Here is a 133,865-nt window from a genome sequence, read left to right on the forward strand (position 1 = left end):
AGGGCTTGGGGCTTCGAGCTCTTAGTGGCGGCAGCTAAGTGAGGTTTCTCACTGGCTCCAGCTGGGCGGCCGCCTTCTGTGGGGACGGTTCCCTCAGCATCCCTAGTCATACAGTCAACTGGCCGCTGCGCATTTTGTCATTGACTGTGGTTGGTTTGTTAATTTTTAAAGTCTAAATGCCTCCAAGTTCGGTTTCCATTTGTTTAGGGAAGACCTCAGGCTAATGGCCCCCTCCTTTTTTGCTTTAATATGTCAAAACCCTAATTCATTTTCATTTTACTTTCCTGGCATTCATTAGTAGAAGTAAATTCACATTTTTGTTGTCATTCAGAAAGTTACTTTAATTGGCAACCTATTTGTGCTGGTGCATAAAATAGTGTTTTTTAGTCATTGGCATCTTAGATTAGATGAAATATGTTAACCTGTTAAGCCTTGTTATTAAACCATAGCAGGTGCTAAGTTTCTTCTTTTTTTTCTCCTAGGCTTCAACCATTTAAAATACACTCAAGCATCTCCTAATGAGGTGGGTATTTTCTGAGAAATTTGTCCTTACTGAGTTCATCTTTCTGTGAACACCATAGAATGTCCTTATAAAACCTGGATGGTGTAGCCCGCTCCACATGTAAGTTATATGGTGTAGCCTATTGCTCCCAGCCTACAAACCTGTATAGTACGTCTCTACTGAATGCTGTAGTTAACTGTCACACCGTGGTGATTGTGGATTGTGATCCCAAAATATCTGAGACAGGTCTCAGTCAATTTGGAAGGCTTATTTTGCCAAAGTTAATGATGGTGCCCATGACACAGCCTCAGGAGGTCCTGACCACCTGTGCCCAAGGTAATCAGGGTAGAGCTTTTATACGTTTTAGGGGCACATGAGACACCAAACAATATTGTAAGATGTACAGATGTTTGGTCCAGTAAGGCGGAACAACTAGAAGCAGGAAGTGTGGATGCTTCCAGGTCAGAAGTAGATAAGAGACAAAAGGTTGCATTCTTTTGAATCCTTCATCAGCCTTCCACTGAATACACAATTTAGTCTGGCTTAGTGAATTTGCATTTTTACATATACAATAGGGCAGAGGAATGGTGCTATCTGGACCCACCACAAACTCCGCCTCCCAGGTTCAACTGATTCTCTTGCCTCAGCCTCCCCAGTAGCTACAATTACAGGCATGCACCACCATGCCTGGCTAATTTTTGTATTTTTAGTAGAGACAGGGTTTCTCCATGTTTGTCAGGCTGGTCTTGAACTCCTGACCTCAGGTGATCCACCTGCCTTGGCCTCCCAAAGTGCTGGGATTACAGGCATAAGCCACCATGCCTGGCCAGGAAGCGTATTTTGATTCTGATATAGTCAACTGTATTTCAGGCATAACTTCTTTTCCTTGGAGTAGTAAATACTGCTTTGGTATTGTATTACACAAATAAAGCACAGATCCCTTTTTATCATTATATTCATTACTAGCTATATTGACATCTAAGTTTAGAAACATTCCAGAGTCTGGGCTTCCAGAAATTCTTTGTGATCCTCTAAAAGGTAAATTATTTTTTCCGACAAGACACAGTGACACCTAAAGTTACATTAAGTGTCCTGCCTCTTTTGTTTCTCTAGTTTCATCAGTTTCTGCAAAGCATCTGTGGGAGAATAACTTTGACTATCCCTTTAAACTCTTCTGTATTAGAAATCATCATGATGAAACATTGAAGGATTATGGTCACAAATTCTGTTTACATTCTTCCTGTCTTTGTTTTCCAGTGGCAAATATTTGCTTCTGTTTTATTGTAGCTAAAAGGGATGCTGGGAAACAAAATAAAGACAAGCATTCATTAGAATAAGTGATCCAGTCACAATCAATTTGCTATTTGAACTTTTTTTTAACATAGTCATACTTTTGAAAACATCCAGCCGTAAATTGAAATAGTCTCCAAAATGTTAATTTTTTCCCCTGGTTCTAAGGTTACCAGCTTTCCTAGAGAGTGAACCATACCACAAGAAAAAAGATGATAATTATGTTTATATGTATGTGTTATTTTAACATAAAATGTGTAAAAGAGGCATTTCCTTGAAATTATATATTAGTTTGCATAATTTACTTTGCAGCATCATGAATGCTCTTATTTTAAAAAGTGGGAATAGTGTCAATTACTACTTACTGGTACAAGTAATTAAGCAGACATTTTAAAAAATTACAATTTTTAAATAAAGGTTTTATTTTAAATTAGTTTTAGATTCGCACAGAAATTGGGAAGAAAATGCAGATTTTCCATGTAGACCCAAACGAGTTTCCCCTCTTATTAACATACAACATGTATCATATATGTTATTAACATCTTCTTTTTTTTTTTAGATGGAGTCTCATTCACCCAGGCTGGAGTGCAGTGGTATTAGCTCACTGTAACCCCTGCCTCCTGAGTTCAAGCAACTCTCCTGCCTCAGCCTCCTGAGTAGCTGGGATTACAGGCAGCTGCCCTCCCACTCAGCTAATTTTTGTATTTTTAGTAGAGTTGGGGTTTCACCATGTTGGCCAGGTTGGTCTGGAACCCCTGACCTCAGGTGATCCTCCTGTCTCGGCCTCCCAAAATGCTGGGATTACAGGCATGACCCACCATGCCTGGCCAACATCTTTTATCATTTGTCACAGTTAATGACCAGATATTACTATATAGGCTCACATATTATTTGGTTTCCCTTAGTTCTGCCTTTTTCTGTCCCAGGATCCTATCTGGGATCCCACATGACATTTAGTCCTCATGTCAGGCTCTTCTTGTCTGTGACAGTCTCAGACTTTCCTTCTGAGGACCTGGAACAGTGTTAGAAGGATTGGTCAGGTATTGTGTAGAATGTCCTCCATTGTGGCTTACTTGGTGTTTTCCTCATAATTAGACTGGCGTTATAGGTTGGGGGGAAGCAGATCAGATACGTAGTATGTCCACAAGAAAGAGTCATAGTCTGTAAAATATTTCAAGAGAAGTATTCTGAGCCAAATGAGTGACCATGGCCAGTGACACAGCCCTCAGGAGACCCTGAGAGCATGTGTTCAAGGTGGTTGGGGTGCAGCTTGGTTCTATACATTTTAGGGAGATAGGAAACATCAATCAAATGTATTTAAGGTATATATTGCTTCGGTCCAGAAAGGTGGGACAACCCAGTGGGTTAGGGTGGGGTGAGGCTTCCAGGTTATAGGTAGATTTAAACATTTTCTTATTGGCAGTTGGTTGAAAGAATTACTATCAATAGAAAGGAGTGTCTGGATTATGATAAGCGGTTATGGACACCAAAGTTTTATGCAGATGAAGCCTCTAGGAAGCAGGCTTCAGAGAGAATAGATTTTAAATATTTCTTAGCAGATTTAAAGTTAGATTGTAAATGTTTCTTATCAGATTTAAGGTCTGATAAGAAACTAAATTCTGATTGGCTTTTCTTGAATTCCAAAAGGGAGGAGGGTATAAGGAGGCATGCCTGAGCACCCTTTTCCCATCAAGGCCTGAACCAGTCTTCCAGGTTAACTTTGGTGTCCCCTGGTGGAGAGGAGGGAGTCTATACAGAGGGTTGGGGGAAGGGCCTTTGAATTTTATTTTTGGTTTGCGGGTACTATCCTAGTCACTTCATGTTCTCAAGATGTGTTATCACCATTAATGTTAACTTTGATCTCCTGGCTGAGTTAGTGTTTTCAGGTTTCTCGCTGTGAAGTTACTTTTTTCCCATGTCTACATTTTATGTATGCTTTTGGAGGAAGTCACCTTGCAGAGCCCACACTTCAGGAGTGGGGAGTTAGCCCCACCTCCTTGATAGCTGAGTGTCTATATCAGGTATTTGGAATTCTTCTGTATAAGATATTTCTATTCAGGCCATGTATGTATCAATTTAATCATAAATAGATACCAGTATGGATGCTCAGTTACTTTAATGTTTTGGTTTTTATCCAATTCTCCAGTATTTTGTTGCTTTTTGTTTATACCCTGGGGCCATTGGGAGCTCTTTCCACTGGTGCCTTTGACATAATTTCATGTATTTATTTATTTATTTACAATTTCTTTCTGTTACTTCAAAAGTACCCTGGCTCAAGTTCCATCCATGTTGCTGGGAAAGATGTTATTTAATTCTTTTTAATCGTTGAGTAGTATTCCATAGCCCACATTTTCTGTATCCAATCATTCATTGATTGACACTTAGGTTGATTTCATGACTTTGGTATTGTGAAAAGTGATATGATAAAAATATGAGTGCAGGTGTCTTTCATATAATGATTTGTTTTCCTTTGGGGAGATACCTAGTGCTGGATGCTCTATCTAATGGTAGTTCTGTTTTTAGCTCTTTGAGAAATCTACATAACATTTTCCATAGAGGTGTACTAATTTATATTTTCATCAGCAGTCTATGAGCATTCCCTTTTTTCTATGTCTTCACTAACATCCTTTATTTTATTTTTATTTTTTTTTTACTTTTTAATAGTAGTCATTCTGACTGGTGCAAGATGGTATCTCCTTGTAGTTTTCATTTGCATTTCTCTGATGATTAGTGATGTTGAGCATTTTTTCATGTTTGTTGGCAGTTCATATGTCTCCTTTTGAAAAACTTCTGTTGGTGTTGTTTGCCGATTTTTAATTTTTTTATTTTTTTAGACAGAGTTTCACTCTTTTTACCCAGGCTGGAGTGCAATGGCGCGATCTTGGCTCACCGCAACCTCTGCCTTCTGGGTTCAAGCAATTCTCCTGCCTCAGCCTCCCGAGTAGTTGGGATTACAGGCACGCGCCGCCATGCTCAGCTAATTTTTTTTGTATGTTTAGTAGAGACGGGGTTTCACCATGTTGACCAGAATGGTCTCGATCTCTTGACCTCGTGATCCACCCGCTTCGGCCTCCAAAGTGCTGGGATTATAGGCGTGAGCCACTGCGCCCGGCCTGCCGACTTTTAAATGGGGTTATTTTTTTCTGGCTGAGTTCCTTGTAGATTCTGAATATTAGTCTTTTGTCAGGTGCATAGTTTGCAAGTATTTTCTCCCACTCTGGTTTGTCTGTTTGCTCTGTTGATTATTTCTTTTGCTGTGCAGAAGATTTTCAGTTTAATTAAGTCCCATTTGTCTATTTTTGTTGTATCTGCTTTCAAGGTCTTAGTCATAAAATCTTTACCTAGGTCAACATCCAGAGGAGTTTTTTCTAGGTTTCCTTTTAGAATTTTTATGGCTTTAGGTGTTACATTTAAGTCTTTAATTCATCTTGAATTAGCCTTGTATATGGCTGGAGGTAGGAGTCCAGTTTCATTCTGCAGTTTCCAATTTTCCCCAGCACCATGTATTGAATAAAATAAATGGGTGTGTTTTGCCTAGTGTCTGTTCTTGTCAATTTTGTTGAAGACCAGCTGGTTGTAGGTGTGTGGCTTTATTTCTGGATTTCTTATTCTTTTCCACTGATCTATTATGTGTCTATTTTTGTATTAGTACCATGCTGTTTTCTTTACTTTTATTGGTGGCCTAATAGTATAGTTTGATGTCAGGTAATTTGATACCTTCCACTTTTTTTTTTTTTTTTTTTTAAACTTAGGATTGCTTTGGCTATTCAGACTCTTTTTTGGTTTCATATGCATTTTAGGATTGTTTTTCTAGTTCTGTGAAAAATGAAATTGGTAATTTGATAGATATTGTGATGAATCTGTAGATTACTTTGGGCAATATGGTTATTTTAACAATATTAATTCTTCCAATCCATGAATATTGGCCAATTTTTCATTTTTTTCTCTCAATTTCTTCCATTAGTTTTTATAGTAGAGATCTTTCACCAGGAGGAAGTGGTGGTGGAAGGTGAAGGGGTGCCATGTGTGCAGAATCACATGAGACAGCAGAAACAAGTGCCAGGAGGGGAGTGTCAGAACCTTTTAAACATTCAATTCTCATAGGAATTCAGACTAAAAATTCACTCTGTAGAGAGGATAGCATCACCCATTCATAAGGGGTTTGTCCTCATGACACAGATACTTCCTATTAGGCACCATCTCCACATTGGGTACAAATTTTGACATGATATTTGGAGGGAACAAACATCCAAACTTTATCATGTCATCTCAGGCCCCCCAAACCATGTGTACTTCTCACCTTGCAAAATAAAATCACCCTTTCCTAATAGTCCCCCCAAAGTCTTGTTCCCATCATCAGTTCATGAGGTTGAAGTCCAAAGTCTCATTTAAGACTCAAGGCAAAGTTTTTACACCTGTCAGCCTTTACAACTAAAAACAAGTTATTTGCTTTTAAGATAAAATGATAAGACAGATGCTGGACAACAGTTCTTATTTCAAAAGGGGGAAATTGGCCAAAAGAAAGGGTTATTGCAAACCTGAAATTGGCCATGCAAGACTGAAACCTATTGGCAAAGATATTAAACCTTTAAGCTCCAAATTAATATTTGGGTCCATGGACTGTATCCTGGGCATAATGGTGCAGGCTCAGGGTGCACGCTGCTGGTGGTGCTACCGTTCTTGGGTCAGGAAGGTGGCAGCCCTGTTCCCACAGCTCCTTTAAGGCATTGCCCTAACAGGCTTTGTTTTTTTTTGGGGGGGGTGCACAACCCCACTATTCCACTCAGAATTGCCTAAGCAGAGTTTCTCTTTGGGGGCTCTTCCCCCATAGCAGCTTCCACTTGGGCACCCTGGATTTCTGGTACATCCTCCAACACCTCGATGGAGGCTTCTAAGCCTCCACCACCCCTGAACTTTGGGGACTTAACTCGTGGAAACTGCCAGGGCTTGCCACTTTCACCGTTTGGAGCAGCAGCCCAAGCTGTACTTGAGGCCATTTGAGCTGTGGCTAGAGCCAGAGTGGCTTGGATATGGGAACGGCATTCCAAGGAGGCACAAGGCTGTGGCACCTGGGGCCTGGCACCCAAAAACATATGTCCCTCTTAGACCTGGGGCCTGTGATGAAAGGATTGTCCTTGAAGATTTCTAAAATGCCTCTAGGGCTTTCCTTCATTGTCTTGACTGTTAGCACCTGGCTCCCTTTTGTGTCTGCCTGTCTCTAGCAAGAGATTGCCCCACCGCCCCCTTGAATTCCTTGTCTAAAATGCTCTTTACTTCTCTACCACATAGCAAGGCTGGATATTTTTCCAAATTTTAATGGTTTATTTCCCTTTTATTTATAAGTTCTACCTTTAAGTTATTCTTTTACTGCCGAATCTGGTCATAGGCCGTTAAAAAGCAGCCAAGCTGGCTGGGCACAGTGGCTCATGCCTGTAATCCCAGGACCTTGGTGAGCAGATCACTTGAGGCCAGAAGTTCAAGGCCAGCCTGGCCAACATAGTGAAAACTTGTCACTACTAAAAATACAAAAATTAGCCAGGCATGGTGGTGTACACTTGCAGTCTCAGCTACTCAGGAGGCTGCGGTGGGAGAATCACTTGAACCCAGGAGGTGGAGGTTGCAGTGAGCTGAAATGGTGCCACTGCACTCCATCCTGGGTGACAGAGCAAGACTCTGTCTTGAAAAAAGAAACAAACAGAAAACCCCCCAAAACGCAGCCATGCCACTTCTTGAACACTTTGCTGCTTAACAGTTTCTTCTGACAGATACCCTAGCTCATCACTCTTGTTTGTCCTTCCATGAACCCTTGGGACATGGACACAATTCAGCCATGTTCTTTGCTGTGATGTCACAAGTGTGACCTTTGCTCCATTTCCCAATAACCTTCTCATTTCCGTCTGAGACCACATCAGACTGGACTTCACTGTCCATATCATTATCAGCATGTTGGTCACAACCATTCAGTCAGTCTTTAGAAAGTTCCAGGCCGGGCGCGGTGGCTCAAGCCTGTAATCCCAGCACTTTGGGAGGCTGAGGCGGGTGGATCACGAGGTCAAGAGATCAAGACCATCCCGGTCAACATAGTGAAACCCCGTCTCTACTAAAAATAAAAAACGTTAGCTGGGCATGGTGGCGCGTGCCTGTAATCCCAGCTACTCGGGAGGCTGAGGCAGGAGAATTGCCTGAACCCAGGAGGCGGAGGTTGCGGTGAGCCGAGATCGCGCCATTCCACTCCAGCCTTGGCAACAAGAGCGAAACTCCGTCTCAAAAAAAAAAAAAAAAAAAAAAAAAAAGAAAGTTCCAAACTTCCCGTCATCTTCCTCTCTTCTTCTGTGCCCTCTGCGCTTTTCCAACCTCTGCCCATTACCCAGTTCCAGAGCTGCTTCTGCATTTTCAGTTATCTTTATAGCAATGCTCCACTTCTAAGTATCAGTTTTCTGTATTAGTCCATTCATTGCTATAAATAAATACCTGAGACTGGGTAATTTATGAATAAATAGGTTTTGTTGGCTCACAGTTCCACAGGCTGTACAGGAAGCGTGATGCTGGCATCTGCTTGGCCTCTGGGAAGACCCCAGGAAGCTCCCATTCATGGTAGAATCCAAAGGGAGAGTGTGCACTTCACATGGCCAGTCTGAGGCAGTCTGTCCCTTATCAGTGCTCAAGTGTTGTGCTGGGAGCTCCGTTCCTTCCTTCAGAGCTGCTGGGCAGGGACGTTTTAAGTCTGCTGCAGCGGAACTCACAACTGCTCCTTTTCCCTGGTGCTCTGTCCAAGGAAGGTGTGGTTTTATTTGTAAGTCCCAACAGGCTGCTGCCTTTTTTCAGAGGTGCCCTGCCCAGCAAGGAGGGAGTCTAGTCACAGTCTGCCTGTGGAGGTGTTATTGAGCTGCTGCAGGCACTTCCCAGCTGCTGTGTAAAGTCCTTTGTGATTTTGTTTGCACAGGTAAGGTTAGAGGTCCCTCCCTTCACTGAGCTCAACCGTCCAGGGTCCAGCTCAATCTGCTGGCTTTGAGGTGAGTGTTTGCCCGGTTTGTTCAAGGAGCAGAGGGGAGGGTATGAGGGGGAGAGGGCCTGGGGAGTTCGTGCTCATCTGAGGGCGATGGGAAAGGGGTGTCCCTTGGGCCTCCCACGTGCTGTGAGAAAAGCTCTTCCTTGCTGTCGGTGGGAGGCCTTGAGGCAAGGCAGGTGTGGGGACCCCACAGCCCAGCTGGTTGGAGAACATCACAGCTCCCAGGCCCTTCTCCCCCTCCAGCCTCCCTACCCTTCGCTGTTCTGTCACTGGTGAATGCCCCGTATAAGTGAGGATTTTACTGCGAGGATGACTCCATCCGGTACCCCTACCGGCCAGACACCATCACCCATGGGCTCATGGCCGGGGTCACCATCATGACCACCGTCATCCTTGTAAGGCAGGAGGGATTCAGAGGGACAGAGAGGGGGCGGGATGGGGTACAGCATTACCCTGGATTCCTGATGGGGGTGGCCTGGAGGTCTGTCGGGGGCTGGGGGACACATCCTTGCCCCGAGTGGTACTTGTGGGTAATAGGAACCCCCTTTTGTTTTTTGAGATGAAGTTTCGCTCTTGTTGCCCAGGATGGAGTTCAATGGCAGGGTCTCTGCTCACTGTAACCTCCGCCTCCTGGGTTCAAGTGATTCTCTTGCTTCAGTCTCCCCAGTAGCTGGGACTACAGGCGTGCACCAATCACACCCGGCTAGTTTTGTATTCTTAGTAGAGACAGGTTTCACCATGTTGGTCAGGCTGGTCTTGAATGCCCGACCTCAGGTGATTCGCCCACCTCAGCCTCCCACAGTGCTGGGATTACAGGCATGAGCCACCGAGTCCATCTAGGGCCCTTTTAGAGTCCCCAGCTCTGCAGCAGCCTTGGGGAGGCCTGTGGGGAGGACTGAGGCCCAGTGAGGGCCCACGGGCTGACTGGGACCCCCGCTGGTCACTGCGGCTGCCCCATGCCCAGGTCTCGGCGGGAGAAGCCTACCTGGTGCACACGGACCGGCTCTATTCCCGTTCGGACTTCAGCAATTACGTGGTTGCCGTGTACAAGGTGCTGGGGACCTTCCTGTTTGGGGTGGCCGTGAGCCAGTCTGTGACGGACCTGGCCTAGTACACGATCGGCCGCCTGTGCCCCAACTTCCTGGCCATCTGTGACTCTTGAGTAGAGCTGGGTCAACTGCTCCGTCTACGTGCAGCTGGAGAGTGTGTGCAGGAAAAACGCTGCTGAGGTCACCGAGGCCAGGTGAGTGTGGACGAGCAGCCTTCACTCTGGGGGGCAGTGGGAGCTGAAGAAGCTGCAGAAGCCAGATGGTGAGGAGCCAGCAGGCAGGTGGTCAGGCAGGAGCGGGGCCTCAGGGCTCCCGGTGCCCCGCAGACAGCAGGAGGCCGGGGGGAGCGTGCTCTGTCTTCCCCGAGTCTCAGCCCTGCCCTCTTCTGCGCTGTCTTCTTACCATCTCTACTGATAGGTCCTTAAACGTTTCAACTCATCGTTATCCTTTTAAAAAATGAAAATATTGACTGACAAGCCTAGGGTAATGTCAGACCAAAAAAAAAAAAACAAAAAACAATAAAATTTGTATAAGATAAAAGTCACCATTTCTTCCATTGTAATGTGTACAGTTCATTTTTAGTACATTCACAATGCTGTACAGCCATCTCCTCTACCTAATTCCAGAATATTTTCATCTCATCAGAAGGAAACCCTGCGGCATGGGTAACATGGCAAAACTCCGTCTCTACGACAAATCGAAAAATTAGGCCGGGCTATGTGGCTCACGCCTAATTTTGAGATGGAGTGAAACTCCATCTCAAAGAAAAAAAGCCAGGCCTGGTGGTGTCCACCTGCAGTCCCAGCTACTGGGGAGGTTGAGGCGGGAGCATCACTTGAACTCAGGAGGTAGAGGTTTCAGTGAGCCAAGATTGTGCCCACCCCAGGCTGGGTGACAGAGTGAGACCCTGTCTCAAAAAAAGGAAAGGAAATGAAGAACCCTTGTACCCATTGGCTGTCACTCCTCCCCCAGCCCCTGGCAGCCGCCACTGTCCTATTTTCTGTCTGTAGATTTGCCTGTTCTCAATGTTTCATATAAATGGAATCATACACTATGTGGTCTTTGGTGTCTGCCTTCTCTTTTTCTTTTTCGAATTTTTTTTTTTTTTTTTTTTTTTTTTTTTTTTTTGAGATGGAGTTTCGCTCTTGTTGCCCAGACTGGAGTGCAATGGTGTTAACTTGACTCACCGCAACCTCTGCCTCCTGTGTTCAAGCGATTCTCCTGCCTCTGCCTCCTGAGTAGCTGGGACTACAGGCACCCACCAACACGCCTGGCTGATTTTGTATTTTTTACTAGAGACGGGGTTTCTCCATGTTGGCCAGGCTGTTCTCAAACTACTAACCTCAGGTGATCCACCCACCTTGGCCTCCCAAAGTGCAGGGATTACAGGCATGAGCCACTGTGCCCGGATTCTTTATCTAATTAAAAAAATTTTGGGGGGCTGTGCAAGATGGCTCACACCTATAATCCCAGCACTTTGGGAGGCTGAGGTGGGCAGATCACCTGAGGTCACGAGTTCGAGACCACCCCAGCCAAAATGGTGAAAACCCATCTCTACTTAAAATACAAAATTAGCCGGGTATAGTGGTGCATGCCTATAATACCAGATGCTCAGGAGGCCAAGGTAGAGAATCGGTTGAACCTGGGAGGCAGAGACCGCAGTGAGCCAAGATGGTGCCATTGCACTCCAGTCTGAGTGAGAGAGTGAGACTCTGACTTAAAAAAAAAAAAAATTTGGCCAGATGTGGTGGTTCACACTTGTAATCCTATGCCTTTGGGAGGCCAAGGTGGGCAGATCACTTGAGACCAGGAGTTAGAGACCAACCTGATCAACATGGAGAAATCCCATCTCTACTAAAAATACAAAAATTAGCCTGGCCTTGTGATGAATGCCTGTAATCCCAGCTACTCAGGAGGCTGAGGCAGGAGAATCACTGGAACCCAGGAGGCGGAGGTTGCAGTGAGCTGACTGTGCTCCAGCCTGGGAGACACGAGACTCTGTCTCAAAAAAAAAAAAGAAAAAATTGTTTTTGTTTTGCTCAAAACTATATGAAAAAAATAAACTAAAAAGAAAAAAAGAAAAAAGAGGATAAGTGAATAGAATAAAAACAAAATTGTTTTTGTGCATTTTTACTGATTGAACAGTTAGTACATTCTTGTGTTTTGGAGGTTCATGTAACGTTCTGTCTGTTTTTGCTTTATATATTTTGGAGTTCTGTGGTTTACTACATTTACCTTTATAATTGCTGTATCTTTTTGATAGACTGACCCTTTCATCATCATGGAATGATACATACGAGTTTCGTCTCAACAATTTTTGTCTTGATGTCCATTTTGTCTGTTATTAATATAGCCCTTCTGGCTCTCTTTTCGTTACTGTTTGCATGGAATATTTTTTTTTTCTCCAATCTTGTACTTTCAACCTATTTATGTCGCTGACTCTAAAGTAAATCTCTTATGCCTAGCATAAAATTGGGCCGTGTTTTTTATGTATTGTACAGTCTCTGATTTTTTCAAGACAAATGGCTCACTTTGCCACCCAGGCTGGAGGACGGTGATCTCAGCTCACTGCAGCCTTGGACTCCCAGGCCAAGCCATCTTCCAGCCTCAGCCTCCCGAGTGGCTAGGACTGGCCGCCACATTCAGCTACTGTTTATTTATGTGTTTTGTAGAAACAGGGTTTTGCCATGTTGCCCAGGTTGGTCTTACTCCTCAGCTCAAGGGATCCACCCTCTGTGGCCTCCCAAACTGCTGGGATTACAGGTGTGTGCCACCATGCCCAGCCAGATCTCTGGCTTTTTATTTTTTGTGTTTTTTCCCCCAGCATATGTTAATCATTTTATTGAATTAAGGCATTTAACGAATCTCTGACTTTCAGCTGGAGTGTTTAATCTATTTATAGTCAGTGTAATTACTGATAAGGAAGGCCCTCCGTCATTTTGTTTAGGGTTGCCTAGGTTACGTCTTCCTTTTTCAGTTCCTTGTCACTGTCTTTTTTTTTTTTTTTGCCTTTGATTTTTTTTTTCTTTTAGTGATGAGGGCCTTGCTATCTTGCCCAGGGCTTGAACTCCTGGGCTCAAACCATCTCTGCCTTCCAAGTAACTGGGACTACAGATATACATTACCACATCTGACTGGTTTTTACATTTTTTTTTTTTTTTTTTTAGAAATAGGGTCTCACCATGTTGCCTAGGCTGGTCTAGAATGCCTGGGCTCAAGCAATCCTTCCGCCTCGGCTTCCCAAAGTGTTGGGATTACAGGTGTGAGCCCCCAAGCCCATTCAGGCTAAATAATCTTTTTATCTCTTCTTTTCTGAGACAGAGTCTGGCTCTGTTGCCCAGGCTGGAGTGCAGTGGTTCAATCTCTGCTCACTGCAACCTTCACTTCCTGAGTTCAAGCAATTCTGCTGTCTCAGCCTCCCCAGTAGCTGGAATTACAGGTGTGTACCACCACATTTGGCTAATTTTTGTATTTTCATTTTTATTATTTTTATTTATTTTATTTTTTGAGACAGATCTCACTCTGTCACTCAGGCTGAAGTGCAGTGTACAGTGGCATGATCTTGGCTCAGTGCAACCTCTGTCTCCTGGGTTCAAGTGATTCTCCTGCCTCAGCCTCCCAAGTAGCTGGGACTATGGGCATGTACCACCACATCCTGCTAATTTTTTGTATTTTCAGTAGAGATGGGGTTTCATCATGTTGGCTAGGCTGGTCTCGAACTCCTGATCTCAGATGACCCACCCACCTTGGCCTCCCAAAGTGCTGGGATTACAGAGGTAAGCCACTGTGCCTGGCCCAGCTGAATATTCTTAACTGACTTATTTTCTTTGTTTTTTTTTTTGAGACGGAGTCTCACTCTCACCTGGGCTGGAGTGCAGTGGTGCGATCTTTGCTGTCTGTGACCTCCACCTCCTGGGTTTAAACACTTCTCCTGCTTTCGTCTTCTGAGTGCTGGGATCACAGGCATGCACCACCACACCTGGACAAGTTTTGTACTTTTAGTAGAGACAGGGTTTCACCACATCGACCAGGCTGGTCTCGAACTCCTGACCTCAGGCGAGCTGCCTGCCTCAGCCTCCCAAAGCACTGGGATCACAGGTGCCGGACCTGTTTTACTTTGTTTTAAACTGTGTGTTTAGAATATTATTATGTGGCCACTCTGGAAATAGGCGTCTCCCTCCTCCCCGGGGTGTGTTCTTGCTGTTTGTTGCAGTGGGTATTTGTTTAATGACTTTTCTGACTGTGATGAGTGGCTGTCTCCTCCTGTTCTTTTAGCCTGGTGGTCAGCTAGTGATAGGACAGAGATGTCTTTAAACATCTGGAACTAAAAAAAAAAAAAAAAAAACGCACACACACATACAACACCCTCTCGAGTCTGTAGAAGGGGTCTGCGTGCCTGTGGGGTCAGCCCACAGGTTGAATGATGCATGAATCATGCCTGAAGCACCAGAACGGAAAACAGGGCTTGGGGCTTCGAGTTCTTAGCGGTGGCAGCTGAGTGAGGTTTCTCATGGGCTCCAGCTGGGTGACCACCGGTTGTGGAGATGGTTCCCTCAGTGTCAATAGTCATACAGCCAGCTGGCAGCCTGGCTTTTTGTCATTAACTAATTGGTTTATTCATGTTTTTAAGTCAGTTTGCATGCCTCGAAGTTCGGTTTCCGTTTGCTTAGACAAGACCTCAGGCTAACGGCTTCCTCCTTTTTTGCTTTAACATATCAAAACCATAATTCATTTTCATTTTATTTTCCTGGCATTAATAAAAGTAAGTTCACATTTTTGTTGGCATTCAGAAAGTCAGTTTAATTGGCAGCCTATTTGCGATGTTGCATAAAATAATGTCTGTTAATTATTAGCATCTTAGATTAGATGAAATATGTTAACTCTATTAAGCTTTGTTATGAAACCATAACAGGAGTTCAGTTGCTTTTTTTTTCTCCTAGACTTTAACCAATTAAAATACACTCAAGCATCTCCTAACAATGTGGATACTGTCTGAGAAATGTGTCCTTAGTGATTTCATTTTTGTGCAAACACCATCGAGTGTCCTTATAAAACCTGGATGGTGTAGCCACCTTCACACGTAAGTGATATGGTATAGCTTCTTGCTTTCAGGCTACATACCATACCTGTATAGCTCATCTCTCTACTGAATGCTGTAGTCAAATGTCACACCATGGTGATTGTGGATTGTGATCCCAAAATATCTGAGTCAGGTCTCAGTCAAGTAGGAAGCTTATTTCGCGAAGGTTAAGGACATGCCCATGACACAGCCTCAGGAGGTCCTGACAACATAGGCCTAAGGTGGTCAGGGTAGAGCTTGCTTTTGTATATTTTAGAAAGGATACACCAATCAATATATGTAAGATGTAAAGTCATTTGGTTCAGTGAGGTGAGTCATATGGCAAATCTATTTGCAAGTGTTTGAGGAAACACCAAATGATTTTACACATAGGCTGGACCGTTTAATACTGTCAGAAGCAGTGTTTATGGGTTCAAGTTTCTGCACATCTTTGTCTTTTTTTTTTTTTTTTTTTTAGTATAACTATTCTAGTGTAAAATTATTTGAATTTTTTTTTTTTTTTTTTTTGAGACGGAGTCTTTCTTTGTCACCCAGGCTGGAGTGCAGTAGCACCACCTCGGCTCACTGCAAACTTCACCTCCCAGGTTGAAGTGATCTTCCTACCTCATCCAGCTGAGGAGCTGGGATTACAGGCACATGCCACTATGCCCAGCTAATTTTTGTATTTTCCATAGAGACAGGTGTTCTTCATGTTGGTCAGGCTGGTCTTGAACTGCTAAGGTCAGGTGCTCCACTCGCCTCAGCCTCCCAAATTGCTGGGATTACAGGAGTGAGCCACTGCACCCTGCCACTCCCAGACATTTTGGTTTTTTTTTTTCTTTTCCAGATGGAATCTTGCCGTTTCAGCCAGGCTGGTGTGCAGTGGCTCGATATCAGCTTACTGCAGCCTCCACCTTTTGGGTTCAAGCAGTTCTCCTGCCTCAGCCTCCCAAGTAGCTAGGATTCCAAGTGCATGCTAGCAGGCCTGGGTAATTTTTGTATTTTTAGTAGAGACGAGATTTTGTCATATTGGCCAAGCTGGTCTAGAACTCCTAACCTCAGGTGATCTGTCTGCCTTGGCTTCCGAAGCGAGTGGATCACGAGGTCGAGAGATCGAGACCATCCTGGTCAACATGGTGAAACCCGTCTCTACTAAAAATACAAAAAACTAGCTGGGCATGGTGGCGTGTGCCTGTAATCCCAGCTACTCAGGAGGTTGAGGCAGGAGAATTGCCTGAACCCGGGAGGCGGAGGTTGCGGTTAGCCGAGATCGCACCATTGCACGCCAGCCTGGGTAACAAGAGCGAAAACTCTTGTCTCAAAAAAAAAAAAAATTCAAAAATAACTTAATCCTTTATTACTAAAAGAATGCTCAACTCATGGGGACACAGATCACTCATTTTGACTTCATGAGCTATGGCACTTAGAGATAACTCTTTGAAAATACACAGCTTAAACTGTCCGTGCTTTAGGTGCTAGACAAGTTTTTAAGAATACACAGCTAAAATGGTCCCCGCTTTAATTGCTTTAGGAAAATGGATTTCAGGCAAGGCCAGGCACGTCGATTTCAGACAAGGCACGTAGATTCCAGAGAAATTGTTTTCAGGCAAGGCCAAACAAGTCGATTCCCCCCCAAAAATCGATTTTAGGCAAGGCAAGTAGATTCCAGAAAAGTCGATTTCAAAAAAGGCAAGGCAAGTCTAACCCAGGAAAATAGATTTCAGGCAAGGCCAAACAAGTTGATTCCAGAAAAGTCGATTTCAGACCAGACAAGTAGATTCCAGAAAAATAGATTTCCGGCAAGGCCAGGCAAGTCGATCCCAGAAAAGTCGATTTCAGACCAGGCAAGTGGATTACAAAAAAAATTGATTTCAGACAAGACCAAACAAGTTGATTCCAGAAAAGTCGATTTGAGAAAAGGTAAGGCAAATCGATGCCAGAAAAGTCGATTCCATAAAAGGCAAGGCAAGTCGATTCCAGAAAAATAGATTTCAGGCAGGGCCAAACAAGTTGATTCCAGAAAAATCGATTTCAGGCTAGTCGATTTCAGAAAAATCTATTTGAAACAAGGCCAAATAAGTTGATTCCAGAAAAGTCGATTTGAGAAAAGGCCAGGCAAGTCGATTCCAGAAAAGTCGATTGGAGAAAAGACAAGGCAAGTCGATTCCAGAAAAGTCGATTTCAGCCAAGGCCAAACAAGTTGTTTCCAGAAAAGTCAATTTGAGAACAGGCCAGACAAGTTGATTCCAGAAAAGTCAATTTCAAAAAAAAGGATTAGGGTTAGGGTTAAGGTTTGGGTTCGGGATTAGGGTTAGGTTTAGGGCTAGGGTTAGGGCTAGGGCTAGGGTTATAGCACTTAAAGCAAGGACAGCTTTAGCTGTGTATTTTGAAAAAGTTGTGTGCTCTACAAAGAAAAAGCAACTTTTGTTGTTCCTTTTGGTCCCCAGGAGAAATGGGAGTCTTTTTCAGAGAGCACAGGAGACACATGAGTCCTTTGCAGTCCTCTTGTCTGCCTCTAAGGGTGAAATGAGAGTGTGAAGCACTTTGGGAGGTGGCCAGGCACACAGCTTGGATGGTTGCAGAGCAGAGCTTCTCCCTGGAGGCATGGTCCCAGTCATCATGAACCATGTCTGAAAGAATTAATCACATTTTATATGCAAGCATGCTCTCCATTTGACTGTGCTTTTATTTTAAATGAGAGCATCATTGACAATGCTTTAACCTGATAGCCCTGCCTAATTTTGTTCTACGTAGTAATGCGTGGGCTTGAGGAGAAGGCAGCATTGGGGGAGAAGGAGGGAGAATGGACGTGTAAATTAGGGAAAGGTGTCTCTTCCTTTGGAGCATGGATGACTTCAAAGCCCTCCTCATACTGCTAAGTATCTGGCTGGACACTATCAGTTGTGTGTTTAGACTGTGTGTGTGTGTGTGTGTGTGTGTGTCTGTCTTAAGGCATGAACAGCATCTCCTTCCTGTGGTAGCATGTTACTCAGAATCTTGGATAACCCCCAGCCCTCTGAAAAACACAATACATTTATGTTTTAAGAAATTTTATCTTGATGATTAGTGAGAGGGTGGTGATTGAAACCAGCTCATTTCCTATTGACCACTGAGGTCAGCTCACCTTTGCTGAAAATGGTTCGTGACTCTTACTTTGTAGCAGGAACTCCTAAGTTAATCAATGCTTTTCAAGATTTTCAGGCTGAAAGTCCAGATCTCTCAGGTTAGACCCAGTGTTAAAATATTACCTGGGCAAATTCTCGTTAGAGACAAGGGGCCAAAGACTGTTCCAATGTCTTTTAATGTTGACTTCAATCCAGTAAAGCCCTTGTTAAGCTATTTACCTGTGAAACTGGGCCTTGGGGAGGCAGTGCATCCTTTGAAATTAGAGGTCAGGAGATTTGGATTTGATTTCCAGCCCTCTGCCAGTCAGTCAGCCACTCACTTTCAAGTGACAAGCCTTAGGCGAGTCCCTTTCTGTCTCAGTTTCTCGATTTCTGTGCAGGGATTTATGTGGGCCTTAAGGCCCACTGGGAAAAGATCCCTCTTCGAGCCCAGTGCCTGGTTTGTTGAGTATACTTGTCAATCTGGACTTTAATACACCTGTGGTTTTGGATTAACTCTATTACCTCTGCTAGAAATTAACACAGAAAATTCACAGTTGATTGACAAGAATGAGAGTCAGTTCTAAAGAATTCAAATAGAACTTAATCCTTTATTACTAAAAGAAAGCTCAACTCAAGTAGACACAGATCACTCATTCTAATTTCATCAGCTATAGCACTTAGAGACAACTTTTTCAAAATACACAGCTAAAACTGTAGCAGCCCCCCAGGCCACCCTGGCTGCTAGGGACTCCTTGGCTAGGAGGCTGTGCCCACACACAGCCCCTGGCCCACCCTGGCTACTAGGGACCCCTGGCTAGGAGGCTGTGCCCACACCCCTCGCCAGAGGGCCCATAGCAGCCCCCAGCCCATCCTGGCTATTAGGGACCTCCTGGCTAGGGGGCTGTGCCCACAGCCCCATCCAGAGTGCCTATAGCAGCCCCCCAGCTCACCCTGGCTGCTAGGGACCCCCTGGCTATGGGGCTGTGCCGACAGACCCCAGTAGAGGGCCTGTAGCAGCCCCCCGGCCCACCCTGGCTCCTAGGGACCATCTGTTTTGAAAACGTTGTGTAATGTGATACTCAGAACCATATCATAGGGAGATCATAATGTTATTCTGGGTTTTGTTTTTTATATTAAGCACAATAACACTATTTCTAGTTACATCTCTTTGATATTGACCAAAATGTCATCCTTACCTTTCTTGACATTAGGATTGAAAGCACAGGGGATTTTCACCCCTTGCAATGTTTAATTCAATGTAATTTTTTTTGTGTGTGTATGTACATTAGTGACCATATGAGAGCTTGATGTACACCTCTTGCCATACTGAGAGTATTTCCCTATGGGCGGTAACATCATCCTCTCCTTCCCTGGATATTAGGAACAACAGCACAGGACGAGTGTACAGCCCCAGTCACATTGTGAGTATTATTATCTGTAATCCCTTAGTTATTAGGAGCAATATCACTGGGGGTTTGTGCACTTCCTGAGATACTTGGAGTAATATCCTCTCCGTTTTTGGATGTGTTAGAAACAATATTACAGTGGTAGTGTACGTTTCCTGCGATATTCAGGGTACTCTCCCCAGGATATTAGTAACTACATCACAGAATCGTACACCGCCTGTGATACTGGAACAGTCACAGAGTGTACACTTGCTTTCACAATGAGAGTAATACCTACTTAGGATATGATGGATAATATCACAAGATATACACACATGGGTGTATACCCACCCTGATATTAGGAATAATTTTTATCTAATATACTAAAAATAATATCCCAGAATATACTCATAATGTGTACATTTATTGGGATATTAACAATAAATGTATATAATATGTACCATATGTACCTTTACTGTGATGTACATATGTTACACAATACATATGTACAATAAATGTACATAATCTGTACAATATGTACTTTTATATGCACATGTGTATGATATATACATTATTGTAATATCACAATGATATATGTAATTACAATAATATATACAATATGTAATATGGTAAATATACAGATTGTACACATTATGTACTTTTAATTTATTTTGTATATAATGTACGTATGTACTATATGTACATGTGTACATATGTGTGCACATTATGTACATTACATACAGCTGTACAATATATACACGTTTACATAATGTGCACATTATATATGGATGTACAATATGTACACACATACATAATGTACACATGTTCACATATACATAATGTACACGTTACGTACATATGTACTATATATACACGTGTACATAAGGTGCACATTAGGTAGAGATGTACAGTATGTGCACATTTACATGTCTACATTATGTACAGATGTACAGTATGTATGCATGTACATATAGGCGAACATTGTGTACATATGCACAGCCCCCTAGCTCAGTGAGCCTGAGGATGCTGCATTGCCCTAGTTGCCAGCAGGGAGCATGTTGCCACGGCAGTGTGAGCAAGAGGGCCCTGCATTGGTCCGCCACCAGGAGAGGGCGCCCAAGCCCGCCTTTTCAGAGTCCCGAGGCTCCGCCCCCCGAGGTGCATCATCGCCGCCCACGTGGTCTGCAGAGTTGTGTTTTCCTCAGTGTTGACCTGGGGGCACTTGGAGGTGGAGCTGCGACCTCCTCAGCACAGACCCCGGGGCTCGGGTCTCACTGTGGGAGGGCCCTGCCGTGGCCCTCGTCGCCGGAAGAGGGCGCGGGCACATCACCGGGAGCGAGAGGGCCCCGCACTGCCCGGCGGCCGCCAGCAGGGGGCGCCCGAGCCGCCTTTTCGGACGGCGTCACGGTCCCGGCGTGCCTTGCGTCATGGCGGCCTGCGGAGTTCCGTCGTCCTCATTGCAGACCTGCGGGCCCCGTGAGGGCGGAGCTGCGATCTCCACAGCACAGACCTAGCGGGCACAGCCTCACCTGGGGACGACTCTGGGCCGCGTCCACAGTGAGTAAAGTCCTTCCTGTTTGCAGCCTGACTGCTTAGGGTCGGAGACTAGTAGGAAGATCTCGGTGTGGAAACCTGGACACCAAAAGCCCCTTGGAGTCCTGCGCGCTGAGGTTCTCCCGAGCCAAGGCCACGTGGCGGCAGTGCGAGGTGCACACCGCAGCCTCGGAACGCAATGCGAGGTGCACACCGCAGCCTCGGAACGCAATGCGAGGTGCACACCGCAGCCTCGGAACGCAATGGTGCGTTCCTAAGGCAGCTGTGACATCCGGAATGTGAATACCACACCCGCAGTGCTCGTGTAGAAAACAGCTGTGTTGCTGATGCAAGGCCTCCGTCTGTGGCGTTACTGTAAAGTCCGCGCTGCTCCTGCGGCCGCCATACAGCAGTTTGAATCATCAACAGTGACGTATCAGTGCAAACGCAGAAACCAATGTATGCTCAGGGCTTTGGGTGAGGTTTAGGGCTACGGGTTAGGGTTAGAGTTTGGGGTTACCGGTTAGTTGTTAGGATTTAGGGCTTAGAAGAATTTTAGGCAAAATAAATTTAGTTTATTTAAGCAAAGGAATGATTTGTGAATCACACGTGAAGCACCAGAACAGAAAACAGGGCTTGGGACTTCGAGCTGTTAGTGGTGGCAGCTAAGTGAGGTTTCTCCTTGGCTCCAGGTAGGCGACTGCCTGTTGTGGGGATGGTTCCCTCAGCATCAACAGTCATAAAGCCAACTAGCAGCTGGGTTTATTGTCATTGACGGGTTGGTTTGCTCATGTTTTAAAGTCAGTTTTAATGCCTCCAATTTGGTTTCCATTTGCTTTGCAAGACCTCAGGCTAACGGCTTCCTCCTGTTTTGCTTTAACATGTCAAAACCGTAATTCATTTTCATTTTACTTTACTGGCTTGAATAGCAGTAAATTCACATTTTTGTTGTTATTCAGAAAGTCATTTAATTGGCAATCTATTTGTGATGGTGCATAAAATAGTTTGCTAATTATTAGCATCTTAGATGAGATGAAATATGTTAACTCTATTAAGCTTTGTTATTAAACCAAAACAGGAGTTGTGTTTCTTTTTTTTTTTCTTCTAGGCTTTAACCATTTAAAATACTCTCAAGCATCTTCTATTGATGTGAATTCTTTCTGAGAAATTTGTCCTTGGTGATTTCATCCTTGTCTGAACACCATAGAGTGTCTTTTTAAATCCTAGATGGTATAGCCCACTCCACACATAAGTTATATGGTATAGCCTATTGCTCCCATGCTACAAACCTGTATAGCACATCTCTGTACTGAATGCTGTAGTCAAGTGTCACACCATGGTGACTGTGGATTGTGATCCCAAAATATCTGAGTCAGGTCTCAGTCAAGTAGAAAGCTTATTTCACCAAGGTTAAGGACACATCCATGACACAGCCTCAGGAGGTCCTGACAACATGGGCCCAAGGTGGTCAGGGTAGAGCTTGCTCTTATACATTTTAGAGAGACAGGAGACACCAATCAATATGCGTAAGATGTAAAGTCATTTGGTTCAGGGAGGAGGAACAACTGGAAGTAGGAAGTGGGGGTGCTTCTAGGTCAGAAGTAGATAAAACAAAGGGTTGCATTCTTTTGAATCCTTGATCAGCCTTCCAGTGAATGCAATTTAGTCTGGTTCAGTGAATCTGCATTTTTACATATACAGTAGGGCAGAGGAATGGTGTGATCTTGGCCGACCACAACCTCCACCTCCCAGGTTCAAGCGATTGTCTTGCCTCAGCCTCCCAAGCAGCTAGGATTACAGGCATGCACCACCATGCCTGGGTAATTTTTGTATTTTTAGTGGAGATGGGCATCCACCATGCCCAGCCTACTATCGGTATATTTGCTGTGGTTGAGTATCTGTTCAGATATTTAACCAGTTTAAAAATCACCTATGTATTGTGTAAATATCTTCTCACATCTGTCTTGTCTTTTTATTCTCTGAATACAATTTTCCACAGTAGAATATTTAGCTTTATAAAGTCTGTTATCAATATTTTCATGAATTGGCATTTGATGTTGTGTGTTAACACTCAACACCAAACCCAATGTCATCTAGATTTTCTTTTAGATTTTTCATAGTTTTGCATTTCATATTACCACCTCTGGACTATTTTGAGTAGGTTTTTGTTTTTTTTATTTTGTGTATATATTCATTTCATTCTACATGGCTTCCAAAGTCTTCCATCACTATTTTTGGGAAGGATATGGCTACAGTGGGCTTCATTTTGGCTTGAGTTTCCAAAATTATTACATTGAATAAACTGAATATTGAATTTTATAGGTGTTTCAGGACAGCCAGGCGGGGGTGAACATCTGCTGAGAAACTGAGTAAGAGTGCCTGTGCTGAGCTCTGGCGCCACCAGAAGGTGCGTGAACCCACCCCTGACCAACTTCCCTCTGAGGTGCCAGGGCAGCACGAGGGTTGCGTCAACTTAGTCTTGTTCATTGATTAGTAAAATGCTTCCTTTCCGTGGCCCTGAGTGCAGAGAAGAGAGTCTTTAGAGTACTCAGCAAAGGAAGAAATTCATCTAGAAAAATGAAATCCCCAAATCTCATCATTATGACTACACCCTGATATCATTGTCAATATCCAGATGCAGTGGCTGCTAAGATATGTTCTCACAGTGACCTCTAATATAATAATTACAGCATGCCCTAACATTACTATGATATCCATACCGTGCCCTAACACCAATATATTCACACCATACTCTAACGCTAATCTGATATCTACACCATTGCTTCTAATACTAATGTAATACTATCCACATGGTTCCCTGATGTTAATGTAATATCTGCACTGTTCTCCAACACCAATATAATATGTACACCATGTCCTAACACTAATATCCACACTGTGCCATAACACTAATGTGTCCACACAGTAGCCTCTAATACTAATAAGTATAATAATATCTACTAAGTGGAGTCTGTTGACGTTGAGGCTTTTATAAGGGTTCACAGCTTTGGATGAAGCGTAGCCTCTATAGTGGATTTTGGTGATGTCTCTGCTTTTCTGGCATAGTATTTATATGGTTGTTTTAAAAAGTAATTTACTTCTTTTTTTTTTTTTTTTTTTTTTTTAGATGGAGTTTCACTCTTGTTACCCAGGCTGGAGTGCAATGGCACGATCTCGGCTCACCGCAACCTCCGCCTCCTGGGTTCAGGCAATTCTCCTGCCTCAGCCTCCTGAGTAGCTGGGATTACAGGCACACTCCACCATGCCCAGCTAATTTTTTGTATTTTTAGTAGAGATGGGGTTTCACCATGTTGACCAGGATGGTCTCGACCTCTTGACCTCATGATCCACCTGCCTCGGTCTCCCAAAGTGCTGGGATTACAGGCTTGAGCCACCACGCCCAGCAGTAATTTACTTTTTAATAATGTCATACTTCTAGGAAACTTCCAGTAGCAGTGCAAAATATAACCTGTTTCTTTTCTTAGAGTCCCCAGCAGTTATCGCTGTACCAGATTTGCAGCATCCCACAAAATACTCTGGTATACTTTATCCAGAGCATGGAAACTCTCCTAGGTTACCACCACATAACCCCTAGATCAGGAAATCAGCATGGTTCCTACGTGATAATTCAGTTCACAAACTCATTTCACTTTTACCTCCTGCCCCGCTTGGGAGTATAATGTGTTTTTTCATTTTGATCCAGTTTTCCTGTCAGTGTTCCCAAGACTTTCCTGCATATTTATGATGTTGACACATTTAAAGAGCATACGAGTCTTTGTTTGAACACCTGTTTTCAGGTCTTTGGGGTATATAGCTAGGAATGGAATCACTGAGTCATATGGCAAATCTACTTGCAACTGTTTGAAGAAACTCCAAATTATTTGACACATATGCTGCACCATTTCATATTGTCACAAGCAGTGTTAAATAGTTCACGTTTCCACACATCTTTGTCAACACTTTTTTTTTTTTTTTTTTTTTAGTATGACTATTTTAGTGTGAGTTAAGGGGTATCTCTTTCTGGTTTGAATTAGGACTAATGATTTAAGCATCTCTCAAGTGCTTGCTGGTGAAGTGTGTATTAAAGTGCTTCATTAGTTTTTAGATTGGATTGTCTTTGTTGTTGAATTGTAAAAGTTATTTATACATTCTGGATAACAGACGCTTATGAAGAATCTACTGTGCAGATTTTTTCTTCCATTCTGTGGGTTACTGGAACATAATAAGAGTTTGTGTGTGGTCTCTGCCCAGTGTCCCGAGTGTAATGTATGAAATGATGTGTCTTTTGTATGCTAATGAGATGACTGATGGCTGGGGGCACCTGGACAGTCTCAGTGGGGCTGGTTGCCAAAGAAACCAACCTTGCCATTAGAAGATTTGAAATTTCAGCCTCCCTCCCATCTCTGTGAAAGTTAGAGGTGCTGGTGGTTGAGTAGAATACCTAAGGCACTGTTGGGAACATGCTAACACAGTGGTCTGCAAGCTTTTTTGCACCAGGACTGGTTTTCTGGAAGACAATTTATTATGGCCCAGGGTGGGGTGCATGGATTTGGGATGATTCAAACACATTATGTTTATTGTACATTTATTACACTGTAACATGTAATGAAATAATGATTTCAGATTGTCTTCTTGCAATTGGACGTTCCCATCTGGGGGTGATGGAAGACAGTGACAGATCATCAGACATGAGATTCTCATAAGGAGCATGCAGCCCAGATATCCCACATGTGCAGTTGACAATAGGGTTCATGCTTCTATGAGAATCTAATGCCACTGCTGATCTGTCAGGAGGCGGAGATCAAGTGGGGACGCATGTGAGGTGGAATGGATATGAACACAGGTGACACAATGCTCGCCTTTCCTCCTCTCACCTCCTGCTGTATGGTCCAGTTCCTGAGGCTGCAGACTGGTACCAGTCTGTGAGCTGGGGGTTGGGGGGACTCCTCCTTGAACAGACCAGGTCTTGTCCTCATGCAGAAAGTCCAAGATGATAAGCATGGCAACATTTTGGTCAAGCTAGAAAAAAGTATCACTGCAAGTCAGCACGGTGACTCATGCTTGTCATCCCAGCACTTTGGGAGGCCGAGGTGGGTGGATCATGAGGTCAGGAGTTTGAGACCAGCCTGGCCAAACTAAAATACAAGTATTAGCCAGGTGTGATAGTGTGCACTATAATCCCAGCTACTCAGGAGGCTGAGGCAGAATAATCACTTGAAGCTGGGAGGCGCAGGTTGCAGTAATCCAAGACCATGCCACTGCACTCCAGCCTGTGCTACAGAGTGAGATTCCATCTCAGAAAAAAAAAAAGAAAGAAAGAAAGGAGAAAAGAAAATAGCATCATTGCAAGCATTATTGCATGATGAGACTCTCCAAACTCAAGTTACTTGGGCTTGCCCCTCCAGCCCATCCTTTTGTCACCCCACAGACCAAGCCACCCTCCCCCTTGTTGTATTGAAGAACCTGGGCAAACTGTGTACCTGGAAAACACTCACCTAGTGGTAAAAACCTAGCCGATGGCATTGGACTGCCCAGGTCCAAATCCCAGCCCCAGCACTGACTAGCTGGTTGATCCTGACAAGGAGATCATCTCTCTCAGCCTCTGTGTTTCCATCTGCAAAATGGGCATATTGATCATCACAGCAGCTGGTTGTGAGAATGGATTTAATGGATCTGGGCTGAGCCATGAGAGCTTTGATTTTTAGAAAATCTTTCAGGAGATTCTATTTGTTAAGGATCAAGAACCACTAATCTAATTACACTTGTCACAGTGAAATATTTATTACCGATTATAATGGTTATGATAATTATTGTAGTTATATAATTAAAAATAACTATACAATATATATTCTAATAAGTATTTGCTATTATTTGAGATGGAGTCTTGCTCTGTCTTCCAGGCTGGAGTGCGGGGGATGGTGCAATCTTGGCTCACTGCAACCTCCCGGGTTCAAGCAATTCTCCTGCCTTAGCTTCTTGAGTAGCTGTGATTACAGGCACCCACCACCACACCTGGCTACTTTTCATACTTTTTGGTAGAGATGGGGTTTTGCCAAGTTGGCCAGGCTGGTCTGAAACTCCTGGCCTCAAGTGATCCACCCACCTCAGCTTCCCAAAGTGCTGAGATTACAGGCATGAGACACGCGCCCTACCCCTGCAGGGTCACACAGGAGCCAGTGAGCAGCAGGACGGTTTGTTCAGTAGGAGAGATTCCCTGTTGCCGCTTCTGCCTCTGGCCTCCCCGATGCAGAGGCTGGCCAGGTCAGGGGGCTCCTGTAACTGACCTCTTGTGCCCTGCAGCTGCCAGGAAGGATTGCATCATGATACACGGTGCCACCTCTGCCTGGTTCCAGGAAAGCCCTCCCTGCCTCCACAGGTACAGAATGACACCCATGGAAACCAGCCTCATGTTTTCAGGGAGAAGCTGTGTAGGGCTCCAGCTGACTTCCACCTGAAGGGTGGTGCAGGTTTCCAGCCTGGGATGGGAGGGTAGGTTAGGTTGGGCTGGGCCTCTGCCAGGAAGGTTCCCAGGATGCTCCTGTTCCTCCTGCAGGTGGGGACCTGGACAGCATAGACCTGCACTTCCTGCAGATGGGGACAATGGCATTTGCTTAATCGGCTTTGCTCAATTCTGTGCCACATATATCAGTCCCAGATCATTATCATCTACAGCCCCCAATTCCATGGCTTGGTCTTTGTGGCCAAAAAATCTCAGCCAGGCCTGAAACTCCATAAGAAGGGAGAGAATATGTCCTGGGCAGTGTTTGCATTGGCTGTCACTCGCTCACTTCTTTGATGGAGCACTAGCTCTGGGCCATGCTCTGTTCTAGGTACTGGGGATTGGGTGAAAGAAACAGACAAGGGCCCTGCTCTCTTGGGGTGTTGTGCTGGTAGAGGTGAGGCCCAAACAGGAATAGCACGATGGCATGCCGAGTGAGGGAAGGCTTGGCATTCAAGCTGAGATCATAAGGAAAGACAGTGAGCCGTGCAGGTGTCTGGGAGAACAGTTTTGGGTTTTTTTGGAAACAGTCTTGCTCTGTCACCCAGGCTGGGGTGCAGTGGCATGATCTTGGCTCACTGCAACTTCCACCTTTGGGGTTTAAGCAATTCTCTTGCTTCAGCCTCCCGAGTAGCTGGGATTACAGGTGTGCCCCACCACAGCCAGCTCATTTTTGTATTTTTAGTAGAGATGGGGTTTCACTCTGTTGGCTGTGCTGGTCTCCAACTCCCAACTTCAAGTGATCCACCTGCTTCATCTCCCATAGTGCTGGGATTACAGGCATAAGCCGCCATGGCTGGCATGGGAGAAGAGCCTTCTAGGCTGTGGGAATGGCATATGCAAAGGCCCTGGATTAGGACTATGCCTGGACTTGGGTTTTCCAACCTCAGCATGGTTGATATTTTGGGCTGAAACTTCATTGTTGGGTTCTGTCCTGTGCATTACGGGATGTTTAGCAGACTCCCAGTCTCTACCCACTAGATGCCAGCAGCACCCCCTACCAGTTGTGACATCCAAAAATATCTAGATCTTGCCAAATGACTCTTGGGGGATGCAGTCATCCGCAGTGAGAACCACTGACCTATTGTGTTCAAGAAACAGCAAGGAGGTCAGCATGGCCAAGAAAGAGCAGCTGAGGCACAGAGTGGACGGAGACGGGATGTCGTTCATGATCATCAGGACTTTAGCTTTGACCCTGAGTGAAATGGGAGTGCTGACGGGTTTAGCTGGGAAGTGTTAAGAGCTGACTTGGGTTTTTTGTTTGTTTGTTTGTTTTTTGAGATGGAGCCTCTGTTGCCAGGCTGGAATAAAGTGGTGTGATCTAAGCTCACTGCAACCTCCACCTCCTGGTTCAAGCAATTCTCCTGCCTCAGCCTCCCAAGTAGCTGGGACTACAGGCATCCACCACCACACCCAGCTAATTTTTGTATTTTTTAGTAGAGATGAAATTCCTCCATATTGGTCAGGTTGATCTCAGACTCCCAACCTCAGGTGATCCACTCACCACAGCCTCCCAAAGTCCTGGGATTACAGGCATGAGCCACTGCCGACTTGGGTTTTAACAGATCCCTCTGGTCACGGGGTGGAGGATGGGCTGTGGGACATGGACAGGAGTGGGGCAGGACCAAGAGCAGGGGCAGGGAGGGGAGGAAAGAGCCTATTTATTGCAGGAGCCAAGGCAGGAGGCCAGGCTGGTGAAACCCTCAGGCTACTGCCAACTGTGTGCACGTGGGTGGAGATGCATGCATGTGTGTGCATGGTGTGAGTGTGTGCACACATGTATGCGTGTGAGCATGGATTGCTTGGGTATGCGCATGTGCTTGTGTGTGTAGATGTGTGCCTACATTGTGTGTGTTGCTGTGCATGCTAACACGCTTGTATGAGTGTGCAAATGAGTGTACATGCATGTGTACACACTTTGTATGTGTGTATGCGTGTGCACATGCACAGATGTGCACAGGATGGTTGCTCAAATAGCCAGACAAGGACTGGGAAAGGAACAGCCCCACAGGTGCTCTTTGAGTCCTGGAGCAGGAAAGCTCGTCTCCATCTGAGGCTCACCCTTCCTCAAAGATGAGGGCTGGCCCTAACCAATGTCATGTCTCCTTTCTTGCACTCAAAGAATAAACCTCACCATGCCCCAGGGCTGTTTCCTTGCTTTAGTCAGTCTAGTGGGGACAGGGAAGTCCTCCCTGCTGTCCATCCTCTTTGGGGCACTGTCAAAGGTGGAGGGGTTTGTGAGCATCAAAGTAAGGCCACCCTCTGCCTGTGTGCTAGGATGTCCCCATCATCCTGAAAGTCCCCCTTCCTCACTGCCTTTCCACCCCTCCCCATCTCAGCCAAGCTCACTTTCATTCTCTCAACCACCCACCCACCGAGAGCCCAGCTCCCACTGCTCCTCAAAACCTGTCGTACGTCTTTCCCCATCATCCTTCTGTGACCAAAGTAAGTTGTGTTTTAGTGTTCAGTGGCCTACATGCTCCAGGAGACCTGGGTGCAGAACACCTCTGTGGTGGAGAAAGTGTGCCTCAGGCAGCAGCTGGACCCAGCCTGGCTGGGAGAGTCCTAGAGGCCTGTGCCCTGTGGGCCAGATGTGGATAGCTTTCCTGGAGGAGTCCACACTTCAATTAGGGAGAAGGTGAGAGTCTTAGGGTCTTTTGGGTCAGGGAGGAATTGCAGTTAGGGGTCATTTGGGTCTCTGACTCATAATGGGCACTATGATGGAGAAATGCAGGGAGTGGTCAGGGAAGTGGGGAAGAAGAAGGGCTGAGCTCATGGTCAAGCACATACTAGGTGCTCAATGAATAATCACTAATCAATAAATAGAAATGGACACAAAGAGAGACTCAAGGAGTTGTGGTAGGGATTGGCTGTGAGGGTCTGTTCGACAACTGAGAGTGAGATGACTAGAGTCCTGTCTTACTCTGCCCTGCCTTGCTGGGTGATGTTGATCTAATTGCTTCCCCTCTCTGGGCCTCACCAAAGGGTCTGGACAGAGATGTCCAAGACACAGAATATATGCATCTGGAGCTATGGCTTGGGCAGGAGCTGGCAAACCGTGACCTCCAGGCCAAATCCAGTCCTCCACTTTTGTGTGTGAGTGTGTGTGTGTGTGTGTGTGTGTGTGTGTGTGTTTGAGATGGAGTCTCACTCTGTTGCACAGGCTGGGGTGGTGCAATCTTGGCTCACTGCAACCTCCCCCTCCCACATTCAAGAAATTCTCCTGCCTCAGCTTCCTGAGTAGCTGGGATTATAGGCGCATGCCACCACGCTTGGCTAACTTTTACATTTTTAGTAGAGACAGTGTTTCACCATGTTGGCCAGACTCATCTCAAACTCCTGACCTCAGGTCATCTTCCCATTTTCCTCAGAGTCAAAGCCCAAGTCGTGATGATCCCTGGCAAGGTCACTGTCACCTTGCTCTGGTATCTGTCATCCCCATCTTCCTTCATCATCTCCTGGCTTCACTCCAGCCTCCAGAGTCTGTGATGTTCCCTGATCCCCTGCAGCACACTCTGTCCCCAGGGCCTTTACAACTGCTGTTCCCACTGTGGGAAATCTCTCCCCAGGAGTCCCCAGGACTCACCCCTCACTTCTGTCACATTCGCAGAGAAGGCAGATTACCTTATCCACCTCCACCACTGCAACCCTGCTCATGTTAGTGCGCCTTACACCCACACCTGCTTTGCCTTTCCTTTCCTTTCCTTTCCTTCCTTTCCTTTCCTTTTTCCTTTCCTTTCCTTTCCTTTCCTTCCTTTCCTTTCCTTTCCTTTCCTTTCCTTCCTTTCCTTTCCTTTTTCCTTTCCTTTCCTTTCCTTTCCTTTTTCCTTTCCTTTCTTCTTGAGACAGTCTTGCTGTGTTCCCCAGGCTGGAGTGCAGTTGTGCAATCTCGGCTCACTGCAACCTCCGCCTCTCAAGTTCAAGCAATACTCCCGCCTGAGTAGCTAGGATTAAAGGCAGGTGCCACCATTTTTGTACTTTTAGTAAAAATGGGGTTTCACCATGTTGGTCAGGCTGATCTCGAACTCCTAATCTCAAGCAATCCACTCACCTTGGCCTCCCAAGGTGCTGAGATTACAGGCATGAGCCACCGCACCTGGCTGCACCTACTTTAGTATTTATTCTTCATAGCGCTTTCCACCTAATGTGCTGTCTGTGTTACTGGTTTGTTTGTGCATTGCCTGTCTTTCTCCCTCTCATTAGAGTGATGGATCCATTCAGATAGCAGAAACTTTGTTTCATTCACTGCTGTTTCCCCAAAGACTAGAACCCTGACAGGGATATGATAACCAGGCAGTAGTTCTTAATGAAATAAATTAATGTAAGAATGAATGAATGTGTCATCTGAGTCTAGATTACAGAGAGAAAACAATGAATGAATGGCCGAGTGCAGTGGCTCATGCCTGTAGTCCCAGCACTTGGGGAGACTGAGGCGGGCAGATTGCTTGAAGTCAGGAGTTCAAGACCAGCCTGACCATCTCTACTAAAAATACAAAAATTGGCCAGGCATGGTGGCACACCTGTAATCCCAGCTACACAGGAGGCTGAGGCAGGAGAATCGATTGAACCCAGGAAGTGAAGGTTGGAGTGAGTTGAGATCATGCCACTGCACTCCAGCATGGATGGAAGAGCGAGACTGTCTCAAAAATAAATAAAAATAATTTTAAAAAGTAATGCATGAAAGACAAGAAGTCCTAGATAGAAGGAATAAGTGATAGTAATCAATACTACACAAGGGAAATCATAGTGAATGAGAATTTATTTGTAAATTTCAAGATAGCTAGAAGACAAGGATTGTGGTGTACTCAATACAAAATATAAATATTTGAGGTGATGACTACCTCAGTTACCCTGATATAATCATTACATACTCTCTACATCAGGGGTCCCCACACCCTCTGGCCACGAATCAGTACCAGTCTGAGGCCGGTTAGGAACTGGACAGGCAGCACAGCAGATGAGTAGGGGGCAGGTGTGTGAGGCCTCATCTGTGTTTACAGCCACTCCTTATTGTTTGCATCACCACTTAAGCTCCACCTCTAGATCAGTGGCAGTGTTAGATTCTCATAAGAGCACAAACCCTAGTGTAAAGAGCACATGTGAGGAATCTCGGCTGCGTGCTTCTTCTTCTTTTTTTTTTTTGAGATGCAGTCTCACTCTTTGACAGGCTAGAGTACAGTGGCACATGCTTGGCTCACTGCAACCTCTGCTTTTTGGGTTCAAGCCATTCTCCTGCATCAGTCTCCTGAGTAGCTGGGATTATAGATACATACCACCACACATGGCTAATTTTTGTATTTTTTTTAGTAGAGACAGGGTTTCACCATGTTGGCCAGGCTGGTATCAAACTACTGACCTTGTGATCCACTCACTTTGGCCTCCCAAAGTGCTGGGATTACAGGCATGAGCCACCCTGCCCTGCAGCTGCATGCTTCTTATAAAAATCTAATGCCTGATAATCTATCACAGTCTCCCAGTCTCCCATTGCCCCCAGAGGGACCATCTAGTTTCTGCAAAACTAGCTGAGGCTCTCAATGATTTTACATTATGGTGAGTTGTGTAAGTATTTTGTCATATTTTACAATGTAATAATAATAGGAGCAGGCCAGGCACAATGGCTTATGCCTATCATCCCAGCAATTTGGCGGGGTGAGGCAGGAGATAATCTGAGGTCAGGGATTCGAGACCAGCCTGGCCAACATGGCGAAATGCCATCTCTACTAAAAATACAAAAAATCAGCCAGATGTGGTGGCAGGCACCTGTAATCCCAGCTACTTTGGAGGCTGAGGCAGGAGAATTGCTTGAACTCAGCAGGCAGAGGTTGCAGTGAGCCCAGATCATGCCATTCCACTCTAGCCTGGGTGACGAGAGCAAAAATCCATCTCAATTAATAATAAGAATAGAAGTAAAGTGCATAATAAATGTAATGTGCTTGAATCATCCTGAGAGCACCCCCCTGCCCCCAGGCCCATGGAAAAGTTGTCTTCTACAAAACTGATCCCTGGTGCCAAAAAGTTTGGGGACCACTGCTCTACAGGTCTCAAAATATCACCTGTGCCCCTCAAATAGGTACAACTATTACATATCAATAAAAACTAAAAGAAATCAAATAAAATTTAAAATAAAAATAAGTAGGACTGAAAAGTTACCACTGGATCATCGAATAGGGAAATGAATGGTGTCCTCATTAAAGGTAGTCTCAGTGGAGAAAGGGAACAGAAGTTGGACTCAAATGGATACAGAGAGTGAGTAGGAGACAGAGTAGCTTGGGAAGCACAGGTAACCCCTCCAGGAAGTGTGCTGGGAAGGGGAGAAGCGAGGCCGGTAAGGATGCAGGGAATGCTGGCTTGGGAGTGAGTGCCTTTTAAGCTGAGCATGTCCCCAGGGGACAGACATGGGGAGCTACACCTCACCCTGATGGGCAGTTGCACCCCAACCTGCTTCTGCGTGGGCTCCCCGGTTTCACCCTGTAGATGTCCCTTTTGTGGCCACAGGGCATGAATCTCTCAGGGGCCTGAAGCAGCAGCTGAGCCTCGCCCAGGCTGTGTACAGAAAGGCAACTGTGTACCTGCTGGATGACCCCCTGGTGGGTTTGGATGCCCACCACACTTAGCACATCTTTAACCAGGTCATCAGGCCTGGCGGGCTACTCCAGGGAACAGTAAGTTTGGGAACATGTATCAGAGGGCACAGGGCAAAGGCAGAGGATGGCCTCAGCATTCTGTCCTAACCCAAGTTTCTCTCACCGCCACCTTCCACTTGAGTCCAATTTTCCTCTTTATTGGTCAGCTTTTACTGTGATGATGCTACATAACAAACAACCCCTCAGATTCCATCAGCTTACAACAACAGCTGTTTCTTGCTTGTGCATCTGTGGTTTAACTACTACAGCTCTGCCTTGGATGATTGTCCTGGGTCAGATGGACTCCTTGTTTTCTTGAGGTAGGCTGAAGGAGTCCCCTCTGTTTCTCTATTTGGAAATGCTATTTTCAAGAAAGATAGCAGGAGCACAAGAAGGGGAGCTCTCCCCACTCGGAGTCCAGGGACAATACTCCCACCCCTACCCCCTGCTCCAGAGGTTGGCCAAGCACATGTTTATGACTTTCTTTTCTTACTTTCTTTCCCCTTCCCTTCATTCCTCTTTCCCTTCCTCTCTCTCCCTCTTTCTCTCTCTTCCTCTCTCCTCTCTCCCTCCCTTCCTTCCTTTCTTTTTGATGGAGTCTTGCTCCATCACCTAGGGTGGAATGCGGTGGTGCAATTTCAGCTCACTGCAACCTCCACCTCCTAGTTTCAAGTGATTCTCATGCCTCTGTTTCCCAAGTAGCTGTGACTACAGGTGTGTGCTACCATACCAAGCTCATTTTAGTATTTTTAGTAGATACAGGGCTTAGCCACGGTGACCTGGCTAGTCTTGAACTCCTGGCCTCAAGTGATCCATCTGCCTTGGCCTCTCAAAGTGCTGGGATTACAGGCATGAGCCATGGAACGTGGCCACATGTGTGTTAACTCCTAACCCTTCCCTGCCCAGACACAGACTCTTGTGACCCATGCACTCCACATCCTGCCCCAGGCTGATTGGATTGTGGTGCTGGTGGGTGGGGCCATTGTAGAGATGGGTTCCAACTAGGAGTTTCTTCACAAGAAGGGGGCCCTCATAAGTCTTCTGGATCAAGCCAGACAGCTAGGACATAGAGGAGAAGGAGGTACTAGGTGTGCTCTGCTGATTCTCTGTGACTGGCTTTTGCCAACCTTCAGGAAAAAGACTCAAAGGGTCCTACTGGCAAGAGTGGATTGCTCTGGTCACACCCTCCCTGCAAACTGATGCCCAGAAGCAGATGGCTCTCCAATAGGTCACCTCTCTCCAAGAAGAGCCAATAACACCGTCTATGAGCCAGGGGCTGTGCTAAGTACTTCTGTAAAAAATACACTATTTGCATTTGATTCTCACCATACCCTCAGAGGCGTGTGAAATTACTGCTATCATTTTATGAGCAAAGAGAGTTAAATCAGTTGCTCAAGGTCACCAGATTAGAACTTGAGTGTGTCCGACTCCAGAGTCTATGCTTGCAGTTGCTATGGAGACAGCACAAGAAGGTTTTGGTGCCTAGAAAGCTACAACATGCCAGCTAGAGTTTCTAATAATCCAAAGAACACAAAGTGCACTGGATACATGACAAGGTTCTAGAAGTAAAGTTGCCAAGCCAAGCTCACCCACAATGACTGAAAAGTAGCGACTCATAGCACATCACATATGTTAGCTTACTGAATCAACTTAATGCCCTCGTGAGGCTGGTACTTGAATCATTTTCATTTCACAGATGAGGAAACTGAGACCCAAAAGTTAAGAAACTACTACCAGGTTACATAGCTTATAAGCGGCAGCACTGGGATTTGCACCCAAGCAACTTGATTCCAGAGAATGTGTTTTTTAATCAATAGGCTTTTTACTACCCCTGCATGACAAAGCAAAGACTCACACCCAGGTCTCTCTCAATCTCAGATGTTGTCTCTTCTGAGAACATCTGCTTAGCATTGGCCCACCCTGTCTAAAAACACTAAGTGTTGATTCACAGTGTCCCAGTCCTGAAACTTGAAGCTAGAATTTGCCTGTTTGTATTGGTCAGCTTTTGCTGCAATGATGCTGTGTAACAAATAGCCCCCCAACTCTCAACAGCTTACACTAGCAGTTATTTCTTGCTTACAGGCCTGTAGTTAAACTTCTATAGCTCTGCCTTCAGTTATTGGCCATATCTGGGGGATAGTGTTGGGCAGGTGCCCTTCCTGGCAGAAATGGTACCTGAGGGTTGGTGGGAGTTAGCCAGAAAAGAGCATTCCAGACACAAGGAACTGCTTGAGCAATGCTGTCAAGAGAAACAGAGATAACGTTATACAGTGTTCGCTACTGTTTTTCCAACCTCAAGTTCACAGCAGGTGCTCCATTATATTCACTGATTGAAAAAATGAATGAGTGAGTGAATAGCCTGAATGATGTTCCTGGAAGAACTCAGAGTGGGGTGTTGAGGTTGCTGGAGAGGTGGCAGGAGACAGGACAGGGAAAATGGATGGTCAGAGCAGTTAAGGCCACATGGTCAGTGGGTGTCAAAGTGAGTATCTGGACCATGTTGTGTGACAGGACTCTCTTGACCTTTTATCAGATTGTGAAAACAATCTGATAAAAAGAGATGACAAGATAAAATTTAAAGTGATATGCAGAAAGAAATCAGCATGAGACAATTTAGTTGGGAAGGCCTAAGGCTTAGCTTTTTGGATATGGACTGATTCAAAAGAAATATGCAACTACCCTTTGACCCCAAATTCCTCAAACATATTGTTGAGAGTAATTGATTTTCACTCACTTCTCTTTAATATGGCTCCTAGTCCTTGTACTTTACTGTAAATGTCTTTCCTGAGCTTATCAGTGACTTCTTTCTTGCCAAATTTAAGAGACCTTTTTTTTTCAGTCTTCCTATTGCCCAATTATTTAATTATATTTTGGAAGGGTTATCTTACATTTCTCTCATTTTACTTTTGGTGTTATAAATATTCCAAAGGTAATATGTGTTATTTGCTGTGAAATAGAACATACAGATTTGTTGATTTGTGATAATCCAGGCTAAGGTGTTAGTAGAATTTTTCCTGGCTTTTAAGTACATTTTAATATGTTGTATATGTATTCTAAATAAAGTCAATTGAGAACAGAGACAGGAATCATTATTACATTAATACTCAGATGTCAGTGGCTTTTGCTCCACGTGCTTGCAGATGACATTAGCTACTTCTACAATGTTTCTCAAGTTTTTCTGGGGATCCCTGGAGGTGTATCTTGTTTACTTATAAATAAGTCTTATCTCAAAGGTACTGTTACTGCTCTGTCAAATATCTACCTCCACCAGACATCATAGACACTGCTCAGCACCAGCACTAGCTCTCTAGAGCCCCTTAATTGTAAAGGCAAGGTTGATCTCTCAAAGCAAAAAGGTGGGGAAAAGATATACCAACAAAATTAAAAGAATGTCATGTTAGTTATATTTATGTCAGGTAACACTGACAACCAAAAAGCATTACTAAAGATAAAGAGATTATTACATAATAATTAAAAAGTTCATTTCACCAGCATTTAAACCTTGTTGCCTTCTATCACATTTTCGTTCTTAGATGTACAATTTTTCACATTTTAATATATCTGAAGTCAGAAAGCATCTTATAGTCAGGTAAGCAGCAAAAGTAATATGATCATCATTGCTTGAACATTTACATCAAAACTTGTAGAATGGGTGTTAGAGGCATGGAAGAAAATTCTGGAGAAAATAATGATGCACTTTTAATAAAGGCTGAACAACAGTTGATGATACAGGAAACTACTGTATGAAGAAGGGTGGACATGAATGACTCAGTCAAAAAATGACTCAAGTAGTCAAAATGAATTCAAGGAAGGTTGAGGAATAATTTAGCCAATTCACTTTTCCCTAGTTTGATTGAGGAATAATTTCCATGCAATAAAATTTACCTATTTTAAGTGTAACATTTAGTAAGCTTTGGAGTTTACACACAGTCATGTATCCATGACCATAATCAAGATATAGATCATTGTCAGAAGTTCCTTATGGCCCTTTGCAGTGAGTGCCTTCCTCCAATTCCCAGTTCTAGGCAACCATCTATCTAGTTTCAGTCACTATGGTTTTACCTTTTCCAGAATTTAGTATTAGTGAAATAATACAGTATATGGTCTTTTGTGTTTGTCACAATCTTCCATTTGTTTGGGTAATTACCTGGATTGCTGTGTTGTACTGTAAGTATATGTCTACGCGAAAGTATCAAATTACTTTCTATATGGTGTGATATATGGATCAAGATTAGCTTTTTAAAAATATGGATTTACAATTATCCCAGCAGTATTTGTAAAAAAACTATTCTTTCTCCATTTCATTATATTAAAATTTTGGGGTCTACATCTGGCCTGTCTCTGATTTATCTGTCTGCATTTTTTTTATCAGCAGTACACTGTCTTAAATACAGTACTATTGAAATTGGATATTGTGATTTCTTCAACATTGCTATTATATTCTTTCTCGAAATTATTTTGGCTAGTTTTAATCTATTGTCTTTCCACCTAATTTTGGAATCAGCTGATAAATTTCTACAAAAATTTTGCTCAGATATTGATTGGAGAGAACCGACATCTTAAGAATATTGAGTTCACCAATCTATGAACACAGTATATCTTTCTGTTTATTTAGTTATCTGTGATATTTTCTGATAACGTTTTGCAGTTTTCAGCATACCCATTTTGTACATGTTTTGATTGATTTATACTTAAGCATTTCATATTTTGGTGTTATTGTAAATAGTGCTTCATGTTAAAATTTGATTTCCAATTGCTCATACTAATTATGAATGTACTAATTATGAACAATTGGAAATCAGATTTTATAGTATATAAAGCTACAATTAATTTTATAGAACAGAATTTTATAGTATAGTATATAGAAGTATAATTAATTTTTGTATATTGACCTTGCATCCTAAAACTTTGCTAAACTCACCAAATAGTTTCATTCATTTTTTGCAGAGTCTTTGGTATTTTCCAAGTACAAATCATGTCATCTATGAAGAGAATGTTTTATTTCTTCATTTCCAAGATTATTTATTCAATGATTGACCTCATTATACAAGGTGGAAACTTCAGTTCTTCAGTATAATTATAAATTCTGGTGACAGTGGAAATGCCTGTCTTGTTTCTGACATTAAGAGAAAAGCATTTGATTTTTTTATCATTAAATATGATGTTTGATATAGGGTTTTTTGAGATGCCCTTTATTAGGTTGAAGTGTGGGGAACATTCCCTTGTGAGACCCCTAAAAGGCGTGAGTCTCACTAGACGGTGAGTTTGATCCCAAACACAGTTTCCTACTGGAGGCAGTCGAGCTATCTGGAAATATAGGAACTGAAAGATGAATGATCAGTTTCTAATATCAACCACAATATCGTTTTGGGACTAAAACTATGCTTTGCTGCTAGACCCAGTGACCCCCTGCCGGCAATCAGTTCCTGCTTTTAACCTTTTTATGACTTTTTAAGAATAAGCCTTAAACCTTACCTAACTGCCTTGTACCCTAGATAATGGTTTAACTGTCGATATTTGCAAAGCAAAATGCCACCATAAGGGATGGCTTTGATTCCTAACTCAGAGATTCCTGAATGGGGAAGTTGAGTTAAGTTGAGTCAGGAGTAGACAAAGGAGAATCTGATTAAAAGATATTCTGATGAGCAAAACCAAAAAACCTTTTCACGGTTCAGTTCTAAAGCAAGGTCAAACCAGAGATACCTGCAGCCAGGAGGAATAATGTTTGGATATAAACAAGCCTTGTGAATAATGTTTGGATATAAACAAGCCTTCTGAACAGTGTTTGGATATAAACAAGCTTTGTGAATAATGTTTGGAAACAAACTTTGTGATTGTAGAAAATTTTGTTACTTTTTACCACCACTGATTGTGTATCTGACTTCTCTATTGTATAGGCCATGTGAGGCATACATTTGCATTTCCTCTTACTATGAGGTAAACCAGAGCCAAGAAAGTGTATTTATTCCTGGCCTTTGAAAAATAAAATTTGCTGTTTAGGCACAGCCTATCAGCCCTCCAGACGCCTCGCTTTTTCTCTCTGTCTTTATTATTTTTCCAGGCGCCCTCCCTCTTCCAGGTATTGGGACCCTCTTGCAGGTCGAGAGACCCCCGGGCAGACATGCCTACCCGTCCCGGATGGTCCACGACATTGAAGAAGTTCTATTCTGTTCTAAGGTGGATGAGAATCCAATGTTTTAGTCTTCCTTTTTGATAAACTCCACAAACGAGACATTATTTTTAGTAGGACTTTTAGAGAAATTTTTTTTTCTTTTTTTTTTTATTGCATTTTAGTTTTTGGGGTACATGAGAAGAACATGCAAGATTGTTGCATAGGTACACACATGGCAGTGTGATTTACTGCCTTCCTCCCCATCACCTATATCTGACATTTCTCCCCATGCTATCCCTCCCAACTCCCCAATCCCTACTGTCCCTCCTCTATTTGCCCTGACAGACCCCAGTATGTGATGCTTCCCTCCCTGTGTCCATGTGCTCTCATTGTTCAACACCTGCCTATGAATGAGAACAGGTGGTGTTTGATTTTTTGTTCTTGTGTCAGCTTGCTGAGAATTATGTTTTCCAGGTTCATCCATGTCCCTGCAAAAAACACGAACTCATCATTTTTAATGGCAGCATAGTATTCCATGGTGTATATGTGCCACATTTTCTTTGTTCAGTCTATCATCGATGGGTGTTTGGGTTGGTTCCAGGTCTTTGCTATTGTAAGCAGTGCTGAAATGAACATCGGTGTGCATGTGTTCTTATAGTAGAACGATTTATAATCCTTTGGATGTATACGTGGTAACGGGATTGCTGAATCAAATGAAATTTCTATTTCTAGGTCCTTGAGGAATCACCACACTGTCTTCCACAATGGTTGAAATAATTGACACTCCCACCAACAGTGTAAAAGTGTTCCTATTTCTCCACATCCTCTCCAGCATCTGTAGTCTCCAGATTTTTTAAAAATTTTATTGCATTTTAGCTTTTGGGGTACATGTGAAGAACATGCAATATTGTTGCATAGGTACACACGTGGGAGTGTGATTTGCTGCCTTCCTCCCTATCACCTATATCTGGCATTTCTCCCCATGCTATCTCTCCCCAATTCCCCACCCTACGCTGTCCCTCCCCTTTTCCCCCCGACAGGCCCCAGTGTGTAATGCTGCCCTCCCTGTGTCCATGTGTTCTCATTGTTCAACACCTGCCTATGAGTGAGAACTTGCGGTGTTTGACTTTCTGCTCTTGTGTCAGTTTGCTGAGAATGATGGTTTCCAGGTTCATCCATGTCCCTACAAAGGACACGAACTCATCTTTTTTGATGGCTGCATAATATTCCATGGTGTATATGTGCCACATTTTCCCTGTCCAGTTTATCATCGATGGGCATTTGGGTTGGTTCCAGGTCTTTGCTATTGTAAACAGTGCTGCAATGAACATTCGTGTGCATGTGTACTTATAGTAGAATGATTTATGATCCTTTGCCTATATACCCAGTAATGGGATTGCTGGGTCAAATGGAATTTCTATGTCTAGGTCCTTGAGGAATCGCCACACTGTCTTCCACAGTGGTTGAACTAGTTTACACTCCCACCAACAGTGTCAAAGTGTTCCTATTTCTCAACATCCTCTCCAGCATCTGTTGTCTCCAGATTTTCTAATGATCGCCATTCTAACTGGCATGAGATGGTATCTCAATGTAGTTTTGATTTACATTTCTCTAATGACCAGTGATGATGAGCATTTTTTCATTTGTTGGCCTCCTGTACATCTTCTTTTGAAAAGAGTCTGTTCATATCATTTACCCACTTTTGAATGGGCTTGTTTTTTTCTTGTGAATCTGTTTTAGTTCTTTGTAGATTCTGGATATTAGCCCTTTGTCAGATGGGTAGATTGCAAAAATTTTTTCCCATTCTGTTGGTTGCCAATTCACTCTAATGACTGTTTCTTTTGCCGTGCAGAAGCTGTGGAGTTTGATTAGGTCCCATTTATCTGTTTTAGTTTCTGTTGCCAATGCTTTTGGTGTTTTGGTCATGAAGTCCTTGCCTACGCCTATGTCCTGGATGGTTTTGCCTGGATTTTCTTCTACAGTTTTTATGGTATGAGGTCTTCTGTTTAAGTCTTTAATCCATCTCGAGTTATTATTAGTGTAAGGTGTCAGGAAGGGGTCCAGTTTCTGCTTTCTGCACATGGCTAGCCAGTTTTCCCAATACCATTTATTAAACAGGGAATCTTTTCCCCATTGCTTGTTTTTGTCAGGTTTGTCAAAGATCGGATGGTTGTAGATATGTTGTGTTGCCTCCGAGGCCTCTGTTCTGTTCCATTGTTCTATATCTCTGTTTTGGTACCAGTACCATGCTGTTTTGATTACTATAGCCTTGTAGTACAGTTTGAAGTCCGGTACTGTGATACCTCCTGCTTTGTTCTTTGTGCTTAGAATTGACTTGGCTATGCCAGCTCTCTTTTGGTTCCATGTGAAGTTTAAGGTGGTTTTTTCCAGTTCTGTGAAGAAGGTCACTGGTAGCTTGATGGGGATAGCATTGAATCTGTAAATTACTTTGGGCAGTATGGCCATTTTCACGATGTTGATTCTTCCTAACCATGAACATGAAATGGTTCTCTATCTGTTTGTGTCTTCTCTTATTTCATTGAGCAGTGGCTTGTAGTTCTCCTTGAAGAGGTCCTTTATGTTCCTCGTTAGTTGTATTCCTAGGTATTTTATTCTCTTTGTAGCAATTGTGCATGGCAGTTCATTCTTGATTTGGCTCTCTTTCAGTCTGTTATTGGTGTATAGGAATGTTCGTGATTTATGCACATTGATTTTGTTTCCTGAGATTTTGCTGAAGTTGCTTATCAGTTTCAGGAGATTTTGGGCTGAGATGATGGGGTCCTCTAGATACACAATCATGTCATCTGCAAATAGAGACAATTTGACTTCTTCCTTTCCTAGTTGAATACACTTTATTTCTTTTTCTTGCCTGATTGCTCTGGCTAGAACTTCCAATACTATATTGAATAGGAGTGGTGAGAGAGGGCATCCTTGTCTAGTGCCAAATTTCAAAGGGAATGCTTCCAGTTTTTGCTCATTCAGTATGATATTGGCTGTTGGTTTGTCATCAATAGCTTTTACTATTTTGAGATACATTCCATCAATACCCAATTTATTCAGGGTTTTTAGCATAAAGGCCTGTTGAATTTTGTTAAAGGCCTTTTCTGCATCAATTGAGATAATCATGTGGTTTTTGTCTTGGTTCTGTTTATGTGGTAAATTATGTTTATAGACTTGCATATATTGAATCAGCCTTGCATCCCCAGGATGAATACTACTTGATCGTGGTGGATAAGCTTTTTTTTTTTTTTTTTTTTTTTTGAGACGGAGTTTTCGCCCTTGTTACCCAGGCTGGAATGCAATGGCACGATCTCGGCTCACCACAACCTCCGCCTCCTGGGTTCAGGCAATTCTCCTGCCTCAGTCTCCTGAGTAGCTGGGATTACAGGCACGCGCCACCATGCCCAGCTAATTTTTTGTATTTTTAATAGAGACGGGGTTTCACCATGATGACCAGGATGGTCTCGATCTCTTGACTTCGTGATCCATCCGCCTTGGCCTCCCAAAGTGCTGGGATTACAGGCTTGAGCCACCGCGCCCGGCCAGATAAGCTTTTTGATGTGCTGTTGCAATTGGTTTGCTAGTATTTTATTGAAGATTTTTGCATCTATGTTCATCATGGATATTGGCCTGAAGTTTTCTTTCTTTTCTTTTTTTTTTTTTTTTGAGACAGAGTTTCGCTCTTGTTACCCAGGCTGGAGTGCAATGGTGCGATCTCGGCTCACTGCAACCTCTGCCTCCCGGGTTCAGGCAATTCTCCTGCCTCAGCCTCCTGAGTAGCTGGGATTACAGGCATGTGCCACCATGCCCAGCTTATTTTTTGTATTTTTAGTAGAGACGGGGTTTCACTATGTTGATCAGGATGGTCTCAATCTCTTGACCTCGTGATCCACCCGCCTCGGCCTCCCAAAGTGCTGGAATTACATGAAGTTTTCTTTTCTTGCTGAGTCTCTGCTGGGTTTTTGTATCAGGATGTTGTTGATCTCATAAAATGATTTGGGAAGGATTCCCTCTTTTTGCATAGCTTAGAATAGTTTCAGAAGGAATTAGATACCAGCTCCTCTTTGTATGTCTGATAGAATTCAGCTGTGAATCCATCTGGACCTGGACTTTTTTGGGGTTGTAGGCTCTTAATTGCTGCTTCAACTTCAGATCTTGTTATTGGTCTCTTCAGGGTTTTGACTTCTTCCTGCTTTAGGCTTGGGATGATGCAAGTGTCCAGGAATTTATCCATTTCTTTCAGGTTTACTAGTTTTTGTGCATAGAGTTCTTTGTAATAATCTCTGATGATGGTTTGTATTTCTTTGGAATCTGTGATAATATCCCCTTTATCGTTTGTTATTGAATTTATTTGATTATTCTCTCTTCTTTTTTATTAATCCGGCTAGTGGTCTATTTTGCTGATGTTTTTGAGAAACCAACTCCTAAATTTGTTGATTTTATGAAAGGTTTTTTGTGTCTCTATCTCCTTCGGTTCTGCTCTGATCTTAGTTATTTCTTGTCTTCTGCTAGGTTTTGAGTTTTTTTTTTTGAGCTTGCTCCTCCAGCTTTTTCAATTTTGACTATAGGGTGTCAATTTTAGATCTCTCCTTGCTTCTCATATGGGCACTTATTGCTATATATTTTCCTCTAGAGACTGCTTTAAATGTGTTCCAGAGATTCTGGTATGTTGTGTCTTTGTTCTCATTGGTTTCAAAGAACATTTTTATTTCTGCCTTCATTTCATTGTTTATCCAGTCAACATTCAAGAGCCAGTTGTTCAGTTTCCATGAAGCTGTGTAGTTCTGTTAGTTTCTGCATTCTGGGTTCTAACCTGATTGCACTGTGATCTGAAAGACTGTTTGTTATGATTTCTGTTCTTTTGCATTTGCTGAGGGTGATTTACTTCCGATTATTTGGTCAATTTTAGAGTAGGTGCAATGTGTTGCTGAGAAGAATGTATATTTTTTGGATTTGGGGTGGAGCATTCTGTAAACGTCTATTAGGTTTGCTTGGTCCAGGTCTGAGTTCAAGTCCTGGATATCCTTATTAATTTTCTGTCTCATTGATCTGTCTAATATTGACAATGGGGTCTTAAAGTCTCCCACTATTATAGTGTGGAAGTCTAAGTCTCCTTGTAAGTCATTAACAACTTGCCTTATGTATCTGGGTGCTCCTGTATTGGGTGCATATATATTTAGGATCATTAGCTCTTCTTGTTGCATTGATCCTTTTACCATTATATAATGTCCTTCTTTGTCTCTTTTGATCTTTGTTGGTTTAAAGCCTATTTTATCTTTTTTTTTTTTTTTTTTTTTTTTTTTTTTTTTTTTTTTTTTTGCTCTCCATTTGCTTGGTAAATATTCTGCTGTCCCTTTATTTTGAGACTTTGTGTATCCTTACATATGAGATTGGTTTCCTGGATACAGCACACCAATTGGTTTTGGTTTTTTATCCAGTTTACCAGTCTGTGTCTTTTGATTGGAGCATTTAGCCCATTTACATTTAGGGTTAATATTGTTATGTGTGAATTTGATCCTGCCATTTTGATGCTAGCTGGCTGTTTTGCCTGTTAGTTGATGCAGATTCTTCATTGTGTTGATGCTCTTTACCCTTTGGTATGTTTTTGGAGTGGCTGGTACTGGTTGTTCTTTTCTATGTTCAGTGCCTCCTTCAGGACCTCTTGTAAAGCAGGCCTGGTGGTGATGAAATCTCTGAGTACTTGCTTGTTCACAAAGGATTTTATTTTTTCTTCGCTCATGAAGCTTAGTTTGGCTGGATATCAAATTCTGGGTTGAAAGTTCTTTTCTTTAAGGATGTTGAATATTGGCCCCAACTCTCTTCTGGCTTGTATGGTTTCTGCTGAGAGATCTGCTGTGAGTCTGATGGGCTTCCCTTTGTGGGTAACCCGACCTTTCTCTCTGGCTGCCCTTAGCATTTTCCCCTTCATTTCAGCCCTTGTGAATCTGATGATTATGTGCCTTGGGGTTGCTCTTCTTGAGGAATATCTTTGTGGTGTTCTATATTTCCTGGATTTGGATATTGGCCTGCCTTGCTAGGTTGGGGAAGTTTTCCTGGATAATATCCTGAAGAGTATTTTCCAGCTTGGATTCATTCTCTCCATCACATTCAGGTACACCTATCAAATGTAGATTAGGTCTTTTCACATAGTCCCATATTTTTTGGAGACTTTGTTCATTCCTTTCTACCCTTTTTTCTCTAATCTTGTCTTCTCATTTTATTTCTTTGAGTTGATCTTCAACCTCTGATATCCTTTCTTCTGCTTGGTCAATTCGACTGTTGAAACCTGTGTATGCTTCGTGAAATTCTCTTGTTGTGTTTTTCAGCTCCATCTATTCACTTATATTCCTTTCTAAGTTGTTTATTCTTGTTAGCATTTCATCAAATCTTTTTTCAAAGTTCTTAGTTTCTTTGCATTGAGTTAGAACATGTTCTTTTAGCTCACAGAACTTTCTAATTGCCCACCTTCTGAAGCCTGATTCTGTCAATTCATCATATGTATTCTCCTCATCCAGCCTTGATCCCTTGCTGGTGAGGAGTTGTGATCCTTTGTAGGAGGAGAGGCATTCTGGTTTTGGGTGTTTTCATCCTTTTTGCACTGGCTTCTTCCCATCTTTGTGGATATATCCACCTGCTGTCTTTGTAGCTGTTGACTTTCAGATTGGGTCTCTGAGTGGATGTCCCATTTGTTGATAATGAAGTTATTTCTTTCTGTTTCTTAGTTTTCCTTCTAACAGTCTGGCTTCTCTGCTGTAGGACTGCTGAGGTCCACTCCAAGTCCTGCTTGCCTGGGAGTCACCTGCAGCAGCTGCAGAACAGTAAGGGTTACAGCCAGTTTCTTTTTCTGCTATCTTTGTCCCAGAAGGATACTTGCCAGATGTCAGTCTTATCTCTCCTTTATGAGGTGACTCTTGTGATATACTAGGGTCAGGGAGCTGCTTGAGGAGACAGTCTATCCTTTATAGGAACTCAAGTGCTGAGCTGTGAGCTCCACTGTTCATTCAGAGCTGCTAGGCAGGTACATTTAAGTCTGCTGCAGCAGAACTCGTAAACCCTACCCTTTTTTTTTCTTCCCAGGTTCTTTGTCCCAAGGAGTTAGGTCTTTATTTATGAGTTTCTGTTGTGCTGCTGGCTTTTTTTCAGGGCTGTCCTACCCAGGGAGGAGGCAGCCTTGTCACTGTCTGCCTGCCAAGGCTTCGCTGAGCTGCTGTGGGCTCTGCCCAGCTGCCGTGTGAACTTCTCTGCAGTCCTGTTTCTATGGGTGTAGTTAGAACTTCCTTGGCATTGGTGGCCCACCTCTATAATGGCTGACTCTCTCTGTAATGGTGGACTGCCTCAGGAATGGCAAACTACCTCCGTAGTGGTGGACTGCCTCAGTAATGGCAGATACCCCTCCCCCACAGAGCTGGACCTTCCCAGGTTCAGCTGTGCTTGCTGTGAAACTCTCAATCCAGAGCGTTTTGGGTTGTATTTTTTTGGGGGGGCGGGGGGAGGTGGGACTAGCTGAGCCTGATCACCTGTCTCCCTGCCTCAGAGCCCCTTAAAATAATTTTTTTTTTTTTTTAGTTAAGGGTCGACTGTCTCCCAGGTGTTCCAGTCACCTGTTGAAAAGGCGCCAGGATCTGTGTGATTTCCCGTGTGGTGACCCACTGCATCAGCTGAGAAAGTGGCACTGAGATTCGTGGTGCTTTTTTGCCTGAGACTCTCCTGGCCTGGCTCCCTGTTTCAGTACCCTTTTTAATCAGATGAATGGGCGACTTTGCCTTCCCAGAGCTCCAATCACCAGCTAAAATGGCATCCAGACCTGTGTATTTTGTATGGAGAACCGCCATGCCGGGGCACCAGCAAAACCGTTGCACTGGCAAAAACAGCCATGCAGGCCAAAACAACTGCGGGGGCCAAACCAGTCATGCTGGCCACCCATGGGGCTCCTCCGCTTGGGAATCTCCTGGTCTGTGGGCAATAAAAATACATCTGGAAATGCAGCATCCACTCACCCTCCATGCTTTTCCTGAGAGCTGCAATCCTGAGCTGCTCCTAATTGGCCATCTTGGATGCCCTCTCTAGATAACAGTCGAGAAGAGATTTGATTGTTTACCCTTGGGTAGATGAAGCATTACTGAAACATACTGTCATTCACTCCAAGTTTCAAAACCTCTTTGTAGTGCTTCAGTTTCTTCTCATGAAGGAGGTTCAGTAAGTTTTTATTAAGAATTAGGTTTGAGGCTGGGCGCGGTGGCTCAAGCCTGTAATCCCAGTACTTTGGGAGGCCAAGGTGGGTGGATCATGAGGTCAAGAGATCAAGACCATCCCGGTCAGCATGGTGAAACCCCGTCTCTACTAAAAATACAAAAAAATTAACTGGTCATGGCGACATATGCCTGTGGTCCCAGCTACTCAGGAGGCTGAGGCAGGAGAATTGCCTGAACCCAGGAGGCAGAGGTTGCAGTGAGCTGAGATCATGCCCTTGCACTCCAGCCTAACAAGAGTGAAACTCCGTCTCAAAAAAAAAAAAAAAAAAAAATTAGGTTTGATATGAATAATGCACTAATACAAAGGTGAGATTTAGCTTTTCCCTGTGAACAAGATTTTCATGTATTATTTTAAAAATGAAAGATTTTTGTCTGACCTTTTGAATAAACTGGAGCAACAGGAAAGGGAAAAAATATATTATTTGGAAAGTGAAGTCATCCCTCTATTAATGAGTAAAGGTTTTTGCCTTTTTACAATTTTTGAGTGATCACTTTGGTTAATGAGTGACTTAAGATAACCTGGGATTTGATATGTGACAAACTTGTAAAAATCAAATTATAAATTACTTATTTTTCTTACACACATATCTTTTAGATATTATATCACCTAAAGTACATAAATGACATTTGGCTTATTTGGTATAAATACCATAGAGGAAGAATTGTCAGAAAGCATTGTCAGGTCAGATACAGTGGCTCCCATCTGTAATCCCAGCACTTTGGGAGGCGAGGGAGGGTGGATCATCTGATGTCAGGAGTTAGAGATCAGCTTGGCCAATATGGTGAAACCCCATTTCTACTAAAAATACTAAAAGTTAGCCAGGTATTGTGGCAAGCACCTATAATCCCAGCTACTCAGGAAGCTGAGGCCGGAGAATCACTTGAACCCAGGAGGTGAAGGTTTCAGTGAGCAGAGATTGCAGCGTTGCACTCCAGTCTGGGCAACAAGAACAAAACTCTATCTCAGGAAAAAAAAGAAAGCATTGCCAAATGTGAAATGGTGTTTCATTTTCCTTGGACTGTATTTGCATAAATATGTTATCCTAAGACTTCTTTGTCATCCACAGACATTTGTTGTCTTGTTTTAATCCTCTTTGAAAGGTGATTTATAATCTGCTATAGGACATTGACAGGTGCTCTTAAATGTAGATTTCTGATAACTTTGGAAATTTTGTCATTAGCATAAAGAAAAAACTTTCAGGACTCTCATGGAGACCTGAAATGTTCAAGAATATAAAGCAGAACAGGAGATAACTGCATGGAGTGAACTAATATAGACTGAAGTAGTCTTTTTGGCTTTGCTTAAAATATTACTGATCCTTTGTTTTGTCTTTCAGAGTTCAGGAAGCTTATTTTGAGCTATTTACAGCTTTTAGCAATTGAGTAAAATATACTCCAATTGAGTAAACAAAATTAGGAGCATATTTGTTTCTCTTTATCTGTTTTCTCCAGAATTTAGAATCTATTTGTGAGTATTCTTAACTTATGGAAATATAATTTGCATAAGTGCAAAAGAATGTTTTCTTCTGCAACAGGTCACAATTGGAGAAATTAGTTATCTTGGCAAGGCTTTGACTGGAATGGCATGCTTTCCCTAAGGAATCAAACTTGATGTATAGAGTCAATAAAAACCCTTTGGGAAAACTGGCTTCATACCTTGTCTACACATTCCCTGTAAGTAACTTGTGGTAAGTAAATAATGTCACTTCCTGACAGGCTTATGAGACCCAAGTTATCCTGTGACCTCAAAAGAGAAATTTATGCAACTCATGTAGTTATTTGAGGGGACAGACCCATAGCTGGGCTCAGCTTTAAAAAGTCTTATCTGAGATTCACTTTATGAAACCAAGTTTTATGAAATCCGATTTTGAAAACCTATGTAAAAATAATTATTCTTGCTATACTTTATACAAATATTCAGTCCAGGTATAATAGAGACATTTGGTCATATCATGATTTTTCTTTAGTAAAAATGGGAGACTGGAGAGAGAAAAAAAATATACTTTAAGAACTAATGGCCGGTAGCGGTGGCTCACGCCTGTAATCCCAGCACTTTGGGAGGCTGAGGCGGGCGGATCACAAGGTCAGGAGATTCAGACCCTTCTGGCCAATATGGGGAAACCCCATCTCTCCTAAAAATACAAAAAAATTAGCTGGATATGGTGGCATACACCTGTAGTCCCAGCTACACTGGCGACTGATGCAGGAAAATCACTTAAACCCAGGAGGTGGAGATTTCAGTGAGCCAAGATTGCACCATTGACAGTGTGGGACTCCGTCTAAAAAAAAAGAGGTCCAGGTTCAACCTCCAAGGGTTGGCCTCTGTCTGCAGGAAACCTGGAACTCCCATCTAACAGAGGAGGCCCCAGGCTGGAGTCAGGAAGCCTTCAGAGTCACCAGGTGAGTGGATCAGAGCTGGAAACATAGAGCAGGTGGAAGCCCTGGACTTTTCTAGTGAGGGCTGAGAAGCTGGGGTAGGAACACATTCCATGGGCAAATGCACACAAGGGGTCCCTGGGCCCCTTCCCCTGCCCAGTGACTACCCAGTTCCTAAGGAACTTCTGAGGCTTGAGACCCAGGGACATACTACCTGATCATCACCCCCACACCTTTCTGCCAAGATGAGACAATGCCCAGTGCAGGCAGGTGGTCTGGGATTGGGGTCTGGGGTGGGGTGCATGTTCCTAACTAGCAGGTGCCCTTACATAAAGCTGCCTGAGCTGGTTGCACCATCACTTGTTAGTCTGCCTATGTGTGGCCTAGATTCAAAGGTCCAGTTGTCCATTCTGGCTATACCATTCCCTGGACCCTCTGCCAGACCCAATTGTGTATAAGGAGTTTGAATAACTTTGCTTTTAGATCCTGAATAAGAAGCTTTATTGTTATTAGATTTTATCTGTAAAAACATTTTCTGCATTTTCAATGAGATTTGACTTACTAATTTTGGATAAAATCCAATTGGTTTATTTTAAAAATTGAAAAAATTTTGTTTTTTAGATAATGATTTTCTAAAGTGCCCACAAAACTTGGCAAATAGGTTTGCCATGTTACACTATTAGTATAGGCTTGCTGAATTTGAATTTTTGTAAGAGGCACTATTATTCTTATGGTATTAAATCCATGCACTTTTACAACTTGAGACCTCCCCATTCCAGTCAAAGTTGCAATTCAGTCCAAATACAGAGTAAGAGTGTGAGTGCTATTATGAAGTAAAAACAGCCACTCCACTAAGTCCTGATTTTGAATAATAACTCCTAAAAGATTATTACTAAGAGAGTGTAAGACAGTGTTAAATAGGGAAAATTAATAATGTTAAAGGCTTGTTATGATTAATTTTACTTACTTGAGCCTTATGAATTTTTTTCTTCAATTACTTGCAATTCCATTTTAGCTTTTTAAGTTAATTCTTGAGGACTATGCAGAATGGAATCTTCTCAAGGAATAGAAAACAAATTACTCATAGCATAAGTTGAAATGGCTAAAGTAGGTCTTATCTAATTGATATTTCAAAGTAACTTTTGGAAATTATTTAGAGTTTTTAAATTATCTCTTCTGATGAACACCTTTTGAAGTGACATAGTGTTTTTTTTGTTGTTGTTGTTTGTTTGTTTGTTTTTACCAACATGCACAAATACAAATAAGGAGTTGTAGTTTGAATTTTATCTGGAGCTAGTATTAACCTAGTACATTGAATGGATTTCTTTTTTTAAATGGTTATAGCGTTGTATAAGTAACTCTTTATTTGGTGCAGTACAAAGAATATTATACAATGAATAATATAACACTGAGGAAATTTTTTTCTAGTGGGCTTAATAGCTGTGTCCACATAAGTTTGACAAACTGTGGAACTGTTTAACATCCCTTGGGGAAGCACTTTTCAATAATATTTTTAGGCAGGTTTTTGATTAGTATAAAAGGAAAAGTGAAGGCAAATTGCTTACAGTTCTTTTCTGCCAAAGGAATTGTAAAAAAAAAAAAAAAAAAAAAGTCCTTCAAATCAATAATAGTTAGTAGTAGACAATTTTTTTGAATCATAGTGGGTAAAAGTAGTATAGCTGCATTAATTGCTCTAAGATCCGTTAACATTTTTTATTTTTTAGATTAAATAGGACAGTTTTAAGCTGAAAATGTGGGAAATATATGTTCTTTTTCTAATTGTTTAGCAACTACATTTAAAAAAATCTCCAGTTTTTGTACGTGGCCATTGTTCTATCAAAATTGGTTTATTATCTAACCATTTTCAAGCTATTGGTTTTGGAGGTTTAACAATGGCTGTCATTAAAAATGATATTCTAACCATGTTGAGAACTTTGTCCCTTAACTGCTAATGATTCTTTTAGACCCTGTAAATTTTTTTCTATTCCCATTCCAGGCACATAGCCCATGGCCTCCATTATTTGTTGATTTTGGGAGCTATATGATTGTTCAGGTATTAAGACTTTGGTTCCCCACTGCTGTAATAAGTTTCTTCCCCACAAGTTAATAGGAATCTGAATTACAATAGACTGAATGGGTCCAGGCTGTCCCTCCAGCCCTTTACATGGTAAGATAAGACTGCTTTGATAAACTTCTGAGGCCTGCCCCACTCTGACTATATTAGAGTGAGCATTTTATACAGGCCAAGAAAAGGGTGAGTGCTGAGCAGAAATAACTGAGAAATTTGTGCTAGTATTAACTAAACCTTTAAAATTTTTTTCTATGAATAGTGACTTTACATGCTGGGTGTTTATTTGTAATTTGATATATCCAGTATGCAGCTTTGCCCTGCAAAATTTGTACTTTCAAATCCTCCAATTCTTTCATCTTTGCTTTGACCTAATTTGATGTAAGGTAAAAGTAAGATTTGTGCTATGCGTTTTTCAGGTTTAGCACTGCAAGTATTGGAAAATGACATACAATTTGCATTTCCCCTGTAAAATTACTATTAATAGCTTCTGTATGAAATTTTATCCCTTTAGTATTAAGGCTAGGTTTTCCTAAAAGCAAAACCACTGTTTCTGTAGGTAAGGGCTTACAAACATCTGCTGGTATTTTTTCATGGAGGCTCCCCAGGTAAAATATTTACTTTCTGAGCGCTACACAGATTTGCTGCTGTGCTTTTATTGGTGGCAGGGGACAAACATTGTACAGAGATAAGAGAGTAACTTAAGCAGGATAGGCCCCAGTTGGAATTGGGTTCCCTTCCTTATTAAATTTTGAATGACATTGATTAGCCCAATTGTTTTTCTTTCTTTATTTTTTTACACTTAGGGCAAATGCCTGGTTTAGTATTTTTTGTTGTTACCCTCAGCTGAGGTCCTGTTCTTAGATTTTGTCTGCAGTCCTTTTGGTGTGTTCCTTTTTTCCAGAATGGAAACAAGCTCCAGGAAATGCAGCAGTCCCATTGTTTACCCTCAATCCTGCCATAGTTGGCACTAATAATGTAGCCTTATGTAAATTTCCTCCATTGCCATCATGAGCCTTAATATAGTCCATTAAATGAGCTATCCCTTTAAAAAGCTGCTTAGCAACATGACATTTTGTATTAGCATTATTGATTGCTTGTTTAAGTTTCTTTAGAAATTTAAATGGCATTTAAATGGAAAAGGCTTCAATGTTACCTAAAACTGTCCCTGCTCATTTTGAGGGTGCATTATAATTGGAAACTGCTATCCCTCTAAATTTTCGTCTTTACCAGCCTGCTGAATCCCAGCCTGAATAGACAATTACTGCTGTGGAAGGCCGGTATAGAGCCACTGGAGCAGCAAGCTTTGCTTTTTGAACAATGTTTTAGTTTTCCAACAGGGAAATATCAGGTAGGTTTCGCCATTTTACTTTTTGAGAATGGGCTTAACAGTTTTACTTTTTAACTTAACTGATATTACTTCCATTTGGTTTAAAGGTTTTCTTTAAAGGGTATAATTTTATATGCTTAGCTTCTACTTGCTTTTTAACTAATTCATGGGCTAGATGTAATTTCTTCCGATTTAGAGGCTACTGCTTTACTTAAATCAGATTTTAAAAGAGTTTGGGCCGGGCGCGGTGGCTCAAGCCTGTAATCCCAGCACTTTGGGAGGCCGAGGTGGGTGGATCACGAGGTCGAGATATCGAGACCATCCTGGTCAACATGGTGAAACCCCGTCTCTACTAAAAATACAAAACATTAGCTGGGCATGGTAGCTCGTGCCTGTAATCCCAGCTACTCAGGAGGCTGAGGCAGGAGAATTGCCTGAACCCAAGAGGCAGAGGTTGCGGTGAGCCAGGATCGCCCCATTGCACTCCAGCCTGGGTATTGAGCAAAACTCCGTCTCAAAAAAAAAAAAAAAAAAAAAAAAAAAAAAAGAGTTATCTCAGAGATAACAAAGAAATTATTATTAGAATTTAAATGTTACTTAAACCTTAGCAGAGAATTACAATTTTGGATGTTACTTGTTTACAAAGAACTCACAAAATTTTGCTGCGGAACACCTGCGGAGAGCAGCACACAGCTATTTGGACCTGGCCCCACATGGCTGCTGCTTGCTGCATTCTGCTTGTGTTCTGCTTGTGGTACTCACTATGGAGCCTGGGCCACAGTTGTGGCCTTGGGCTGAGTCTGTTTGCTTGAACGCTGCTTTGACCTTTCTTTGCTGCTGAGCTGTTTCCATTTTTTTCTTTTTCTTCCCCGCCCCCCCCACCCCTGTAATGCTATTAAGGTTAGAAATACCTGTAATGCTATTAATTTTAGAAATATAGCCTATGAAAGGTTAGAAATATAGGTTAGCATATTAAGGTTAGAAATATAGTATATGAAAATCTGTTGATTCTTAAAAATGTATTTTAAATTTCTGGGCTTAAATGTGTAACAACATAAACATTTGACTAATTCTGCTGCCATAATTAATATGGAAGCTTCAGTTTAATACGGTTACACAGATCTGAAAAAACAATTGCTCCAAAGTTAACAACGACAATGAGAAAATTATCAGAATAATTACCGTCGCATTAATATCTGCACACAAAATGTTTAGAATAGTAAGCTAGGATTCGAACCTAGGCAATTTGGTCTTGGAGAGAAAAAGTGTTCTGTTCCCAGTGAGTTCATAGTCAAATAGGTGCTGGGAGAGGAGGAAAACAAAAATGAAGTCACACAGATGAATGCATGCTGTAATTCTGGACAATTTTAGGAAGGAGTGGTATATGCTACTAAAAAAGCCTGAGGTTGCAAGATTTGACTTATCTAGAGGAAGATGAAGGCTTGGCTGTTGCCTGACTTGTGAAGAATGCATAGGCCTTTTTAACTAGGTAAAGCTGTAGGGTGGGGGTCTGAAAGAGCTTTCCAAGCAGAAGACTGAGCTTCTGCAAATGGCCTGTGGCAGTCTGTTGGCTTAGCCTGTATGAACACAGGGAAAGAAGGCTGTCCTGGCCAGATGATAGGAAGCAAAGGGAGCTGAGTCCTGAATGAGGTGGGAAAAGGTGGAAGCCAGACCAAGGTGTGAACGTTTTGTACTGTATTTCCATAAGAGCTCTGGGCAATATGTTAAGCTCTGGGTGACTTGGTAAGATTGATGTTCCAAATGATAAGTCTGTCTCTAATGGAGAAAACAAGTTGGAGTCAGGCAAGAGTAGAAGCTGGTGACCTGGTGTGAGAATGAGATACTGGAGTAGACTGAGGTTTGTTGTTAGGCTCTTAGGTGACAGGTGTGATGAGGGGTAATGGAGGTAAGTCGAGATATTTCACATGTATTTAGCAGGTAAAAGTTTTAAAAACGATGCTGCATTGAATGTTGGTATGAGAAGGCAGGAGATTGAAAGACCCCAATGTGTCTATATATTCTTTATCTTTTCCAACCTCTGGGATTGATTATAATGTCTTTGGAGTCTTGTGAAATAGTGCTTCTTAAACTGAAGCTCTTGATTCTCCTTACTTCTGTGGAGATCCTGACTCAGGAGGTTTTGATTGAGGATCTAAAATTTGGAAATTCAGAGCCATTTGTCTTGTTTTGGATTTTTGAGTTATCTTGTTTGACCATTCTTACGTTCAAGCACATTTGGAAAATGCTGATACTGATATAGATAGTGCGTAAGATAGTCAGTGATTCTCAATATTGGCTACACATTAGAGTTGCCAGGGATGCTTTTAAAAATATTTATGCTTTCGGCCGGAACCGCCATATTCCAGTAATTCGCCAAAATGACGAACACAAAGGGAAAGAGGAGAGGCACTCGATACATGTTCTCTAGGCCTTTTCGAAAACATGGAGTTGTTCCTTTGGCCACGTATATGCGAATCTATAAGAAAGGTGATATTGTAGACATCAAGGGAATGGGCACTGTTCAAAAAGGAATGCCCCACAAATGTTATCATGGCAAAACTGGAAGGGTCTACAATGTTACCCAGCATGCTGTTGGCATTGTTGTAAACAAACAAGTTAAGGGCAAGATTCTTGCCAAGAGAATTAATGTGCGTATTGAGCACATCAAGTGCTCTAAGAGCCGAGATAGCTTCCTAAAACGTGTGAAGGTAAATGATCAGAAAAAGAAAGAAGCCAAAGAGAAAGGTACCTGGGTCCAACTGAAGCGCCAGCCTGCTCCACCCAGAGAAGCACACTTTGTGAGAACCAATGGGAAGGAGCCTGAGCTGCTGGAACCTATTCCCTATGAATTCATGGCATAATAGGTGTTAAAAATAAATAAATAAATAAAAGACCTCTGGACTGTTAAAAAAAAAATATTTATGCCAGGGCCCTACCTGAAACAATTAAATCAGAATCTGTGAGTTGAGCCTGGATGTTGGTATTTTAACAGGTTATTGGGATATGCAGCCAGTATGAACCTCTCAGTTAAATTATAATTCTAGAAAGCATGTGGAAAAAAAAAATTGGGATAATATAAGATAGAAGCATGCCAGGCATATATTAAAAATGATTTGTAAAGCACAACATGGACAAATTACTCAAAATAAAATCAATAAAATAGTAAAGGTACTGAATTATGCTGTATCCACTGGGATATTTTCAACTTTTTCCAAATGACTATATAAAATTGTTCTTCAATCTTCCAGCAGGAATTATTAAAGAGTGTATATAGTACTAGATATACTTCTCTAAATTGGACATAAAACAAATGTCTTAAATTGAGAGAAACTCTTCATGAAAAGAACCAAAGTATTTAAATGAAGATAAAGTAACTTTGGCCATTTAGCATGATCTGAGGTAATTTATAAAATAAACCAGGCAGAACTATCATTTCTGTATTCGTAAGCTTTGTATTTTTACTTCTCAGTAAATTTTATGGTAAAAGACATTAATACTTGCGGTTTGTTATTGGATACTTATGTCCATTGTTGAGAATGCTTTGCATTTAAAGCAAAGCACAAATAAAAATATAACCACAAAAATGATTTCTATAATAAATAAGTTAAAAAATTAGAATGCCTGAGACCTAAAAGTTATTCTCATTCACAGGTGATATAAAGAGAACAACTTAGTTAGGTGACCCAAGCTTTAGAAATGCAAAGGTCTCTAGATGGATTCCTGGCTTTACATTTCTATCAGTCAATCAATCTGACTATCATTCATCTATCAAACAATCAAGTTATACTCAATCCTCAAAAACTGCATATTTAAAAGTTAAATATATATATGTTTAAATCATAGAATGTAATGTTTTGACATATTTATAAACTTGTGAACCCCTTGCAACAAAAATAATGAACATATCCTTCAGCTCCCAGAGTTTACTCATGTATCTCTGCAATCCTTTGCTCCCACATTTCCTCATTCCCCATTCTTCATACATACAGAATATACTCCTTTTTTGTCCTGTTTTTTGTTTCATCCAGAAAAAATATTTTGAGATTCATCCATATTGTTGCTTATACTAATAATTCATTTCTTGTTATTGCTAAGTAGTAGTCCATTACATATAATCACCTCAGATTTTCTATATTTCTTGATGGATATTCAAAGCATTCCTAGTTTTTGGCTATTACAAATAAAACTGCTATGAACATCCATATACAACGTTACAAGGTTAAAGGAGAGCAGTTTCAGAAAGAATATTTTCTTTCAGAACTTTGGAGTAGAATGGCTGAATCAAATGGTAAGTGTATGTTTGACTATTTAAGAAAATGCCAAAATATTTCATGAAGCAGCTGTATCATTGCACATTCCCACCAATGTTTTCTCCATAGACAAACCCTCCAAAGGCCTGGATGGATAAACCTGTCTGTAAATATTTTAGAATTCATGTGAGGGAGGGAGACTGGATCTGGTACTCTCAGTAAACCCAGTTTCTAGCATGGCACCTCACTTCAGCTTTTACTGTGCCTTCACAACCTGGATTCTGACACTCTTTGACCCAGTTTCTACAGAGAATAAATTAATTATCTCCTGAGACATAAAAAAGAGGAAATTACTTGCTTGCATGAAGTCAGAGAAAGAGACACAGAATCCGGTTGTCCTTTTACAGACACCTAGGCAATGCTTCATTTTCAGTGTCATGATCCCTAACCCCCTATAACTTCAGAAATACCTGGCATCTCCGATGTCTAAAATTTACCAGGATTCTAAAAGATAAGTTACCTTATTTCTCATTGGAATCTTGCTTAGCTTCACTTAGGCAACACCTTTCTCCTTTCTGTAAAGTCAGCTATCACCTAGCAATTTTTCCTCTTCCAAAAGTTGGTTAACATCTCTTGCTCTGTCACTTAATATGGTATTATATTTCTCTTATTGCTTAGCTGACACTTCAGCCATGTTTGGAGAGGGAGCAGACATAAACAACTGTATTGTTACATCTATGCAAAGTAAAACAGCGAAAACCTTTCATGCATGTTGGTTATTAGACTTGGCTACTCCAAGTCTCCTGCCCCTTCTAAGATCTCTGAATGTCTCCCATTATTTAGCAATGAATGAGTTAATGTCTTATGTAATGGGGGGCTTCTAGGCCCCTGATCTAGCACTTAGCTGTATATTTTGATTGGGTGGCGTGTGTTCTGATCTGTAAGTTTCTTGAGTAGTTGGCATCTGGTTCTGATTGATCCTGTCCATAATATACTTTGCTAAATAATTTTTATATCACTCTTGAATAAAGGAACTCTAACCCATATCATCTGAGGAGGAATTCAATGAAATGAAGTATGAGGTTAAGAGGGTAGAGTTAGGAAGGATGTTTTAATTATTTTAGAATACAGTAGGACTTAGTGACATGTTCAAAATAAACCATAGATTTAGATCTAGGGAAGAATTAATTTCAATATGAACATGAAACATCTAAAGGTTAAACCTTATCAAAGTTCAAATGAGCAGTTCTATTTTTTCCCTAACTTTGGGAAGAATAATGTAGCTACAATTATATTTATCTCTAATATGTTATATACAACATAATACATGATTTTAAAATATAACATATATTCTACGTTTTGACTATAAGAGCAATGCAGCCTTTTACAGCAGCACGTGCTGAAAAACTTAGCATAGGAAAGTCTGAATAAGAGGCTAGGCATGGTGACTTATGCCTGTAATCCCAGCACTTTGGGAAGCTGAGGTGGGTAGATTACTTTAGTCCATGATTTCGAGTGGGCAACATGGTAAATCCCTGTCTCTACTAAAATACAAAATAATAATAATAATAATTAATAACAAGTAGCTGGGTGTGGCAGCCTGCACCTATAATCAGAGCTACTCAGGAGGCTGAGGTACAAGAATTGCTTGAGCCTGGGAGGTGGAGGTTGCAGGGTGCTGAGATCATGCCACTGCACTCCAGCCTGGGCGACAGAGTGAGACTGTCTCTCAAACAACAGCAACAACCAAAAAAAAGAAAGAAAGAAAGAAAAAAAAGTAGGAATAAGAAAACAGAAAACTGTCATTTTATAACTGAGAAATGATGATATATTATTTCAATGTAATTAATTTTTTTTAGTAAAATAAATAAATTTGTCCTTTGAGGTTTTCCTACCTTATGTATTTGACATTTGAGACCTTATTTAAAATATCTACATTATAATGATTTTTGATCACAGGAGGCAGTCCATTCTTTTATCCAAGAAAATTCTGGAAATCCCTAAAATGTATGTATACAATGTACATAACATGTACTGCAAATTGACCCATTGGCTGTGTTTGGGAGTTGTTTTGTTGGATTGTATTCTGATTTTGTTTTAAATCTGTGGAATTCTTAGAGTACTTCACTAAATCCAGTGGTTTCTCTGGGTCATCCTCTTCCTCCATCAGTTTACTTACAGGATGATTATAAACCCCTCATTTAATTTCCCCGAATTATATTTCAGGCGAGGCTATGCTGCGTCATAGAACTTGAGTAAATGCAGATACATAGAGCACAATAGAGGAAGTATATTGCACTGCTATTAGAAATAGTTTCTCTTAGTGTATAGATACTAAACAAACCAGTGAGTTCATGCCTTCCTCCTGGTAGGTTGCTGCTTAGTCAGGGACATCTCAGCTCCAACAGAAAGTAACTTCTGCCATCTGGTACCACGTATACCAGGAGACAATCTTCCTGGATTCCAGAAAGAATACCAGGTCTCCTCCCCTGTTATCCAAGGAAGTCGTGCTTATTTAATGATCTTGTATGTTTGACAGTGATAGTAGCCATTCCTTCATAAAAACCGCATACCCCACCTATGATGATGTGGTTAGGCTTTCCTGACCCAAGAAACACATTCATGATAGTTGCTATACATTTCTAAAAGATAAAACTATTTAGTCTTAACTTCATATGTAATACCAACATATGACTAAACATAGTTCATACTATGTTTAGTTTGGACTGAATATATTTATGTGGGGATGGGAGGAAGAGGATCTAACTTTCCAAAGGCAAGTGATCCTAAAAGTAAAAATACTCAATTTACATTCACATACAGGATATATAATATTTCCACCTGCAGCTTCTGCACTGAAAATTGTTGAGATTCCATAGTTTTTCAAAGTCAATATACTTGCTTTATATTTGTGTAACTAAAGAATCTAGTCCTGTGAGTTTTTTTTTTTTCTAAAACACTCTATTACAGAAGTAAATTAAAGTTTTTTCCAAGGAAAAGAAAGCTGCTAGAAATGTGTTATTTTTTATTTTTTAAAAAAATATGTTTATTGAGTTATAATTCATATATCATGCAATTAATTCATTTAAATCATACAGTAATAGCTTCTAGCATATTAATAGATGTGTACAACTATCACTACAGTCAACTGTAGTTTTCATAATCTGAAAAAAGTTTCCATGCCCTTTATTTATACACTCCCATTGCCCAATGCCTCCATCCCTAAGCAATCCCTGATATATTCTCTGTCTCTGTAGAATTGCCTTTGCCACACATTTCAGTAAAAATATTGTATAGTGATGTATATTAGTTCATTCTCACATCTCTATAAAGAACTGCCCAAGACTGGGTCATTTATAAAGGAAAGATTTAATTGACTCACAGTTCTGCATGGCTTGGGGAGGCCTCAGGAAACTTAGAATCATGGTTGAAGGGGAAGCAAACACGTGCTTCTTCACACGATAGCAGGAAAAAGACTTGTCAAGCAAAAGGTGAAAAAGCTTCTTATAAAACCTTCAGATCTCATGGGAATTCACTCACTATCACTAGGACAGCATGAGAGTAACCACCCTTATGATTAAATTACCTCCCACCAGATCCCTCCCACCACAGAGAGGGATTATGAGAACTACAGTTTAAAATGAGATTTGGGTGGGGACACAGCCAAACCGTATCACAATGTAAGGTCTACTTGAGTGACTTCTTTCACCTGGCATTATGTTTTCAAGGTTAAATAATTGTGTGGTGTGTATTACTACTTTTTTATGGCTGATAACCTTTGTATGGCTACCACATTTTAAAATTCATCAAGGTGACATGTGGATGGTTTCTACCTTTTGACTACTGTTAGTAATGTTTCTATATAAATGTAGGTACAAATATTTGTGTGATCACAGATTTTTATTCTTTTGGGTACATACATAGGATTGAAATTTCTGGGTCATATGTAAGTGGTAGCATAAATTTCATTTTTCTTAAAAGTAAAATTATGATATGTACTTTGGTGCAAATTTTATACATATGGATATATACACACATGTATCTCACATGAGATATATGCTATTTATAGTTAAAGAGAAAAGAGAGAAAAGGATAGAGATAAAAAGCACTGATAAGCCTACCATTTTGTAAAATATACTTTTGGCTCTTTGGTGTACATATCAATAATACATCCAAGTTTCTGTCATAATGTAGATAGTTTTAGATGCTTCCTTTGATGCTTAACATGATCATGGAAATTGGATTCATTATTACATCATGCAAATGTATCATAGTTCATTTAACCGATTTCCTACTACTGGACATTGTGTTCATTTCAAAACCTGGTATTATTAATACTTATTTTAATATATAGAGTTGGTGCATACATTTTGGTCCTTGGAATAAATTCTCAAGAGTGGGATTGGTGGATCAAAGATTAACATATTGCTACATATTGCCCATTTGAATCACATAATTTTAAGGTCTTGTAAAACAAGTTTTTATAAAACTTGAATGAGAAAACATATGAAAGGGCACTATCTAAACCAGGGTAGTCCTCATGTAATTATTTGAGCAATTCGAGTTGTGGGGAGAGAGTGGTATTGTGATAGAAATTTAAAAAAAGAAAAGAAAAGAAATGACGTGAAGTACCAAAGAGAAATGCTGAATAATGGAAGCAATGCTGATAGTTTGACTCAGAATGGTAGAAACTAAATGGCAAGAGAGATGATGTGGAGTTGGCTGTAGTCATCTTTTTCTAATCTTGGTTTTCTGTGCTATTTTTAATATAAGCCACATTTAATTGAGTACATGTAAACACAAAAACATATAGCAACTGTTCTTTAGCAAATGATGGTGGCTCTGTTGGGTTGTCCACAGAGAAAATACGTCTACCCTTTCAGTTTATGGAGAAAATACAGCTAAAGCGTACCCTCATGAACCAAGGTAATTGGAGAGGAAGTCAAACAAAAAGTAACAAAGCCTTCATTTATTTATTTATTTATTTATTTATTTATTTATTTATTTTTGGTGAAAATGTGTGTGAAATGAGAAAATTCTCATACAAAAGACAATAATTTAAAAACCAGTAAGCATTGCTTCAAGTCCTAAGAAGCAAAACCTAAAATATGGAGGAGAACGTAGATCTTATGTCTATGTTCTAGATCTTAGACCTGTGTTATTATAGATCTATGTTCTCCTTAGATCTCAATACTATTGCAATATTTCCTAAAGATCTGAAGAAGTTGGTTCAACAGAAGGAATGTAGCAAAAACATTAAAGTTCATCAATGTTTTGTTTTGAAAGTGGGTAGCCTTCACAACTTTTATTTGCATTATCTATGTTTGTCTCACTTGTGAATGTATATATTCAATGACATTTTTATTGCTTACTTTTTTTAACCTCTATGTTATGAGAACTGAAATTTTTCAGACATGCTTTTCCACACCTTTTTTTTTAGAAATACAATTTCTGTGTTTGAAGAAGTCTGTGTTGGAGAAGACTTCCCAGAGGCAGGATGGACATAAGTTAGTTTTAAGGATGCATTTGCTTCCCTAGCCTAAAAATCAAACAATACATGAAGTAAACCAAAGTTCTGTTCTCAGATTTGGAACACAACACTTCTGGGACTGTTTTCTTGGCAGCCTCTATAAATACATATAAGCTCACATTATAGTGTGGCATAACAGGAAATTCTAGAAGTCAGTGGTCAGAGTTAAGAGAAAGAGCCAGATGCAGTGTTATGAACCTGTAGTCCCAGCTACTCAGGAGGCTTGAGGTGGGAGAATGGCTTTAGCCCTGGAAGTTGCAGGCAAGCCTGAGAATTTGAGACAATCCTGGACAATACTGTGAGACCCTATCTCTTAAAAAAAAGAATGAAATGAAACAAGAAGAGGATCTAATGTAGCTGAATATTGAGAAAGTGCAGAATACAAAGAGCCCAAAAGGGGAGATATTTTACATAGGCAAGTGACTCGAGGCATTTTCTGATTGGTCTTCTCCATGCTCCTTGCCCAGCAATCTCCATGACATTCACCTGAAAGCCACCATGTCAGTGAGTAGTTATGGGTGTAGGGCATTCTGGGGGTCTTGGGGAACATGGCTAAAATGGGCCTATGACATTCTCCCAATTCATGTCACTTACTTCTCCTAAATCCATTTTCTGTTGTTGGTACCACTTATATTACTTCTTCACTAAGTGTCTGCATTCATAAAGTTCCTACCATAAAAATAGGAATCTGTTTTCTTTAGAAGATCACAGATTCTCAAGGAACAAAACAATATAACAGTGATTAAAAGTTCATATTCAAAAGGCAGTTACTGGATATTTCTTTTCTCAGCTAAATGTAATGTTCACTTATCTTGACTTTTAAGTAGCAAAGAGTAGGGATCCTTAACATAAATCTCAATGTCTAATCTCTAAATTAAACGTATTTAACCAGATTGTCAATAAAATTAATTTTAGCTGCAAATTCGGATGATCTTGTGTGATTTCCTAAAACAAACACAGGATTATTCAAGTATTGAACTCTGATTAAAAAAAAATGTGCACTGGCTTCCAATTGCCCTGGTTTTAGACTGGCATTTAAATCTATTTGACTGATTTGCCCCCAGTCTTCAATTCTAGCTTGCTTCCTACCATTTCTCAATATAAATCCTCCACTGACTCAGTCAGTCTTCTAGTTATTCTACAAACATAACTTTTCTTCTCTTTTCATCCTGTGTGCTTTCTCCTTCCTGTAACACTCATTTTCTTATCCAAATACTACCGAGTATTTTTTTTCTAGAGCCATATTAATCTCTTCTTTGCTCTTTGGGAAGACTGGGACCTTGGAATGAGAGGATCTTTAGTAACTTAACCACTTTGGACCAGTTATTTACAACTTCTGTAGGCTTTAATTTTTTCATTTGAAAAAAGGGGCTCATAAAAGTACCTGGCTCATAAAGGTTTTGTGAGGTTTCCTTGAAAACACTTAACTTGTTGGCACACAGTAAACATTCAGTGGATGATGATGTTGAGAAAGATGATGAATCTTGGCTTATATAATTGTGTATTTGGTCTTTGTCAGGATAGACATGCCTTATGTTTTAATTCATATCAGTGTGAAAGATCAGGGGGTCTCACTGTATTGTTAAATTTTTCTTTCTAAACACCAGTGTGTGATTTTTAAAAAAATTTCCAAATATCCCCTTCCACCTTTGTGAAAAAAATAAGCTAATCTCTATGAGAAAGAAAGTCTCTCAGTGTTTGACAGAAAGCAGCCAATTTCAGAACTACAACTTCTCTGGCTGTCTCCTTAGCTGTGCTTTATTTCTCAGAGTTCTGAGCCCATTCCACTTTCTCTTCAGTTCTCCCTGGCTCACAGTAGTAAACTGAAGCATGATTTATTAAAGTGAAATGAAATAGTTATATCATGCTTCTTGCCTGCAAGCACATGAGTTTTGATGCCTTTCAAGAGGATGTATTAGATGGGCAGGTGGTTGGTAATCATCCTACTCTGCCTCATTGGGTGACATTTAAATAATCACATTCAAATCTGCAGTAACTACAGAGGAGCTTTTCAAGTGAATTATTATTTACTTCATACTACAGTTTAATGATTAGGCATATAGATAAATAAGGGAACATTTTCATGACATCCATGCTATTGAATGCAGTGAACATCGAGAAAGCAACTTGATTTCTAAAAATTCCTACAGTTACCAGTGAACAGAAAGACTACAACTGAATGGGGAAATTTTCAATTCTTTTCCAGGTTCAGGTTGTCTGGCAGCTTATTTTTAGAGATGCCTAGGACACTGAAATAACTGATGATTCATAGGCAGATTCTTTTTTGACTTGCAATTATGTCCACAAAAAATACAGAGTTAAAAAAAAATTACCTGGACTACTAGAATATTTTCCCTGAAGATCTCCCAGTAGAATGGGGAAGACATTTTTATTTTTAGTAATTATTTATGTGGGTTCTATTACTATTCACCATGTTAAAAATTAATACTGAGAAATGCTTAAAATATGTACACAGTTAACTTAATATAATTTATATTTTAAGTTTCTGTGAAAAATAATTTTATTTTTCAGTAATAATGAGTAATATTTTATTGTATAAATGTAAGGTGTACAACATGTTTCCATATGCATCTGCATGGTGAAGTGCTTATAACAGTCAAATATTTTAATAAATTACCACATTATCTTCCATAGTCACCTTTCCTTTTGACCTGTGTGTATGTGCGTGTGTGGTAAGAGTATCTAAAATTTATTGTTTTAACAAATTTCCAGTGTATACAATGTAATATTATCAACTACAATGCTTATGCTGTATGCTAGTTCTCTACCCATATTCATCCTGTGTAAATAAAAAATTCATACCCTTTGGCCCACATCTCTCATTTCTCCTGTACCTTTTCCAACTACCATTTAACTCTGCTGCTTTGTGTTTATGATTATGTTTTTAAGATTCTACATGTAAGTGAGTTCGTGTAGTATTTGTCTTCCTATATCTAGCTTATTTTACTGAACATAATTCATCCATGTTGCTGAAAATGGCAGGATCTCCTTTTTAAGGCCAGATAGTAATGTGTTGTATATGTATACCATGGTTTCTTTATCCATTCCTCTATCAGTAGATGCTTAGCTCATTTCCCTACTTTGGCTTTGAGAATAATTCTACAATAAGCATGGACACACAGATATTCTTATAAGGTGCTGATTTCGTTTCCTTTGGGGATATATCCAGAAGAGGGATTACTATGGTAATTCTACATGAATTGCTATATGGTAGTTCTACGTTGAATTTCTTTTAGGAAGCTCTGTAAAGTTTTCCGAAGTGGCTACCTAACTCTCCATTCCTACCAACAGTTTATAAGTGTTTCCTTTTCTCTACACCCTCAGCACCACTTACCTCTTGTCTTTTTCATAATAAGCATCCCAACAGATGTTAGGGGATAAATCATTGTGGTTTTGATTTGTATTTCCCGAATGGCTAGTGATGTTGAGCACATTTTCATAACTTGTTGGCCATTTTTATGTCTTCTCTGGAGATAAGTCTGTTCAAGTCCTTTACCTATTTTTTAATCAGGTTATTATTTTGTTTTGCTATTGGGTTGTTTGAATTCCTTACATATTTTAGGTGTTAACCTTTTAAGAGAGACTATGGTTGGTAAATCTATTCTCCCAGTGTTTAAGTTGTCTCTTTAGCTTCTTTACCATTGTTTCATGATAAAAACAGTGTTGAGTCAGAAATAAATCCAACTTGGTCATTGTGTGTAATTTCTTTGATGTGTTCTTGAGTTCATTTTGTGTGTGTTCTCTTGATGGTTTTTCCATCTATGTTCTTCTTAGTGGCCTGTAGTTTCCTTATTGTGTCTGGCTTTGACATAGGAATGATGCTGGCCCCAAAAATGGGTTTGACAGTATTCACTCTAGTTCTAAGCTTTAGAAAAATGTAAGAAGAATTTGAGATATGTTCCATGAATATCTAGTTCATTGCACGTTTTTAACATGATGGGATGTTAAATTTTATCAAAGGCTTTTTCTGCATGTATTGAGATAATCATTTGGTTTTAGTCCTTGCTTCTGTTTATATGGTATGTTTATTGATTTGCATATGTTGAACCAGCCTTGGATCCCAAGGATGAAGCCAACTTGATCGTGGTGGATAAGCTTTTTAATGTGCTGCTGGATTCAGTTTGCCAATATTTTATTGAGGATTTTCACATTGATGTTCATCAGCGATATTGTCCTGAAGTTTTGTATTTTTTGTTGTGTGTCTGCCACATTTTGGTATCAGGATGATGTTGGCCTCATATAATGAGTTTGAAAGAAGTCTCTCCTTTTCTGTTGTTAGGAATAGTTTCAGAAGGAATGGTACAGGCTCCTCTTTGTACCTCTGGTAGAATTGGTCAGTGAATTTGCCTGGTCCTGGGTTTTTTTTTTTTTTTGGTTGGTAGGCTATTAATTACTGCCTCAATTTCACAACTTGTTATTAGTCTATTCAGCGATTTGACTTTTTCCTGGTTTACATAGAGGTAATATAGTATTCTCTAAGTTTGTACTTCTGTGGCGTCAGTGGTGATATCTCCTTTAATAACATTTTACTGTGTCTGTCTGATTCTTCTCTCTTTTCTTCTTTATTAGTGTAGCTAGGGTTTATCTATTTTGTTAATTTTTTGAAAAAATGAACACCTGGATTCATTGATTTTTTTTGGTGTTTTTATATCTCTGTCTCCTTCAATTATTGTCTGATCTTAGTTATTTCTTGTCTCCTGCTAGCTTTTGGATTAGTTTGCTCTTGCCTCTCTAGTTCTTTAAGTTGTGATGTTAGGTTGTCGATTTGAGATCTTTCTAACTTTCTCATGTGGGCATTTGGTGCTATAAATTTCCCTCCTAACAGTACTTTAGCTGTATCCCAGAGATTTTGGTATGTTGTCTCTTTGTTCTTGTTGGTTTCAAAGAACTTCTTTATTTCTGCCTTACTTTCATCCTTTACCCAGGAGTCATTCTGGAACAAGTTGTTCAATATCCATGAAATTGTGTGGTTTTGAGTGAGTTTCTTAATCCTAGTTCTAATTTGATGGCACTGTGGTCTGAGAGACTGTTTGTTATGATTTCAGTACTTTTGAATTTGCTGAGGAGTGGTTTAATTCAATTATGTGGTTGATCTTAGAATAAGTGTCATGTGGCACTGAGAAGAACATATATTCTGTTGATTTGGGGTAGAGAGTTCTGTAGACATCTACTAGGTCCACGCGATCCAGAGCTGAGTTTAGTCCTGAATATCCTTGTTAATTTTCTGTCTCATTGATCTGTCTAATCTTGACAGTGGGGTGTTGAAGTTTCCCACTGTTATTGTATGGGAGCCTAAGTGTGTGTGTAGGTCTTAGGCTCAAGAACTTGTTTTATGAAACTAGGTGCTTCTGTTGTGGGTGTATATATATTCAGAATAGTTAGCTATTCTCGTTGAATTGTTTCCTTTAGCATATGTAATGCCTTTCTTTGTCTTTTTGATCTGTGTTTAAAGTCTGTTTTCTCAGAGACTAGGAATTGCAACCCCTAATTAATTTTTTTTTTTGGCTTTCTATTTGCTTTGTAAATTTTCCTCCATCCCTTGGTTTAGAGCCTTTGTGTGTCTTTGCATGGAACATATCTCAAAATATTAAGAGCTATTTATGAGAAACCTACAGCCAAAATCATATTCAATGGGCAAAAGCTGAAAGCATTTCTTTTGAAAACTGGTACAAGACAAGGATGCCCTCTCTTACCACTCCTATTCAACATAGTATTGGAATTTCTGTCCAGGGCAATCAGGGAAGAGAAAGAAATAAAGGATATTTAAATAGGAAGAGAGGAAGTCAAGTTGTCTCTCTTTGCAGATGACATGATTTTATATTTAGAAAACTTCATTGTCTCAGCCCCAAAACTTCTTGATCTGATAAACAACTTCAGCAAAGTCTCAGGATACAAAATCAATGCACAAAAATCACAAGGCTTCCTTTACACCAATGATAGGCAAGCAAAGAGGCAAATCTTGAATGAACACCCATTCATAATAGCTACAAAGAGAATACCTAGGAATACAGCTCACTAGGGATGTGAAGGACCTCTTCAAGGACAATGACAAATGGCTGCTCAAGGAAATAAGAGAGGACACCAACAAAGAAACATTCTATCCTTATGAATAGGAGAAATCAATATCATAAAAATGCCATACTGCTTAAAGTAATTTTTGGATTCAATGCTATTCCCATCAAACTACCGTATATATTTTTCACAGAATTAGAAAAAAAAAACTATATCAAATTTCATATGGAATCAAAGAAGATCCTGTATACTCAAGATAATCTTAAGCACAAAGAACAAAGCTGGAGGCATCATGCTACCTGACTTGACACTGTACTGCAAGGCTACAGTAACCAAAACAGCATGGTACTCTTGCCAGAATAGACCCACTGACTAATGGAGAAGAGAGGCCTCAGAAATAACACCGCACATCTACAACCATCTGATCTTTGACAATCCTGAAAAAAACAAGCAATGAGGAAAGGATCTCCTAATCAGTAAATGGTTGCTACTTCAACTTTGTTTGTTAATGGTTTGTTGAACATTTTTGTTTCTTCTTGATTCGATCTTACCAGGTTTTGTGTTGCTAGAAACTTATGCATTTTCTCTAGGTTATTTAATGTTGGCATATGACTGTTTATAATAGCCCCTTATGATTCTTTTCATTTCTGAGGCATCTGTTGTAAGGTCTCCTCTCTAATCTGTGATTTCTTTTCTTTTCTTTTTTTTTTTTTTTTCTGAGACAGAGTCTTGCTTTGTTGCCCAAGTTGGAGTGCAGTGGTGCCATCTCGGCTCACTGCAACCTCCACCTCCCAGATTCAGGCAATTCTCCTGCCTTACCATCCTGAGTAGCTTGAACTACAGGGGTGTGCCACTACACCTGGCTAACTTTTTTTTATTTTTAGTAGAGGTGGGGTTTCGCCATGTTAGCCAAGTTGGTCTTGATCTCCTGACCTCATTATCGCCCACCTCTGCCTTCCAAAGTGCTGGGATTACAGGCGTGAGACACAGCGCCTGGCCTGTGATTTCATTTATTTGAATCTTCTGTCTGCCTTAGTTGGTGTAGCTAAGGATTTTTCACTTTTGTTTATTTTTGCAAAAAAAAAAAAATTTTTTTTTAAACCCACTTCTTTGTTTTATTGATATTTTCCCTATACTTTTTCTATTCTCATTTGATATATTTCTGTGCCAATCCTTATTGTTTCCTTCCTTCTGCTACGTTTGGGCTTAGTTTGTTCTTCTTTTTCTAGTACCTTTTGGTGTAATGTTGAGGTGTTTATTTGTGATCTTTGTTCTTTTAGATGTACATGTTTATTGCTATAAACATTGCTTTTACAGCTGCTTCTGCTGTGTCCTGTAAGTTTTGGTATGTTTTGTTTCCATTTTTATCTCTGTATATTTATAAATTTTCCTTGTAATTCCTTTTTTTTTTTTTTGGCACATTGGCTGTTCAGATGCATGGTTTTTGATTTCTTATATTTGAGAATATTCCAGGTCTTTTTTCCTGTTATTAATTTCTACTTTTATACCATTATAATCAGAAAAGATTTTGATATATTTTTAATCTTAAATTCGTTAATCTTGTTTTGTGATCTAACATATGATCTTTCCAGGAGAATGTTTCATTTGGGCTTGAGGAGAATATGTATCCTGTGAATGTTCTACATATATCTGTTAGGTCCATTTGATTGAAAGTATAGGTGAACAAAAAAAGTATAGGTGAAGTCCAACATTTTCTTATTAATTTTCTCCTTAATCATCTTCCTGTTGCTGAAAGTGTAATATTGAAATCTCCTTCAATTATTGTATTGCTGTCTATCTCTCCCTTCATATCTGTTAATATTTGCTTTATACATTTAGGTGCTCTGATGTTGGGTGGTGCATATGTATTTATAATTGTTATATTTTCTTTTCTTACAGTTTTGAATATAAAGCCTATTTTATCTGGTAAACAGCTACTCCTCTATTTTGATTTCCATTTGTATGGGATACCTATTTTCATCATTTCATTTTCAGTCTACGTGTTTCTTTACAAGTGAAATAAGTCTCTTTTAGGCAGCATGTAGTTGGGTCTGTTTTAAATTTATGTAGCTGCACTGTATATTTTATTAATTTTAGACCATTTACATTTAAAGTAATTATTGATTGGTAAAGATTTACTATAGATATTTTATTTATTGTTGTCTGGATATTTTATAGATTATTTCTTTCTTCTTGCAGTCTTTCTTTGTAATTATGTAATTTTCTGTAGTAGTATGCTTTGATTATTTTTTTTCTCTATTTTGTATCTACTATAGATGTTTGCCTTGGGGTTACCATGAGGCTTATGTGAAACATCTCATCGTTATATCCAACTTAACTGCACTCACATAGAAGAGGTAGAAATTTCTTTTTTTTTTTTTTTTTTTTTTTTTGAGACGGAGTTTCGCTCTTGTTACCCAGGCTGGAGTGCAATGGCGCGATCTCGGCTCACCGCATCCTCCGCCTCCTGGGTTCAGGCAATTCTCCTGCCTCAGCTTTTGTATTTTTAGTAGAGACGGGGTTTCACCATGATGACCAGGATGGTCTCGATCTCTCGACCTCGTGATCCACCCGCCTCGGCCTCCCAAAGTGCTGGGATTACAGGCTTGAGCCACCGCGCCCGGCGAAGAGGTAGAAATTTCTAAATGAAGCTTACAACTGGGAGTTCAGGTGTTTATGTTTTAGGAACCTTCAAAATTTATGAGATCTCTAGAGCTGTAGCTGCCACTGTAATGAGCTGCAAGGATTCATTTCCTGCCAGAGGGTAGCTAAATCACCTCTCCTATGGAACCCAACAGTGACTCAGACATTCAATCATTTCTCTGGTCATTCATTTACAAAAGATTGATTAAACTACTCGGGGTCAGACGCTGCTCCATGGCTTAGTGATAGCAGTGTAAACAAAGCGCATTTGCTCCATTGTAGCAGTTGTATGGTGGTATAAAAGCTAAACATGATATTGGAAGCTTTTCAGAATTAAAACTGTGACCTTGGGCAAATCTAAACCTCTCTGATATTAGTATCTTCAACTATAAATTGGGAAAATATCTGTCCAAATAAATTGTCTTTAGATAATCAGATATGCTAATGTATGCTAATGCATGTGAGAATACCTTTTAATGTTTTAATGGGCTTTTTTTTTTAATTTGCTTTTAAAAAAAAAAAAAACAAAACACAGACAACTGGTTAAATAGCATTTCTTTTCAAGTGTCCAACTTGGTAAAGAAACATGATGACCAGAATGTCAAAGGGTTGAGCACATCTTACATGTTTTAAAACTAGATTTATCACTAGAACTGTTCCCAAAAGAAAGCACATTGACAATAATGAATTTAAGATCTGTCAAAACACAAGTGATAGAAATTCATTTTCACATTATTAATGCTCTTATTAGGAACTTTTATTTTTCCCAAATGAAACATGGCTTTACATTTTTATAGCTGTTCCAACTTTTAAAATTATCCAGCATGTTCCTGAATTTAACAGGTTTGAATTTCTAAGTTACTCTCTACCTTTCCATGCATTGCAACCTGGAAACAAATATGAAATCCATTAATACACAGTAATATTTTCAGCCATTTATTTGTTTACTGACTAACTTGTTCTCTGATTGGTAACATATTAAAGTAATATATTTAAAAATACTTGTACAGCTTGGTAAATTAATGAGTATGAATATATCTGACCCCAGGGATATTCTTACAAATGTCCAGTAGGCTAGGAAGAAATACGCTGAGAGGAAAGTATGCTGGTGTAAGTTATCTGGTTATGATTTACTACAACCTTCTTGTCTGGATTAATTATTGTGTGAACAAATTTTAAAATGTCACATAAGTAATGTGTCATGATGAAACTGTATAATTAAAATGTGGTTTACCAGTTCCTTTTCTCAGATTATAAATTACTGACCTTGTGATTGTATTAGTGCAGCTTTATTAATTTTTCTCATGTTTAATGTCTGCCCAGAGGAATAGATTTGCTTATAATATTAATCAACCAAAAGATGGATGGTGAGAGTTCATTGCCATGGTTGATCTGATTTGTAAAAGGCTAATACAGTTATGTGAATTCAATGTTATGTTTATTTCTCTATTCTGTATCATCATCTAGTAGCTAAACAGATTGGAAGTCCCTTTTGGGGTCATCGTTCACATAGAATAGCAAAGCTGAAAATCCGTCGTGCAGTGAGATTAAAATGGAGTGGTTAGGAACATGAAAGTGGGTGGAAATATGTAAACATATAGAGTATGAAAGAGTGGAAACAGAGTTAGTCACATGAAAGTAGTTCTGGAGGAAGGGTTCAGGAAGATATGGCATTTGCATAGGTCAGGTCCTGCCACTTCCCAGGGTTAGTCGATCTCATAGTTATCATATCCATGCCTAACTGACTGGGTTGTATTGTATGTGTGTTTTTAATTCATAAGAATTAAAGTATAAATAGCCAACAGGTCTATAAAAATAATCTCAGCATCACTAATAATCAGGGTTGTCATCTTCCCCAGTTAGGAGCGCTATTATTAAAAAGACCATAAATTCTTGCAAGGATGCTGAGAAAAGGGAACTCTTACATACTGTTGATGGGAGTGTAATTTAGTACAGCTATGAAGGTAAACAGTACAGAGATTTCTCAAACAACTAAAAATGGAACAACCATATGATCCAGAAATCATATGGTTATAACTCCTGGTTATTTCTCCAAAGAAAAGGGAATCAGTATATCAAAGGGAGACCTGCAACCCCACGTTTATTGCAGCACTGTTCACAATAGCTAGAATATCGAGTCAACCTGCGTGTCCATCAACAGATGAATGGTAAAGAAAATGTGGTATATATACACAAGGGAATTCCATTCAGCCATAAGAGAGAATAAAAATCTTTTCATTTGCAGCAACGTGGATGACACTGGAGGCCATTAAAGTAAGAGAAATAAGGCAGACCCTGACAAGTAACACATGTTCTCACTCATATGTTGGAGCCAAAAAATGCTGACGTCATGAAGGTAGAGTGTAAAATGATGGTTACTAGAGACTGGGATGGGTTTATGTGTGTTGGAGGGGATAAAGAGAGGTTAGTCATTGGTTGCAAACATTAGTTACAAGAAATAAGTACCTGTGTTCGATAGCACAGTAGGGTGACTATAATTAACAATATGTATTTCAAAATAGCTAGAAGATTTGAAATGTTCCCGACACAAATAAATGATAAATATTAGAGGTGATGAATTTCCTAAATACTTGATCAATAACCTGATTTGACCCATTATACATTCCATGAGTGTATCAAGGTATCACATGTATGCCATAAAAATATACAAATATTATTGGTAAATAAACTACAAAGAATTATGTATAATCAACAAAAATAAAAGATGAAGGAAAAGTAATACTTTAAATCATGCAGGGGAATCTTCCAGTGAGTTCCTTCAATGAACAGGAACGGCCTTTCCCTCATGCCTTTTAAAATGTCAGCATCTTGCTAAGCTAAGTGGAACTTTTGTATTTAAACACAGCACTGATTTGAATAATGTATTACCTTAAATGAAAACCAAACATTTCATAGTGATTGATTCAAATGCTGGGAAAAAAAACAGCAATGAGACATTTTTGAGATACATTTCCTTTTTTCTTATCTGATAAGATTTGCAAGAGTATTATCAGTGATCTACATTTTTTTCTTCACCTAATAGACTAATGTTAGAACCTAACCCAGGAGTAAGCTGTGACTCCATTGCATTCTCCATTAAGAAAAAATAAAATTTACCCAGGCCAAGGAGTCCAAGGCAGATACTGGACACTGCTAGATACTTCAGGACTAGGCGGCAGCTGCCTCAAGTCAGCAGATAGCTAATAAAGGGTCAGGCACATCCAGGATGGTAGATAGGTTTCAGAGACAAATAACAGTGGGTAGGAAAGTACAGCTACTGGGATTTCAGGCTTAAAAACATTCCAGAGATAAAGAGATGAGCAAATAAAGGGAGAAGAAAATGAGAAAGAAAACCTAGTAAATGGTATTACAATCTGATCAGAGTGTAGAAGTCACTTGATTTCTGATATATTGGATGAGTCTCAGGTTATATGCCAATTAAGTACAATTAACATTTTAGCCATTTCTTTGCTTCAAATACCCAAATATTTTATTCCATAATCAAATTTTCTTTTTTTTCTGTTTGTCTTAACATTGTTTGGCCATGTTAAACATGTATTTATATTGGAGGAATCAAAGATATCTTATATATTTAAAAATAATTTTGTATAGTACAGCTCTTGTTAGGGTATAAACACATTTGATTGAAGAATTTTCTTTGCTCTTAGATGACACTAAGAAAAAATACTGCAAAGTGATAAAAAAATTATGGTGCGAGTAAAATAGCAATATTAACTTTTTGCTGTTAGTATGCCAGGGATACTTAAAGTTTGTTGTAGATTGACTACCGCAGAAAACAGACTCAGATGGAAATGAGTGTAAAGGATGTTTCTTAGGGAGTGGACTTGGGCTCAGCACTTGGGGTGTGGGGAAAGGAAAGAATTAGGGTTGGGCAGAGGAAGAATTGGAGCTGTGATGCATTGCAACAGGGATGCAGCTGACTCCAAAGGGAGCCCTGAAGCTTGGGTAGCCTCGCAGAGTTGTTCCTCTTTGGGGAGAGGAGCTTATTGTTTATCTCCAGTACTTGGGTAGGGATTCACTGGAGAAGAGGTAATCTCTTTCAGCGAGGTCATACCCAGCTCGGGGTACATGTCCTTGAGTCTTTTTTTTTTTGAGACAGAGTTTCGCTTTTGTTACCCAGGCTGGAGTGCAATGGCGTGATCTCGGCTCACCACAACCTCCGCCTCCTGGGTTCAGGCAATTCTCCTGCCTCAGCCTCCTGAGTAGCTGGGATTACAGGCATACGCCACCATGCCTAGCTAATTTTTTGTATTTTTAGTAGAGACGGGGTTTCACCATGTTGACCAGGGTGGTCTCGATCTCTCGACCTCGTGATCCACCCGCCTCGGCCTCCCAAAGTGCTGGGATTACAGGCTTGAGCCACCGCGCCCGGCCTATGTCCTTGAGTACTGAAGGAAATAGGGCAGAGAGATCTGGGCACTGCAGTATTTATGACAATTCCTCCATATTTCTATGGCCGTTTGTTTCATATAATTTCTCAGGGTGGCTCATTTAGGACTCTGGTGGGACTTTCTCTTTGAAGAAACTTGTAAGGTTATAAGGGAAAAAGGTTAGTAGGAGAAATTGCAGCCCCAGCTGCTACTGGGGAGTCAGAGTTCTAGGCTAAACTCTCTGATTCATTCTAGAGCCTGTCACTTTAGTTCTTATAATGGTAGAAGGATGCTAACTTTGTGGGTAGCCCAAAGCTTCCTTCCTGTGGGGACCAAGTTTATGTTTACTTTTCTTAGGCTATGGCTATGGCAATTATGGGTTTATTATTAAAATTAGATGATGAAATACTAATGTCTGCGAACCACCTTAGTGTTAAGCTGATTGCTTACTTCTCAAATGTGTAATAGCAGCTTTCCTCCTGATGATTAGGCCATGTACCATTTCCAGGATGGCAATTAGCCCTATTCTGTTTGTTGTTGTTGTTGGCCCTGAACACAAAGTGCCCAAAATGTTAAAGTGGCAGCTGTATTTTCTATCTGCTGGTGGAAGAGTTCTCTACACCTGTGGTGCCCAGAATTGTGGAAATGGGAAGCACGCATTCCAGAAGTGGGTTACTGGGGGTGATAGTAACAGGAGCCATTGTGGTTTCCATGCCTTAATTCTGAGACCCATATATTTTTTCTTTGTGGGATAGTGCATCAAATAATGGTCATTGATTTAGCATGCACATTGTATACTGGAGGATGGGGCCCTGTTGTTAATTTCTAATAATGTTTAGAAATTTTACAAATGTTTCTAAACATTATTAGAAATTAATGTCAATGCCACTCAGAGTTTGTGAACACTGCTCTGTGTACATATTGTCTAATGGAAGAACGCTAGGAAAAACTCCCGGGAGTATAAACATCTTAAACAGAACTTGCCGTTGTGTATCAAAGACTCTACTAATGATGCAGTCTCCCAGTACAAACAATACGTATGACTTGTCCTCAGCTTTTCAATCTGGGTTTGCTCTATGGCAGAATTAGAATTTAAAACACCATGTCAGCCAACTCAGTGAAGTTCAATTGTGAGTAGAATTTCTGCTTCTGAATTCTTATAGTTTAAATGATGGCCAATGTGTTGTAAGCTCCAGAAACTTCTTTGAAAATGTGTGGGCAAAAAAAAATCTTTCTCTAATAGCTGTGGAAAGAATGTAGTCTCACTAAAGGGAATTAGACTAGGGGATATAGATTTAATTTCATTCACTTTGATTTAAAGCAAAATATGGTAAGAATTTGATAAATTTATGAACCCAAACTAACCAGAATCCTCAACTTAATTTTTGTTGTTTGTTGCTACACTCATATTTCATGAGAAGGAGAAAAAGAGTAGAAACTAGTTCACACTCGAGATTTATGTCCCTCCAAAAATCACCTTCCAGGGATGCATGAATCCTGTACAGATTCAATCCAGTGTTCACATCCCATATTTACAATCCCTATTCAGAGGTAATAATGTTTAAAATAATGACTCAGAAATGTTATAAAATGTAAAACGATCAAAGGAAGATTCAGTAACATTCTGGAGACTGTGCCTATTTAGGAAAGAAAATTTGCCTATGTACTTAAAAAATCACACACCACACAACTGAATAGATTGACAAGTGTTCTAAATTAACTCCGAGTTAATCTAATAATCAATTTCCAAAGCATTCTACTCATCTATGGTCTTACTCTGCTTGATTTAACCCATACCTCACTTGGTGGCATCTATGTCCTCAGTAGTTTAGGCAATTTTTTCTCAAAGCCCCATGTCATCAGCAGTGCAAGGTTAGAAGTATCCTGGTTCATTCATGTGTGTGTCTTTCCACACGTCAGACTTCTATTGAAGAAGAACTCATCCTAATTCTCTTAGTTCTCCAGAGAATTTCTAATCACAAAAGCCATGAGCTACAAGGAGTTCCCAAGGAGATAGTTCTCCTTAGCACTTCCCATTCACTCCATAGTCAGAGCCATGGGCAACACAGACTCAATCCATTTGACAAGTCAGTCTATATTGCATACCATACATAATAGTGTATTTAACCAATATATAAATATTATAGGTTAAATATTCCACAACAAACAAGGTAGCACTTAACATCAAGAGAACAAAGAGATAGGAGAAAGGGTAAAAGAGCAAGTCCCAGTGGGAGTGAAGAAGACAAAAGGATTCCTGGTCTGGTCCATTGGTCTCCCAAGGAGGAGACTTTGATGTGGAAGAGCCTTTAGAGGTGCCATATATATATATAGCACCTCCAAAGTTTAGAGCTCTGCTTTGGAAGCAGAGCTGAAGCCATCACTCTGGTCTTCCTCCTCTTAGGCCAATGCCCCTATCTACATGTGTCATTTTTTGCTTCATTCCAGATTGGCAAGATTGTAATAATGAAAGATGACAGGGTTGCTTATGCACCTTGTATTCTTGTCTATCATAACTATAAACCTGAGTATATGTTTCCCAGAATAGTTAATCATCTAGTAGAAGAAGATAGTGTGATTTCTTGTCCTGTAAATCATGAAAACACACCTCCTGTACCTTCTCTTAATGTTTGCCATATTGTTTTTCAGGCTACAAGGAATTGGTCTCAGTGTCATTGTGTATAAATACTGCCCGTTGCTCTCTCCTTATTAGTAGATGCTGAGTAACATTACAAGGTAATAATTGGTTATACTGTATGAGGAGAATAACAGTTTATAACAATATTACTTGCAATAAACTTCATACTTTCTTTTCCTATTCAGTGAAGCAATTGTTTGGCTTTATGGCCACACAGACAGTTTTTCTTTTGTAGCTAAGTTTATTTTGTCATAAGGCAATCAGGTGGCAGAAAAGTATTAACAACTACAGGAAACCAACATCTAGCAAGGAAATTTGAAAATCATGTTCACCCTGAATAAACAAGTGTCTTTAAAAAAATGCTCCCAACTTTTAACATCAAACAGAAAAGTTGAAAAAGAAGTACTGTAAAGACACATGCGCCCTTTATTTAGATTCACAGATTAACATTTTCTGGGATTGGCTTTGTGTGTCTCTTTGTCTCTTTTCTTCTTCACATACACACTCATTTTCTCTCTCTTACATACACATACATATACATGCACATACACATTTTGGGGAGCTCTGAACTGCTTGAAAGCAAATTGCAGACATCAAGATTATACAAAAATACTTAAGGGATTTTTCCCAAAATTAGCACATTCTTTTATATTACTAAAATAACAATCACAAGACATTTGCTACTGATAATATTATGTAGTATACAGTCTAAATTTAAATGTCTCCACTTGCTCTCAAATATTCTTTATATTAGTCAGGGATCTTATACTGGATTTTTTGGTCATGTTTATTATTTTCATCAGTCTAGAATATTGCTTCCCCTCCACCCATCTCCCTCATCTTTTACAGCCTTGACATTTTTGAAGAGTCCAGACCAATTGTCTCATAGGATATTTCTCAAACTGAATTCATCTAACTGTTCTTCTGGATTAGACAAAATGTTTAGGCAAATATTATGTTTCTCATTTCATTGTATTGGGAAGTTTATAATGTCACTTTATCTCAATATTTGTGAAGCTAAGTTTCATCTCTTCGATTTAAATTCCATACTTAATAAACATTTGATGGATAATAGAGATATATGAATGTCCTTTTCCTAACAGTATGTTAGTGTATAGTGCTAGGAGTAATTTCATGCCAGAATCTCATATTACCTTGGTGGTATTTGCAAAACGGTATATTTAAAATTCATTTTTTTTTTTTTTTTGGAGACAGAGTGTCGCTCTTGTTACCCAGGCTGGAGTGCAATGGCACGATCTTGGCTCACCGCAACCTCCGCCTCCTGGGTTGAAGCAATTCTCCTGCCTCAGCCTCCTGAGTAGCCAGGACTACAGGCACGCGCCACCATGCCCAGCTAATTTTTTGTATTTTTAGTAGAGACGGGGTTTCACCACGTTGACCAGGATGGTCTCGATCTCTCGACCTCGTGATCCACCCGCCTCGGCCTCCCAAAGTACTGGGATTACAGGCTTGAGCCACCGCACCCGGCCAGAATTCAGACATTTTTCTAGATCAGGGGCCAGTAGATTTTTCCAGTAAAGAGCCACATTCTGGCCGGGCGCAGTGGCTCAAGCCTGTAATCCCAGCACTTTGGGAGGCCGAGGCGGGTGGATCATGAGGTCGAGAGATCGAGACCATCCTGGTCAACGTGGTGAAACCCCGTCTCTACTAAAAATACAAAAAAATTAGCTGGGCATGGTGGCGCGTGCCTGTAGTCCCAGCTACTCAGGAGGCTGAGACAGGAGAATTGCTTGAACCCAGGAGGCGGAGGTTGCGGTGAGCCGAGATCGTGCCATTGCACTCCAGCCTGGGTAACAAGAGCGACACTCTGTCTCCAAAAAAAAAAAAATAAATAAAAAAAAAAATAAAAATAAAAAAAAAATAAAAAAAAAGAGCCACATTCTAAGTCTTTTAGGCTTTGTGGGCCACATATGGTCTCTGTTACATATTCTATTTCTTCTTTAGCTGTGTAAAAATTATTAGCTCATGGACTGCAGGAAAATGGTCTGCAGCAGGATTTGGGCCATGAGTAGTAGTTTGTCAAAGTCCTGTTCTGTGTTATAAAGAAGAGCTTTCCTTTTCCTTGTAACACCTGTGTGCGTGTGTGTGTGTGTGTGTGTGTGTGTGTGTCTGTCTGTCTGTGTCTCTCTGTGTGTGTCTGTGTCTCTGTGTGTGTGTGTGTCTCTCTCTCCGTGTGTGTGTGTGTGTGTGTGTGTGTGTCAGAGGGAGAGAATGAGATTCTTTAATAACTTTGTTTCTTTTATAGAGTTGGTCTCTTTAAGTTTTTTGTTTTTTAAATAAATATTCTTTGGATTTAACTTAGGTAAATAACACTGTCTTAAGAAAATTTCAATTTCATTTTCTTCTATGCTTTCTGATACGATAGCCACTAGCTGTGTGAGACTGTTCAAATTTAAACCAATTATAATAAAATTATAATTAGAAATTAAATAAATTAATAATTAGAAAAAATTTAGTTTCTCAGTCACATGAGCCACATTTAAGTGTACAAGTATTCACTCAACACACGTAGCTAGTGGCTACATATTGAACAGTGCAGATGTAGGACATTTTTATAATTTAGAAGTTGAATTGGATAGTAATAAATGCAGATTTCAAATGTATTTGCACAGAGTTGTGCAAAATAGTCCCTCATAATTAGAGATAACATAATTTTTTATTGTCTTTTTTTGCTTTTATGCTTATTTCCCTTCTTACTAATTTGTCTATTTCCTTTTTTTTAAGGTACCAAAGTATTTATTATATCTACTATTTTTCTGTTTTTATCTCACATTTTCCTTTCCTTATGCTTCCTTTGATTTAGTTCATCAGTTTGTTTTTTTTAAAACTTTTATTTTAGGTTCAGAGGTACCTGTGCAGGTTTATTATATAAGTGTCACTGGGGATTGTAGTACAGATTATTTAGTCACCTATGTGGTAGGCACTGTACCTATAGGTAGTTTTTCAGTCCTGACCCTCCTCTTTTCTTCATCCTCAAATAAGTCCCAGTGTCTATTGTGTCCATGTGTACTTAATGTTGAGCTTCTACTTGTGAGAACATGTAGTATGTGGACTGGGCTCAGCTGGGTGGTGCTTCTTTTCTTGGCTGGGTTTTCTCATGTGCCTGCACTTGTGTGTCTGAATCTGGGATGGCTTTCTGTTCCATGTGGGTTCCCATCCTCCAAAAAGCTAGCTCAGATTGTTCATGTGGCTGCTTTGGACGCTTCTAAGCAATAGGCCAAAAGCCACTCTACCCTGTTGGTCAAAGGTGGTTTTGTGGCCAGCCCAGATTCAAGTGGTGTCTGCTCATCTGCTGTAACAGAGCATCACAGACTGAGTAGCTTCAACAACAGAAATGTATTTTTCTCATGATTCTGGAGGCTGGAAATTCCAGATCAGGTATCCACAAGTTGGTTCATATGGTCTTTCCTCTGTGTGTGCCCTGGTGTCTCTCTGTGTGTCTACATTTTCTCCTCTTGTAAGGACCCCAGTCAGACTGAATGAGGGCCTAGCCTAATGACCTTGTTTTAACTTTATTGCCTCTTTAAAGTCCCTATTTCCAAATACAGTCACATTCAGACATACCAGGGGTTGGGGCTTCAACATACAAATTTTGTGATGATACAATTTAGCCCATAACAAGGGGGAAGAAAAACACCATCTCTTTATCTTGAGGAGCTGCAGTAAGATTGAAAAGAAGCATGTACAGTGGGGGACATAACCGAGATCATGATTGTGAAAAAGTTGACTCATCCCCCACACCTGGCCTGGTTTGTGCAAAAGCAACACACATGGGCACCTCCTCTCACCAGCTTTACCTTCTCCCTCCTTCCCCTGCGAGCCTTTTCCTGGAGTTTATTGGTGATCCCAAGCCTCCGGCCTGGAAGCGCTACCTCCTCGCGGTGCTGATGTTCTTCTCGGCCTGCCTGCAAACGCTGTTTAAGCAGCAGAACACGTACTGGCTCAAGGTGTTGCAGATGAGGCTGCAGTCGGCCATCGCTTGTCTGGTGTACAGAAAGGTGAGCCCTGGGGGACAAGTGCAGGTCTTCCCAGCCGGGAAAAGGAACATAACTGAACTGGTTGGTAGTAATGCTATCAGCAGCTGAGAACGCTTTCAGTCCTTACTTATTAGAGTCACTCACAATATATTCTCACTTCCTTTGTTATTTCTCTTTATTTGTATGTATTTATTTTTTCGAGACAGAGTCTCTACCCACCGTCACTTCCCAGAGTGCTGGGATTACAGGTGTGAGCCACCTCGCCCGGCCTCCCTTCCTTCTTAAGTCTGAGTCGTATTCTGCTGTTCGGATGGATCACACTGTGTTTATCTTTTCATCTAATGGTGGACCTGTCAGTTGATTTTGCCTTTTGGCTGTTGTGAATAGCACTGCTGTGAGCACAGGTGTGCAAATACCTCCCTGAGTTCCTGCTTTCTATTCTTTTGGAATGGATGGCTGTGGCTTTGTTAGAGCAAATGGTAATGCTGTGTGTAAGTGTTTTGTCATTGTTGTTGATATGGAGTCTCACTGTGTCAACCAGACTAGAGTGCAGTGGCATGATCAGGTCTCACTGCAACCTCCTCCTCCCAGGTTCAAGCCATTCTCATTCCTCGGCCTCCTGAGTAGCTGAGATTATAGGCACTGGCCACCACACATGGCTCATTTTTGTATTTTTAGTAGAGACAGGGTTTTACCATGTTGGCCAGGCTGGTCGCAAACTCCTGGCCTCAGGTGATCGGCCCACCTCGGCCTCCCAGAGTGCTGGGATTACAGGTGCGAGCCACCTCATCTGGCTCTTGTAAAGTGTTCTAATCATCCTGTTTTACTGTTCTTCAGCTGGGGTTGTGATCTCAGCCCTGTTTCTCTCTGCTCCTGCTAAGGAACTTCCCATAGGCAGCCCAGTCCCCACCTCTGTCCAGGAGACAGCATACCTGGAAGTGAAGTTGGGTCGGTCCTGCCTCAGTGCTGCTTCTGTTTTAGGTAAATATCCTGTGGGGTCAGGAGAGAAAATCCCAAGTGCACCTGGGGAACACCATGGGCATCCCCCAACTCAGGACTGTGGGAGAGATGGGGTGTTGGAGGAGAGGTAAACCTGGAAGCCACTTAGCCCCACTCTGTCCCTTGCCCCTACCTTTTTTTTTTTTTGAGATGGAGTCTTGCTCTGTCACTCAGGTCTGGAGTGCAGTGATGCAATCTTGGCTCACCGCAATCTCCACCTCCCAGGTTCAAGAGATTCTTCTGTTTCATCCGCCTGAGTAGCTGGGACCACAGGTGAGTGCTGCCACACCTGGCTCATTTTTGTATTTTTAGTAGAGCTGGGGTTTCACCATGTTGGCCAGGCTGGTCTCCAACTCCTGACCCTAGGTCATTCACCCACCTTGGCCTCCCAAAGTGCTGGGATTCCAAGCGTGAGCCACTGCACTCAGCCAAGCCCTGCTCCATTCTAATCCCACTGCCTGTGAAAGGCTTCTGGAAGCTCACAGAAACAATGGCCCCAGTATGATGGCTCCCACTCACTGCTCCCAGAGTTCTGGGGACACACAGTGAGGAGTGATTGTTTTTCTCACTCATCTAGATGTGATGAGCCTGGTCAAAGAAGTTTGCTGTTGCTGACTTGCAGCTGGTTAGGCCCCTGCCCCGTGGAAATTGCCCCCACTAAATCCTTATGCCTCAGTTGACTCTGCTAACTCAGATCTCCATCCCTGCCTCAGGCTGGGTTAGGCTCCTCCCTGTCATGCCATACAGGAATCTCCCATGTATACTTACTTACTTATCTGATTGAATGATTGATTGAGATGGGATCTTACTCTATCACCCAGGCTGGAGTGCAGTGGTACAATCTCAGCTCACTGCAACCTCTGCCTCCCGGGTTCAAGTGATTCTCCTACCTCAGCCTATTGAGTAGCTGGGATTATAGGCACATGCCACCATGGCCTACTGATTTTTTTTTATTTTTAGTAGAGATGGGGTTTCTCCATGTTGGTCAGGTGGGTCCCAAACTCTTGACCTTATGATCCACCTGCCTCAGCCTCCCAAAGTGCTGGGGTTACAGGCTCACACACGCCTGACCCGTGTGACACTTAATGAAGTAAGGCGTGTAGGTGATGGCTGCTGATCATCTTCCCACCACGGGGCAGGGATAGGGGCTGTGTTGTCTGGAAATTCCTCAGCTCTTTAAGCTGATAAGGGAAGAAGAAAGAGGAAGCTCTCAGGGGACATGCGGTGAGGTTTGGTGGGGACATAGCTCACCAGATTGTATCTGGTGTTCCCATGTAACTTGTAATGGCTCTCATGGAAGATGGCATAGAACCTCAGGGAGTGGGGGTTGCTCACTATCACCTAGGGGTTGGGGGAAGAGAAGCTGAGGCTGTGCAGAGCCAACAGGCAGGGCGGAGAAATTAGGGCCAGGTGTGGTGGCTCATACCTGTAATTCCAGCAGTTTGGGAGGTGGAGGCAGGTGGACCATTTGAGGTCAGGAGTTTGAGAAGAGCTGGCCAACATGGTGAAACCATCTCTACTAAAAATACAAAATTTACCAGGTTTGCTAATGCATGCCTGTAATCCTGGTTACTCAGGAGGGTGATGCAGGAGAATCACTTGAATATGGGACGCTGAGGTTGTGGTGAGCCGAGGTCATGCCATTGCACTCCAGCCTGGGCAACAAGAGCGAACCTTCATCTCAAAAAAAAGAAAGAAAGAAAAAAGAAAATGAACTTGCTCTGCCATTGTGGCTACAGGTGCAACCCCTGATGTGTCCCTTCTGCCCTGCTCCTGCTCCAACATCATCCACAACCCCCAGCTGTGGATTTGAAGTCATGCAGTGCAGACAACGTGGATTTGCAGAGCTGCAAGCCTGACGTCTGTCCTGCAACAGGAGACAAAGAGGAGGGAGCCCTGAGTTTGAGCCAGAGGCAGGCTATGGTGTTCCCCTGCAGGCCCTGGTTCCCTTGTGTTTTGACACTCCCCCATATCCTCACACAAGCCACTCCCATTTTCAGCATGATTACAGATGCTCCTTGACTCATGACGGGGTCATGTCCCCATAAATCTATTATAAATTGGTAATAGCAGCCAAATGCAGTAGCTCACGTCTGTAATCCCAGCACTTTGGGAGGTCAATGTCGAAAGATTGCTTGATCCCAGGAGTTCAAGACCAGCCTGGGCAACACAGAGAGATCCTGTCTCTGAACAAAAAAAAAAAAAAAAAAAAAAAAAAAAGTGAAAATATCCTAAGTTGAAAATGCATTCACTGCAACCTCTGCCTATCAGGTTCCAGTGATTCTCCTGCCTCAGCCTCCAGAGTGGCTGGCATTACAGGCATGAGCACTGGGTAAATTTTGTATTTTTAGTAGAGATTGGGTTTCACCATGTTGGCTAGGCTGGTCGCGAACTTTTGACCTCAGGTAGTTTGCCTATATCAGTCTCCTAAAGTGCTGGGATTACAGGCATGAGCTACTGTACCTGTCCTATTTATTTTTATTTTTGGAGGTGGAGTCTGGCTCTGTTGCCCCGGCTGCAGTGCAGTGATTCCATCTTGGCTCACTACCTGCAACCTCTGCCTCCTGGGTTCAAGCAATTCTCCTGCCTCAGCCTACCGGGTAGCTGGGACTACAGGCACCCTACCACACCTAGCTAATTGTTGTATTTTTAGTAGAGACGGGGTTTCACCATGTTGCCCAGGCTGGTCTTGTGCTCCTGAGCTTAGGCAATCTGCCCACCTCAGCCTCCCAAAGCACAGGGATTACATGTGTGAGCCACCATACCCGTCCCGCAAATGCACGTAATACACCTACCCTACCAAGAATTGGATGTTAGCCCAGCTGACGTTAGGTTGAGAAAAAACCGAGCAGTACTAAAAGGAGAACAAAACCCACTCACCCTTCCCCACCTTGGATCATGACTTTGACATTTCAGGAGTCCAGCCTTCATGAATGTTTGTAGAAATAGATAATAAACTTGGATAAATGTACCACCTTTAAGTGTACAATTCAATGGCATTTGGTAGCTTCACAATATTGTGCAACAATCACTACCATCTGTTTCTGTACTTTCTCATCATCCCAAACAGAAATGCTGTCCTCGTGAAGCAATAGTTTACCTACTTTTAAATTTTTAGTTACTTATTTATTTATTATGTGACCGAATCTTTCTCTGTCTCCCAGGCTAGAGTACAATGGTGCAATCTCGGCTCACTGCTACTTCCACCTCCCAGGTTCTAAGCAATTCTCCTTCCTAAGCCTCCAGAGTTGAGATTACAGGTGCATGCCACCACACCCAGCTAGTTTTTGTATTTTTTGTAGAGATGGGGTTTCACCGTGTTGGTCATGCTGGTCTTGAACTTCTGACCTCATCGTGATCCAGCCACCTCAGCCTCCCAAAGTGCTGGGATTACAGGCATAAGCCAAAATTTTTTATTTTTTAAGAGATGAGGTCCTGCTCTGTTACCCAGGCTGGAGTGCAGTGGCATAACTATAGTTCACTGCAGCCTCAATGTCCTGGGCTCAAGTGATCCCTCCTGCCTCGGCCTCCCAAATAGATGGGACTACAGGTGCACACAATTTCATGTGGCTAATTTTTATCTTTTCTATAGAGACAGGGTGTCACTATGTTCCCAGGCTGGTCTCAAACTCCTGGGTTCCCGTGATCCTCCCACCTCAGGCTTCTGAAGTACTGGGATTAAGGGCATGAGCCACTGTGCCTGGCCCTCATGCAATTTATTGAATACTAACAGTGAAAAACAGACAGGTTGTATCGGTACTGGAAGCAAGAGTTTCTACTGAATGTGATCATTTTTGTGCTATTTTAAAGTCAAAAAATTGTGTGACCATCTGCACTTGGAACTACTGGTAGGCTTAGACACTTGGATTTTAGATCCAGAAACATCCAAACACCTCCTGCTGGGTGGGAGAAGGCCGTAGGGGTCAGAGCTCTTAGCTGCTGAGTGCCTGTGGGGTCAGCCCTTCCATTGTGAAACAGGTTTTCTCTGCCTTCACTTTCATGTCCTGCTTGTGCAGAGCTGGAAGGCCAGCCCGAAGTGAGTGCAGGGCCCTCGCAGGCCTCTTCCAAGCTCCTGCACCACTCTGGTCTTGTAGGTTCCAAGCCTTCATTTCCCAAAGCGTTTTATTCCCTGGCCTTTCCTCCTAAGATGTTTGGCTCCTCTGTTTTTTGCCTCATCTGCTCTCCTGGCCCCAGGCAGCAGAGACTAACAAATTTGTTGTAAACAGTTTCCTACAAATGTCCTCCAGGTCGCACCTTGGCACTGGGAGAATGTCCAGTCAGGTGAGATCAAGGCCAGCCCTCGAGCCATACCCCTGTCCACAGTTGCAAATAAGGCCACTTCTTGGCACCTGTGCTGGGCGTGTGGTCTGTTACCCTCAGGCCACCGCAGTCTAGGATGTGGGAGAGGGACCAGGATGAGTTAAAATGCCACAAAGCTGTCGGTTCTGAGATCCAACTGGATTATCTTTTTTTTTTTTTGATGGAGTCTCGCTATGTTGCCCAGGCAGTGGTGTGATCTTGGCTCACCCCAACCTCCACCTCCCAGGTTTTCAAGTGATTCTCCTGCCTCAGCCTCCTGAGTAGCTGGGATTATAGGCATGTGGCACCACGCCTGGCTAATTTTTGTATTTTTAGTAGAGATGGGGTTTCACCATGTTTGTCAGGCTGGTCTTGATCTCCTGACCTTGTGATCTGCCTGCCTCGGCCCCCCAAAGTGTGGGGATTACAGACATGAGCCACCGCGTGCAGCCTCAACTGGATTATATTAATCAAGTGTTCCTCTGTTTCCTGCAAGCTTTTGATTAGGTCCAAAAAAGTTGATTGTAGCCAGGTGTGGTGGCTCACACCTGTAATCCCAGCACTTTGGGAGGCCAAGATGGGCGGAGCACCTGAGGTCAGGAGTTCGAGACCAGCCTGACCAACGTGGAGAACCCCCCCCCCCAAAATACCAAATTAGCTGAGCGTGGTGGTACATTTCTGTGATCCCAGCTACTTGGGAGGCTGAGGCAGGAGAATCACTTGAACCTGAGAGGCGGAGGTTGCAGTGAGCCGAGGTCACGCCATTGTACTCCGGCCTAGGTGACAGGAGTGAAACTCCATCTCAGAAAAAAAAAAAGATGACTTATCTAATTCCGAGGCCCTCTGCCCTCACCTGGAATCAGGGCAGGAAGGATGACAGGTGTGGATGGGAGGGCATCGCTGCAGGTGCTCACCTGTCTGGCTGGAAATCCCGTGTGGACAGGCAATGCAGCTACAGCAGCTGGTGTGCTTCCCTCCTTCAGGAGTTTCCTGAGTCTGGGGCCACACCATAGGCGGCACCTCAGGGAATCCAAAACGGAACACGAGAGACGTGTCGTCACAACTGAGCAATATGTACAGCAGTGGAGGTATATAACAGGAAAGGCAGTTCTATGCTTTTGGAGGGGTTCGGGTGCTTTTCTTTTTTGAGACAGGGTCTCACTCTGCTGCCCAGGATGGAGTGCGGTGGTGCAATCACTGCTCACTGCAGCCTCGACCTCCCAGGCTCAAGCAATCCTCCCGCCCCAAGCTCCTGAGTAGCTGGAAGTACAGATGTGTGCCACCACACCCAGCTCATTTTTTTTTTTTTTTTTTTTTTTTTTTTGTAGAGACAGGTTCTGCCATGTTGCCCAGGCTGGTCTTGAATTCCCGGTCTCAAGCAGTCCTCCTGCTAGCCTCCCAGAGTGCTGGAATTACAAGCATGAGCCCCTGCACCTGGCCGGTAGTATGGGTCATCTTTTTTTTGTTTTTGTTTTTGTTTTTGAGACAGAGTCTTGGTCTGTCACCCAGGCTGGAGTGCAGGGGCACAATCTCGGCTCACTGCAACCTCTGCCTCATGGGTTCAAGCAATTCTCCTGCCTCAACCTCCTTAGTGGCTGGAATTACAGGCACCCACCACCGTGTCCAGCTAATTTTTGTATTTGTAGTAGAGACGGGGTTTCGCCATGTTGGTCAGGCTGGTCTCGAATTCCTGACTTCGTAATTCACCTGCCTTGGCCTCCCAAAGTGTTGGGATTACAGGCGTCAGCCACCGTGCCTGGCTAGTATGGTTTTTCGAAAGACAAAATGGTTTTGAAATCATGAATCAAAAGAACAGTAGCTGAATGACATTAAAGTCCATGTTAGTAAGGACACGTCACATGCCAGTGCTTCCTGTGAGGCAGAGGGCACAACTGATCAAAGGCTCATGTGGAATTGATATTACCTTGCTAAGTTCTCCAGCCCTATTTCAGATTCAAAGATTTACATTTTTGGAATCAACCAATTAATTGATAAAACATCCTAGTCCACATCCTGATCTATTATAAATATTTGAAAGCACCTTCATCTAGACATTGGACAATTAGTTGAAAATCCTAGACAGTTAAGCAGATGATGTATAATATTTGTGGACACTGAGATGCAGGGAAGGGCCAGGCATGGTGGCTCATGCCTGTAGTCCTAGCACCTTGGGAGGCTGAGGCAGGTGGTTTACCTGAGTTCAGGAGTTTGAGACCAGCCTGGCCAACATAGTGAAACCCTGTCTCTACTAAAAATACAAAAATTAGCCAGGAATAGTGGCACACATAGTCCCACCTACTCAGGAGGCTGAGGCAGGAGAATTGCTTGAACACAGGAAGTAGAGGTTGCAGCATTGAGCTGAGATCATGCCACTGCACTCCAGCCTGGGTGACATAGCAAGACTCTATCTTAAAAAAAAAAGAAAAAGAAAAAAGGTCTGGCATGATGGCTCACACCTGTAATCCCAGCACTTTGGGAGACTGAGGTGGGTGGGTCACGAGGTCAGGAGTTCAAGACCAGCCTGGCCAACATGGTGAAACCCCATCTCTACTAAAAATACAAAAGTTAGCTGGTGTGGTGGTATGTCCCTGTAGTCCCAGCTACTCAGGGGGTTGAGGCAGGAGAATCATTTGAACCCAGGTGGCAGAGGTTGCAGTGAGCTGAGATCGCACCACTGCACTCCAGCCTGGGCAACAGCAAGACTCCATCTCAAAAAAAAAAAAAAAAAAAAAAAAAAAAAAAAAAATCCAGGGAGGGTGTGACTTTCAGAGCTTAGAGCAGGCACACGTTCAGTATTAACATCACCCAAAAATCCAGTGGTTCCCTGTCACCTCCTGCTGTGCAGCAAATTCTGGCCTGCATGGAGACGGAGACACAAACTGCCACCTTCAGAAACTTTAGTCCCCAAAAAGTCCTGGCACTTCAGAATGTCACATCCTGCCAGGTGTTTTCTTCTCCTTCGAGACTTGCTCCTGGTGGTATTGTTAGCCCGGCTGCCTCTCAGGTGGGAGTGAAGCTGGGAGAGATGCATGCTCACGTCACGCAACATGAATTCAAACAATAAAACAGCCACGCCACCTGTGGAGGTTTGATTTGCAGACCCTGACTTAGGCACAGATAAATGAATGCACTCACAACCAGTACAGTGATTTCGAATGGGGTGGGGATGTTTGTTCACTTTCTTTATAGGCCGGTTTTAGCAAACCCAGCTGTGACTCCCTGTACCTTCCTACATTTATTTGGTATAGACTGAATAACAGAAGTTTTAAGTTAACACACTTGGTAGATAATTAACATGGTTGAAAGAGTGGTTTTGAATGATAAAAGCTTTTGGTTTTGGGCCCAGAGAAAACACCCTTCACGTGTAATTCCCCTTTGACCTCCTGCTGAGAGGGCTGTTCAGCATAGGGTTTACATGAGTGAACAGTTAGAATAGAGACAAAGGGATGTGGGTAAACAGGCCACTGGGGAAGCTTGATTGTCCCTATCTTTCACACTATGACTTTTACGAATTTTAGCATAAAGAACTGGTTGCCTTTAGCCCATTCCATTAAAACCTTTCAGCCTGCCAAAAGGTTTGAGACTATAAATTTCTAACTTTCCCTAATATTTTCCTCCTATTTTGCCAGCCACCCCGAGTAAATCCCAACGCATGGTGAAAACCACATTTGGAATATTTTAGCTGCTGGCTGTGTGGAAAATCACTTGCATCCCCAGCGTTCAACTATAAAAATGCAAGTATTTATACTGAAGAGCACAGAATTTTGTGACTATAATAAAAGATAATATGAGAGACTCCTGGCAAGATTTGATGCATGAAAATGCTCATACATAGATTGCAGACAAACATCTGTACATGTTAATGGAAGTGCCAGTCACACTTTTGATCTTGTAATCAGGAGGCCGTCATCGCACCCTGTGAACATGAGAACCTAGTTCCAATTCAGGTAGTGCTGACAAAGCTTGGTCACAGCCTCCACTAGCCTCATAATCTTTGTCTTTTATTTTTATTTTTGAGATGGAATCTCGCTCTGTTGCCCAGGCTGGAGTGCAGTGCAGCGATCTCGGCTCACTGCAACTTCCGCCCCCCGGGTGTTGAAAATTCGCGCTTTGTGCCAGGCGCAGTGGATCACGCCTGTAATCCCAGCACTTTGGGAGGCTGAGGAGGGTGGATCACGAGGTCAAGAGATCGAGACCATCCTCATCAACATGGTGAAACCTCGTCTCTACTAAAAGTACAAAAAATTAGCTGGGCATGGTGGCACGTGCCTGTAATCCCAGCTACTCAGGAGGCTGAGGCAGGAGAATTGCTTGAACCCAGGAGGCGGAGGTTGTGGTGAGCCGAGATCGCGCCATTGCACTCTAGCCTGGGTAACAAGAGTGAAACTCCGCCTCAAAAAAAAAAAAAAAAAAGAAAAAAGAAAAAGAAAAAGAAAATTCCCACTTTGAATGAAGAGACCCCCCCAGACAGGCTTTGTGTGGGCAATGCAGCTGTTTATTCACCTGGGTGCAGGTCGGCTATGACTGAAAAGAGCGTTAGCAAAGGGCAGTGGGATGGGAGTTGGTTTTACAGGTTTGGGGCGGGCAGTGGAAAGTCACAGAGTAAGATCAGTTACAGAGGTGGGGTAGGGGCAAGGAGTGTACATGACCACAAGTTCAGTTACAGTGGCGGCTGGGGGTGAGGCAGAAGAGCAGTTAAGATGACAGGATGGGTGAGAGGCATTCACATTATCATAAGAACAGTTGAGATGGCAGGGTTAGGTGAGGGGCTTGTCTGGGGAAGCTCCGCTGGGCACTCAGAGACAATGACAAATGCAGGTGGGGGGGTGGGAGACGATCAGCCCAGGCCGGCAGGACTTCAGGCTTGCACATGGAGACCTGACATACCTGTCTTTTTATATGTAGAGAGAAAGAATTAGAGAGGAGGGGGTGAGCAGACGTGCCTGACAAGGGACTGCAGGGGCACATAAAATATATTTTTTTGAGCGGGGGAGACAGGCTGGAAATGGGAACAGGACAGGTGTGCAAATAAGGAAGGTCTGGACAATACGTTCTGCCTTACGAATGCTTAAGCTGCTGGGGGACTTAGAGGCACTGCGCAGTTCTGTGGGTCATCCAGAGCAGCATCTGCCAAATTGTGATCGCCTGGATGCAGTTTTGTATGAATTGGGAGACTAAACAGAAGATATAGGGTCTGAACAGGAGAAGAAGAAAGATGGGTTTAAAGGAGTAAGGATTGGGAGGAGCCATGACTCCAGTTAGGCAGTGTCCAGCCCATCCAGCCAGGTCCAGAATAACCATTTGCCTGATTCGTGCGCTTTTGGGTTCTGTCTCTTCATTTATTGATGGCATTAAATACGAGGCCAGGCTGCTTTACATAAAAACAACATTTTTTCTGGAGCTTTGGACCCAAAAGCGAAGGGAAACAGCAAGGGCTGCTGCCGTTACAGGGCTTGGTGGAGTAACTGTGGAGGGAGAGCTTTTGTTTTCATAGTGTGTGAGGAAGCGTGCAGTATCTATAAGCAATTGCTCACTTTCATTAACAAAATTGTGTTTGAGAAGAGAACGGGAGCCAGATGAAGAGTGAAATGTCAGCTGTAATTGCCTGGAGGAAACGTGTAAACCGGCAACTTAAAGAAAAGCAGGGCATGTAAAGGTAAATGAGTGCCGTGAATTTGGGCTCCGTTAGGAATAACAGAAACAGACATTTTGAGGTGTGGTTTAAGCAGTAGGGGCGACTGCTTAAAGCTGGAGAAGGCCAGGGGCTGAAGGTAAGTGTGTTGAGGTGTAAAGACAAAACTTTGGAGGGGGTGACAGCTAGAGGGTAAGTGGGGCGGAGTCTGTGATTTTGAGGGATTCTAAGAGTATCAGGGCAGCAGCTGTTGCTGCACGTTGTCATGAGGACCTGCCCAGGGCTGTGAGGTTAAGTTGTTTGGATAAAAGGGCTTCAGGCCATAGGCCTGGCTCCTACGTGAGAATCCTGACCACACAGCCCTGGACTTTAGCAGTATAGAATGAAAAATTGTTGAGACAGGTTGGGGAGAGCTAGGGAGGGAGCTGCTTTTAGAGCTGTTTTTTAAGGAGCAAAAGGAGGGTGAGGAAAGGATTTAGGATTAATAGGGTTGGATAAGTTTTCTTTAGTGAGTTTATACAATAGCTTAGTTAGAATAGCAAAACCTGGTATCCTGAGGTGAAGTAGCAACCACACCCAGGCAGGAGATAAGCTGTTGTTTGGTGGAGGGGGTTGGGGTTTGGGAAATTTACTGGATGAGGTTAGCAGGGGGAGCGCCTGTATGCTGGTGAAGGATTAGAACAGATGGGAAGAAATTTGGGCTTTGGAAGAGGATACGTGATGCCCCTTTGAGTACAGATGCTGAAGAAGCAGGAGGGTGAATTAAAAGGCCATGTTTCAATAGACAGGTGATAACAGGCTTTACTTTTAAAGGCTGTGGTGGAATGGGGTACGGTGCTGGGCAGGGTAAGAGCGGTTAGGTTCTAAGAGGATGAGGAGGGGTGAGTGACTTGTAGCAGTGGATGGGAAGGTGGTGTTTTACATCATAGGCTTAAGGTTGGGGGACATAAGGGGAGCTATTGAGGGAGGTATGGGTTTGGGGAGCAGGGCAGCAATGAGGCGTGGCTGTAGCCCAGGAACAGTCAAGGAGGCAGACAATTTTTCTAGGATATCCCAGCCTAAGAAGGGAACTGGACAGGTGGGGCTGATTAGGAAAGAACGTGGAAGGGAGTGCTGGCCTGATTGACACCAGATGTGGGGAGTTTTGAGAGGCCTGGAAGCCTGGTGGTCAATTCCCACAACAGCATGGCAGCCAAGGAGCCAGGTCCTTGAAAAGAAGGCAGCGTGGGGTGGATGCCTCCGTGCTGATTAAGAAGGGGATGGACTTGCCCTCCACGTAAGAGTTACCTGAAGTTTGGCATCTGTGAAGGTCCAGGGGGCTTCCGAGATGGTCGGGCAGCGTCAGTCTTTAGCCACCAAGCCGAGGGTTGGAGCTTCAGGAGCTCTGGGAGCAGTGACCTGAGTTGGACAGTCGACTTTCTGTGGGGGCCCCGCACAGACGGGGCAGGGCTCAGGAGGAGTCCCAGGCTGCGGGCATTCCTTAGCCCAGTGGCCAGGTTTCCGACACGTGAAGCAAGGTCCGGGGGGTCGGCTGGAGCCGCTGCAGTCTGGGTGCTCTGAAGTCTCTGAGCTGGTGGCGTGGCTGGGGTTTGTCTTACGGAGGAGGCACCATCTACAGTTCTGAGATGTGCAGCCGGGCAGATTTCTCCCTGTTATTGAACACCTTGAAGGTAAGGTTGCCTAATTTCTGTTGCAGGGTTTGAGGGCCAGATTTTAATTTTTGTACCTTTTTGTAATGTTGGGGTTGACTGGGTGATAAAATGCACATCAAGCGTTTTTTAGGGGTGAGAGTGGAAGTAAGGATGGCATTTAAGTCACTCCAGGTGAGATTATAGGACTGGGTGAAGTACTGGAGGATCTGATGAAAAGGAGCATAACCGGTGTCCGATTTGGGAAAAGTCAGATAAAGGGAAGGAACGTCACCCTAACTGTGCCTTTGGCTCCAGCCACCTCTGGAAGGGGGATTGTCGGGCAGGGGTGCAGGAGGCAGCCGCAGGACTAACTAAGCCGGGCCACATACGAGGTGGGGAGGTGACAGGAGGGGCATGAGGAGGCGGGTTGTGGGCAGAGGAAGAGGAGGAAGGCTCTGGGGTGGGGTTAGGTCCTGGATGAGGGCCTGGTTCACAGGCGGGAAGGAGAAAGGTCGGAAGGTTGATGGACAGGGAGGATTCTGGCTAACCCATGGAGGAAGGAGGGGCAGATGGAAGCCAAGAGAAGGAGTAGAGATTAGGGAGGGATTGATGTGTAAAAAAAAAAAACGCCTGGATGTAGGGAATTTCCGACCATTTGCCCATGTTGTGACAAAAATTGTCTTAATTTCATAAAATAGAGGTGAAAGGTGCCAATTTTTTGCCAGTTGGAGCCATTGTTTCACTTGTATTGCGACCATGCAGTGGCCCAGTAAAGAGAATTCAGTGTTTACAGAGACGTTTGGGTTTTAAGTTATGGGACAGTTGGAGAGGTTTAAGATTCTTTAGAACACAGGCCAGTGGAGAGGAGGGAGGGATAGAGGATGGACGATTGCCCAGGGTTCTGGAAAGACAGCAGAGACAAGGAGAACAGGCACGCATCCCAGCCACTCAACAGGCATCCCTCGGTGAGCCTGCGTTGAACCTCGTCGTTGGTGACCAGTCAAAGAGAGCGTCCTGTATGTTAGCTGCCACCAATATCAGCTCTGAGCCTGGTGGGCGAGTGACTAGGGTGAACGTCTCCACCATAGCCCAACCCCTGGGGAACCTGGGTCTCCAAATCCATGACCTACACAGGGTTTTTCGGGTCCCGAACCTCACGGAAGAACCTGGTTTACCTGATTTTCCTTGTGTTTGTGGTGGAAAAATGATGAAACTGGAAGGGGGAGGAAGTGGAAAGGAAAAGATAAAAGAATGAGAAAGCAAATAATGAGACTGCTTACCGAAACAGCCGGTGGTGTGTGTGTGGGCTGGTCTGATGACCCGGGTCGGTAGGTCGATCTCTTCATAGAGGGAGCACAAGAGCAGGGGGGGGGGGGTTTGGTCTCCTGTAGGAGTTCCCCCATCCCGGGTTTTCGTACCAAAATGTTGAAAATTCGCTCTTTGAATGAAGAGACCCCCCAGACAGGCCTTGTGTGGGCAACGTGGCTGTTTACTCACCTGGGTACAGGTCGGCTAAGGTGGAAAAGGGCGTTAGCAAAGGGCAGTGGGATAGGGGTTGGCGGGCAGTGGAAAGTCACAGAGTAAGATCAGTTACAGCGGTGGGTAGGGGCAAGGAGTGTACATGACCCCAAGTTCAGTTACAGTGGCGGCTGGGGTTAGGCAGAAGAGCAGTTAAGATGACAGGACGGGTGAGGGGCATTCACATTCATAAGAACAGTTGAGATGGCAGGGTTGGGTGAGGGGCTTGTCTGGAGAACCTCCGCTGGGCACTCAGGGACGATGGCGAACGTGGGGGCCAGGGGTTGGGAGATGATCAGGAGGCAAGCAGGACTTCAGACTTTGAGGCTCCAGGCTTGAATATGGAGACCTGACACCGGGTTCAAGCAATTTCCTGCCTCAGTCTCCCGAATAGCTGGGATTATAGTTGCCCGCCACCACGCCTGGCTAATTTTTGTGTTTTTAGTAGAGACAGGGTTTCTCCATGTTGGCCAGGCTGGTCTTGAACTCCTGACCTCATAATCCACTGCCTCGGTCTCCCAAAGTGCTGGGATTACAGGTGTGAGCCACTGTGCCTGACCACCTCATAGTCTTTGTCTGAAATACAGGGGCAGAAGTATTCTTCCCAGGGCGGTCCCGGGTCCAGTGAGACGAGTTATCAGGTCTCTTAGCAGAGTGAACTTGGACAAGGGAGAGGCTCCACAGCTGTCCTCTTTCCACAGTTGCTCAGAGCGATTGTGAGTGAGACTGGAAAGTAGCCCAGGTGGGAGAGTGGCCATGTGCAGGGAGGAGGTGACCTGGTGAGAGACCCAAGCATCTAAGATCACCTCCCCCTCGACTTCCACACTGCATTTCAATAGAAGTAAAGGCTGGCCGACGGGCGCCACCTTATAGATCGCAGGCATGGCGTGGGGGAATCTTTCCGGAGGTGTTGTTTTAACTTAAATGAGTTCAAGCCCCCACCCCACACCTACTCCATGGACCAAGATCCTTTCCCATGTAATTTCTAGAATGGTCACCCCAAGACCCTTTCATGTGTCATAACTGGAGTTGTCAGCCTCTGTAAAGCCGGGCTTCTGATTGTTAGAGGAGCTTGGCCACCAGGCAGTTACGCCGCCTTGCTCCAGCGCGCCCTCTGCTGGTGGCCAGGGCACTTCAGGGCCCTCGCGCTCACAGCGCTGGCCGAGGCCGTGCGCCCTCTGGTGGCCGTCCTTCTGCACCACTTGAAGTCGGCGCGCAGAGTGTTCAGCGCCCTCGTTCTGGAAATGGAAACTGACAGGAAGCCCACTAGCCCCTGTGTTTCCAAAAAGGAAGAAGGGACAATTAACTGGAAACCATAGGAATGAGATAAACATGGATGCACGTTTTACAACTGATGGAAAAATTCACTCAACATAGTCTTTGCACTTAAAATGCAAAACTGTCAGAGGCATCTTAACCGTAGTGACTTTATTTTAAATAAAAGCTTTAGAAAAAGCTAAATCTGGGCAGGGTGCAGGGCTCACGAATGTAATCCCAGAACTCTGGAAGGCCAAGGCGGGAGGATCACTTGAGATCAGGAGTTCAAGACCAGCCTGGGAAAATATTGAGATCCTCATGTCTACAAAAAATATAAAAATTAGCTGGCATGGTGGCTCGTGCCTGTGGTCCAAGATACCCAGGAGGCTGAGGTTGGAGGATTGCTTGAGCTCAGAAGTTTGAGGCCTCAGTGAGCCAGCCATGATCACACCACTGCACTTAAGCCTGGAAGACAGAGTGAGACCCTCTCTCTCTCTCTCTCTCTCTCTCTCTCTCTCACACACACACACACACACACACACACACACACACACACAGGTTAAATCTGTTGGATCATATATTTATGGATTGAGTACCTTTGGTTATAAAATATTTATGGTTGCAGGAACAAGTTAATAACTAAATAAAGACCCAAAACTTATAAAAATATACCAGTACTTTAAGCAAAAAGCATTCTTAATTTAAAAATGAGTTTTAAAGGTAATAGTACACTAATAAATTATTGTTAAAATCAATAGTAACAAAGAAAAGTAGCAATACTAATAGCCTGACACAAACTGATTACAATCCTTCATAAGAGACAACACTATTCTTAATAACCTATATAAACAAATATTAAGTAATTCTGTTTCTACTTTAATGTACTGGGATTACAGGTGTGATTACTTAATGTAAACATTAATGTAAACTTACATTAAGTAATCACACCTGTAATCCCAGTACTTTGGGAGGCCGAGGAGGGCAGATAACCTGAGGCCAGAAGTTGGACATCAGCATGGCCAACATGGCGAAGCGCAGTGGCAGTATCGTAGCCAAGGAGGTTTATCTGAGGTGCGATTATGGCTGATTGAAAACTTTTCCCAATACCCCACCATGACGACTGGAAATATAGTCGGCATTGGCAATTTTTGGAAGTTTCTACAGGAATGGAATTTAAAGAATTAAATAAAAAATTAAAATGGAAAAGTAATACAAAAAGATTAGCTGGACGTGGTGGTGCACACCTGTAATCCACCTACTTGGGAGGTTGAGGCAGGAGAATCCTTAAAACCCAGGAAGCAGAGGTTTTAGTGAGCCAAGATCATGTCATTGTGACAAGAGTAAAACTCCATCTCAAAAAAAATTTTTTTTTCTTTAAAACAGGTGCGTTCCTCCTCTTGCTTTCTCAGGACTCCCTGCTCTGTCACTTAGTAGTGGCTAATAAAACCTTTTAACGTCACTAGACTGTGCGACTTGCCGTAAATTCCATTTCGTGTGAGATCCAAAATCCTGTTGCTGGGGCCTGGGACAAGATCCGTCTTCTGGAGACAAAATTATACTAATTCTTTTCTTTCTTTTGAGACAGAGTCTTGCTCTGTTGCTCAGCCTGGAGCGAAATGATGTGATCTGGGCTCACTGCAGCCTGTGCCTCCCAGGTTCAAGCAATTCTCCTGTTTCAGCCTCTTGAGTAGCTGGGATTACAGGCACCTGCCACCACACTGGCTAGTTTTTGAATTTCTAGTAGAGGCAGGCTTTTCCAATGTTGGCCAGGCCAGTCTCGAACTCCTGACCTCAGGTCATCCACATGCCTCAGCCGCCTAAAGTACTGGGTTTATAGGCATGAGCTACCTTGTCTGGCCGGTGTGTATCCTTGGTGATCACTTGGATATGGAGGGTGGAGGAGGAGGCATGTCACGCAGATATCACTCTTGGATTACCACCTGGGATATTAGGCTCAAGGCTATATTATTGGTTCAAACCCTGAGAGCGCCAGCAAACAGCTTGAGGTGGTGTGGAGCAACATGCTGTTTTCATGAGCGCCTGGGTGCAGACGGGCTGAGGCCTAAAATGGTGTCAGCCCCAAGTGAGGGTGAGGCTGGAGTTTTCTAATCTCCTGTAAATGGGACATGTTCCAGTCTGACGTAACTGCTCTGTGGTACCTAGACAGCCTCTCTCCTGATCTTCAGGGTGTACTTATCATCTGGCCTGTCATCTTCTGGCTTCTGCTTGCTTGCTGACCCAAGCTGCTGGTGCATGTGGTCTTGTACCTTGGGACCAAGCCTGAGGAGGGAGGAGTTATCGCCCCAAGCTTTCAGGCCCCGGGGAGAATCTTTCATTAGGGAGAGTAGGCTGGCTGATTCTTCTTTGTTAGGCACACCTTGGTTTCTCAGGTGCAGTGGGGTGCCTCAAGCTGAAAGCCTGACTCCTTGTATGGACCAGACCCCACGTGGCTGCCAGGCCACTTTGAGGCTGAGAAACAGTTTTATCTGGCCTCTGTCCTGCACATGTTTACGGTACCTTCTCTATGTTGGCAGATCTGGGGGTCCACCAGATAGGATCCTGTGAAGAGATCTCAAAGGTCGTTAGTCCACTGTGTTTATTACATCATTTCCACAATCAAAGATGAATAAAATACGGAGGAGTATTTAGTGATAAGGCTGATGGCGCACCTGTGCTAGGCAGTGTTTTAGTTCCTTGAGACACCAAGGAGTTGAGACAATCCTTTGCCTTAGAGTTTTGCCTCTGTAAGTCCTGCTATCGCGAGCTGTGTGTGTTAAAATGTCTGATTTATCAGGCGGGATCTGGGCTGTCTGTAAGCTTAGGTGAGGGGAGGCTGGTGTTCAGCAAGTAGCCAGTACCCCTCAACATCCCAGTTCTTCTCCACCAATCTTCCAATTCTAGGACTGATGCAGAGGCCCTCAGAGTGACTTAAGAGGGGAAGTAGTCAGTGTGCTCTGTGGCTAGCTTGTTTGGGAGCGTACATTTTAAATCCTCTCCCGACAAAACGTTGGAAACAAGTGGTGTTTCAGCTTGAGTTTCTCACAAATAGCTTGCAGTCGTATAAACCAGAGCATGCATACCACAGGGCAACATGAGGGTCCCTGTACCACCCTTTCTCCCAGCGGCCTAAGTGGGCATTTACACAGAATAATGTGTGCAGCCTCACTGTGTGAAAGTCCAGTGCTTTGTGCTTGGGGTGTCATCAGGGAAGGGACCCTGACTAGGAAGTTTGCCGAGCTGCCGCGGAGGGAAGGAGGGGGCATGCAGTGCTGCTGCATCTGTGTCTTGCTCTGTGACAGGAGGCATGAGATAGCCTTGGTTTCATGAAGACCTTGGGTGTCCCAGCTCACTTCAGCCCTGAGCAGCCTGATGCAGGCGCTGGGCCCTGGTTCTGGAGGTGAGAATATAGCGTGGGCTTCCACTGCATGGCTGGCACAGTGGGCATTCAGGTGCCTGTTTGGGGACTGCTATGGAGTCCTGTGCCAGATGCAGTGGTGCACAGCTAGGAGCCAAGGGTCCCTGCTTTTGCTGGAGAATCTGAGCAGATGTAAAGTGTTAAGGTTAGTGGTAGGGTTAGGGGTTAAGTTTAGGGTTGGTGTTGGGGTTTTGGGGTTGGGGTCAAGGGTCAAGGGTCAGGGCTAAAGAGTAGGATGAGGGATTGGGGTAGGGGTAGGGTTAGGGTCACGGGGTTAGGGTTTAGGGTTAGAGGTTAAGGAGGTGACGTTGAGGATAATAAGCAGATTACTAAAAGCAATTCTGCTTCACTTCAATAACAACCTTCTCCAACTCATTTTTTCTCCATAAACTTATTTTTCCAAGAAGAATCCCAGGCTTCTTAAAGCACCCTGTGATTTTTCACACCTTAAATCTGTGAAATTCTGTTTTCTTCTGCTGTATGCATAGTTCAAACATACAAGGCGAGGCAAAGCCAGATGCCCTCCTGAAGGGACCCGAAAAATTCCTCTCTTTCTCTCTCTGGAATGAAATGAAATCCTCTCTTTCTCTCTCTGGACAAAAATGAATTATCTGGACCATCAGTGCTAACCTTCGAAAGCCAAACCCGTTTGTGAGATCTCCGTTAAAACTACTGTAAACCCAAGTGTTTATATTTATATGATGTTAATTTAGTATTTATATTAATATAAGGGAGAACACTTAAATCTCTCTACGCCACATGTACCTCTGGCTTATTGCCCAGTTAATTGTTGCCTCAGGCGAAAATTTGGTTTCTGTCTCTAATTTTTGTCGGAAAGAATATAACTGATCTCAAAACATCTGCTATTATTTTAGGGACTCTTGCTGCCATCTCCATTCTTCCCTCTTTTCTTGCAATCTGTGTGGAAGTTCTTTAACGTGAACATTTTGACCACCTTCACGCTCCCATGTCCACTGTCAGCACATTCAGACTTACTCAGCCAAGGCTGTCATCTTAGGCCAGGGATTTTTTAGGGATCTTTATTTTGTATGATACGGTTGGCACTCCTTTGACTCACTGTATCACCCTAGAGTTCTTTTCATTTTAGGAACCCAAGAGGGCCGAAAAAGAAGTAGGTGAGCAATTTAACCTTCTGAGTGGGGAGAGAGTCCCGTTGTGTTAAGCAGCATTGCAGAGCATCGTATGTAGTAATCTAGCAGATGAGTCACCTGGCTGCTGAGCAAACATGCTCGCTTGCTGCTGTGAGCTCAGACTCTCTCATCATTAGTCTTTTCTATCTCTGGAGGGAATTATAAGGGCCACTTACTAACCCTTAAGTCAGAGAGAGTTAAAGGTGTTTCCCCAAAACACTGAGGACAGAATGAAAGGTGAGGAGTGTTAGCCACAGCTCAGAAGTGCAGGAAAGTCTCTGGATGTGGGTTGTTGGAGAAATGCAGGTCTTTTTTCTTTTGGAAGTCTCCCTAGAATGGGGTCAAGGACTCTGCCCATTCTAGGATGAATAATTGGTATATTAGACACCCTCAGATATTTATCCCAAGCCTTCATTTAGGGATCTTAATGAGTTTGTTCAGCCATCACAGTCTCAAATGCTAAGTAGGACATTGGAATCTCTCCACAGTCCAAATTAGCACTGTCTTTTAAAGTTGAGTTTCTCATTATTCTCACTTGACATACCTTACGTATCCCACACGCATGCTAATAACACATCGTGCTCACTGTTACCTTTGCAACAAGACTTGAACTTTACTTAGCCTGGAGGAGTGCACTTCACATGTCCAGACTCAGTTCTGACTTATTCTTCAGCCCTGCATCAGTCAGTGGGGGCTAGGTTAAACCACGGTGACAAACAATCTCCAAGTTTCAGTGGCTGAAAAATCTTCTTCCTCATTTATTTGTATCTTATCGTGGGTCAGGTGAGAGGTCGCTCTGTGCTGTGTCGTCCTAACACAGGAATCGAGGCTGAAGGAGAAACCATCAATAAGATCCCCATTGCTCTAGAAAAGACAAAAAGCATGCTGGGTAGAACTGTTTCTTGGAGATTTCTCCTGAAAAAGTCACATATTATTTCTACTCACCTCCAATGGCAAAAAAAAAAAAAAAAAAAAGAAGAAGTCACATGGCCATGCAACCATTTAAGTAGGTGGGATGGAGCAGTCAGAATGCATTCATAAAAAATGAACTGAAAATATGTGGAGAACAGCGCCAATGACTATTGTGAATGCCAGAATGCATTCCTGACAACCCAGTGCTGCTACCCTTCACACTTCTTCTGTCTTGCAAAGTGTTAGAACTTCTTATCTGAAGCCACACCACTCAGAGGGACTGCAGAATACATAATGACATCTCCTTTAGGATGTCCTTAGAGAATTCAAGGAAAAGAAGTTACATAATCAAAAAGTGCTTTTGGGTACAGCTGTTTGGCACTAGAGGGTAAGATTAGAGATAGAGTGTAGTGATAATAATAGGGTTAGAATTGGGTTCTGGGTCAGGGTCAGGGCTGGAAGTATGGTTAGAGGTGGGGGTCACGGTCAGGGTCAAGATAAAAGTCAGGGTCAAAGTTAGGGTCAGAATTATAGACCAGGGTATGGATCAGGGTTTAGGGTCAGGGTAAAAGTCTAGGGATGAGGTTAGGATTAGAAGCAGAGCTTTGTTCTCCTCAGGACCCACCTGAGGAGAGGCCATGTCTTTGGAGCACCTGGTAGCTTGTCCACAGTGAAGACCAAAGTTTTGTTCTCCTCAAGTCTGACCTGGGGAGATGTGGCTGCAGGCCACGTGAGGAAGGTGAGGCAAAAGCTTCCTGTCTGCTCCCTGTGTGCAGAGGAAGGAACTCTGACACTGGCTTTACTTCCACACATTATATTCTACAAATCTTGTTTTCAGAAACATCTCTTGCCTGAGGCTTTGGCTGCTCATCATCTTAGCGTGCCCTAACATATTGTAAGATTTGGGTTTGTTTTTGGGGTGAGGTCTACATATAGAGAAAGGAGAAATGCTTAGAGCCACCATCAGGAGAGCTGGGACGAAAGCTGGGGATGGGCAGGTGCTTTCAAGTCACCCCAATCCTGAGGCTGGAGGAAACATGTCCACCCTCTGTAAACACTTTTATTCATGTTTTAATTACTCATTTTTCTTACAGCATTAAAGTAGTCAAAACAGGCATATTAAATAATAAAATGTAGGCATATGAAAACTTGCAACATGATTTAAGTTTAAATATATTATTTGTACCTCAACATTTTTATTTTATTTTTTTATTTTTTATTTTTTATTTTTTTGAGATGGAGTTTCGCTTTTGTTACCCAGGCTGGAGTGCAATGGCACGATCTCGGCTCACCGCAACCTCCGCCTCCTGGGCTCAGGCAATTCTCCTGCCTCAGCCTCCAAAGTAGCTGGTATGTCAGGCACACACCACCACGCCCTAGTTTTTTGTATTTTTAGTAGAAACGGGGTTTCACCATGTTGACCAGGATGGTCTCAATCTCTTGACCTCATGATCCACCCGCCTCGGCCTCCCAAAGTGCTGGGATTACAGGCTTGAGCCACCGCGCCCAGCAACATTTTTATTTTGTTGAGAAAGTCTAAAGTTAATTGGCAGTATAGTTTTAATAGTAGATAGAATAATGTGTGTTTTACAAACATTAACATCCTACATTACATGTATGAACCCCAAAAATCTCAGACAGGTCTTAGATTTTTTAGGGAGTTAATTTTGCCAAGTTTGAGGATCCCCACCCCCGTGATGTATCTTCATGAGGTTCTGACAACATGTGCCCCAGGTAGTAGGAGCACAGCTTGGTTTTATACATTTCAGGGAGACATGAGACTTCAATCATTATGTGTAAAATGTACATTGGTTCAGTCCAGAAAGGTGAGACAACTTGAAGAGAAGGCCAGACAGGGAGCTTCCAGATCATAGGTAGATAACGATGAATGGTTTCATTCTTTTGAGTTGCTGATTACCCTTTCCAAATGAGGCAATCAGATATGCATTTATGTAGGTGATCGGATGGGTGACTTTGGATAGAAGGGGAGGCAGGTTTGCCCTAAGCAGTCCCCAGCTTGACTTTTCCCCTTAGCGTAGTGATTTTGGGTCCCCAAGATTTATTTTCTTTTCATAAGGTCAAACATGTTTTCCTATGAGCATTAATTATTCATTGTGTATTTTATTACACAAATAAGGCAGAGATTTAAAAAAAAAGTATCAACTTCATGACTAGCTAAATAGAATTACATAGAAGTTCAACTAAATTTGGAAACATTCCAGAGTTTGGGTTTCCAATAATTCTTTGTGATTATTTTAAATGTAAAGTATTTTTTTCCCCATAAAACATAGAAGCATCTAAAATCACCCATAGGGTGTCCTGCCAATTTTGTTTCTCTAGTTTCCTCATTTTCTGCAAAGCCCTATTGAGGAAATTGACTTTGAGTATCCTTTTAAACTTTTCTGTTTTAGGAAGTGTTGCGGTGAGACATTGAATTATCATGGTCATAAGTTCGGTTCACATTCTTTTTTTCTTTAAATATTTTTTCCCAGTGGCCAATATTTGATTCTCGTGTATTATGGCTAAAAGGTAGACACTGAAAAAAACAGACAAGAAATATTTGGAATAAGTGATCCAGTCACAATGAGTCAATCAGCCATTGGAACATATTTTTACAAAGTCACTCTTGTTAAAATATCCATGAATTGAAATAGAATCTGTAAGGTTATTATTTTTTTTTCTGGTCTAAGGTGAACAGCATTTTAGAGAATGAACCCAGGACATATCCACAGCACAAGAAAAAAATGTGAAAAATAAGTTTACACATATGTAAAGCCATACTCAAGGAGTGAGGCGTTAGTTCCACCTTCTTGATGGCTGAGTGTCTACATTAAGTATTTGGAATTCTTTTGCAAAGGAGATTTCTATTCAATTCCATTAGCTTATTCACCTACACATACAAATGGAGGCACATAGATAATTACTTGAAGCTTTAGTTAGTATTAAACACTGCAGCATTATGTTGAACAGTTCATTCCTGTGTTGGCCAGCGGTAGCTCTTTTTATTGGCTCCAATTTTCCTTTGACATATTTCAATTTTTTTTTAGTAATTACTTACTTCTGATACTTCAAGATTATCCTGGCTCATATATTTACTGTCCCAGTTCTAGTATCACACATTTCTTCAATGATCCTGATTCCTTTCAGAATGGTAGGAAAACTTGTATCTGGCTGCTGAGTGAGCACATTGTGTCTTGTCTCTCATTAGCAATGCTAGGAAGTATGTGTGTGTATGTCACCTACCTATACACACCTAGTTAGGAAGGTTTTGATGTGGAACTGTAGGTATCTGTATTAAACTAAACACAAGTTTATGTTGATGTCTTCACCTCTGATCTACTATCGCATGACTCTACCCTTCTCCCCTTGCTAATTTATAACCTCCCACTTCAACAGTGAGGGACCTGGTTCCTACTATCTGCAACTTATATAACTCATTGTTTGATTCCAGATACAGATACTGTGGTTTTACAATTGTTCACCATTATCCCTGTTGGAAAGAACTTTATAAAATGGAATCCAATGATGAAGTATATTTATTTTCCTTCAGCCTGCAGATTCTGTTCATTGTTAAAGAGACTTAGGTCAGCACCGTTTTTGCTACACCTTCAGAGAATTGTTTCCCACATTTGCATCTTAGTCCATTTTGTGCTTCTGTAACACAATACCTGAGGCAGGGTATTTTTTTTTTTTTTTTTTTTTTTTGAGACGGAGTTTCACTCTCTTTACCCAGGCTGGAGTGCAATGGCATGATCTCGGCTCACCGTGACCTGCGCCTCCTGGGTTCAGGCAATTCTCCTGCCTCAGCCTCCTGAGTAGCTGGGACTACAGGCACACGCCACCATGCCCAGCTAATGTTTTGTATTTTTATTAGAGACGGAGTTTCACCATGTTGACCAGGATGGTCTCGATCTCTTGACCTTGTGATCCACCTGCCTCAGCCTCCCAAAGTGCTGGGATTACAGGCTTCAGCCACCGTGCCCAGAGGCAGGGTAATTTGTAAGTAAAGAAGGTTCATTTGGCTCACAATATTGGTGGCTGTAATGTCCGAGATTGGGCAGTTGCATCTGGTGGGGCCTCAGTCTTTTTCGCCTCATGGTGGAAGGTGGAAGGGGAGCAAGTGGTGCACCAGAGATCACAGCAAGAGTGAAAGCAGGAGGGAAGCCAAGGAAGCAAGACTCTTTTTGATTATCCACTCTTGCAGGAATTAATCCATTCCTGTGAGAGCAGACAGAACTCACCCCCATGGGAGGCCATTAAGCTATTCATGAGGGATTGATCTCCATAATCCAAACACCTTCCACTAGGCCCCACCTCCCCACACTGCCACCTTGGAGGTCAAATTTCAACATGAGTTTTTATAGGGACAAACCACATCCAAACCATTGTAATTTGTAACATAGTTAAATTATTTTTCACATTATGGATTCTGTGCTGGGATACTTCACATCCTGAATAATATTTTTTAATTTGAATAGAGTTTGATTTACCCGTTTAGCTGTAAAATTCTGCATGTTTTGACAAATGGATAGTGGCCGGTATGTACTATTAAAGTATCATATGGAACACTTCAAACCGCCACCCCACGCAGCCTATGGCTTCCCATCTGTGTAGTTTCTCTTCTCCAGAATCTCATTAAACGAGGTCACACTGTGTGGATTCTCCTCACACTGTCTTCTTCCACTTAGTAATGTGCATGAAAGATCACTCATGTCTTGGTGTGAGTTTATAGCTTGTTCCTTTCTATGGCAAAACTGTATTCCATTGCATAAATGTATTACAATTTGGTTATGCATTTCAGGGACCAAACCTTCCTCTCCTTTGTTCCAGGGTTGGAGGCCTTCAAGTTGTCTAACAATAGATACATTAATAGGGGAGACAATACTTGGCTGCTTGTTCCACGTGTATCATCGTGTGACAAAATTCATCAGATGGCAGGATCCAGTTTACAAAGAGGTAAAAATAGCCCAAAGAAAGGAAACAAGACTAGAATCTGATAACCCACAAGGGCTATGGTTTTTCTATTAAAAAAATTTTTTTTGAGACAGGGTCTGGCTTTATGGCTGAGGCTTCAGCGCAGTGGTGCAAGCTCAGCTTACTTCACCCTCTATCTCCTGGGTACGAGAAAGCCTCCCTCCTCTGCCTCCTGATTATCTGGGACCACAGGCACATGCCATCATGCCCAGCTAATTTTTGTATTTTTAGTAGAGACGGGGTTTTGCCATGTTGCCCACGCTGGTCTTGAACTCTTTGCCTCCCAAAGTGCTGGAATTGTAGGCATGTGCCACTATGCCTGGCTGAGTTATAGTTTTTTATTGAAACATAAAATTTCTCTCTGTAGTAACCATCATTTTTGATCATAAATAATCAAAGATTATTCTTGTTTTAAAATAAGTGTAGTTTTGTTAGATTTTGCCTGATGATTTATGTAAGTGCAGCAAGAACAGGAGCTGACCACATAGGTACTTTTAAGCTTCTTTGCTGCAAGTTTTCCTACAGAATCTCAGATTGGAGTTTTAAAGGCATTATTGAGGCTAAAAGCCAAGCCCAGAACATACTATCAAATTTCAGCTGCAGTCCTAATAGCTTTGAGTGAATTCCTCTCTTCTTGAGGCTCCCAAACTATCTCCAAATTTCTGGGCCTACAAGAAAGGACCTTTCTTACTAACCTGTAAGGATGTGAATCCTGTAATCTAGGTATCAGGCTGGCTTTTCTCAGACTGCTTTGTAAGGATTGGGTCCATAAAAATCAATCTTAGTTCCTTAAAATTGCTGGTTATAGCTGATCTTAGGTACACTATTGCTAAATGTGATATTCCAGTAAAAGCCTTGATAATATAAACAAAGTTTCCAATTATGTCCTGTTCTAAGGTGAACAGATTCTTATTGGACTTCTGCTAACAACTATATTGTCATGAAAATAAGAGTGTTCAGTAAGAATTTCAAAATTCTGGAGAAATCAGTCAAGAAAAAAGATAAATGCTTCATTTCTGTTTAAATAAATGTAATCTACTAAATTGTTGTGAGTCATAGTTAGCTCAAGAGAAAGAAATGTCTTAAATCCAGAGACCATAACATCAAAGAACCAGCAATGCTCAAAAGAAGCTATAAAATTATAATCAATTTTCATCAGTGTATTCAGTGCCATATACTCAATTCCAGTCTTGCCGAATCTTGGGTTAGCCGTGTCATGGACCCATCAGTTTCTCAACTAGACTCCTGGAAGCTTCACTGAGTCAAGTGTATGGTCTTAAAGTTATTTGAACAATATCATCAGAAGCCTGTAACCAGAGTACCTGTTATAGTCTTTTCTGTGAGTCTCAGAGGGAGTCCTGTGTTGGAGATGAACATTCTGATCCATAGCTGATTGCAGGAGCTTTTAGGAAAGCATCAGGCATAAATAATATCTAAATGACAAAGAGCATGAAATATAGTCTATGGCAAAAGATCTGATGAGAGTTCATTATACCACAATTGACAAGGACATTCAATTTTGCCTGTGGCATATGACATTTAAAATAATTGAAAATATGACTCATAACACTATACCACCACATAGCATGGATAAGGAGGACATTGACAAATTTCCAGGAATTTTATATAATTTCTGAAAACATAACAGTTTACCAATTCAAATATAACAGAGGGAAGGTTAGATATCTCTTTTTACTTGTGTATTTTGTATAGTTTTTCTTATAAGAAAATACAACATATTTTATTTGCGTATCTTGCTTTACTTTTTCTGCATACTTTGCATAGAGTTTCTAGTTATTCTATTACTTCTAGTAATTTTATTGATGTATAGATTATATTTTTAACACTTAGTAATCTTTATTTTCCAGAATAAAGTAGGAAGTAGACAATTTTAAATTGTCATATGTTAACATTCTATAGTAGATTAGAAAATGTATGAGTATATGATCTCCCAACATCTAGAGTGATGTTCCCTCATAGTATAATTTCTTAAATGATCTAGATATTTAATGCAAATCTTTTAATTAGCTTAACTTTAAGGTTAAAAATTACCAAAAGTACTTTGGAAACTATTATTAGGCAGATTTACTGTAAAAAATTATTATTGAAATAATGTTTTTTAAAATAAGAATAACAATTAGAATCAATTTATAAGCTTTAAGATTTTAAGTATCTAATAAGTATAATATTAGCTTATTTGAGTAGAACTCAAGAAGAATAGAAATTTATGTTTGTTTTATATTTAATAGTGATAGCTCTGAAGGCATAGTTGTTTTATTACACCAAAAATATTAAATTGGTCTTATTTAACAATGTTTTATGTAAATTGTGTTAACTTGAAAAACATTTATATCAGTTTCTACATTTCTAGGAGTTTAGGGAATATTTATGTATAAATGCTTATTTTTTTCCCAAGTAAGTTAGAATAGAGCATTTTTAGAGGATTGTATAAATGAATTTTGCATTGCTATCTGGAGATAAGAAAATATCACATATACATAACATACGTTAATAGGCCAAAAATACAAATAGAGATCTCATAGGTTTCATCCTTAAATTTTGGCCATGAATCAGGCATACGTATTCTCATGGTTAATTTTAGAGATCTGCTTGATTGGATTAAGAGACACGTAACTGGTAAACCACAGTTTCAATATTTCTACTCATTTGATTACAAGTTCTCACGCATCAAAACTAATTAACAAAATGACAATTTCTAGGACTTCTATGGGAGAGTATGGAAGGTCTTTTGAACTTTGTAATACTGTCAACTGAAGAACGATGAGGTTCATAAATTTGGAAAGGAGTGATTTCATTTTTTACATTTTTATTTATTTTTATTTTTTTGAGATGGTGTTTCACTCTTGTTGCCCAGGCTTGAGTACAATGGTGTGATCTTGGCTCACTGCAACCTCCACCTCCTGGGTTCAAGCAGTTCTCTTTCCTCAGCCTCTCAATTATTTGGGATTACAGATGTCCATCACCAAGCCTGGCTAATTTTTTGTATTTTTAGTAGAGACAGGGTTTCATCATGTTGGCTAGGCCGGTCTCAAACTCCTGAACTCAGACGATCCACCCACTTTGGCTTCCCAAAATGCTGCGATTACAGGCATGAGCACCTGCTCCCAGTGAGAGATTTACTTCCTGTAAAGAGTTGCAGCCTGCAGGGTAGTCCTTTTAATAGGCTGCAAAGCATAGACTCCAACCAGAAGCCAGAAGCAGACACTTTAAGGGAGAGATAAAGGAAATAGAAATTTATGCTGAGTGGCATGGTCAAATACAAATATCTAATAAGCTCTAGGAGGAGTCATTAATATTTATGAAAAGAGAAATGAGTGCAATCGCAGTTGAGTTTCTTACTTCCTCATGGTTCCCTTGTACAAAAAATGGCAGTGTTACCATGATGACAGGGCAAAGGGTGAAGTTTTCAGCCTTCTGACATCGAAAGGTGAAGCAGAGGACATGAAAACTTGCTCTGTGGCTCTGTGCATCCACTGTATACTGTCCAGACCCTCTCTGCCGTGGGTCGTCTCTTATCAGGCAAGAAAGGAAAGGCAGCTTCAGGCAGATGGTTGATATCAGTGGCGTAGTCTTTTGAAGGGGCTAGTTTCTCTTAAATCCTTTGGTTAGGTGTCTGTTCAGATTTGTGTGCATCTTTAATTGGGCTGCTTTACTTGGTTTCAAGATATTTTTGTATATTGAATACAAATTCTCAGATCTGTATTTTGCAAATAGTTTCCTTCAATATGTGGCTTGTGTTTTTTTTCCCTTAACAAGATCTTTTCCAGAGTATACATTTTTAATATTAAAAAAATCCACCTAATTATTTCTTTGGTGTGTATTGACAGTTTGTGTTGTTTGTTAAAATTCATTCCTGAACCCAAGAACAGATAGCTTTTATTCTATGTTTTCTTCTGGAAATTGTATAGTTTTGCATTTTTAGTGTGAGGATGATTTTGAGTGATTATTTGTATAAGTTGCAAAGTTTTCATCTACATTCATTTTATTTCCTATGGTTTCCAGTGAATCGTTCCTTCACTTAATTTGGGAAAGACACAGGATAGTGGGCTCTGTTAGAGTTGGTAGATAGCTAGACATGAACATGATGGGAAGGCTCACCTGGAGGGATCATCAAAAATTTATAAATTAGTAGCATCTCTAATGCTGGAGTGGATGAGCACTTGTCAGTTGTGTGTAGGAGGAAGAAGAGGTACCTATGCAGAAAGAAACACCCTAGAACTCCTCTTAGAATGCCCCAATCATCATTCACTCTACAGCTAAAATGTCAGAAAATTGCTAGCTACGTGCTGATAAGAAGGACAATGGGGACATTTTAAGAGAAGCCTGGGGAAGATTTCTCTTAAGTCTTCCCCTCTGGGGTTCAAGTGATTCTCCTACCTCAGTTTATTGAGTAGCTGGGATTATAAGCACATGCCACCACAGCCTGCTGATTTTTTTTATTTTTAGTAGAGACAGGGTTTCTCCATGTTGGTCAGAGGGGTCCCAAACTCTTGACCTTGTGATCCACCTGCCTCAGCCTCCCAAAGTGCTGGGGTTACAGGGTCACACATGCCTGACCCATGTGACACTTTAATGAAGCAAGGTGTGTAGGTGATGGCTGCCTGATCATCTTTCCATCACGGGGCAGGGCTAGGGGATATGTTGTCTGGAAATTCCTCAGCTCTTTAAGCTGGTAAGGGAATAAGAAAGAGGGAGCTCTCGGGGGACACGCAGCGAGGTTTGGTGGGGACATAGCTCACCAGATTGTATCTGGTGTTCCCATGTAACTTGTAACGGCTCTCATGGAAGGTGGCCTAGAACCTCAGGGAGTGGGGGTTGCTCATCATCACCTAGGGGTCGGGGGAAGAGAAGCTGAGGCTGTACAGAGTCAGCAGGCAGGACAGAGAAACTATGGCCAGGTTCGGTGGCTCACACCTGTAATTCCAGCAGTTTGGAAGGCGGAGGAAGTTGGACCATTTGAGGTCAGGAGTTTGAGACCAGCTGGCCAACGTGGTGAACCCCCATCTCTACTAAAAATACAAAATTAGCCAGGCTTGCTAATGCATGTCTGTAATCCCGGCTACTCAGGAGGGTGATGCAGGAGAATCCCTTGAATATGGGATGCTGAGGTTGCGGCGAGCCGAGGTCATGCCACTGCACTCCAGCCTGGGCAACAAGAGCGAAACTCCGTCTCAAAAAAAAAAAAAAAAAACAAACTTGCTCTGCCATTGTGGCTACAGGTGCAACCCCTGATGTGTCCCTTCTGCCCTGCTCCTGCTCCAACATCATCCACAACCCCCAGCTGTGGACTTGAAGTCCTGCAATGCAGACAGCATGGATTTGCAGAACTGCGAGCCTGGGGTCTGTCCTGCAGCAGGAGACACAAGAGGAGGGAGCCCTAAGTTTGAGCCAGAGGCAGGCTGTGGTGTCCCCCTGCAGGCCCTGATCCCCTTGTGTTTTGTGACACTCCCCCATATCCTCACACAAGCCATCCCCATTTTCAGCATGATTACAGATGCTCCTTGACTCATAATGGGGTCAAGTCCCCATAAATCTATTATAAATTGGTAATAGCAGCCAAATGCAGTAGCTCATGCCTGTAATCCCAGTAGCTCACATCTGACTTTGGGAGATCAATGTGGAAAGATTGCTTGATCCCAGGAGTTCAAGACGAGCCTGGGCAACACAGAGATCCTGTCTCTGAAAAAAAAAAAAAGTGAAAATATACTAAGTTGAAAATGCATTTATTTATTTATTTTTATTTATTTATTTATTTTTTTTGTGACGGAGTTTCACTCTTGTTACCCAGGCTGGAGTGCAATGGTGCGATCTCGGCTTACCGCAACCTCCAGCTCCTGGGTTCAGGCAATTCTCCTGCCTCAGCCTCCTGAGTAGCTGAAATTACAGGCACGCGCCACCATGCCAGCTAATTTTTTGTATTTTTAGTAGAGACGGTCACCATGTTGACCAGGATGGTCTCGATCTCTCGACCTCGTGATCCACCTGCCTCGGCTGTCCAAAGTGCTGGGATTACAGGCTTGAGCCACTGTGCCTGGCCTTCATTTATTTTTTTGAGACAGAGTCTCATTGTCATCCTGGCTGGAGTGTAGTGGTGCAGTCTTGGCTCACTGCAACCTCTGCCTATCAGGTTCCAGTGATTCTCCTGCCTCAGCCTTCAGAGTGGCTGGCATTGCAGACATGAGCACTGTGTAAATTTTGTATTTTTAGTAGAGATTGGGTTTCACCATGTTGGCTAGGCTGGTCGTGACCTTTTGACCTCCGGTAGTCTGCCTATATCAGTCTCCTAAAGTGCTGGGATTACAGGCATGAGCCACTGTACCTGTCCTATTTATTTTTATTTTTATTTTTGGAGGTGGAGTCTGGCTCTGTTGCCCCGGCTGCAGTGCAGTGATTCCATCTTGGCTCACTGCTTGCAACCTCTGCCTTCCGGGTTCAAGCGATTCTCCTGCCTCAGCTTACCAGGTAGCTGGGACTACAAGCACCCTATGACACCTAGCTAATTTTTGTATTTTTAGTAGAGACGGGGTTTCACCATGTTGCCCAGGCTGGTCTTGTGCTCCTGAGCTTAGGCAATCTGCCCACCTCAGCCTCCCAAAGCGAAGGGATTACATGTGTGAGCCACCCTACCTGGCCCGCAAATGCATGTAATACACCTACCCTACCAAGCATTGGATGTTAGCCCAGCCGACTTCAGGTTGAGAACAAACCGAGCAGTACTAAAAGGAGAACAAAACCCACTCACCCTTCCCCACCTTGGATCATGACTTTGACATTTCAGGGGTCCAGCCTTCATGAATGTTTGTAGAAATAGATAATAAACTTGGATAAATGTACCACCTTTAAGTGTACAATTCAGTGGCATTTGGTAGCTTCACAATATTGTGCAACAATCACTACCATCTGTTTCTATACTTTCTCATCATCCCAAACAGAAATGCTGTCCTCGTGAAGCAATTGTTTACCTACTTTTAAATTTTTATTTACATATTTATTTATTATGAGACCGAGTCTTTCTCTGTCTCCCAGGCTAGAGTACAATGGTGCAATCTCGGCTCACTGCTACTTCCACCTCCCAGGTTCTAAGCAATTCTCCTGCCTCAGCCTCCAGAGTTGAGATTACAGATGCATGCCACCACACCTAGCTAATTTTTGTATTTTTTGTAGAGATGGGGTTTCACCGTGTTGGTCATGCTGGTCTTGAACTCCTGACCTCGTCACGATCCAGCCACCTCAGCCTCCCAAAGTGCTGGGATTACAGGCATAAGCCAAAATTTTTATTTTTTTAAGAGATGAGGTCCTGCTCTGTTACCCAGGTTGGAGTGCAGTGGCATGATTATAGCTCACTGCAACCTCAATGTCCTGGGTTCAAGTGATCCCTCCTGCCTCGGCCTCCCAAGTAGATGGGACTACAGGTGCACACAATTTCATGTGGTTAATTTTTATCTTTTCTATAGAGACAGGGTGTCACTATGTTCCCAGGCTGGTCTCAAACTCCTGGGTTCCAGCGATCCTCCCACCTCAGCCTCCTGAAGTACTGGGATTAAGGGCATGAGCCACTGTGCCTGGTCCTCATGCAATTTATTGAATACTAACAGTGAAAAACAGGTTGTATCGGTACTGGAAGCAGAGTTTCTACTGAATGTGATCATTTTTGTGCTATTGTAAAGTCAAAAATTTGTGTGACCATCTGCACTTGGATCTACTGGTAGGCTTAGACACTTGGATTTTAGATCCAGAAACATCCAAACACCTCCTGCTGGGTGGGAGAAGGCCGTAGGGGTCAGAGCTCTTAGCTGCTAGAGAGAGAAGCCCACTAAGGCTGAGTTTAAACACTGAGGTCGGGCACTGTGGCTTATGCCTGTAATCCCAGCACTTTGGGATGTCGAGGTGGGTGGATCACCTGAGGTCAGGAGTTTGATACCAGCCTGACCAACATGATGAAGCCCTATCTTACTAAAAATACAAAACAGCCCGACATGGTGGCATGTGTCTGTAGTCCCAGCTACTTGGGAGGCTGAGGCAGGAAAATTGCTCGAACATGGGAGGCAGAGGTTGCAATGAGCCGAGATCATGCCATTGCACTCCAGCCTGGGTGACAGAGCAAAACTCCATCTCAAGAAAAAAACAAAAGAAAGAAAAGAAAATGAATTTGTGGGCAGCTGAGAAGAATCGAGGAGACACAGAGACTAAAGATGACAGGCAGCCAGCTGGACAGCCACAGCCTCATCAAGCCCAAACATGCAGAAGTTGGCCTAAGGGGGTGACAAAGAAATGGCTGGGCATGGTGGCTCATGCCTGTAATTCCAACGTTTTAGGAGGCCTAGGATAGCAGATCACTTGAGACCAGGAGTTCAAGACCAGCCTGACCAATGTGGTGAAACCGTTTCCACTAAAAATACAAAATTAGCCAGGCATGGTTGCAGGTGCCTGTAACTCCAGCTACTTGGGAGGTTGAGGCAGGAGAGCTGCTTGAGCCTGGGAGGTGGAGGTTGCAGTGAGCTGAGATCACACCATTGGACTACAGTCTGATCAACAGAGTGACTCTTTCTCAAAAAAATAAATAATAAGAAAAGAAAAAAAAACCACATAGAGACAATTTGTATGTAGAATTGTGAGTGTCTCTCCTTTTGGGGGCAATGTCAGGGGATTTCCAGGATCTGGGAGTGGGCACCGAGCATGTGGCTGAGAATCCTGGACAGCTGCAACATCCAGATGTACTTAGCAGAGGAATCCGAGATGTGCCTGACTGGGGTATCAAAAAAGCCGTCAAATCCAGCTGGCTGTGGATGTTGATGCTATACATCCTGTATATGAATTCTCCCATTAGAAGCTCTATCTAGTTAGAAAGGCAAAGAAGAAAGAAAATCATGTTCCCGTTCCCCAAAGGAAAGGGCAGGGAGGCGGGAAGGTGGAAGGGAACTTCCTGGTGCTGCGGCCTGAATCTCCACTTGTGCTGCTGTCTTCCCCACTAGACTCTGTACTTCCAGAAGGGGCTGGAGATGGGCACAATGTGAGCCCCTCCCTTCTCTCCAGAAGTGTTCTGCAACCCTGACATTCACAGTAGTTGCTTCTTTCTGTTCGTCTTTTTTTTGAGGCAGGTTCTTGCTCAGTCACCCAGGCTGGAGTGCAGTGGTGTGATCATGGCTCACTGCAGTCTTGACCTCTTGGGCTCAAGTGATTGTCTCCCCTCAGCCTCCTGAGTAGCCGGGACTATAGGCGTGCACCACCATTCCTGGTTAATTTTAAAAAAGCTTTTTTTTTTTTTTTTTTTTTTCCTGTAGAGACAGGGTCTTACTATGTTGCCAGGCTGGTCCCAAACTCCTGGGCACAAGCGATCCTCCCTTCTCGGCCTCCCAAAGTGTTTGGTGTTGTAGGTGTGAGCCACCACACTTGGCCTCTTTGTGTTTCTTTAGAGTAGAGCCGTCCTAGTATGCATCTCTAGCCCATAACTGTTCCCCAGCATTGTTATGTCTTTTAAGCCTCTTTCAATCTCCCAAGTTTGTTGGCTGGGTGAGTCCTCACACCTGTAATCCTGATGTGATAGGATCATTTAAGTTCAGAGGTTTGAAACCAACCTGGACAACACAGGGAGACTTCTGTCTCTACAAGACCTAATTTTCTTCTTTTTCTTTTCTTTTCTTTCTTTTTTTTTTTGAGATGGAGTTTTGCTCTTGTTACCCAGGCTAGAGTGCAATGGCGCGATCTCGGCTCACCGCAACCTCCGCCTCCTGGGTTCAAGCAATTCTCCTGCCTCAGCCTCCTGAGTAGCTGGGATTACAGGCACGTGCCACCATGCCCAGCTAATTTTTTGTATTTTTAGTAGAGACGGGGTTTCACCACGTTGACCAGGATGGTCTCGATCTCTCGACCTCGTGATCCACCCTCCTCAGCCTCCCAATGTGCTGGGATTACAGGCTTTAGCCACTGCACCCGGCTTCTTTTTTTTTTTTTAACTCTACCCAGGCTGCAGTACAGTGGTGTGATCTCACCTCACTGCAGCCTTCGCCTCCTGGGTTCAAGTCATTCTTCTGTTTCATCTTCCCAAGCAGCTGAGATTACAGGCACATGGGACCATGCCCAGCTAATTTTTGTACTTTTAATAGAGCCGGGGTTTCACCATGTTGGCCTGGCTGTCCTCAAACTCCTGACCTCAGGTGATCTGCCCACCTCAGTCTCTCAAAGTGCAAAGATTGGGATCACAGGTGTGAACAACCGTGCTTGGCCAAAAACTAAAATTTTTAAAAAGACAAAATCTACAAGTTTCTCCTCTATTCCTTTTCCATTTTTTTTTTTTTTTTTTGGAGACAGAGTCTTGCTCTGTCACCCAGGCCAGAGTGCAATGGCACAATCTCAGTTCACTGCAACCTCTGACTCCAAGGTTCAAGTGATTCTCTTGCTTCAGCCTCCTGTGTAGCTGGAATTACAGGCATGTGCTACCACACCTGGCTAATTTTGGTATTTTTGGTAGAGATGGGGTTTCTCCATGTTGTCTGGCTGGTCTCCAACTCCTGACCTTGTGATCTGCCCACCTTGGCCTCCCAAAGTGCTGGGATTACAGGCGTGAGCCTCCTTGCCTGGCCTATCCCTTTTCTTTTCTATGGATTTTGGAAGACTCCACACTGTTGAGCCTGTAACATTTCTCAAAGTCTGGATTTCCCTGGTGCAGGTGAACCCATTTTCTGTCTTTTGTATTTGTGGCATATTTGCAGCTGGATTTATGCTCACCCCATTAGATTAGAGTTTGATCGTGTTGGCAAGATTTAGTGGGTGATGTGATTGATCTCTTATTGGTGATGAATACTATCCTATTGTCTCTCTTATTTTGTTAATTTTTTAAATTAGTTTTTTAGAAATAGGGGTCTCATTTTGTTGCCCAGTCTGGAGTGCAGTGACTCCCCCATAGCTCGCTGAAGCCTCAAATTTCTGGGTTCAAGTGATCTGCACACTGCAGCCTCCTAAGTAGCTGAGACCACACACCACCACACCCAACTTTTTTTCTTTTTTGAGACGAAGTCTTGCTCTGTCGCCCAGGCTGGAGTACAGTGGCATGATCTCAGCTCATTGCAAACTCTGCCTCCCAGGTTAATGCAATTCTCCTGCCTCAGCACTCTGAGTAGGTGGAATTATAGGCACCTGCCACCACACCCAGCTAATATTCATATTTTTAGTAGAGATGGGCTTTCACCATGTAGGTCAGGCTGGTCTGGAACTCCTGACCTCAAGTGATCTGCCTGCCACAGCAGGCAGATGTGTGCCATCACACTGCACCTGGCCAATGCCCAGCATTTTCTTTTTTTAGACTGAGTGTTGTTTTGTCACCCAGGCTGGAGTGCAGTGGCACAATCTCGGCTCACTGCTATCTCCACCTCCTGGGTTCGAGCGATTCTGCTGCCTCAGCCTCCTGAGTAGCTGGAATTACAAGCACCCACCACCAGGCCCAGCTAATTTTTGTATTTTTAGTAGAGATGGGATTTCACCATATTGGTCAGGCTGGTCTTGAACTGACCTAGTGATCCACACACCTCAGCCTCCCAAAGTGCTGGGATTCCAGGCGTGAGCCACCACAGCTGGTACCTAATTCCTATTTACTGGTTATGGATGGGAGCTATGGAACCTTCCCCCAGAATACATGCTGGCCCCATCAGAACTTCAGTGTTGAGTCTCCTAAGAGATGTTCCTCTGTTTGTGCTACACACTCAAATAATCCATCTCAGTCCACTGTCAGACAACTTCCAGGAATGACAGTGGCTGTAGTCTATCTGAAGAAACACTGAAGTAGGAGTCAGCAGACCCCAGGACTCTTTTGACTCAGCCACTAACAACTTAATCTGGCCTTGGGGGAAAAAAAAGAGCTGGAGCGACCATGCTTGTAATCCCAGCACCTTGGGAGGTCGATGTGGGAGGATTGCTTGAGCCCAGGAGTTTGAGAGCAGCCTGGGCAACATAGCAAGACCCCATCTCTACAACAAATTTCAAAAATTTTTCCAGGTGTGGCAGTGTCCCCCTGTAGTCCCAGCTACTCAGGAGGCTAAAGTGGGAGGATCACTTGAGTCCCGGAGGTCAAGACTGCAGTGAGCCAAGGTCATGCCACTGCACTCAAGCTTGGGCTTCAAAGTGAGACACAGTCTCAGAAAAAAAAAGCTGGAGCTTTTGTTTCACATTTGTAAAAGGTAAATGATATTATCTCCTTATGGAGTTACTGTGAGGATGGAAATGCAATTATTTCTTTTCCTTCTCCTTTTAGAAATACAATGAGATAGGCATAGTGTACAGGTGAGGTGGCTCATGCCTGTAATCCCAGCACTTTGGGAAGCTGAGGCAGGTGGATCACCCGAGGTCAGGAGTTCAAGACCAGCCTGACCAACATGCAGAAACCCCACCTCTACTAAAAATACAAAATTAGACAAGCATGGTGGCATGTGCCTACAATCTCAGCTACTTGGGAGGCTGAGGCAGAAGAATTGCTTCAACCTGGGAAGCAGAGGTTGTAGTGAGCTGAGATTGCACTCCAGCATGGACAACGAGAAGGAAACTCCGTCTCAAAAGTAATAATAATAAATAGATAGGCATAGGCCCAGCGCGTCGGTAGGATTCGAACCCCTGCGCCTCGGGTTGGGGAGTCACTTGGAGAGAAAAGCTGAATCCCAGGCTTCGGGACCTCGGGAGACCGAAACCTGTCCCGCGGGTTATTGGGCCACGTGGGGGAAGCAGCGCCCCGAGGCCTCCCGCCAGGGTCCCGGAAACAAAGGCCAAGTGTTTGCTCTGTGGCTGAAGGGACAATGGCCCCGCGGATCTGTCCCCGTGGTGGGGGGGCGGGGGTGCGCTCCTCCTCAGCGAGTTTCCTGGTTCTCTGGCCAAGCCCTCTGAATTCCGAAGTAGACCATCGTTAGGGGGGGCCAGGGGACAGCACGGGGTCCCCGTGGGGTGTCTGCCAGCCCTGGGTGCCATGTCCTGAGCAGCTGTGCTGTCAGTTACATAAACATGTGTGTGGCACTTTCTGGCAGCCAGGCGCTCAGCAGCATGCAGATAACCGAAAGGGTTCCCTTAAATGGCCTGTGAGGGAGGGGCAGCCGCGCGTAGTCGCCTGCTGGAGGCCGCACAGCCAGGAGGTGCCGCCGCGGTGGGGTTGGGTGTGGCTGCTATGTGCCAGGGGTGGCGGCCAGGCGGAGGGCACCTCCATCTGGAAGCTCCAGCCCATCACAGTGCAGTCCACAGGTTCCAGACGGGACTGTGGGGGCAGCGTGAGGGCGGGAAGGCTCCCGGGGGTCAAAGGAAGAGAAGGTGCCTGTTCCAGGGACCCCAGGGTGAGCTTTCCAGGCAGAGGGAAGCCCGGGGCCGGTTGTCATGGGGTGTCTGAGTCTTTAGCTGGAGTTACTGGGGCAGGGAGGTTGGAAACGGAGGCCAACCGGTGTGAGCCTCCGCCTGCTGAGAGCCCCTGGGAGGGGCTGGTGTCCGCTGGCAGCGGCCTGTGACCCCAACCGTCCACTGCCGGCAATTGCAGGAGCCTCCTCCCTGGTCTCTGCCCTCACTCACAGCGGCGCCAGCCGCCCCTGCGCCCCAGCAGAAGCCGGGCTCTTACAGCGCAGCCCCCTCTGCCCCAGCGCTCGCCTCTCCAGTCACCGTCCCAGCTCCGGGCCCCTGCACTGCCCGTTCTGTTCTGCATTCCTTCTGCCTTTTCTGCACTGTAAGGCAGACCTCTGCTGTCTTCACTGCTTTATTTCCCCAGACTCAGCCAGCATCGAAGGCGTGCCTTGTCCTAGGACCCCTGCAGCTGGCATGCAGGGAGGAGTGTGAGGCTCCCTGTCTCTCCTCAGACTCTCAGAATTCAGAAGAGCCACGCTTTTTTGTCCTTGCCCTGCTGGGCCAAAGACGCCCTGCCTTCGTTATTCTCTGGGGTAGACACCCTGCGCTTTTGTTGTGCACCTGCCACATGGAACAGGGAGCTGCCCCGGGCCCTGCCCTCTGTAGCTGACTCCGGCTTCCCTGGCCACCCTCAGCTCAGCAGGGCCCCAGGAGCCCCAGTGCTATGTGACACCTTCCGCAAGTGTGGAATTGAGAAGAATGTGCCTTTCATCCCTGAGTTACCATGTGGCTGGCATGTGCCCTCGCATGAGGGTCAGTGGCGGGCAGGGGTGAGCAGGAAGGCACCTCCGCTGTGCCCCTGCTTTCGCCCTTTCCTGACTTCTCTGGCCAGCTCTTAGGTTGAAATAAGTCCTGCCTGTTTTAACAGATGTTTATTAAACATCTGCCCTGGCCAGGCTCTGAGCAGCCTCCAGGGTCTCTGTCCTGAATACAATAAGCCCCTCCTGTTGCTGGTGGGTGGAGGCGGGGAGATTAAGTCCAGTGTCCCACAGGTGACTGCGTAGTTCCACATGGGGCAATAGGGAGAAAGAGCAGACCTTCCCTTATATTTTTATTTATTTATTTATTTATTTATTTATTTATTTATTTATTTATTTTCTTTTAATAAATTGAGACAGAGTCTCGCCCTGTTGCCAGGCTGGAGTGTAGTGGCACGATCCCGGCTCACTGCAACTTCCATTTTCCGGTTTCAAGCAATTTTTCTGCCTCAGGCTCCCAAGTAGCTGGATTACAGGCACGCGCCACCACGCACGGCTAAACAGACCTTTCCTTTTGTTAAAGGTTCGCTGGTGGGGACAGCTGGGAGGGGAGATGAAACTGAGTGGAAGTGGGAGTCACTTTGGTGCCTGGCACGTTGTCTCACACCTGTAATCTCAGCACTTTGGGAGGCTGAGGCTGGGGGGTCTCTCTCGCCTGGGAGTTTGTGACCGGCCTGGTCAGCATCAGACCCCTGTCTTTACTTTTAAAAATAAAAATAAGATATTTTGGGCAGAGAGAAGTCCCTGTGCAAAGGCCCAGAGGTGAGTGTTTGCCTGGTTTCTTCTTTTTCTTTTTCTTTTTTTTTTTTTGAGACCGAGTTTTGCTCTTGTTACCCAGGCTGGAGTGCAATGGCACGATCTCGGCGCACCGCAATCTCCGCCTCCTGGGTTCAGGCAATTCTCCTGCCTCAGCCTCCTGAGTAGCTGGGATTACAGGCACGAGCCACCATGCCTAGCTAATTTTTTGTATTTTTAGTAGAGACGGAATTTCACCATGTTGACCAGGATGGTCTTGATCTCTCGACCTCGTGATCCACCCACCTCGGCCTTCCAAAGTGCTGGGATTACAGGCTTGAGCCACCGCGCCTGGCCAGAGTTTTGCTCTTGTTCCCCAGGCTGGAGTGCAATGGCAGGGTCTCCACTCACTGTAACCTCCGCCTCCTGGGTTCAGGCAATTCTCCTGCCTCAGCCTGCTGAGTAGCTGGGATTACAGGCATGCACCACCATGCCCAGCTGATTTTTTTGTGTTTTTAGTAGAGATGGGGTTTCACCATGTTGACCAGGATGGTCTTGATCTCTTGGCCTCGTGATCCACCCACCTCGGCCTCCCAAAGTGCTGGGATTACAGGCTTGAGCCACCGCACCCGGCCTTGCCCGGTTTTTCAAGGAGCAGAGGGAGGGTGTGAGGGGGCGAGGGCCTAGGGAATTTATGCTCATCTGAGGGTGATGGGAAAGGAGTGTCGCTTGGGCCTCCCACGTGCTGTGAGAAAAGCTCTTCCTTGTTGGTGGGAGCAGGCCTCGAGGCCAAGGCGGGTGTGGGGGCCCCATGGCCCAGCTGGTTTGAGAACCTCACAGCTCCCAGGCCCTTCTCCCCCTCCAGCCTCCCTGTCCTTCGCTGTCCTGTCGCTGGTGAACGCCCCATATAGCCGAGGATTTTACTGTTGGGAGGACTCCATCCGGTACCCCTATCGTCCAGACACCATCACCCTTGGGCTCATGGCCGGGGTCACCATCACAGCCACCGTCATTCTTGTAAGGCAGGAGGGGTTCAGAGGGACAGGGAGGGGGGCAGGATGGGGTACAGCCTAACCCTGGGTTCCTGATGGGAGTGGCCTGGAGGTCTGTGGGGGGCTGGGGGACACAGCCTTGCCCCGAGTGGTAGTTGTGGGTAATAGGAACCCCCTTTTGTTTTTTTGAGACAGAGTTTTGCTCTTGTTGCCCAGGCTGGAGTGCAATGGCAGGATCTCCGCTCACTGTAACGTCCGCCTCCTGGGTTCAAGTGATTCTCTTGCCTCAGTCTCCCTAGTAGCTGGGACTACAGGCATGCTAATTTTTGTATTTTTAGTAGAGACAGGTTTCATCATGTTGGTCAGGCTGGTCTTGAATGCCCGACCTCAGGTGATCCTCCCGCCTCAGCCTCCCACAGTGCTGGGCTGGCAGGCATGAGCCACCGAGCCCAGCTAGGGCACCTTTAGAGTCTCCAGCTCTGCAGCAGCCTTGGGGAGGCCCATGGGGAGGACTGAGGCCCACTAAGGGCCCATGGGCTGACCAGGACCCCCTCTGGTCACCGCGGCTGCCCCACACTCAGGTCTCAGCGGGAGAAGCCTACCTGGTGCCCACAGACCGGCTCTATTCCTGCTCTGACTTCAATAATTACGTGGCTGCCGTGTACAAGGTGCTGGGGACCTTCCTCTTCGGGGCGGCTGTGAGCCAGTCTCTGACAGACCTGGCCAAGTACATGATCGGCCACCTGCACCCCAATTTCCTGGCCATCTGTGACCCTGAGTGGAGCTGGGTCAACTGCTCGGTCTACGTGCAGCTGGAGAGCGTGTGCAGGGGAAAAGCTGCTGACGTCACCGAGGCCAGGTGAGTGTGGATGAGCAGCCTTCACTCTGGGGGCAGTGGGAGCTGAAGAAGCCGCAGAAGCCAGGTGGTTAGCCGCCAGCAGTCAGGGGGTCAGGCAGGAGCGGGGCCTCAGGGCTCCAGGCGCCCCACAGACAGCAGGAGGCCGTGGGGAGCATGCTGTCTCCCTTGAGTCTCAGCCCTGCCCTCTTCTGCACTGTATTTTTTTTTTAAAGATGGGGTTTCACCATGGTGGCCAGGCTGGTCTTGAATTCCTGACCACAGGTGATCCACCCACCTTGGCCTCCCAAAGTGCTAGGATTACAGGCGTGAGCCACCACGCCCAGCCATGCACTGTCTTCTTACCATTTCTACTGATAGGTCCTTAAACGTTTCAACTCATCATTGTGCTTTTTAAAAAAATCAAAATATTGACTGACAAGCCTAGGGTAATGTCAGACCAGAATAAAATAAATAAATAAATAAATAAATCAAAATAAAATTTGTATAAGTCACCATTTCTTCCATTTTAATGTGTACAGTTCATTTTTAGTACATTCACAATGCTGTACAGCCATCTCCTCTACCTAATTCCAGAATATTTTCATCTCATCAGAAAGAAACCCCGCAGCATAGGTAACATGGCAAAACCCCGTCTCTACGACAAATAAAAAAATTAGGCCGAGCTAGGTGGCTCATGCTATAATCCCCGCACTTTGGGAGGCTGAGGCGGGCAGATTACCTGAGGTTGGGAGTTTGAGACCAGCCTGGCCAACATGGAGAAATCCTGTCTCTACTAAAAATACAAAATTAGCCAGGCATGGTGGCACACGCTTGTAATCCCAGCGAATACCACACCATGAGCAAGAGAACCCTGCAGTGGTCTAGTTGCCATCACGGGAGTGTTGCCAGGACACTATGGGCAAGAGGGTCTTGCAGTGCCCCAGCGGCCAGCAGGGGGCGTGACCGCACTACACCGAGAGTAAGAGTGTCCAGCAGCACAGGCACCACACCTTGAGCAAGAGGATGTAGCACTGCCCTGTTTGCCAGCAGCGGGCATATTGCCACTATACTGAGCAAGAAGGCTCTGCAGTACTCCAGCTGCCAACAGGTGATGCCAGTCACCACACTGTCAGAGGGCCCTGCAGTGGACCTAGCCAGAAGGGGGCGTGGGCACAGCATCGTGAGCAAGAGGGCCCTGCAGTGAAGGCCCCCAGTAGGGGGCGTCCACACCCACCTTTCAGATTCTTGAGGCTCCTCCACCGGTGTGCATCGTGTCACACCACCAGCGTGCATTGAGTCACAGCGGTCTGCAGAGGTGCGTTCTCCTCCGTATAGAAATGGGGGGCATTGTGAGGGTGGAACTGCGTCCTCCTCAGCACAGACCTTGGGGCGGGGTTCTTACTGCAAGAGGGGCTTGCGGTGGCCCCAGCTGCCATCAGAGGGGTGCGGACACAGGACCATGAGCAAGAGGGCCCCACACGCCTGGCCACCAGCAGGGGGCGCCAGAGTCTGCCTTTTCAGTTGGCGTCACGGCGCCGGCGTGCATCGCGTCACGGCAATCTGCGGAGCTGCGTTCTCCACGGCACAGATGTAGCAGGCACAGCCTCGGTTTGGGACAACTCTGGGCCATGTCCACGGTGAGTGAAACCCTTCCTGTTTGCATTCCTGACTGCTTAGGGTCAGAGACTAGTATGAAGAGCTCTGTGTGGGAAACTGGACACAAAAAGCCCCTCTGAAGCCTGCGAACCTGGGTTCTCCCCGCCCAAGGCCAGGCGGCTGCAGTGTGAGGTGCACCCAGCAGCCTCAGAAGACAAATAGAGCGTTCCTGAGGCAGATATGACCTCTGAAATAAGGATACAATAACCCCAGTGCTCAGGTAGGAACATCTAATGCTAATGCAAGGCCTCAGTCCAAAAATGTTACTATAAAATCCACACCATTCATGCGGCCCTGCCAGTACAGCAGTTTCAATACTCAACACGGACGTATCAGTGCAAACATAGAAACTAACGTATGGTTAGGGTTTAGGGTGAGGATTAGGGCTAGCGGGTAGGGTTAGAGTTAGGGGTTACCAGTTAGGGGGTTAGGATACAGGGGTTAGAAAAAATTTAGGCAAATTTGAAGGAAGGAATGTTGCATGAATCATGCCTGAAGCACCAGAACGGAAAACAGGGCTTGGGGCTTCGAGCTCTCAGCGGAGGCAGCTGAGTAAGGTTTCTCATGGGCTCCAGCTGGGCGATCGCTGGTTGTGGGGATGGTTCCCTCAGTATAAATAGTCATACAGCCAGCTGGCAGCTGGGCTTTTTGTCATTAACTAATTGGTTTATTCATGTTTTTAAGTCAGTTTACATGCCTCGAAGTTCGGTTTCCGTTTGCCTAAGCAAGACCTCAGGCTAACGGCTTCCTCCTTTTTTGCTTTAACATATCAAAATCATAATTCATTTTCATTTTATTTTCCTGGCATTAATAAAAGTAAGTTCACATTTTTGTTGTCATTCAGAAAGTCAGTTTAATTGGCAGCCTATTTGTGATGTTGCATAAAATGATGTCTGTTAATTATTAGCATCTTAGACTAGATGAAATATGTTAACTCTATTAAGCTTTGTTATTAAACCATAACAGGAGTTCAGTTGCTTTTTTTTTCTCCTAGGCTTTAACCAATTAAAATACACTCAAGCATCTCCTAACAATGTGGATACTGTCTGAGAAATGTGTCCTTAGTGATTTCATCTTTGTGCAAACACCATCCAGTGTCCTTATAAAACCTGGATGGGATGGTGTAGCCCCCTTCACACGTAAGTGGTCTGGTATAGCTTCTTGCTTTCAGGCTACATACCATACCTGTATAGCTCATCTCTGTACTGAATGCTGTAGTCAAATGTCACACCATGGTGATTGTGGATTGTGATCCCAAAATATCTGAGTCAGGTCTCAGTCAAGTAGAAAGCTTATTTCACCAAGGTTAAGGACATGCCCATGACACAGCCTCAGGAGGTCCTGACAACATGGGCCCAAGGTGGTCAGGGTAGAGCTTGCTTTTATATATTTTAGAGAGACAGGATATACCAATCAATATGTGTAAGATGTAAAGTCATTCGGTTCAGTGAGGTGGAACAACTAGAAGTAGGAAGGCGGGGTGGGGGGTGGTTCTAGGTCAGAAGTAGATAAAACAAAAGTTGCATTCTTCTGAATTTTTTGATCAGCCTTCCACTGAATACAATTTAGTCTGGTTCAGTGAAGTTGCATTTTTACATAGACAGTAGGGCAGAGGAATGGTGTGATCTTGGCCCAGCACACCCGCCTCCTCCCTGGTTTAATCGATTGTCTTGCCACATCCTCCCCAGTAGCTCGGATTACAGGCATGTACCACCAAGCCTGGGTAATTTTTGTATTTTTAGTAGAGATGGGGTTTCTCCGTGTTTGTCAGGCGGGTCTTGAGCTCCCGACCTCTGGTGATCCGCCTGCTTTGGCCTCTCAAAGTCTTGGGATTACAGGCATGAGCCACCATGCCTGGTCAGGAAGCTTATTTTGATTCTGATATTGTCAACTGTATTTCAGGTATAACTTGTTTTCCTTGGAGCGTTAAATACTGCATTGGTATTGTATTACACAAATAAAACAGAGATCCCTTTTTATCACATTCATTGCTAGTGATATTGACAACTAAATTTAGATACATTCCAGAGTCTGGGCTTCCAGTAATTCTTGGCAATCCTCTAAAGGTAAATTACTTTTTCTCACAAGACACAGTGACATCTAAAGTCACATTGATTGTCCTGCCACTTTTGTTTCTCTAGTTTCATCAATTTCTTCAAAGCATCTTTGGGGAATAACTTTGACTATCCCTTTAAAATTTTTCAGTATTAGAAAGCATCGTCATGAAACATTGAATAATTGTGGTCACAAATTCCCTTTACAGTCTTCCTTTGAATATTTTTTCCAATGGCAAATATTTGCTTTTGTTATATTGTAGCTAAAAGAAATGCTGGGGAAACAAAACAAAGACAAGCATTCATTATAATAAATGATTCAGTCACAATGAATTGCTATTTTAATTTTTTAAAAAAGTTATATTTTTGAAAATGTCCTGTTGTAAATAGAAATAGTCTCCAAAATCTGAATTCTTTCCTTGGTTGTAAGGTGACCAGATTTCCTGGAGAGTGAACCACACCACAAGAAAAAAGATATGATAAATATGTTTACATGGATGTGTTATTTTAACATAAATCTTGTAAAATAGGCATTTCATTGAAATTTTATATGTTTGCATAAATTACTTTACAGCATCATGAATGCCCTTGTTTTGAAAAGTAGTAGTTAGTGTCAATTACTACTTATTATTAGTACAAATAATTAAGCAGATATTTTAAAAAAATTTATAATTTTTAAATAAAGGTTTTATTTTAAATTGGTTTTAGATTTACACTGAAATTTGGAGGAAAATGCAGATTTCCTGTGTAGACCCAAACTAGTTTCCCTTCGTATTAACATATCAACATGTGTCAGATATGTTATTAACAATTTTTTTTTGAGATGGAGTCTTTCTTGCTCTGTAACCTAGTTTGGAGTGCAATGGCACGATACTGGCTCATTGCACCCTCTACCTCCCATGTTTAAGTGATTCTCCTGCTTCAGCCTCCCAAGCAGCTGGGATTACAGGTGCCCACCAGCACGCTTGGCTCATTTTTTGTATTTTTAGTAGAGATGGGGTTTCGCCATGTTGGCCAGGCTGGTCTGGAACTCCTGACCTCAGATTATTTACCCATCTAAGCCTTCGAAAGTTGTGGGATGACTGGCATGAGCCACCATGCCCAGCCTACTATCAGTATATTTGCTTTGGTTAGGTATCTGTTCAGATATTTACCCAGTTTTAAAATCACGTATGTGTTTTGTAAATATCTGCTCACATCTCTCTTGTCTTTTTGTTCTCTGAATACAGTTTTGCACAGTAGAATACTTAGTTTTATAAAGTCTGTGTTATCAATATTTTCATGAATTGGCATTTGATGTTTTGTGTTACAAGTCAACACCAATCTCAACGTCATATAGATTTTCTTTTTGATTTTTTTAAAGTTTTGCATTTAAAATTACAGTCTCTGGACTATTTTGAGTAGGTTTTTGTTTTTCTTAATTTGTGTATTTATTCATTTTATTCTACATGGCTTCCAAAGTCTTCCATCACCGTCTTTGGGAAGGAATGGGTACAGTGGGCTTCATTTTGGTTTGAATTTCTAAAATTATCACATTGCGTAAACTCAATATCGAATTTTATAGGTATTTCAGGACAGCCAGGTGGGGTTGCACGTCCCCCTAGAAACTGAGCAAGAGTGTCTGTGCTGAGCTCTGGCATTACCAGAGGGTGCACGAACCCACCCCTGACCAACTTCCCTCTGAGGTGCCAGAAGCAGCAAGGAGCTTTATCTTCCTCAGGGTAGCATGAAGGTTGTGTCAACTTGGTGTTGTTCATTGGTGAGTAACAAACTTCCTGTCCAAAGCCCTGAGTGCAGAGGAGAGAGACTTTAGAGAGTACTCAGCAGAGGAAGGAATTCAGCTAGACAAAGGAAACCATCAAATCCACTGTTTTGACTACACTCTGATCTTGTCAGTGTCCAAGACACAGCGGCTGCTAATAAGTATTCTCACAGTGGTCTGTAATATAGTAATCACACCGTGCCCTAACACCAGTATAATATTCACACCATGTCCTAACACTAGTATCCATATCATGCCATAACACTAATATATCCACACAGTAGCTTCTAATACTAGTAAATACAGTAGTATCTACTAAGTGAACTCTGTTGACATGCAGACTTTTGTAAGGATTTCACAGCTTTGGTTGAACTATAGCCTCTATAATGGATTTTGATGAGGTCTTTGCTTTCCTGGCATGGTATTGATATGGTTGTTCTAAAAAGTAGTTTGCTTTCCAATAATGTCATACTTCTAGGAATCTTCCAATAGCAGTACAAAGTATAACCTGTTTCTTTCCTTAGATTTTGCAGCAGTTGTTGCTGTACCAGATTTATAATGTCCTAGTGAATACTTCAGTATATTTTGCCCAAAGTACACTCTCCCAGGTAACCACCACATAACCCCTAGATCAGGAAATCAGCATGGTTACTACATGATAATTCAGTCTACAAACTCATTTCACTTTTACCTTCTGCACCACTGTGGGGAACATTCCCGTGTGAGACCCCTATAAGGCGTGAGTCTCACTATATGGTGAGTTTGATCCCAAACACAGTTTCCTACTGGAGGCAGTCAAGCTATCTGGAAATATAGGAACTGAAAGATGAATGATCAGTTTCTAATATCAACCACAATATCGTTTGGGCCTAAAACTCTGCGTTGCTGCTAGACCGAGTGACCCCCTGCTGGCAATCTGTTCCTGCTTTTAACCTTTTTATGACTTTAAGAATAAGTTTTACCCTTTACTTACCGGACTGCCTTGTACCCTAGATAATGGGTTTAACTGTCGATATTTGCAAAGCAAATGCCACCATAAGGGATGGCTTTGATTCCTGACTCAGAGATTCCTGAATGGGGAAGTTGAGTTAAGTTGAGTCAGGAGTAGACAAAGGAGAATCTGATTAATGATATTCTGATGAGCAAAACCAAAAAACCTTTTCACATTTCAGTTCTAAAACAAGGTCAAACCAGAGATACCTGCAGCCAGGAGGAACAATGTTTGGATATAAACAAGCTTTGTGAATAATGTTTGGATATAAACAAGCTTTGTGAATAATGTTTGGATATAAACAAGCTTTGTGAACAATGTTTGGATATAAACAAGCTTTGTGAACAATGTTTGGATATAAACAAGCTTTGTGAATAATGTTTGGATATAAACAAGCTTTGTGAATAATGTTTGGAAATAAACTTTGTGATTGTAGAAAATTTTGTTACTTTTTACAACCATTGATTGCATATCTGACTTCTCTATTGTATAGGCCATGTGAGGCATACATTTACATTCCTCTTACTATGACGTAAACCAGAGCCAAGAAAGTGTATTTATTCCTGGCCTTTGAAAAATAAAATTTGCTGTTTAGGCACAGCCTATCAGCCCTCCAGACGCCTCGCTTTCTCTCTCTCTGTCTTTATTATTTTCCCAGGCGCACTCCCTCTTCCAGGTATTGGGACCCTCTTGCAGGTCGAGAGACCCCCGGGCAGACGTGCCTACCTGTCCAGGACGGTCCACGACACACCACCTGGGAGTTTGATGTGTTTTTTCATTGTTCTGATACAGTTTTCTTTTCCTGGCACTGTTCCCCAGACTTTCCTGCATATTTGTCACCTTGACACACTTAAAGAGCATACAAGTTTTTGTTTGAACACCTGTCTTCAGTTCTTTGTGGTATATGCCGAGGAATGGAATCATTGAGTCATATGGCAAATCTATTTGTAAGTGTTTGAAGAAACACCAATGATTTTACACATAGGCTCAACTGTTTAATACTGTCAGAAGCAGTGTTTATGGGTTCAAGTTTCTGCACATCTTTGTCAACTCGTTTGTTTGTTTTTTAGTGTAACTATTCTAGTGTGAAATTATTTGAATTTTTTTCTTTTTTTTGAGATGGAGTCTTTCTCTGTTGCCCAGGCTGGAGTGCAGTAGCACCACCTCGGCTCACTGCAAACTTCACCTCCCTGGTTGAAGCGATCTTCCTACCTCATCCAGCTGAGGAGCT

The 133,865-nt window shown here is 42.8% G+C and overlaps 2 protein-coding genes, 1 long non-coding RNA gene and 1 other non-coding gene across 7 annotated transcripts; all 4 read left to right on the forward strand.

Moving 5' to 3' along the window:
* Positions 1 to 20,052: 20,052 nt before the first annotated feature.
* Positions 20,053 to 80,975, forward strand: LOC141584930 (uncharacterized). The gene is made up of 3 exons (XR_012518247.1): positions 20,053 to 23,341; positions 49,956 to 54,215; positions 74,896 to 80,975. It is a non-coding gene; the product is annotated as an uncharacterized LOC141584930 (long non-coding RNA).
* LOC141584929 (large ribosomal subunit protein eL21-like) lies at positions 56,525 to 73,180 on the forward strand. Its single transcript, XM_074401908.1, has 2 exons — positions 56,525 to 72,364; positions 72,639 to 73,180. Exon 1 carries the CDS (start codon positions 56,573 to 56,575, stop codon positions 57,053 to 57,055), a length of 483 nt encoding a protein of 160 aa, XP_074258009.1. The 5' UTR covers positions 56,525 to 56,572; the 3' UTR covers positions 57,056 to 72,364; positions 72,639 to 73,180.
* Positions 80,976 to 81,542: 567 nt separating the features above from the next.
* LOC141584931 (uncharacterized) lies at positions 81,543 to 92,916 on the forward strand. 4 transcript variants are annotated; one of them, XR_012518250.1, is made up of 3 exons: positions 81,543 to 84,658; positions 84,851 to 84,949; positions 92,605 to 92,916. XR_012518250.1 is itself a non-coding variant. In XM_074401909.1 (3 exons), exons 1-3 carry the CDS (start codon positions 83,381 to 83,383, stop codon positions 92,655 to 92,657), a joined length of 471 nt encoding a protein of 156 aa, XP_074258010.1. In that variant the 5' UTR covers positions 81,543 to 83,380; the 3' UTR covers positions 92,658 to 92,916. The 4 variants fall into 4 exon arrangements, 1 of the variants encoding a protein (XP_074258010.1); XR_012518249.1 differs by lacking the exon at positions 92,605 to 92,916 and adding an exon at positions 86,416 to 87,921; XR_012518248.1 differs by lacking the exon at positions 92,605 to 92,916 and having other exon boundaries at positions 81,543 to 83,698; positions 84,515 to 84,658; positions 84,851 to 87,921.
* A 7,123-nt stretch (positions 92,917 to 100,039) lies between these two features.
* On the forward strand, positions 100,040 to 100,180 carry LOC141584970 (U4 spliceosomal RNA). Its single transcript, XR_012518254.1, has one exon. It is a non-coding gene; the product is annotated as a U4 spliceosomal RNA (small nuclear RNA).
* The last annotated feature ends 33,685 nt before the right edge of the window (positions 100,181 to 133,865 follow it).

This window comes from Saimiri boliviensis, chromosome 6, assembly GCF_048565385.1.
Source record: "Saimiri boliviensis isolate mSaiBol1 chromosome 6, mSaiBol1.pri, whole genome shotgun sequence".
Taxonomy (NCBI): Eukaryota; Metazoa; Chordata; class Mammalia; order Primates; family Cebidae; genus Saimiri; species Saimiri boliviensis.

Bases quoted from the DNA above. Each gene is read 5' to 3' on its own strand.
- LOC141584929 (XM_074401908.1), top strand. From the start codon at position 56,573: ATGACGAACACAAAGGGAAAGAGGAGAGGCACTCGATACATGTTCTCT.
- LOC141584931 (XM_074401909.1), top strand. From the start codon at position 83,381: ATGTACAGTGGGGGACATAACCGAGATCATGATTGTGAAAAAGTTGAC. The intron at 83,699-84,558 runs GTGAGCCCTGGG...GCTCCTGCTAAG, and splicing joins CTTGTCTGGTGTACAGAAAG to GAACTTCCCATAGGCAGCCC. The intron at 84,659-92,604 runs GTAAATATCCTG...CTATTTTGCCAG, and splicing joins CAGTGCTGCTTCTGTTTTAG to CCACCCCGAGTAAATCCCAA.